General features: G+C 39.8%; 1 protein-coding gene across 3 annotated transcripts; it reads right to left on the minus strand.

Annotated features, from left to right (window-relative positions):
- Positions 1-58,960: 58,960 nt before the first annotated feature.
- Positions 58,961-119,316, minus strand: Far1 (fatty acyl-CoA reductase 1). 3 transcript variants are annotated; one of them, XM_055627562.1, is made up of 13 exons: positions 119,250-119,316; positions 106,046-106,096; positions 92,760-92,954; positions 88,875-89,050; positions 83,395-83,574; positions 80,856-81,033; positions 79,844-79,888; positions 79,618-79,736; positions 78,961-79,028; positions 76,640-76,811; positions 69,395-69,524; positions 63,698-63,825; positions 58,961-61,732 (listed from the first exon to the last, which is right to left on the minus strand). In XM_055627562.1, the coding sequence occupies exons 3-13, from the start codon at positions 92,946-92,948 to the stop codon at positions 61,570-61,572; spliced, it is 1,548 nt and encodes a 515-aa protein (XP_055483537.1). In that variant the 5' UTR covers positions 92,949-92,954; positions 106,046-106,096; positions 119,250-119,316; the 3' UTR covers positions 58,961-61,569. The 3 variants fall into 3 exon arrangements, with proteins under 3 accessions (XP_055483537.1, XP_055483536.1, XP_055483538.1); XM_055627561.1 differs by lacking the exon at positions 76,640-76,811 and adding an exon at positions 77,112-77,283; XM_055627563.1 differs by lacking the exons at positions 76,640-76,811; positions 106,046-106,096; positions 119,250-119,316 and adding exons at positions 77,112-77,283; positions 95,237-95,243.
- Positions 119,317-130,076: the final 10,760 nt, after the last annotated feature.

The raw sequence follows: 130,076 nt of genomic DNA on the forward strand, positions 1-130,076 counted from the left end.
ACTTCATATTCCATTTATCTTTCACACTTATGTTTTTATTGTTGTTGGTGGTGGGTTTTTTTTTTTTTTTTGCTTGTTTGTTTTAGTTAGTTAGTTTGTTTGTTTTTGAGATGGGGTCTCTATATAGCACAGGCTATCCTTGAACAGGCAATCCTCCTGCCTTGGCCTCCTGGGTGATTTTTATGTTAATATTCTGTCAGTTCTTTAAGATTAAAATAATTTAAAGGTGAATAGTACTTCTAGAAAACATTTCAGAACAATGATCCTTAATTCTTTACTTGTTTTATTTAAACATTTCTAATTTCCAAAATGAAGTTATAGTAGCATAATCATTGGTTGACAGGTATCTATTTTAGGACAAAAAAAAGGTACCTATTGAGTAATTTTAGCTATTCCTACTCTCTCATTAAATATATCCCAAAGAGGAAAAGACCATCATTTTGACTTGGTCTCAGTGAAAACTGAATTCTTTGCTTATGTCTGATGATTAAAAACATTTCTATAGCTCCTGCTTTGGAAATGGCTATTCTCAATCCTCTAGTTCCAACATAGCTGTCAATCTGATCTTGTCAAAAATCAAGTAAGAACCTGACAGTCCTTTGCTCCAAAGCACCCAACAGACCTTATCCCTCTGTAGGTCTTCTAAGTCCCTGCACAGTCTGGACCAACAACCTGACTTCAACAGAATGCCACCACTCTCCCCTTTTCTGCTTCAGCTACAAAGACTCCTTTTTTTTCAGGCCATTGCACATGTCATCCCCTTTGCTTAAAATGTCTTCCTGCCAAATAAAAACTAGGCTCACTCCCTCACCAACTTTGGCTGTTTGCTGAAAACTTGCCTGTCAATAAGGATTTCCTCAGTTGACTCTCTAGCACTGCAGACCTATTTCTCTATTTCATCTAGCTCCTATCATCAAAATGACCATATCCTGCATTTGTTCCTAACCTCACTTACACATTCAGTGAAGTAAACTGACTGAAATTCCAAAAGTCAGACTTTGTGTTTTTTTAACATAACTTTAGATGAAATCATTCTGGAATTTTGTTGCTCATTCTAGGGAAATGTGTATTGTCAAGTGTTTACTTACTCTGTTCCTCATTCAATAAACCAACAAGTTCTGGTGTTCAAAGAGTGCTCAATGGTGTTCTAGGTCCTCTGCACACATTGCTGAAGGAGGAAAACATGGCCCCAGCTCTACTGAAGCTCATGGCTATGAAGAAAGTGGACTAGAGCCAGCATGCTTGGCACCCCACTCCCTGAGCATGGATTTGCATAAGACTGGGCAAGCCCAACTTCTGAAAATTCACTTCTGGCATATTCTGCAGATGCAGAGATCCCAAATACACTCTTAAAGAAGACAACAGCAGCAAATGCAATATAATTCAGACCGGTATGGAAGACGAAGACTTAGAACCCACACATGTTTCCTCAAGTTTTTGTCTAGTCTCATGTTCTGTGTTAATGCCTGTAATTGCTGAGCCTTTATGGCATCTGTATTCCTAAAGAAAGAAACCAAAGGGACTGGCATTTAGGGCTTTGGAATAGCTTTTAAGCCTTAAGATTCCGGATCTTTATCTAGAGTTAAGTAGCCAGAAAATATGCACATAATTCTAGACTGCTGCAGATTTCCAACAGCCTTTCTCACCCTGTTCTCAGATGGTGGTGATATTTTCTTGAGTATGTGCATCCTGTCTGTTTTAATACATAGTAGTTCACAAGTTTTCATCATTCCCGCTAGAGCGTGGGCAAAAGTGGGGGTGGTGTGAGGGAGGAGAGTCTCACGATGCAGAAGTTGGAGAGCTGTCACTGTTCAAACCCAAATTATCTGTGTTTCCTCTAATTCTATGAAACACAGCTCAGAGGAAAAACACATCCTACTGCCTAGCACATTGTGGGTTCTCAAAAGCATATGACTGAGTATATCAGCTTGTCTTCCATAGCTCATAACACAATGCCACAGGCTGAGGAAGTTATAAAGAGATCTCTTTGGGCACATAGTTCTTCTAATTTCATTTCTGTTGCTATGACAGACACTCTGACCACAAGCAACTTAGGGGGAAAAAAGGCTTACTCAGTTTACAATTCTGGGTAGGGAGGAAAGGGTTTATTTTGCTTACAACTCTATGGCATCATCTCTCATTCCAGAGAAGTCAAAGCAGGAGCTCAAGTAGCTAGCCACATCGCATGCACAGTCAAGAGCAAACAGAGTAAATCCTTTGTTTTCTCAGTCTCATCCAGCTTTTCTCTGCCCTAGATAGTTCAGGACCTGGCCTGTGAAATATTCCTACCCACATTCAGTGTTGGTCTTGCTACTTCAACACTTATGACAGTCCCCTCACAAACCAATGTGCCCACAGGCCAACTCTATCTAGACAATTCCCCCTAAGACTCTCTTTCTAGGTGACTCCAGGTTGTGTCAAGTTTACAGCCAAAACTAGCCAGCAGAGGCACGAGATGCTGAGTCTGGAGGTACCCGTTTGCAAGCAGTATCAGGCGGTACAGTTACCACACTGCAAGAAACGCGGGGGGGGGTGGATAGGGGGGAGAAACGACATATATTATCTCTGGTCAGTCTTCTCCCTGCTCATGAAATCTATGATATTCATGCATAGGGCTCCACCCTGGTAGCCTTATCTAGTCCTGATCACCTTTCAAAGGCCAAAGTCAGATTGCCTTCCACCCTCTTTAACACTTCCCAATGGGATTAATCCCCAGCATGAATCTCCAAAGGGACAAACTATATTCAAACCACAGAGCTAAGAAAATGAACCTTTTCCAATTGTATTCAGGAGATAATTCAGGCAGAGCCATACCCATGCAAGCCAGTAACTAGAACTGCAAGCAATATGCCGCTTCAAACTAATTTAATTATGCTTGTTTTGGTTTGGCTCATTTGATTGTAAATAACCCAGATGGCCTTAACTCCACAAGCCTTCTGGAGTTAGTCCTCCCTCCTGCCCTCTTCTTCCTTCATGTGCATACACAGATAAGAACTAAAACACATACCGAAAAGTCAACAGATTGGAGTGCACCCATTCATCCAGTTATGGCAAAGTAAGTGTTTTGAAGCCAGCATCCTGGTCAGGACACAGAGTTCTGAAGGTACCCTGAAGCCCCTCTTAGGCCCTTCTCAGCTGCAAGCCTTTTCTTTTCACAAAGTGATCACTTAAAGTATCTTTTTAGATTCATGCACGTGTTTAAGTATTTTTGCCTGTTTGTACGTATACATGCCACATGCCTGGCCCCCACAGAGGTCAGAAGAAGATGTCGGGTTTCCAGATGGTTGTCAGCTGCCATGTGTACACTGGGAACTGAACCCAGGTCTTCTGCAAAAACAAGTCCTTTTTACTTGTTTACCAGTCATCTCTCCAGCCCCCAAAGTATCATTTTTATGGTAGACATTTTCTTGGATTTTAGTTTGATCAACAATACACATGCCCCTAAACCAGTAGAGTTAAATCTCTTTTAGATCAGATCTCTCAATATCTCTGTATATTAGTGTGTGTGAGTGTGTGTGTGTGTGCGCATGTGTGTGTGTTGAGATGGCTAGATTAGCACTTTACCACTGAGATACACCCCCGGCCTTTCTTTATTTTATCTCAACCTGCTTAAACTAGCCTTGAACTCACTATTAGCTTATGCTGGACTTGAACTTCAACCTTCCTGCCTTAGACTCAAGTAATTGAGATTATCTGTGCCCTAGTTTGCTTTCTACTGCTGTGACAACAGTGGTAACTAAAAGCTACTTGGGGAGGAGAAAGAACTTATTTGGCTTACACATCCTGATCACAGTCCATCACTGAGGGGAAGTCAGGAAAGGAGTCTGAGCAGAAACAGAAGCAGAAACTGTGGAGAAATGGAGGAACACTGCTTACTGGCTTACTCCCCAGTTACCAGACAACCTAGGACCACCTGCCAGGGGGTGACACAGTCACAATGAGCTGGGCCCTCCCACCTCAATCATTAATTTTAAAAAAATCATATGAAAGAAGGGGAGTTAGTATGATATGGAAAGGATAGGAGCTCTACAAGTACCAAACATATCCAGGCACAGGGTCTTTTCTGAGACTGACACTCAACCAAGGACCATCTATGGATATAACATAGAACTTCTGCTCGGATGTGGCCCATGGTAGCTCAGTAACCAAGTAGTTTTCCAAAGTAAGGGGAACAAGGACTATTTCTAACAGGATCTCAAGGGCAGGCTCTTTGACCTCCCCCCCCCCGGGGGAGGAGCAGTCCTGTTAGGCCACAGAGGAGGACTTTGCAGCTAGCCTTGAAGATACCTGATAAAACAGGGTCAAATGAAAGGGGAGGAGGTCCTCCCTATCAGTGGACTTGGAAAGGGGCAGGGAGGAGACCAGGGAGGGAGTTGGGGAGGGGGAGGGAATGAGGGAGTGGGATACAGCTGGGACACAGAGTTAACAAATTGTAACTAAAAAGAAAAATAAAAATTAAAAAAAAAAATCCATAGTTATGTCTTTGTCTCTATAATGACTTCAAATACTCTATGGGGGGCCTTAGGTACTTTTTAATTACAGATAGTTAATATTGTGATATTATTCTAATTGGTATCTTTACTTTCGCTTTTAATGGATATATGTTATATGTGTGTATATATACAGGCACATAAATGCAATTGATACTTTCTATGAAGCTAATGGCACTTTGCTAAATCTAATTAAGACAGCAAACTATATATTATAATGATAATCAAGCGGATAGAGAGATGGCTCAGCAATTAAGAGCATTTGCTGCGCTTACAGAGGACCCAGTTTCAGTTTCCAGAACACACAGGTGGTTTACAACCATACATAATTCTAGTTCAGGAGATCTGGTTCCCTCTTCTGGCTTCCTGGGCTCCTGAATGCATGTGGTGCACACAAATTCATTCATATTCACACACATGCACATAAATGATAAATACATAAACCTCTTTAAAAATATAATAAAATAGGTGATTGGAATACAATGCTCAATAATTCTTTTAAAATTTTCCTAACTGTATAAGTATATAGTTATATTATCTGTGGCTGGCAGTTGTATTGCTACCTTTACATTTCCTATAATTTAATTTCTGTCTCACTCTAATGCACAGACTAGACTTCCAGATCTTTCACCTCAGTGTCAGATAGAAATGAGAATTGCCTTCCATGTACTTACTCTTGATTTTCACGCACAAATTTTCACTACTTCACATCAAGCCCATTTGTTGAAGTTTCTAGGTACTTGCTACTTGATCAACATCCCCTCAACCTTATTATGATCAGAGGTTTTGCCCTCAGTCAGAGTTGACTTCTGTAGGTCAGTCCTGCTCCATTTACAGAGATGATTTCATTATTTCTTTCTCTTTTATTCTGTTAGTGTCGTGTTTCAGCTTTTCAGGCCACCATAACAGAAGACCATAGGTAAGGCAACATGCGAACTGCAGGGACTGCAATTAAGGAAGTTTCTCGAGTAGTAATCTGACCAAGAACAAGCCCAAATTTGAGTTCTCTGTTTCTCCCCCTGCATCTTCTGTCTGACTCTTAACAAAGCATTTTATCTCTTGAACAACACAGAAAACGTGGAGTAGGAAAGAGACGAGAAATTCTTTACAAAGATCTTTAACGGAGTTTTACAAGTGTTACATTACTGACCCAGAGTAACACTCAAAAACCACACAGAGATATTATCAACTTATTTTAGCATGTTGCTTCCAACACTTCTGACGGATATTTGTCTCAAGATTGCTTTCAACCTGTTGTCTGCTCGTACCAAATTATTGCCACAGCATACACCTACACACATACTTTCTTCTGGTTCAAGGGTATGGAAGAGCACATAGCTTCAGGTTAAAGCTATGCATTTAGCTTAAGATGTAAACGCTAATTGCATTTGTAAATTCAAGGCATAGTAAGGTTGGATGCATAGTTCTCTTAAAGGCAGGCTAGACCTAAACAAGCTGAGTAAGCAGCAGGAGAGCAGGGTAAGGACATAGTCTTAGCTGATGTCAAGGGTGTTATTAACTTGGCTGTGACGTCCAGCAAAAGTTCAGTCTCATTGGAATCAGGGGATAGTTTCAGAAAAACAGATCACCATGTCTTAGCTATTTTCCACTGCTGTGATTAAACACCATGATCAAAAGCAAGCTGGGGAGGGAAAGGTTTATTTGGCTTACACTTCCATATTGTAGTCCATCACTGAAGGAGGTCAGCACAGGAGCTCAAGCCAGGAGCTCAAGCTGAGCAGGAACTTCGAGACAGGAGCTGATGCAGAGGCCATGGAGGAGTGCTGCTCACTGCTTTCTCATAGAACCCTGCACCACCAGCCCAGGGGTGACCCCAACCCCAGTGGACTGGGTCCTTCCACATCAATCACTAATTAAGAAAATGCCCTGCAAGCGTTCCTGCAACCTGATCTTATGAGGGTATTTTCTCAGTTAGGTTCTTTCCTCTCAGATTACTATAGCTTGCATCAAGTTGACATGAAACTAGCTAGAACAATTGGCCCCTTGTAAACTTGACACACAAATATATCACTGTTAAGCCACAACCTGTCCTTTCTCTTTTGCCCCCAAGATGGCATATTAATATTTATAGTGCCATATTAAATACAGATAACTTTAAAAATCCCACAGTCATTAACAAATTCAACACTTTAAAAGTTCACTCTCTTTTTTAAAAAAATAATCCAGTCTCTTTTGAAATCAAAGTCTCTGTAAAACTACAAAATCTTTTTAAAAGTTTAAAGTCTCTGAACTGTGGACCCTGTAAAATAAAAACTAAGTTAAATACCATTTTACTTCAAAAGTGAAGAACCAGGGCATAGTATCAATCAGCTGAAGCAAATGTGACTGTCAGCCGTCTAAATAACTCAGTATCCGATGTCTGGGATTCATTTACGATCTTTTTGGAGCCTCGAAAGAACCTGGGTCACTTCTCTGGCTCTACCCAGTACATGCACATTATTTCCTAAGCTCAGGCCAGCTCCACTCCGTGACTGCTGCCATTCTTTGTGGTTGTCCCATGGTACTGGCATTACCAAAATGTTAGGGTCTCTTGGTGCAGCTGGGCTGCACTTTTACGAATAGCCTCTCGTGGGATCTCTTCAGGGACTCTAGCCACACAGTGCCAAGGCCTCAGCTTCTCTCCATGATCCCCTTAAGCCTTCAAAACCATCTGGGTGACTCATACACTACCAAGTTCACGGGGTACAACCTTGGCCACCTCTGGAATGCAGTTACTGTGTGCCAACTGTGAGGAACCACTTCCCAGATCTCACCTCGGTGATGCTGGTCTCTTCTTAATCACTGCTAATTTCTCAGCTCTAGATAACCACCACTGATGATCCCACTAAAGCAATGGTCTTTCATCACAGCTCATTCTTCAGACCTATCTAACCAGAGCCACAAATTCTTAATTCAAAATAAGCAACAGCTTGGATAGAGTCTTTAAGTGACTCTCAAACTTCCGGCTGGAAGTTCACAAGCCAGGCCCCCATCATCTGCATTTCTCTCAACAGTCTTATTTTCCAAGCTCCCAGAGAACAACCCACCAAGCTTTGAACACTCGATGACTTTTCTAGTCCAATGTTCCAAGTCCTTCTTCAATCTTCCTAAAAACAACACGGTCAGGTCAGCAACCCCACTGACCTGGTACCACTTTCTGTCTTTCCACTAACGTGATGTAACGACATGACTAAAAGCAAGCTGGGTGTGGGGTGCAGGGAAGTTTATTTGGCGTACTCTCCCACATCATATTCCATCATTGAAGTAAGTCAGGACAGGACCTCAAAGAAAGTCAGGGCAGGAACCTTGAGGCAGAAACTGATGCTCAGCCTGCTTTTTTATAGAACCCAGGACCACCCAGACCAGGGGTGGCACCAGCCACAAAGGCTGGGTCCTCCTCCATTTATCACTAATTATGAAAACGCCCTCCAGGCTTGCCTGCAGCCCAGTCTTATGGAGACATTTTCTCAATTGAGTCTTCCTCCTTTCTGATGACTCTAGCTTGTGTCAAGTTGACATAAAACTAGCCAGCACACACCAAAACACCTGATGAATTGATTTTTAGGTTAAGCCAGCACTTCATTTCTAATTGAACCCTCTTTCTTTGATTATAGTGTTTTATCATCTTTTTACTTATCATTTGATTCAGTTTGCCAACATTTTCTTTAGGACTTTTGCATACATTTTCATAATGAAACTGGCTTTAATTTTCCTTTCCTGTCATGCTTTTTCAAGATTCAGATTCAAAATCATGATTGCTTCATAAAACACTTTAAATGGGGAGATTTTCTCTTTTTATATCTTCTAGAAAAGTTTAAAATTTATACCATTATTTTTGTAATATTTAGTAGAATTTGCAATAAAACCATCTATAAATGATTCTCTGTATTAGTCTGGAAATGTCTGTCTTGCATTATTCTTGAAAAGCAATTTTAATTGTTTTAGTTTGCATTTATTTCATGTGTTGGCATGTAGGGATAAGGACAGCCTAGAGGAGTCAACTCTCTCCCTCTGCTTTGTACATTCCAGGGATTCAACTAAGATCATCAGGCTCGGTGGCAAGTGTCCTGACGGATGAGCCATCTTACCAGCTCTTGAAGGGAATGCTTTAAAGATTATAAAATGCAAATTTATAGCCATATTCTTTTAGAAGTTCATCTCTCACTATTTTCTACTCCCATTCTCTCTGTTAATGTGTCGGTTGTTAGTCTTATTCTTGTGAATTGTGTGTGTGTGTGTGTGTGTGTGTGTGTATGTGTGTGTATTTGGTGTTTTGCCTGTATGCATGTCTATGTGAGAGTGTCAGATCTTGGAGTCACAGATGGTCGTGAGCTGTCCTATGGGTGTTAGAATTTGAACCTGGGTCCTGTGGAAGAGTACTCAGTGCCCTTAGCCATGAGCCATCTCTCCAGACCCTCTTGTGACTTTTTTTTGTAGCTGCTTTGAAAACGAATCCATTACCCTTTGTCCTCTAAAACTTCAGTATGATGTATTAATGTAGAGCACTTATTTATCCTCCAGGACCTTTGTTAGGAATGTCAAAACACTGGATTAATTTTGAAAATTCTTAGCAATTTTCTCTTCAAGATTCTCTGCCCCCCCCCTAGAAAACACTGATCAATACAAATACCAGAGATACCAATATTAGAGTCACCTGGATTATTTTTTCCTTCATTGTCTCTTTTGCTCTTATTATTTACCAGCTTTGGTTTTTTGTTGTTGTTATTTACCAACTTTGGAATCTCTGTTCCCATTTGAATGGTTTTTTTTCAAACTACCTTCTAATGTTATTATTTCTCTCATTACCAATCAAACCCATTTATTAAATTTTAATTTTCGTATCTGGGATACTCATTTAGCTCTTTTTCAAAACAGCCTTCAATTCTCTGCTGAAATTATAATCTTCCCCAGGGAAGAGCACAACAATTAATTATAGCAATAGCAATAGCAAGTGGTCATCCTTGAAAACACACATATGAATACCCTTATGCAGACTAAGCAGGTTGTATGTAAGAATATATATGAAAGTATACATATATAGCTATATATGCACATAACAACAGTTAATGGAAAAAGGGGCCATGAATTTGAAAGAGAGAAGGGAAGGGTATATGGGAGAGTTTGGAGAAAGGAAAGGGAGGGGGAGAATGATAGAATTACAATATAATCTTTAAAAATAAGAAAAAAATTAAATTCTAAACAAATTTTATCACCTTGAACACAGAAAAATGCCATATTATATGGCCCTGTTGGTTTGGCTTATGGTAGCTTTCATTCATTGTATTGTCTTCTTTTATGCCTGGGATACTGTCTTTACACAATTGCGGTCCTATCTTCCTCCTGGGGACTACACAACTTCACCCTATTTTATGAGAATTAACACAAGGCCAAGATGATCCATTTCATGTGCATGCTTACAGTTTCTTACAGCTCCCCAGGTTTGCCCTGTGCCTGGAAAGGAAGGTGGTTACTAAGCTGCTCTTGATTTCCAACCTCTCTCCATGTTGCTTTCTAATGCTGGGCTTGGGCTTCTGAGAACTGCACCAGTGTATATCAGAAACCAATATTACTCTGTGATTTTGACCTTCTCACATACATACAAGGTACATACTTTAAATCTACTGAAATAATCATGTTAATAAACAGCTGTGCGTGTGCATGTTTATAATGCCCCTTACTTGAAATAAAAATTGATGAAACCTTATGCTTGTTCCTATGTAAATTGTTTTATTGGACTGTGAAACAAAAAACCTTTGCTCCCACATAGAATAGACATTGTAGAACTGGGAGCCTGTTGGGTGCTTGGCAGCTTCTTTGTGGTGTATTCATGGCCAAAGTGAAGAAAGAATTGGCTGCAGAGCTTGTGGCAGAAACAAGGTGTCCTAACGGCAGGCCTTTGTAACAAGTAGACCTAACAACGGAGCCTCAACAGTCAATGCATCACCATGGGTCACTCCTTGTGCAGCTCCCCTGGCTCCTTTCCACCTCATTTCCCATCCTCCTTCCACCCCTCGGCCTCATAGCCTATTCACAGTCCCAGTTCTGTTCTTTGCCTGGTGATTGAATTTGAAATTTTGAGCACAGTGAGGCTGGAGGGGTGGTTAAAAACACTTTCTGCTCTTCCAAAGGACCAGCATTCCAGTGCCAGCACCCACATTGGGTAGCTTACAATTGATGGGGTCCAATGCCTTCTTCGGGCCTTCAGGGAGACCCAAACACATGGCTTACATTCACAAACACACACACACACACACACACACACACACGTACACACCAATATAAACTCAAAGAAAGATGAGAGAATAAGTGAAAATAAAAACTTCAAAATAAGAAAACACTAAGAGAGATGACAGATGAGCCCATCACTCCAGCAAGTCTCAGAAGAAGAAAAAAATTAAGCACAAAATACACATCAGAAGAGAAAGATAAAATCACAGTGATGAAAGTAGTGAAAATAATTCTGTCATGTAAAGCACTATTAATAAATTTCAGATTTAGATGAAATAGGTGACATTTCAAGTACAATAAAATTTCCCAAGTTGGTTCAAATTTGCATACTGCTGTCTTAGATCTTTATCTATTGCTGTGATAAAACACTGTGACCAGGGCAACTTATAAAAGAAAGAGAACTTAAGGTTCCAGAGAGAGTTTATGGTGGCAGACAAGGGCACAGAGGTACAGAGGTAGGCAAGTGGAGCAGCAGCTAGAGCTCACACCTTCATCTACAGCCAGGAGGCAGAGAGACATACTGGGAATAGCATGAATCTTTTTGAAACCTCAAAGTCTACCCCCTGTGACACACCTCCTCCAACAAGGCCACACCTCCTAATCCTTCTTAAGCAGTTCCACTAACTGGGGACCAGGACTTCAAACATATAAGACTATGGAAGCCATTCTCATTCAAACCACCACAACTATCTATACACATCAATGGCCACAGAAGAAACTGGGAAGCTTTTTCACCGCTTCAAATCAGAAATATAAAGAGTAGTGCACAGTGATTGCCCTGCAGCAACATCATCTTCCTTAAACTGGAGAACTGCTTGTCACTTCTAGGAGTTGACAATCTATGAATTGTCTGTCCTCCATGGGTTCTGCTTTTCTCCAAGGATTGAAATGTCTGTGGACACGCTCAAAGACATGTCCACAAGGACAAAGCATGTCAAAAACATGCTCATTTGGTATTTCTTTCAAGCCCCCACCTCCACTGCCACCCCAATCTACAATCTATATAATGTTCACCTAACACCCCGGATTCCCAGCTCAAATGTCTCTGGTACTCTCTCCCTGGTCCATATAGGCTTTAAACCCCACTGATTCTCCCAAGATAATGTGTTGTTAAAAATACTTAAGCCTTGGCCCAAAGTACATACAAAGGCAACTCTTTGCAAGACACTTAAATGGAACTTGAACAAATGAGCCAGCATGTACAAACTGAGTGGCTTATAAACAACAGAAATCTATACCTCACAGCCCTAAAGCTGGGAAATCTAACACAAAAGCATAGGCAGATTTGATATCCAGTGAGCACCTACTTCCGGATTCACAGGCAGTGCTTTCTTGCTGTGTCCTCCAGTGAGAGGAGGGGTCAGGCAGCTCTCTGGGTCTCACTTAAAGCACTCATCCCCTTCCTAATGGCCCCACTCTAGTGACCCTTTTCTTTTTCTTTTTGACCTATTCATTTTTCAAAGGCCCACCTCTAACCATCATCCCTGGGGACAGGATTTCGAACTTGAAGTCTGACGGTGTACTCCACTCCACCTATAGCATGCAGGAAGAGGCAGGAATCAGACCATGCGCCAGGTCCTAGCTTTTCCTCCCAGAACTTACATTACAGAACTCTAAGGTATACAAGAGCTTACATCTTAAACCCAGCCTTCCAGGTTACCGTGAAGTTATAATCACCAACACAGGAAGACAGCACTGTTAAGTAGCTCAGCACTGGTTTAGTTTCTATCTGTACACATATATGGACAAATATAGATGAATATATACACATGAGTATGCACCATGCTATATTTATTAGCTTAATGTTATTGATTTTGCTTCTGTTTTTTACCCGTGCCAAATCTGGGAAAAGTAGGCTAGCTCATTCTTAACATTTATGGTGCCTGGAGCAAGCATAAAGACAAAGGCTTATAGTGACCCAAACAGCATGGTATTGACAGACACACAGACAACTGGGACAGAATGGAGATCCCAGAAGCTCCCATTTATATACAACCAAGTGATTCTCACATAGATACTAAAAACATGTGCTGTCCAGTCTTGAAGAAATGACAGTCTTTTCAGTAAATGGTGCTGGGGAAACTGGAGTTCACATACAGAAGATTTAAATTTGACCCCCATTTCTCATCCTCTACAAAAAATCAATTCAAAATGAATCAAAGACATAAAGGTAATACCCCAACTCTGAAGCTGCTAAAAGAAAGCTATTTAACACAAACAGTAGCATCTGAACAGGATTCAAATAACTTAGGCAGCACACAAAATTAGACAGATGGGATCAAATCAAACTAAAAAGCTTCTTTGCAGTAACGGAAACAATAGAGAGAAGAGAGTACTTAAATAGAAGAAAGAAATATTTGCCAGCTACTCGTTTCACAGAGGCTTAATACCCAGAATATATCATGAACTCAAAAATCATAACAGCAACAATAAAACAGGAGTTATCTGATTTTAAAGAGGGTAAATGACCTGAATAGATGAGTGTCCTAGTTAGGGTTTCTATTGCTATGATAAACACCATGAACAAAAGAGAGCTGGGGAGAAAAGGGTTTATTTGGCTTACATATTTCTAGATGATAGTCTATCATTGAAGGAAGTCAGTACAGGAACTCAAGCAGGGCAGAAACCTGGAGTTGATGCTGAAGCGGCGGAAGGGTACCACTTTCTGGCTTCCTCCTCATAGCTTGTTCAGTCTGCTTATAGAACCCAGGATCACCAGCCCAGGGCTGGCACCACCCACAATAAGCTGGGTCCTCCCCCAAAATCACTAATTACAAAAATGCCCTACAGCCAGATCTTATGGAAGCATTTTCTCAACTGAGGTTCTCTTTCAGATAACTCTAGCTTGTGTCAAGTTGACATAAACGTAGCTAGCACAACATGCCTAAAAAGAAGAGTCAGGTTTGGTGGCACATGTCTGTAATCCTAACACTCAGGTGTCTGAGTCGAAAGTATAGTAAGATTGGAGCCATCCTTGACAACACAGCAAATTCAATGCTAGCCTCGAGTACATAGTTAGAAGAAGAAAAAGGAGAAAGAGGAAGAGAAAATAGGGACAAATGAAGGGAAGGAGAGAGAGAGAAAAAAGAGGAAAACATTGTAGGAAAGTAAAATAGCACAGCCATCATGGATACCAGTATGAAGGTCCTCAAGAAACTAAAAACAGGTCTTCCATATGATCCATTTGTCCCACTTCAGGGCATATATGAGCACAGAATGATATCACTATGACACTGAAAAGCTTCTGGCATGTCTGGGCTTATCTTGCAATACCAACAGTATCTAAAAAAAATTGGCCTATGTACCTGTGGTTTGTTCTAGTTTGCTTCTCTGTTGCTGTGAGAAAAGACTAGCCAAAAACAACTTGAGAAAGAAAGGGTTTATTTGGCTTAGACTTTCACATCAGAGTCCATCACTGAGGGACATCAAGACAGAAACTCAAGCAGGAACCTGGAGGCAGGAACTCAAGCAGAGGCAATGGAGGAACACTGATTACTGGCTTGCTTTTCACTACTTCCTTAGCTATTTTACATAATCCAGGAGGCCAGGGGTGGAACCGCCTACAGTGGTCTGGGCCCTCCCCCACCAATCATTAATCAAGAATATTGCCCACACCATGCCCACAGGTCACTCTGAGAGTGGCAGTTCTTTCTTCCTGGGTATCTCTACTTCGTATTAAAATGAACACATAAAGAAAATGCAATACTTACATTTATAAAATGAAATATTTTTCATCTATAAAGAAAAAAATAAATCACATCCTTTTCAGCAAAATGTTTGAAATGGGAGGGCATTGTCTTAGAGCAAATCAGACAAACATAGAAGTACAAATACTGTATGGATGAGAATGTTCTCTCTTGTGTGTGGAAGCTAAACAAAGTTGATCTAGAAGTGATTGCCAGAGCTTGTGAAAGAAAGGGGAAGCTAGATCTGATCAGTGCCCATCGTGTCTAGGGGGGAAAAGTATCCCATCAACATACTTAATTAACATATCCTAATAATTTACAAAAAGATGGATGCTCACTGACCATCTGACTAATGGGCAATGCAGGGCAACTCCATGAGCACTCACCAAACTGACACACTAATTACTCTAAGCTGACCATGTTCCAAAAAAAAAAAAAAAAAGCAATAATAAGCAACAGCTAGAGAGGAGAGACCTACTGTCTAAAGAGGCAAAGAAGCCACTGGGATGGGTGGCTAGCCAGGCTCAGGTACCCATGTAATCCCTTGTGGAGGGGAAAGGCTGTATGAGTTAACTGTTGCCTAACAAACCACCCCCAAGTGTCAGTTTACTAAAGCAATGCTGTATTCCTGACCATGGATATTGACTACTATCTCTCATCTTCCGACAAGCCTGTCTGCCATGGTTTTTTCATGGGGATGGCCAAAGTTCCTGAAACTAGTAAGAAAAAGATGCAGTTCCCCCCCTCTACACACACACACACACACACACACACACACACACACACACACCCAGGAGCCACAGGGATCCTCCATGGATGCTGAAATTCACAGCTGCATAAGTCACTTGCTGGAAATAGTATGGTATCCACGGAGCTCACACACCCTCCAGTGTACTTTACAGATACTTTAAATCTACTTGAGATTACCTGTAACACCCAAGTTATGTAACAGTCATCATGCTGAATTGTTTTGCGCACAATGACAAGGAAAAGGGTTTTGCATATTTAGCTGGTCAGTTGCTTTTGTCAAATGATCTTCATACGCAGAGGGTTAACTTCAAGTGTGTGAAACCCAAGAACCCAGAAGGCTGAATGTGTGGGGCCCTTTGTTCCCTAGGCTTCTACAAGTATCACCTCTTGCCCCAGTAGCCAAATAAGTGGTCAGAATAGAAGTAACTCAAACATCCACAAAGTGAATTTGTGAAAAACTATTGTATCCTTGTACTATGCTACTTGAACTAGACCCTGTTTGTTCTAACAAGTTCAACTGTACCAATTAAAGACACAAGCAGTGAGTAGGGCATGGTGGCATATGCCTGTAATCACAGCACTCAGGAAGGTAGAGGCAGGCAGATCTCCATGGATTCGGGGCCAGCCTGATCTACAAATCAAATCCAGGTCAGCCAAGGCTACACAGAGAAACCCTGTCTCAAAAAACGAGAGAGAGAGAGAAAGAGAGAGAAAGAGAGAGAGAGAAGCAATGAAAGGAGATGCACTGAATGTTGCCACATTAAAAAGAGGGACAAACAGCTATACCACTCCTAGGTATATACCCAAAATTTGCTCAAGTACACAACAAGGACATTTGTTCAACCATGTTCATAGCAGCTTTATTTGTAATAGCCAGAACTTGGAAACAACCCAGATGTCCATCAACGGAGGAATGGATACAGAAACTGTGGTATTTTTACACAATGGAATACTACTCAGCAATCAAAAAGGAAGAAATCATGAAATTTGCAGGCAAGTGGTGGGATCTAGAAAAGATCATTCGGAGTGAAGTATCCCAGAAGGAGAAAGACAAACTTGGTATATACTCGCTTATATAGACCTACAAGACATGATAAACATAATGAAATCTACACACCTAAAGAAGATAATCAAGAAAGTGGACACAGGCGAAGGTGATTAATCCTCATTTAGAAAGACAAATGGGATGTGCATTGAACTTATGACAGGAGTCTATCACAAAAGGCATCTGAAAGACTCTACCTAGCAGTGTTTCAAAGCAGACACTAAGACTCATAACCAAACCCTCGGCAGAGTGCAGGGAATCATATGAAAGAAGGGAAGTTAGTATGATATGGAAAGGATAGGAGCTCCACAAGGACCAAATATATCTGGGCACAGGGTCTTTTCTGAGACTGACACTCAACCAAGGACCATCTATGGATATAACCTAGAACTTCTGCTCGGATGTGGCCTGTGGTAGCTCAGTAACCAAGTAGTTTTCCAAAGTAAGGGGAACACGGACTATTTCTAATAGGATCTCAAGGGCAGGCTGTTTGACCCCCACCCCAGGGGAGGAGCAGTCTGTTAGGCCACAGAGGAGGACTTTGCAGCCAGCCCTGAAGATACCTGATAAAACAGGGTCAGATGAAAGGGGAGGAGGTCCTCCCCTATCAGGGGACTTGGAAAGGGGCAGGGAGGAGACCAGGGAGGGAGTGTGGGGTTGGGGAGGGAATGAGGGAGCGGGATACAGCTGGGACACAGAGTTAACAAAATGTAACTAAAAAGAAAAATAAAAAAAAAAAAAGAAAAAGAAAAGTGAGTGATGGGTACTTGAGTGTTCTGAGGGCTGAACACCATAACGGAAAAAAATAAATAAATAAAGGGGCATTTGTCATGTGAAAAAAAAAAAAAAAAAAAGAGGGACAAAAAGAGGGGTCCAGTGACACCAAGACTGTATTTGGCAGGCTGCCATGAAGTAAGCGTGTGAATAACTGGGGTAAGGACATATTACAAAGTGCTGAACTATGTGTGCCCTCGCTGACTACTGTCTCAACTCAGATCCTGCAAAGCTGGGCCAAAGCTCCTTATACTTGAGGAGATGGTGGTTCTCAGGAGAAGGTCACAGGGTAACCTTAAAAATTATATTATTATAAATTGTCCAGGGTGCAGCCTCACCCACATGGTGTTGGGGTAGCCTAACCTGGGAGGTTTCATACCTTGTGAAATCCAAGGTCACTGTATGTGTAGGACAAAGACTTGCCATAAAGGAGACACACAAAACGAAGCTAGAGATCCCAGGCTTCCATCCTGTTTTTAGTAACCCTCTGAGCCCAAGGAAAGAATACATAGTCTTAAGTAAAAACAGCTTTCTTAAGATTTACTTTTTAATTTTTCATTTTGGGGGATTTATGTGCATGTGTGTATAGGTGTCTGCGGAGACAAGAAAAGGGTCTCAAGCCCCTGAAGCTGGAGTTAAAGCCATTGTGACATGGGTGCTGGGAACAGAACTCAGGTCCTCAAGAGCAGCATGAGTTTTTAGATCACTGAGCCAATCTCTCCAGTCTCCAAAGGATCTTTTAAGTGCCCACTTCACAATGGCAGGCTACTTTTCAGTAAAAATGGCCAAATTCATGGCTGAAGAGATGACTAAAAGGTTAAGAGCACTGGCTGATTTTCCAGAAGACCTGGGTTCAATTCCTAGCATCCACAAAGCTGCTCACAACAGTCTGTAACTCCAGTTCCAGGGGATCCAACACCCTCACACAGACATACATGCAGTCAAAAACACCAATGAACATAAAATAAAAATGAATAAATCATTTTTAATGACCAAATTTTTGACATGGTACACATAATATCTGAAGGTACAGGGAAAAAAAAGTCCCCAGCACATACTCACAGTCTCCAGAGCACACACTGAACAATAAGCAGGGCCATCCATCACTCAGTGTGTATGGCTGTCCCCACACCCTCTCTGCCCATGGAATCAGCCCATGAAACAAGTCGAAAAACAAAGGCCTTTTTCAAACACCTCCATCACCAATTAACTTTGTTTCCTTCCTGGGTGGCTTCCTCAACCATCAGCCTAGAGAGTGAGCTTGCCTGGCTGGGGACATGAATTACTTTGCAAGTATTTTTACAGAGCTATTGTCAAAGCCCAGACTCTGCTTCAAAATCCCAACAACCCTCCACAGTGACTTATTCTGATTTTCTTTGCATTGCTGCTATAACAACCTCACAGTGAGCACGGAGAATGCCGAGGTCAGCGTGAGGCAGGCTGCAGGAAGGAAATGCAGATAAAGAGACAGAAACCCCACAGGGAAAACATGTCAGTTAGTAGTTTAAAATATTAACCTATCTCTTTTGCTTCTTGAAAGAAAATATTCCTTTTAGTCAGAAGTTTAGAAAATAAATGTCTCTTGTTAGGGAACAAAAATAACTCTACCTTAAGACTTTCTGGTATGGACAGATACCATTGGTGGTGGGTGCCTGGCTAATCTTCTGTCTGTCTCTTTCCGAAATCAGAGGCAGTTTTCCCAAGCTGTGTCTGCCTCTCTTTCCCCTGAAGAAATGTTATGGCTCTGAAAACACTCTTAAACGGATGCTCTGTAGTAATGAAGAGACAAGATTGAGAGGATATTAATGGCTTCCTGTTAAGATTCCACTGACCCCCAAGATGTCAGGCTTCTTGGGTATCCTGTGCTATAAGTCCCTAATGGGGATGGGGAAGGGTGATGTTATTTCAAACACTGCTCATTAAAAAGGATGGAAATTGGCCTAGAACTAAACAATCCAACACTCGAAACTAATTTTCTTGACACATTTCCCAGGCTTTAAGACAGCTTCATTAATTGAATGTAGTCACATGGGGACAAAAACCATGTGTTTTTTTTCTAATGACCTGCCAGATGATGGATTTGTTTAGTTACTAACCTTACTCTGAAAATGTTCAAAAGGAGGAAAAAGAAGGATGGGCCCAGTCCTGGTGTCACATGACAATTGGGCTTGATTAAGAGGCTTCCTGGGGTATAGGTGATGGTAAGTCACTTGATAAAGATGGTGGGCTTAAGAGATAGAGAAGCAAAAGTGTCCTTGTTAAGAGACCTGCTGAACTCATCATCAGCATCCCTCCTTAAGGTCTACTAAATAGGAACCTGCATTTAACAAGTTCCCCAAGGATTCCCAGGCACACTAACGTTTAAGAATCACTGAGTACAAGAACACAAACTTAGGGCACAGCCCTGTGGGCATAAGTGGAGATTCAGTTTTGTTCCCTGGCTTCTGTGAACAGTACACATTATGTAGCCCAACTTTCTCAGCCCAACTTTCAGATGTAAAATCAGAGCGATGTCTACTTCATGGAAGGGATTCTGAGGATTGAACAAGCTCTTAACCCAAATCTGGGAATATAATTCTGTTTGAATCAGCTGCAATGGTGTCTTTGTGGCCTCCCCTGACCATTCCATCTTAGAAAGGAAGGTCTGGGAAACCAGACAGAACTGACTTCAAATCCAGATTTTACTACTGTGATCTTGGTGGTGCTGCTTAGCCTTTCCGAACTTCAGCTTCTCCTTGTGTGTAAAGCAAGCACAATATAAATGTCAATTAGCAATCTTCCCCTCCCACAGAGCCTTAATATATAGAGCAATTACACAGGTCATAGCAGGCCTTGAGGTTTCTGCAGCCACAGATTTCAGTGGCCCTTGTTACCGGACAGGTGCTGGCCTGTCCCTCCTCTCTTTTCCCCTTCCTTCCCCTTCTCTCTTAACCTCTCCTCTTCTAGATGTTAAGTTTAACCTACTTTACTAACAGTTCATTCACCCCCTCTAAACATTTTTGTGAGTTGGGCAGACTTGAGGGGGTCACAAGTAGGACTTTTTGCCTATGGCCTGACTCATGCAAGCTCCCTGGTTCTTCCTGCCATATCATACCTTCTTATCACAGGCTATCTCAGGAACATGAAACCTCCTTCCTTTGTCATCCAGAAGGAGGCTCAGCGTCAGCAGGTGGAGGGACAAAGAATGAACATAGTGAGATGTATGTCCTCATTCTAAAAATGTCCCCACTATTATATCCCTCCTCTATTTCCTTGTCCAAATAAGGCAAGTGTCCTCAATCACAGGTCAAACACTTTGGAAATACTTGACAGAGTGGCAGATGCATGTCGGCTTCAGCTTCTTCTCTGCCAGGCTCTGCTTGCTGAGACTGAGCCACCTTCTGTAAACAACACTTTCCTTTCACAGCCAGCAACTCCTTAGGTTCCCAGGCCTCAGGGATGCCAGGGTTGCTGGAAGGTTGGAAGACTAGAAAGAGATCCCTTAGTTGGCATGTTGTTCTTTTCAGTGTTGCTCAGCAACAGTACCTCAGCCTGGTGGCAGCATCTGAACCCAACAGCACAGGTGTCTCTAGGTCACCATCAGTCCACATGCTCAGAACCACCGTCCTTGTACCCTCTCCCAAACAGAGCACCAGCTGCAGGCTCTGCCTCTCAAGTCAGACTCCCAGTTCCACAGAGTCAAGTTTCCAGGCTCTAGACTCCAGCAGCCAGTCTTTCGAACATACCTCCATCTAGACAGCAGGCCTCTAAACCAATAGATTGTAGTCATCATGGCATCTTCCTTATGTCACTCCATCCCTAGGGGAAGCGACTTCTTAAGCCACTACTCCAGTTACAATACCTCCAGTCCTCCTTTGTGGCCCCAGTCCCATGCCCAGTCAACACTTCACTTCGTATTTAAATTCTACCCGGTTCTGATTTTTAAGAGGACCTCTCAAACGCAGTACAGTATGTCAAAGATACTAATTCCTTCCAGAATTTAAAATCCACCATCTAAATACCAAGTTTTGCCATCAATAAAGATTATTCAAGAGAACATGCCAATGGTTTTGACAGCAATTTCCCAAAGAAAAAATCTCCACACTATTTTGGGCTCTGACAGCATTTATTGGAACAGAATCACAATCCTGAGAATTTGGAACAAAGAGTCAAAACATGGTTCTGGGGGAAGAACTGGAGTTAGACTTAACTCATGTAGGCAGAGCTGAGACACGACCAGGAAAGATGGTACCTGAGAAGACCACTATAAGCAAGGACAAGGAGAGGAAAATGAGTGTCCCCTTTGACCTGGTGACTCCAAAGGTGGAAAGAATTTTTAAAAACTATATCTGTAAAGATACTTCTTCAGTGTTATATACAAGTGTGAAAATATAACATAAATTTGTAAAAGAACAACTAAAAGTACAGCCATATCCATCTGATAAAATACATTGTAATAATTGTAAAAAAAAAAGTGTTGAAGATTTTTTACAGTGTGATATTAAGTAGAATAAAATCAAGAAATAAAATGTAAAGGAGAGAAGGTCCATGCCTGCAATCTCAGCATTTGAGAGGTAGAGGCAGGGAAATTAAGAGTTCAATTTCATTCTCAGCTACACAGAGTTCAAGGTCAGCCTACACTACATGAGACTGTCTCAAAAAGTAATGTATAGGAGACTACAGAAAAGAAAACCTATGAGAATCTTGTATCAAGATGCTGAAAGATCCTTGTCAATGAGGCATGGTTGTCAGTGAGGGTGGTTGTCAGTGAGGGGTGGTTGTCAAGCCAAGCAGAACACAGAACACACTCATGAACCTTCACTGTCTGTGGTTTAAAGTAGTGTCTTGGTCCTGAAATAAAGAACATTTTTTGTTGGGAGCTAGGACCATTCCAAGGCTTTCCCTGAAACCCTGTAGTATGAAGTGGGGACATAGTTCCTTTTCTAAACCAGGAACACACTTGGCAAAGCCAGTAATGGCCTGGAGCCAGAGCCTTGGGGTTGCTGTGATGTGGGATCCTGAGAACCCAACACTTCCCTCCTAAGGAACTGTAGTTATCTGTCCCAAGACCCACATATGCTTTGTCTGGGATGGACTAAGATATCGTCTGTTCCCTTTTTGAAACTTCACTTGGTTAGCTTCTTGCTGACTTTGTCCCACTGCTTGATAGTTTTCTGCTGACTCTGTCCCATTTTCCCCTTGCAAATAGTATATAAGATGTTATACTTCTTAATAAACTTTCAGGCATGAGTCACTTTTTAATAATTTTCAGCATTGCATTCATGCTTCACAAAAGAGAAGATGATTTCGTTGCAGACTGTAATAGCTTCATTCTAATCAGCATCAGAATTTCAAGAGTAAGGACTAAGGAGATGGCTCAGTGAGGAAAATGTCTTGATTCCAGGTCTGATGACCTAAGCCTCCCAAACAATATAGTAGATGAAGAGAATTGACTCTTGGAAACTGTCCTCTGACGTCCACACTCACACTATGGCAGACATGTACCTGCACGTATATCCAAAGTAAACAAAGTAATGTTTAAATGTTTAAGGGTAGCTAACCCTGAACTGTGCTTTTACTTTATTTTAATTTTTGAAAATAATTTTGAGGTTGAACCTAAGTTTATTTTTCCTATTGAATCAATACTGAGAGTGATTTTGCTCCAGGAGCGTTTGTGTGCAGGGGTGGGGGTGGAGGCGATGGGGAAGATTGGGGGATAGACAGGGAGGGGGACAGAAGGCAGAGGGTGGGATTTGAGCCAGATAAAGTTAGCATGTGTGGGAGCTTCAGCATTTATTAAGCAGAAAGGATATGAGAGGCTGCTAACTGACCATGTGGTCAGCATTGGGAAACTCACAGTTGTCAGTCAGCCTGTCGGTGCGGGAGATGATTGGCTGAAGCAGATGATTGCCTCTGACCAGTGTTTCCACTTGTACTTGTTGCCAATGGCTGGGGTAGGAAAGCTCTGGAGAACTGTCTTAAAAATTCTAAATGCTTTATGGCAGCAGCTCTCAACCTGCATTGTAGGTAGCAACCCCTTGGGAAGTCAAACAATCCTTCCAAAGAGGTTGCCTAAGACCATCAGAAAGCATAAATATTCACAATTTATAACGGTAGTAAAATTTTACAGTAGTAAAATTACAGTTATGAGGTAGCAACAAAAATAATTTTATGGTTGAGGATCACAGCATTAGGAAGATTGAGGAACACTGCTATGTGGGATTAGATGGCTAGATAATGCACAGGAAGCTGTAGGTACAAGTACAGGAAAAAAATCCCATTTTGGAGAAGATATTTGCTGCTACTGCAGGAAGCCTGTGGGGGCTGATTTGCCAACTGACTTACCCGCCTCCCTTTGGAGGTCAAGGCCGGAGGCCCTTGTAGCCCTTTTCAGCCTGAAGAAGCCATATCACCTGAATTTCCATACAGCGGTTAGGGTTACTTCTCCAGAGGAGGGGCTGATGTAAACAGGAGGTTAGAACCTGGCTTGGCAGTTTAGGGTAAAGTCAGATTGGATGGATCATTCAAGATATCTGAACCTCAGCTCCCTTCTGCCTAAAGTGAAAATAGAGAAACAGTAAAAAAATGTCACATGGAAGGGCTCTTGTGAAGATCAAATGAGCTAGACAATCATCAAATGGGTCTTATATCAAAGCTCTTTATCAACTGTGCATTCCTTCCTGTGGCTCTGCACTGATAAAAGGTTAGAATATTTTCAATCATAATATTAGTTGAATTACTATGTTTAGCTATAATATCTTTATCTTGGATATCTTTTAAGTGTACATAATTAGCCAATAACCAAATCTAATTGATCAGAGATATCTGATATCAATTCAGATCCAGTGAATTCACCAGTACTAATAAAACCATTTGGGAAATTTCTACATTTTCATTAAAAAAAAAATGCCCACAGAGCATCAGATAGATGAAGTACCCAAAATGCAGTCTATTTAAGGGGATTCCTTGCTGGGTTTAACATCTGTGACTCGTTCTGAAATCAGAGTCTCAGCATTCTCATTTAATTTTCCCTGATATTTCTGTTAAATGGAAATCTTCTATTAAAAAGTGTGGACAGAACAAAAACCATATTTTTGTAATTTATGTAATTACTCTTTGCCTCTCGGGATCTTAAGTGTTTTTCAACCTGTTTTTCCATTACTGCTTCTTAAATGGCCTTTAAACGATTCTTTTCCTAATCACCTTCCCCATGAAACTGGAAAACCACAAATACAATATGCAGCTGCTCACAAATGGCACATATCTCTGCTTTCTGCATAAAGCATATAACCAAGAACCAACATTCACCCCTTAGGGCTGACTGTGCCTAATGGAAAGGCACTGCCTTTAGATGGTTCATACCATGAAGCATCTAATGGTCTTTGCTGTAAAATGAATGGAAATGTGTTTGGTGCACATAGAGGACATGTCCCATGCAAAAGCTTGAAGCAAGAGTTGGAGAGATGGCTCAGCAGTTAAACACACCATACTGCTCTTGCTGTACCTGCAACGGGTGACTCCAGCCCCAGGGGCATCTGACACCCTTAGTCTCTGCTGACCCTGTACTCATCTACATGTATGCACACACAGACATATACACATCAATATTCATATTCTTTGAGCTTTCTCCAGTAGTGGCATGAGTTACTTTTGCAAACAAGAAAATAGATGTAGTGGTTTTATAAGCTAAGAAAGGAAGAAAAGAAAGGAAAAAAGAAAATAAAAGTTCAGTTCTGAGGAAGGTTTTGTGTGGCAGGTAAGCAGATACCATGTACAGTACAGATCTGTTTGGTAGATTGTCCTCGTCCCAGTGGATTCATGCTGGATCTGGGGCAAAGATGCTCCAATATGGGAGATAAAAGCAAAAGCATTACATGCTACCCTCCCCATCATATCCACAGCCCCCTGAGAGGTCTGGCCCCAGCAGCAACAGCAGGACAGTGGGCTGTGCTGTGTCACTGTGAAAGGCTCTCATGTATACCACAGGAGGGACAAAGTGGATCTATGACTGTTATCCTCATGCTCAGCTCTGCTCCCACCACCCCAGGTTATAGCCATATCAAAGGGGAAGTGGAAATGCCATCCCAGAAGAACAGAAACCATTCAGGCTCTTGGAGAGAGGCTAACGCCAGCTTTGGCATTGGCTAGAACCAGATTTGCCTCCTGTTTTGTCATCCTTTCTGCCTCAGTCTCACCTCTGCAAAGTGAAGGGACTGGATTAGATAACACACGCCATATGCCTGGCACAAGTTGAATGTTCAATAAGTGGTAACTGCCTTTCAGCCCTTGACCATGACTATTCCAGTTTAGTATTCCACCTCAGGAAGCTGAGAGCAATTCCTGTTTCAGTTTTCTGCTACTGTCTACAAATACCTCAGATGAACCAATCTGTAAGGAAGAGAGCATTAGCATTGGCTCACATTTTCAGAGGATTCTCTCCATTGCTGGCACCTGTGGGGAGGTTGTACATCATGGTGGGTCCTGTGGTTAAAGAAATCTGTTCATCTCTTGGTGGGTGGGAAGCCAAAGAAAGAGAGCAATGTCCCACAGTCTCCTTCAAGAGCCTATAGAGCCCCACCTTGTAGTAGGTTTTGTGTTTTTCCTCCAAGCTCCAAGCTCCCGGAAAATGACTTATGATACTCAAAATATATTTACAAATACCTAGGCCATATAGCTAGGTTCTTCTCTTACTGACTCATAACTTAAAATAACCCATTTATATTAATCTGCATTCTGCCATGTGACTGATTACCTCTGCTCAGGTATTATGCATCTGTCCTCTTTGCATCATCCCTGGCAAATCTCCCATGTGCCTGGCCCTATCCCAGAATCCTTTCTGCCTGCCGAATGTACCACCTTCTAGTCTACCCTTTCCTGTAGAATACAGGTTTTTGTTTTTGTTTTTGACATGTGTTGCATCCACACAATATGCAAGATAGTCTTTCTACACCATCTCTTAAATGTTCTGCCACCCCCAACAGCACTGAGCTTAAGGCCCAAGCCTTTAACACATGGGCAGCAGTCTAAATTCAAACTACCACAATTCTTCAAATATGACTCTGTGCTTTTCTTTCTTCTACCAGCAATGTTTTTAATAACCCCCTCTCAGGAGAGCACCCCTGCTCATGCTCTAAGCCTCAACTCAAATATCATCTCCTCTGAGAGGAAGGTACAGGAAAGCAAAATCAGTGAAGTTCTCTGCAGTCTTTTGCTAGTCCCTGGCTAGAACCCTAACCACACTGTAGTTGGTTCACTGGTTCTCCCTCCTTCCTCTTGCCTGGTCCTAATGGAAGAAGTGAGCATGCTTCATCACCTAATACAAAGCCTGGGTCATGATATCTGACCTATTGTCCCCACCTTTAGAATATCACCTCACTGGGGATGTACTCTGTCCACGGACCACTCAGGGCCTCTAAGTGTCCATGAACCCATAAGAACTCAGCTCAACCAAAAAGCACCTCTGTTTGTATCTAGATGGTCACTGTGAATATTCAGGACTTCCTTCTGATAAACACATCATAAAAACTGTTTCTTAAATGTTTGTTATGCCAAGTATGGGTCCAATTCAGAGCCTGGAGGCAACTCTCCAGGGTCACTCAGAACTGAGGTTCACCCTCCTGCCTATGAGGCCCACACTCTTCCATCACACTGAAGCAGCTGTTTCTCCACACACACACACACACACACACACACACACACACACACACACATCCCAATCCATCAAGTAAAAGAAAAAATAAAATTAAAATAAAGAAATAAATCAATAAATAGAATCCACCTTTGGTCTAGTCAGCTAGAATAAAGCTGAAGCCCACCTCCACGGAAAGACCGGTGTTGAAGGAATGAGTATGTGTCCGGAGGTACTCAGACAACAAAGCCAGCTTTCTTCAGAGAGCACCTTTCTAATGCAGATCAAAGAGCACCCATCTAATCTCGACATAAGAACTCCAAGTTAGAGGATATGCTCGCTGGAGAGCTGGCTGAGCTGTGTCAGAGGGACTGTCACTCTTCTCCTGGCAGCCAGTGTGAGCTCACAGTTGGCTTATGGCAGGTGCAAAGGTACCACCTGTGAAAAGGCACCACAGTGGTGACAGTGGTGAAATGCTGATGGGAAACGGCTTCTACTGGGGTAGTTATTGGAGGGAGATGAGCTTCCTCCATCTCCAGGTTCCATCACATGCTCTGGAAACCTCTGTTTTGCGTACATTGCTGAGGGCCAGAATGGAAAACAGGGAGGTCTGAGCCCAGATCCTGAGTTGCTTCCTCAATGTGTGGCCTTATGAAAGTTCCTTTCCAAGTCTGGGTCGTTTCTCTCATTTCTAAAACAGGGAGATTGGTGGTGTCAGCCATGTACTGTTCTTATGAGGATGGCAGGAAATTTTACATGTGAAATCGCATACTACCAGGCCTGGCTGAGGACACGCGCCATCGACATGAGCACCAGTGCAAAGGCCTGTAAATGTCTCCAGGCTCGGCACTCACCCACTCACCTCAACCTGCATGTGCAGAAAGCAGCCTCAGTTCCTCAGCCCTGTACGTGGCCTCCTCTGGGATGTCACTGCATCCCAGTCACTAGAGGTATTTACAAGCAAAACTGATTTTTACCATGCCCTGCTCAAGAGTGCTCTTCTCTCTCTGCTCCTCCATTTTTGCCCACAGGGACTCTACCAGAAAATAGGGGGACTGGGGGGAGGAAGACCATGGAGCTGGAGATGAAGCCCACAGCCTTGCTTAGCAGTGCCAGAAGCACTCATCCTGGCCCCTCCCTGAACCCACACAGACTTCCAGGATATCTTTTTGATGGTAGGTGCGCCTCAATAGACTTGAGCTAGGTGTTCTGCCCTGGGATGAGTCGATGTCCATATCTCTTAAAATTATGATGAATTACACACAGTGTAAAATTTTTGTCTTAAGTGCTATTGAGCAAACAGCTCAATGGCCCCTAGCACAAGCATGCTATTATGTGAACGTAGCTACCATTTATCTCCTATGTGGCCTCAAGTTAAAATGCAGTTCACATTTTACAGAAACTCCCCACCCCCAGCCACACCTGGTAACCATCATTTAGTGTTCTGTCTATGCAGTTGGCCACCTTAGCTATAAGTGGTAGAGCTTGCCCTGTAGCGATTGGCTTGCTCAGCTTAGTGCAATACCCTCAGCATTTGCTCTTGTTGCTTTCTGCATCTGAATGTCATTGCTTTCTATGAATAGTAGGTCCACAGAGGGTGGACTGCATTCTGTCATCCACTCATCCACCAATGCACCCTTGTGTTGCTTCCATCTTTGGGGCTATTGTGAATAGTGCTTTGAACATGCTTGTTTGGGGGAGGTCTTGCTTTCAATTTCGAGGGACATAGGTCAAGTGTGTGTAAGTTACTCTTTCCATTGCAGTAACAAAATCTCTGGTAAATGCAACTTAAAGAAAGAAGGCTTACCTTGGTTCATGGTTTAAGACTGGATCTGGCCTGTCCTGATGGGAAGCATGGTAGCAGGAACATGAGTTAGGGGGATAAACTGGGAACATAGTCAGAACATAGATAAGAAGAAACAGAGCCAGGCTTAAAAAACCTCAAGCTGCACTTCCTCCATAGAGGCTCTGCCTCACAAAAGGTCCACAACTTTCCAAAGCAGCTGCCACCAGCTGGGGACAAAGCCTTCAAACATTTTATATTCAAACTATATCGAAATGGAATTGCCAAATCCAATGGTTATTAGTACATGCTTAACAAGGAAATTGCGGCCACTTATGCCACTGGTGCCATGCATTCCTCCTGGCCATATGTGTAGACCCATCCCTGATGCTTTGACCCTTCCATTTCCATCTCAGGGACCCTCCATTTCAACCCTGTTCTGGAAACAGGCAAAGCCCTTAATCCCAGGGCTCAGATTACTAAGGGAACATTGCTAGAACATGAGTTTCACAAAATAAGAACCCAAGAAATGCACCTCTGGAAAAGCAGCCCCCATTTCCTCATATGAAGAATGATAAACAATAGCTTCTGGCCTTCATAAAAAGCACAAGGGAAGGTGAATTCAAGGTATTTCTAGTCTTCACTCTTTCTAACATATCTAAGTTCACTCCATGCTTGTTCTTCACTGTGATGGGCCTTTAAATGATCTTAGATTTTTTTTTTAATCTCTTGTCATTTCACCATTAGAAGCATCCAAAGATCTAGAACCTGACTCCAATGCAGTGGTGACTAGGGTCACATTAGCTGGATCTCAGTGTCCAGTGAATTCAGTTTCTAGTTCACCAACACAGAACAGAGCAGGCAAGCACAAGAGAAAATCCACTAGCTGGAGTGCCCACCTAGCAAGCTCAAGGCCCTGGATTTGATCCCCAGCATTAAAAAAAAGAAATCTGGATTGTTTTGGCTGCTGCTGTGGCTCCATGGTAGAAAATCCACTAGCTCAGGAAAGAAACTTGGATGGTGGCAAAGAAAGCATATCTCTAACAAACACCATAAAATAATGACGAGAGGCAAGGAGTACTGATGCAAAGCATGCTTTGTGGAGTTCTATTACAAATGCTGACACTACTTTTATGCCACTCTAAGAACCAAAGCCCAGTAGTAATTCCTCCTGGAACAATTATGCACTTTCTCTGGGTTTTTAGGAGACAATTAAGGCAGAGAAATAGAAGATGATGTCCCCAAGCCTCTCAGAGGGCAAATGACATAAACAGACTTTGCAACATGAAAGAAAAGCTAAAGCCCCCAGAGTTCATGTCAAAGGAACTTTTCCATTGAACGAGAGCCTCCACTGGGATACAGGCAGGGGGGTCTGAAGCTGTTTGAGATGTGTTCACATTATATATAAGCTCAGGGTTAGTAACTTTCACTGCATGTGTTGAAAATAGAATCTGTAAATAATTTGTAAATAAACATTCACTTACAGGGGGTGGGTGCAGGCTACAGGGCAACTTCAGCAATGGCCATTGGTGGCCACTGCCTTAGACACAGCCTTTGAAAATATTACTGCCACCTCTCTAATCTACCCTCGATTGAAATTGATTCATAAAAACCCAAATGTCAGGCTAAGGAATGTGATCTTTATCCCAGGGACTGTGAAAGCCCTTGGGAACGTTTTAAGCAGAAATGAGAAGGTAGAATCTAGAAACAAGGCTGATCAGAGGTTGACAGCCTAGCAATTGACACTGTGGGCCCTGCAGCCAGTTGAATCTTGTTTTAGCTGTAATTGTTACTCCTTGTTTGACCTTGGGCAAATTATTTCAGCTCCATAAGCCTCTGCTCCCTCACCTATAAAGCAGGGTAATAAGAATAACAGCCTCCTGATGTCATAAAGATTAAATGAGGTAACCCATTCAGTGAATGCCCACAGAGCTTGGCACATGGCATGGCATCCATAAATGGCTGGTAGGATTATAATTTAGTCCACTCACTTGGACCTGCATCTGGCCATCACACTCTAAAACAAGCTCTCCAAACAATGGCAGAAGCCACCTTAAGAGCAATATTTGAAGAGGCATAGATGGATTCTTTGGCTTTGAAACCTCTTCCTCAACTACTCATATGTGGGCACGATGCATAATGGCTCACAGAGTCTTGAGAGCATTCAAGGGCATGTCTGGAGGCTGTACAATACTAGGCAAGGTGTTTGCCTTCAAGATTTAAATCTAGGTTTACTCCACTCTGGTGTGCCAAGATGTCTCTGTTCTAATGTAAGTCCAGACTTAAGCTGGATTCTCTTCAAATGCCTTTTCCTTAATTTTAAGATATTAAGACTTTGTGATTTGATATCACAATGTTGGGGCTGTACATGGCCTCCAACTGGATTTTTAAGTCTAAATGGAAAAAAAAAAAAAAGACAGGTGGTGTTTTGTTCTTACCCACTCAACCTCTAGCTGGTTTTCAAATTGCCTTTCTCCCCACCTTCCAAGAAGACCCAAGTCATTTTCTCAGCTGAAGGAGTGTCTGCAGGTGCGGAATCTGTTTCACTGAAGAGAGATATATTTTGCCAAAGTGTGTTCACGAACACCATCTTCTGGCCAAAGTTCAGAACAGAAAGAAAATGAACAAGTAAGCAGGTGCCTGAATGGTCTTGTGCCTTTAATCAGCTGCTTAACTACTTAACCATGAAAATGAGCTTCCTAAGGCTAATGAGAGTTGCCCAATTTGCAGAAACAGGGTGTTTATTTTTGTAGCACAATTTTCCAGCTGCCTGAATCTCACGTGCTTTACAGTGTTAGCATCTGCTTATGCAGCACTGTTCATGGATATGGTTTTGCCTGAAAGCTCCTTCTGGAGACCAAGCGACTATGTGCTGGGTCTCTAGGGTTGAAAATCACATTCAGAGGCCCAACCAGGCATCCAGTTTCAACCCAACAGGATCTGCAAGTCGGTTACAAGTTCATTACATTTCCAACTAGTCACAAATAAGATAAGAAGGCAGGTTGAGTTCTAGTGATACTCTGTAATAGCAAGGAAATCTATATACTCCAGAGCCAAACAGATGTGGTCAGCACATCCCTAGCTAGTTATTATTCAGATATTTTTTAAAGTAAAAAGACAGGTGTTCTTGCAATAATGAGATGTATGTGTTCCTGGAGGGAGCAAAGAAGCACACTTTCTGCAAAATTGCAAACTAAAAATAATTAAGACTTATGGGAAAAATAGGATGAAGGCAAACAATGCTAAATTGATAATAACCTCGGTGAAAAAAAAACAAACCTCCAATAGTTTAAAAAATCATGTCCAGTTCCTAATACACAACACAGCCTGAAGGAAATTAAAAACTTTGCCTTTAAGGCAGGAAGAAAGGACAATTTGATGGATGTCAATGTAAGAGAAACTGTGGTTTTTCTGAGTTATACAGAAAAGAGAAAACCCACAAAGGATCAGTGAGAACTGGGTAAAAAGTATTCCTAGCAGAGACGGGGAGGGGGAGACTTCCCTGAGGCAAAAGGAGGAGAGGGGAAGGCAGCTAAGGCAGCCCTGCCTCTCTCCTGCCATGCTGTATGTATCCAGCTGGGTTCCTGCACTTTGCCTGCGCCTTCTGACACTTGCCAGTGCAAAGTGCTGGCAGGCTGGGAGCATCACAGATGAACCACATTCCACTGGCACTGTTCCATTTACCAAGCACATCTGAGCTAATTTATGTTAAAATCACACACAAACATGCAAGTGTGACAGCAAAACAGACTGAGCGTGGGCTCCTTCCCCAGCTCACACGTTGACATTAACCCCCTGCTGGCAGGATGGGTCCTGTCAGCCCCACGTCAACAGAAGAGTCCCAGATGTCCCCGTCTCCTGCAGGGCACGGGAACCCTGCTTCGGCTCTAAGCTCCGAGCCTTCTACACGTCTAAAGCGCTGTGCCATAGTAAGCTATCGAGGCCGTGCCTATTCACAAGGTTATTTCAGCTACACTTGAGAAAAATCTGTCTAGAAAGGACAGCACTTTTGCTAACTAAAAGACCCAAATGTAAATGGGGCCTCAGGCTTTGAGTCAGGGGCACTTGGTCCCTTGGTAGATGTGTTTAACCACCTCCAGACTCCCCAGTTCTTTGATTCTCTTGGTGGTAGCGCCTTCTTTTCCACATTGTCTCAACTGATGGTGCCTGGACCCTCCAGTTTCAAAACTCTAATAGGCAGCAATCCTAGAGGGGTATGACCTTCGCTTTCCTTATGATTTTAGCTAAAAATAAAAGCAAAAGCGTGATTCTCTCAGTTAAGTGCTGATAGTCATGCTCTCTGACTTTGACTCTACTGTGGTCCAGGGATGAAGTCTCTGGACAGGACAGGCTGAGCAGGCCCTTGGTCCACCCAAGCCATGTGTACACAGACAAGGAGGTATCTCTTTCCAAAGAGAAGGAGAGAGATCTTCCAGAGTGGCCTGAACCAAGCACCCATCCAAGAGTGTTTAATCTTCTTTCTCATGAATGTGACTCCTGCAAGAGACACTTTACTTTGGACTTAAAAAAGATGGTTTGAAAATAGCCCCAGTTCACTACACATTGACTTATAATGTTGGCAAATAAGACAGACAATTACAGACCTGGAAGCCTTCATTTATAACTTTATCTAACAGGTGACTTACTGTAGGCTTCCCAAACAGTAGGCAACTGCAAAACTTCTCTTTGTGTCTCAGGGAGCTAAGTAAGCTTTGCCTTACAGGAGAAATATCAGGCTTTGGTTTCAAAGACAGAATCACACAGAACCTCCAGATTTAACTGGTCCAAAGTAGAAAATATTGCAAGAGTTGACATTAGGAGAAAACTCCTCGCCCAAAAGAGAATCACGGGGACTTTCTGACTCAGTGGGAACATATCTGATTCCAGAAGAGAATCACAGTCTTTGAGATGTGAACAATAAACAGGAGTCACTGGATTCATGGATAGTCATGATTTCCTTCATGTAACCCTCCCAGCATGGGCAGGATGAACTGTCTGTTGCAGTTTCTTTTGTGATAGGATATACATACAAAAGACTTTAAGTGGATAGAAACAAAGTGGGTTGAGTGATTTATTGGCTTATCTAAAAAGTCTAAAATTCAGGTACGGCTTGTTCCAATGGTTTAAATGATGGATTTAAAAAATTAATTTTCTCTATATTGTGCTTCCTCTGCTGGCTTTATCATCAGGATTCATTTATTCATGTGTGCTAGGGTTGAATTTCCATCACTAGGCTGAAATATCTGAGGAAGTATTTTAAAAGGTGTAAGGATTTATTTTGGCTCACAGTTTTAAGGGAGACATTCCTTGGTAGGTCAGCTCTAAACAGAACTTAATGCTAGAAACTATGGTAGTATAGGCTGTTCACTTCCTGAAGAGGCTGGAGAGCAAACAGAAAAAAAAAAAGGTTCAATATCACCTATAACAATCACCCTAATTTTGTTCCAACTAGGACTACCTCTACAAGCAATACCTCAGAACACCAGCAGCTGTAGACTGAATCTTTCTACATATGAGCTTTCAAGTGACATTCAAGATCCAAACCCAAAACACCATGTAGTGGTCCCAGCAGCTGTGCCATACCAACAAAACAAAAGCTTTATTGGCTTCTCAGTAGAATATATGTGGATTAGTGTGCCAATCATGAGTTCATGAGATGCAGTATTCTAATTAGCAGGTCACGTGCTTCTTCCCTGACACAAGTATTGAGGTGAGGTGGGAACAGATGTGGGGCACAAAAAACAATTAGACTGGATGCCAGGAGCCAGAAATGAGCTCAAGAGTCTTTGCAAAGGTTTTTAATGCTCTTGCTTATTTGCTGTTTGTTGCTGTTGCAGTGCAGATCAAACCCAGGGCTTCATGCAGGTGAGGCAAGCCTCTATCGTGAGCAGCACTCCCAGTTCTTCATGCTGGGATAACATACATGGAGCCCACTGCCCTGACTGGATCTCACTGATGTTAGCTCCCCATCACTACAACAACACACACACACACACACACACACACACACACACACACACACACACAACCCTGAGAAAAATCAGCTTTAAAAGGAAAGATTAGGAGGCTGGAGAGATGATTTAGCAGTTAAGAGCTTTGGCTACTCTTTCAGAGCACCCAGGTTCCATTCCCAGCACTTACGTGGCAGATCATAACCACCTGTAACTTCAGCTCCAGGGAATCCACTGCCCCCTTCTGTTCTCCTCGGGTCTTGCACACACATGATGTACATGTATACATACAAACAAACACCTGTACACATAAAATAAAAATTTAAAAAAAATATTTTAAAGGAAGGGTTATTTTTGGCTCACTGTTTCTGAGTTTCAGCCATGGTCACTTGCCTTTGTTGCTTCTATGCCTGAGGTGAGACAGAGCATCATGACAGGAACCACATGCCAGAGCAAAGCTGACCACCTCACGGTGACCAGGAAGCAGGAAGAAAAACAAAACAGGAGAGGAAGAAAGGGAAAGAGGAGGGAGAGGCAGGGTAGAGAGGAAGAGAAAAAAGGAAAAGAGAAGGAAGGAGAAAATATACCCTTCAAGAAATGTCCTACTGACCTTCTTCTCCAGGTTAGACCCCACCTTCCAAAACATCTTCCCACAGTCCATTAAATTACGAATTCATTACTGTTATCACCTAATGAGAAGGCCAGAGTCTTGACAAACCAATAACCTCCAAAAGTCTCCACTTCTGAGTACTGTTGCACTGGAGACCGAACCTTCAACAAACACACCAGCTTTTGATAGACATTTCAGATACAAAACATATACAGGAGAAGGCATACAGGAGCTGCACTGAGATACAAAGCATGCCTGTAAGGCCAAAGGTTCTTGAATGAGCCATAGACAGGAAAGGCTTGAACATGTGCACAAGAACACACACACACACAGGTACACAAATGTATGTATGACACATGCACACAACACATATATACATGCCCCCACTTACAAACCCAGGTTCACATCTTGTCATAATCACACACATGTGCAAACAGACGTGTACATGTATGCACATATGCATCCGTGAATGTTACATATGTGCCTGCAGACTTGCTCACATACACTCAAACACACATAGGCATATGCAATGCTCTGTTCCACTTCCTTACCAATCCTGGCAGATACAGGCAGATGCAGAGACAGATCTGTTTTGGAGTGGGATCCTCCAAACAGTAAAATTACCATGATAAATTTCCGTTTTCTCAAAGAAACCTCCTGCTTTTGTTCTCCGTCCCTTTGCTATGGTTTCTGAGCACTCTATTCCATGGCATCCTGCTCCCCTCCCCACCTTCTTTCCTGTGCCCTAAGTCAACTCTGCAGCGACCCACCCATGTCTTTTGTAAAGCTGTCTCTTTACAATGATCTAGCATCTCGGTGGACCCTTATCTACACCCAGGAGATATTACCTCCACTTATTTTAGAAAGAATTTGCCTCCTGGCCAATACTGTCTCCAGGCAGAAATTCTCTTAATGATGGTAACAATGTGTGTTAAGAGAGGGCTTTCCTCCAGCCCGTGCTGATTTCCTCTTCAGAACAGTAGTGGGTTTCAACACTTTTTAAATCTTGTCTTCTTTTGCAAAACATAAGAACCACACACCCCTTTTTAAATAAAATTTTTGTTACTTTGATTAAAAACTAAATCAAACAATGATAATTTTATTCCACACACACATGCATGTGCATGTGTGTGCATTGAGAAAGACTGATAAACTCAGCAGAGAGGGTCATGGCTTTGCAGTTGCTCTTGGCCTGGCTAGAGGAAGGGAGGGAGACCAACATACTGTGGCTTCAGAGGTCCTCAATCTTTTTTTCTTTTCTTTTTATAGATTTATTTATTATTTATACAGCCTGCACACCAGAAGAGGGCACCAGATCACACTATAGATGGTTGTGAACCACCAGGTGGTTGGTGGGAACTGAATTCAGGACTTCTGGAAGGGCAGCCGATGTTCTTAACCTCAGCCATCTCTCCAGTGCATGCTTTCTTTCTTCAGTAGCAATCTAATGACTCACGAAGTGTGGTGACAAAGACCGTTTGCTTGGCTAAACTTCAGTCAAGCTTCATGCACCTCCTAGGCCACATACATACTGCCTGTGAAATGCAGACTATTTTTAAGTCAGCTTAGCCAGAACTGAAACACAGACCCTATGATCTCATGTGTATCTGAGCATACTCCTCTCATAGATCAGGTTCCTCAACCTCATTAGCCCCTGGTGATATCTGGTCCTATGGCCCAGGTCCAGCCGGAATGCTGTTAGATTAGTTTAACAGGAATTCCTCAAGACTCCAGATGGTGATTTTCCATTCACTGACCCTACCCTGCTTCCAATTATACTCAGAATTGAATCCAGTCTCTTTCCCTCACTGCAAGGTCCATTATATGGATTCTTCCAGCTATCTAATAGGTCTTGAATAAAATCTACCCTACAGTGGTTTAATACAAATCACTGAATATTTCTTTAACAGTGATAGCTGGGCCATAGAATGGGGGGAAATATCCACAGTGATTGGCAAGTTTTCCATCTGCTTAAGTCTAGTTCCTCAGTGGGGATGTCCAGCTAACTGGGGCCTGCACAATACAGCAAAGGACATTATCAGCAGGATCATGAATATTCTGCAATTTGATCAAGATACATGAGAGAGGATGGCATGGTGTGTGCGACCCAAAAATAGCAGGTTTGTTTTATGGAGAACTAAGGGGAAAATCCCAAGCTTAGAGGTGTGGAGACAGTTGGAGGCACTAACTAAAGAACAGGTCCAGAAGTCGCTTTGCAACAGAGGTGCATGCTAAAAGCAGAAAGGGCAGAGCCAGGTAGATTTTGAGCCTGGAGCTACCATCAGCTGCTTCTTTGACCTTGGGCAATGCTAGAGCATTCTTGGTATCAACACTGCTTAGTTCATTTACAGTGTTAAAAAGATCGCTGAAAGCAAATGGTATTGGTTTGGCAGGGCCCACGGCTGCTATTTAGCTAGTAACATCTGCAAGTAATCTCAAATATCCATTTGCTATAGTGAAGAATCCTGGGAGAATGTGAATGTATGGCTGGAGTACTCGGGCCCCTGGTAGGGCAAAAGAAGAGATGGGGGCTGTATTCATTATTTTTCTGTGGCTGTAATGAAACATCAAGACAGAGACAAATTATAGAAGAGTTTGGGGGCTTATAGTTCCCAAGAAATAGGAGCACATTCCTGAGGGGCAGGAGAAACTGTGATGGCAGGTGGCAGACACAGTAGCTAAGAGATTGTATCTTGAACCTCTAGCACAAAACAGAGAACACAAACCGGGAATGGCCTGAAGGTCTGAAACCTCAGAGCCCACCACTCACTGTCTTATTTCCTCCACCAAGATCATACCCCCTCAACCTTCCCAAACAGTGTCACCAACCCAGGTTCAAGAATTCAAATGCCAGAGCCTGTGGGGAGTATTCTCATTCAAAGCACCACAAGAGTCAAAGCAGGAAAAGAAAATGCTGGACAAGCCCTGGCCCCATGTGAAAAGCTAACTTTGAGCCATTCCAACTAGGTGGAGAGTAAGGGAAGAATATGCTTGAAGTGGAAGCCGAGAATAGAGTTTGAGTTTGGGAGGGGTAAGGGTGGAGGAGGTTTGGGAAGGTGTCAGAAGCTGAGGATTCTGCCAGTGCAGCCTTGTATGCTGTTGCAGGAGCCAGGTGAGTCAGAATGAGCTGGAGTTGGAAAGAGAATTTACAAAGCATACTGAACTCCAATGAGAGCTGGGGGAAGGGGTGGTGCAAACACAGGACACATGACTCTATGTGGTAAAGCATACCACAAAACATAACATTATTAGCAGAGGTGGGGTGTTGCAGGCACTAGGCCTCATGGAGGAATAGAAAAGCATGGACAGACTCACACCTGAGAACAGGTATGCAGAAGGCCTGGGGGTGACTTTGAGAGAACCTGCAGCTCCTTGTGAACAGATGGTACTCACAGCTCTCAGACATGAGACTCAGGATTAACTCATTTCTATTTTACATTCTTAGGCTAGCAAAGTCAGGGGAAGAGTGAATTAGAGGATATATAATTGAGTCAAAAAGTAGCTACCCAAGGGAAGAGTGGTGCCACACATCTGTAATCCCAGCACTAAGGAGGCTGAAGCAGTAAGATTTCAGTGAGTTTGAGGCAAGCCAGGGGTTCACAGTGAGACTCCATCTCAAAAATATTTAGAGAAAGAGAGAGAAAGGTGGAGGAGGAGGAAGAAGCCAGCAGCAAATAGTGGATGTGGGCCATATGATCCCCACACATGCAATGACTATAGTTCCCCAAAGGGACTGCCCCTCCTGAGCACTCTGTAATGTTCTTGCTAGGCACATGAGGGGTGAAGAAACCACACAACCACGGGTGCCATCTGGGGGCCAAGCATCTAATTGTTTTGAAAGAGCTTCCAGATCTCGCTTTCATTCTAGCACACAGGTTGGCATCATTTCAGCTGAGGCAGCCCTGTCATTTGGGTCCCTCAGTGTGATTTGAATCTCTTGCCAAGACATGATGAATTTGTGGTGAGAATGAGCAATAGGCTGGGGGTGGGGTGCATTCCAGTAATCTCAACATTCCAGAGGCAGAGGTAGCACTGTGAATTCAAGGCTAGTCTGGACTACACAGAGGGACCGTACACCCCACCCCAAACAAAGCAAAACAAAGAAAAAATGTTGGACATGTTTCCTATCACAGCATAATTTGATCTATTTTGACTGAGACTCATAAAGGGTGGAATGGTCCAACCTCTAGGGCACTTTAGAGAATCTTAAAGAATGAAGACCAGCAAATGCTGAAGAGATCAGTGGGATTTCTAAGAAAGGACGTTTCATAAACTAAAGACTGTCAATCTCAATGTTTGTTCCCTACAAGAGTATCGAAAAAAATGAGAAAAGAAAGGCCCACGGGCCCCTGGAAAAGAATGCAGCCACGGGAAGAAATGGATGTGTTCCCCAATGACAATTACAGTTAACTAATTTTCACTCACTTTGTGGACATGTTTTATGTTGGGCTCCTGGCAGGTGACAGATGGTGTATTCAGTCAGATTACCTTGCAAGGAGATTTTTACAAAGGAGCTAAGCATAAAGATGAGCAGGGCAGAAGGAACCACAGAGGGTGAGTGGGACAGTATGCTGGGCAGGGTGTAGGTGTCAACCTTCAAGAGCCAACCTGGAGACTATATGCAGAGGACACCACCTTCTCTGTGTGGGCGAAACTCAAGAAGCCTTGTATTCAGAGAACTCAGAGGATAAGCACTTCGACCAGCCTTTCTGTCTTCTTCCAGTTGCTTGCCCCTTGACAAAAGGCAACTGGAAATTCAACTATAGGGTGAGGGAACCCACTGTTGTACTAGGAACTGTCAATCTCCAGGGACACATAGCAGGCTGCGGAGGGTAGATCTAGGGGATAAATCAGAGATAGCCAGCAGAGGACTCCAAGAGAAATGAAAGACTAAAGATGTTTCTGGCCATAAGCCCAGTATTTTTTTTAATTATTTATTTTTATTTTATGTGTACAAATATTTTGCATGCATGTGTTTAAGTGCACAGTATGTATGCCTAGTTCCCATGAAGGCCGGAAGAGGGTATCTGATCCTGTGGAACTGGAGTTACAGACAGCTGTGAACCCTATGTGGGTGCTAAGAATTGGATCCAGATCCTCTGGAAGAGCCACAGCTGCTCTTAACTGCCGAGTCTTCTCTTCAGCTCCCATGAGTAATGCATTGATGAACACTGGAAGGGATTCCTTGACAGGCTTGGTGGTACACACCTTTAACTACAACATTCTGGAGCCAGGGGAAGGAAGGTCTCTTTGAGGTCATGGCTAGCCTGGCAGGTATAGCAAATTCCAGGCTGTTAAAGGCTACACAGTGGGCCTCTTTTGGGAAAGAGAGACACAAAGACAGAAATAGAGAGAGAGAAATAATTTTATGAGAAAAAGCCAAAGAAACATACAGTAGATGTATCTATAGCTGGTTAAACAAAGTACATGTCATTGATGAGATACATATAATGGAAACTTCTAGAAATTGCTGACTTGTAGAAAGCAAAGATATGGATGCTCGTAATTGATTTTGTTATTGTGTAACTACAGCTGGCACAGAGGTCTTTGTGCTCACAGACATGAACTGGGAACCTGGAATGTTAAGCACGATGGGGTTGTTCCTTCAAGGAAAGAAATTACAAACCAGGTTTTCACTCAGGGGCTGGAGCAGAAGTGCTTTCTAGGCTGGCGATCTTTGCAAAACCTTTGTTTAGCCAGACCCTCCTTATAAAGTTGTTTTTCTTAGTCAATCCATATAACCCATCTTTCTGTAAGATATCCTATGTACTTTACAAAGTTTCAATGTAGTCATGCCTAATCAGTATTTACCTTACTTTGTTCCTCAAAGAGATCCAGGTATACTTAATTGTGCACACAGGATTGAGTTATTCTTCACAAGAATAGCTTTTTGCCAGACTGTGCTGTCTTTAAATACATCTAAAATGAACAAGGGACAAACTCCTGAAGTTTGAACCAACACTGGCTACTGAGTCATGCTGTGCCAAACTACCTTGTTGCTTTCCACAGCTCATTTCTCTGCTGCCTGTGAATGTTGCAGAGGTCTCCCAACACACACACACACACACACACACACACACACACACACACACACACACTTTGAAAAATTAAAGAGTAATATCGGTCTTGCCCACGCCTGTGTTCTCATTGCCGTCTGCAGATACCATGTGGTGCATGATGGCAGAGAAGTCTTGTCTCTTTGGCAGGCTCCTTCTCTCTCTGGCAATAACACTGTCATGATCTCCAAGAATCCACCTCAGACACTTGGGTGTTGGTGTGGTCAATTGCATTATGTGCCTTCTGCTTAAATCCCCAGAGCAATTAGAGGCCTAGGATCAACCCTGCCGGAACCAGCCAGATGATGCTATTGTTGTCTTTGATTATGCTGCTGGGAAGATGCAAGTCTGGACTAATGACAGCCACCGCTTCCAGTTCAGCAGAAGTGGATGTTTACGAAAAGAGAATTTAAGATTCTCAGAAAAACAGAAGCAAAAAATAACTAAAGACAGAGAAAAAAACATGATTTCAGTTATATTGTCTGGGTTTCTGGGCCGACCTGTTCCTGAAGCATGTCAAGGACTTTCATGTTTCTTCCTTCTATGAGCCACTCTATTGTCCTTTTCTCCTTTTGCCAGTTTGAGTTGCACTTCTTCTGCTTATAAAAGAGATGTTTGATTAATTAGCCTGCACAGGACTTCAAATGGTGGATCCAATCCTTGACAGGTGATTAGGCCTAATAAACAGACTAATCCACTGCTGAATTCACAACTTGACAATTAAGAGATGGTAGAAGGTGGGGCTATGCCTTTAAGGAGTGTCTCATCCTGACCCCTTCCATTTCTCTCTTTGCTTTCTGGCTTCCCTGGAATGGCTTCCTCTTCAGCATACTCCTACCACCATGATATCACACCCTTCGTTGGAATGAGAGTAATGGATGCAACTGGCATTGGCCTCAACCCTACACAACAGTAAGCCCCAGCAAATCTGCCCTACGTTCAAACTGGGCCCCTCAAGTATTTGTCATAGCAATGGAAACTAGCAATTATTGTTACAAAATGCAATGAAAGCCTTCTCCGATGAGGCCCAGTGGAGGTGATACAGTCCTGCACCCATCTTCAGAAAGATCAGTTCTCGCTGTGTCTGCCACTGTATAAGTCTCATAAGGAAAGGAAGATCACAGACAATTGCTCCGCTGCCTTCTCCTTGCAGAAACTGCCATTTGGGGTCTTCTCCCAGGTCATATGTAGAGAGCAATAGGAGGCTTGTGAAAACAGGCAAGACTTTCATAGAAACTAGATAGCAGAATTCAGCTAATCTATCCACAGATATTAGAATTCAGCTCCAGGAAGGCAAGTAATGAAGCACTGGTTCTTGCTATCATATTGTTCTGTCAGGATCTTCTCAGACACCACCTTCCCTGAGGCTCTTACACCACACCATCCTCTTCTGCTGCTGAGGCAACCTCTGGCCAGCTGCTCATATGACCTCATAGGCCTTGTTTCTTACATTTTCTGAAGTCTAGGGTGAATTCTTCAAGGTTGCTGAGTTCCCAAGAGTATGCCTATTATTCTGCCCTTGGTACAACCAACCTTACTCCCTCTGGGCTCCTCTCTCTTTCTGACATCATGATCACCTGCAGCTAGTCTCGCCCACACCTTTTCCAGGTGTGGGTAAGTCAGGTATCCATGTTGGCACTGTGAAAATCTCTGGCACCCTCTTACTTGAGACCAAGGCTAATGCCTTCCTAGAGAAACCATATTGTGTTCAGATGCATCTCAAAGGGATTCCCATTCTCTGACTCTCTTCCTCAAGTCCCACCTCGTCACACAATTGGCCTGAATGGCGCTGTGGCTCCCACCCTGACTGCAGACTTCCACTCAGTGGAGCCAGCCTAGATGCAAGACCGCCCTCTTCCCATTGGAACTACACCATCTGACACTGAAATCACAAGCCACATATGGCCATTGACAACTTGAAGAGTTGCTGTCCAAACTGCAATGTGAGTGTAACAATCACCTTCTTTTATACATGTAGTAAAAATAAGCTGATGCAAAATATTTCATTATTATCTTTATAATGAGGTGTGAGGATATGCACAACATTCTGGTTGAGTATACAGTTCACTTCAACTGATTCCATTTCTTTTCTTTTTTAAAAAAATATGGCTACTAGGAAAAGCTGGACTATACACACAGCTTGTATTATATCTCTACTAGACAGCATTGCTTTTAAATGTATGAACACATGGCTTTAGGGATTACCTGAACTAAAACCTGAAGACAGGGTAAGTCCAGGTCAAGGGTCTGCTACATGGTATTAGGAGATCTCACAGTCCCGTCTGGCACATTTTAAAGACAAGACAGGATGAGGAGAAGGAGGAAGCGGAAGAAGAAGAGGAGTTTTGTTTGGTTTGTTTGTTTTTTTTGGGGGGGTCATTTTGTTTTGTTTTAATAGTAGGGGTGGTGGTAGTAGTAGCAGTAGTAGCTGGTGATGCCATTGATATTACTCATCTCTCTTAAGCTCTGTGTAAAGAAAACCTGTTGGTATTATGCTGACCTCACAGGTTGCAATATGGTTTGAGTGAAGTAACCTCCTTCAACTGTAAATCGCTGTGTAAATAATGGTTGTCATGGTACTAATACTCACAATGACAGCTATCATATTTTGGCATGCAACCCTGTAACTGGGTAACATAGCTACTCTGGTGGCCTGGCCCTGGGCCTAGCAGCCATTTCTATTGCATCAAAACCTAACACTTGATCTGACACTAGGTGGCAGTAAAAGCTGCACTGGAGCTCTGCCTTGGTCCCCGCAGAGTAGCAGGCCCCCGCACTGGAAAATGTGCAGCATCTCTAAGGGACTTCCCTCCTCCCATGAGGACTCTTTGGATTGAAAGCCTTTTGCATCTCAAGTTTGCTACTAGGCACTGTGAAGAACACAGAAAGCTTCTATGACACAGAACAGCTCTTTATGAGCATTAGTGTGTTAAGCAATATTATTAGGAGGCCACTATATGGAACTTGTACCAGGTCCCAACAGACTAGACCAAACCAAAATAGAGTCAGTACAGCTAAATACCACATAAATGGAAAATGTCAGTAAGTAAATAAGTACTGGAAAGATGGCTCAGCTGTTAAAGGCCAGGCTCACCACCAGAAACATAAGCAAGTAAATCAACCGAAAAAACATACTAGCTTCCCAGATTCCAGTCTAGCTAAGCCGATAAAAAGAAGTCCATTCTGCTTTAGCCCTTTTCCCTCAAAGGTGTAACTTCACATTAACCTATCAGTTCATTTTCCCCCTTCTGTTTCTTTGTCTCATCTTACAAAGCCCACTGTTCTAACGTTGTCCAGTGAGAGCTTTTGTTCCATTTTGTAGAATGGAGGCAGCCCTGATTCACCATCCTTGAATTAAAGTCATTCACATTTTTTATTAAATTTATTGCAATTTTTTTGTCTTTTGATGAATCTAAGAAAAAGCCCGCTCTTCCTCAAAAATACAAACAAGTAAACAAAAAACACTTCTAGTAGAGAAATGTCTGTTATGTCAGAGACAGGGGTGGCACCTGTGGGCACCCTGAGAGGCATGCAGGGGAAACAGAGCTTCCTGAGACACGTGACATCTGAACTGGGTTTTTGTGAAGGATGCCTTCTCTTGGTGGAGAAGGCAGGGGACATTCCAGGAAGAGGAGTGAGCAGGTGCAAAAAACACTTGGGACAGCAATGAATTGCTGTGGGCACTCAGGAAGGAATGGCTAAAGGGTGTGTTAAGACAGCCCTGCATAGTGAAGACTATCCTGCCTGGAACAGCAGCATCTCTGCTGAGAAACTAATAGTATAGACAGGAAAGAACAGACAGAAGTAGGAAGGTGTAATAGGTAATCTTGGTTGTTAACTTGACTCAATCTGGAGTGAGCTGAAATGCTCACTCGGGAGTTCCTGTTAGGACTTATCTTGATCAGGTAAGTGTGGGCAGCCAGATTAAAAAGTCACTGAAAAAGGAAAAGTTCACCTTTTGCTCACCTGCCTTCACTCCTTCTGGCAAGTTCATCTATCCTGTTGTTGCAGCATTCCTTTGCCAGTATTAGAAACACCTTTGGACTTCCAACACAGACTGAGACCGGGAATCCTTAGGATATCAGCACCAGACTGGGATTGCTGAGACATCCAGCTTCATAGGACGAGCTAATACAGGATTCCCAGCCTCCCTGGTGTGAGATGACTATTGTTGGACTACCAGGACTGTGTCACATAATCCAATCTAATAAATCGCCCTTTAAAATATGCTCATTCCATCAGTTCTCTTCCTTTAGAGAACCTGACCAACTCAGAAGGGAAACCAAGACAAGCTGGGAAGGAAGCCATGAGACTGTGGAACTTGGGTGATACAGGGCTACCAGAATCCTTCTCATCTACCGTGAAACTCAACAGGCATTCTCTGCTTCATTGTGGAAGGAAGTTGGTGGATGTAACACAGAGCCTCACTTCACTTCCAGGGCTCCAGCAGGTTCCTAAATTCTCCATAGCCCTGATCCTGGGCCTAGTGCAATGTCACTCTCCCTTCTAGGGCTCCAAATATGGATGCAGATAATTAAGTATTGGCTCAGTTCAATTAACTACTAAACTCTCACCATCACTTCAGAGAAAGCAAACTCTTCCTTTGTGTTGCTCACCTCTTAACACTCGGTGAAGTTCGGACCGCTGGATTGTCTGAATATCTGCTCTGAGCCTATGCCAAGGTCTTCTTTCCAGTGGGGACCCAAGAACCTGCTGTGCTAAACTTGCCAGTTATTTTAAGAGTTGATATTTATTAACTTTGAGTCAGGCAGTGTCCTGGGTTCTTCATATACATGACTGTATTTCATCCTCATTAGAAATCACCTTTATAGAGAAAACAGGTTCAGAGAAATGAGTTGCCTGGGGAGCCTAAATGATGAAGACAGGGCCTGACTGCAGAGTTGTCTATAAAGACCTTTGTTCATTCTTAGCCAGTCTTTGGCATGGCTTGCTATGGTTTGCCTAAGTGTGCCCCAAAGCTCCGGGTGTTGAAAGCAAGGGCTTGGCTGCCAGCCTCTAGTCTTTCTGGAAAACAATAGAATGTTTAGGAAGTAGAGCCTAATTAGATCATCCATGATGCGCCCTTGATGGAGATATTGAGACCTTAGCTCTTTTCAGCCCCCATGAGATGAGCACTTTCCCTTATTATCACACACCTTCCCTATGATGTACTGTGTTGCCATTGGCCCCAAATCAACAGAACCAACCAACTACAGACTAAATTATCTGAAGCCGTGACACAAATAAACACTCCTCTGTGGCAGTGATTTATCTCCAGCATTTGGTCACAGTGGTGGAAAACCAAATGTCATGGGGGAATCTTAGTCTCCTGAAGGTGAGGAAAAGGACTCAAGCCTAGGCCATCACCAGACAGTAAAAAAAAAAAAAAGGCACCCTAACCCAGGAGGCTCTGATGCACAGACCATGGTGGGGTTCCTAAACGCTGGTGTCCAGGGCTGCCACCTGTTGTTCTCCTGTTCCTTGATGCAGAATGAATGGAAGTAGAGACCAGAGAGTTGATAGGATGTTCCCTTCCAGGAAAAACAAATCGGCCTCTGCTGCTTCACTGCTCTGGGCTCACACCTCGGCCATGCAGAAGTGAACTGGTATAAAGACTTTTTCAGGGGAGGAGTGGCTCTGCCCATGAGGCAGCACCTAGGCACTGTACTGCCTTGGGCAGCTCCTCCCACACTAGGTACCACAAAGGTGAAGATCACAGCCACCCGGGCACAAGGCAAATTCACCAGAGGTTGTTTATTGTAGCAGCTTCCTAGATGAGACCTGGGTCTCACAGTATCAGAGGGCTGTTATCCTGCATGAAAAACTGAGAAAAGACAAAAGCTGTGGTACTGGTCTGTACAAGGTTGTTGTGCCCACCCCTCCATCACCATGATTCCAGGAAAGGCATCTTTTTACCCATCCATTACCTTTATCTACAGTATGCAGATACTGTTCACAGCCATGGGGCAGAAAGTTAAATTCAAACAGTCCCAGTCTTCAAACCTCAGGGACAAAATAAAACCCAGTTGTGGACAAAATAAAACCCACCTTCCCCAGGATTGCTCATTTGTAATGCACATGGGGCCTATTTATCAAGTCCCTCAGATGGAGCTTTTTAATTCCCTGCACTGTGTCCCTCAAATACTTAAGTTACCAAGGAATACATAACCATGATTATGAACCAACCCATAATTTTTAACCCACACCTGGTCCTTATTCTACTTGTCACTTTGGTCTTGCCTGTCCATTGTTAAGGAGAGACACAGGGAGCACATTCCAGCCTGAAGGAACAGCATGAACACAGGTGCATCAGCTCAGCATGGCTCGAATATAAACACATGGTGAGAGAGGAGCTGTGGAGGTCAGGGACGAAGGTGGTTTCTAGTTTTCTGTAGTCAAATAGTACATTGCTTTAAGACTTGGGGGAGTGTTAATGTTGGTGCCTAATTGAAAAGGCCTTTGACAAAATCTAACACCCCTTCATGATGCCTCTTAGAGGCATCGGGGATACAAGGAACAAACCTAAAAATACAGCAAGCCAATAGACAGCATCAAATTAAATGGAGAGAAACCTAAAACAATTCCCCAAAATCAGGGATAAGACAAGACTGTCTACTTTCTCTCTATTCAATTTAGTACTTCAAATTTTAAGTTAGAGCAAGACAACTAAAGGATATCAAGGAGATACAAGTTGAAAAGGAAGAACTCAAAGTATCATTACTCGGAGATGAAATGACAGTATATATATATGTGTGTGTGTGTGTGTGTGTGTGTGTGTGTGTGTGTCCAAAAAATTTTCTATCAAAGAACTCCTAGAGCTGATAAAGCAAGATACAAAATTAACTCAAAAATCAGTAGCCCTCCTATAAACAGGCTGAGTAATATATTTACACAGTGAAATATTATTCAGCTTTGAAAAATAATGACATCATAAAAATTTCAGGCAAATGGATGGAACTAGAAAAGAAAAATCACAGTAGCCACAACTAATACAAAATACCTTGGTGTAACTCTAACCAAACAAGTAAAAAATCTGTATGACAAGAACTTCAACTCTTCAAAGAAAGAAATTGAAGATGATATCAGAATACTGAAAGATCTCCCATGCTCTTGAATTACTAGGATTAACATAGTAAAAATGGCCATCTTACCAAAAGCAACCTTCAGATTCAATAGAATTCCCATCAAAAGTCCAACACAATTCTTTATAGACTTTGAAAGAACAATTCTCAAATTCATATGAAAAAAACAAACAAACAAACAAAAAACCCAGGATAGCTAAAACAATCCAGTACAATAACATATCTTCTGGAGAAATCACCATCCCTGATTTCAAGTTCTACTACAGAGAAAAACAAACAAACAAACATGGTATTGGCATAAAAACGGACAGGTTGATCAACAGAATTGAATTGAAGATTCAGCAGTAAATTCATATACCTATAGGCACTTGATTTTTGACCAGAAATCCAAAAATTATAATATAGGGAAAAAGAATCTTCAACAAATGGTGCTAGGTCTAATTGATGTCTGCATGCGGAAGAATGCAAACAGATCCATATCTATCAACCTACACAAACTTCAACTCCAAATGGATCAAAGACCTCAACATAAAACCAGATACACTGAACCTGACAGAAAAGTAAGCAGGGAATAGCCTTGGTACAAGAGACTATTTCCTCAACAGAACAGTAGTCATAAAGATACCAAGATCAACAATCAATAAATGGGACCTCATGAAACTGAAAAGCTTCTGCAAGGCAAAGGACACCATCAAAAGAAAATGGCAGCCTACAGAATGGGAAAAAGTATTCACCAATCCCACACCTGACAGAAGGCTGATATCCAAAATATATAAAGAACTCAACAAACTATACAAATCTAATAATCCAATTTAAAAATGGAATACAGGTCTAAACAGAGAATTCTTGACAGAAAAAATCTCCACTGGCTTAGCAACACTTAAGGAAATGTTCAACATCCTTAGCCATCAGGAAAACGTGAATCAAAATAACTCTCAGAGTCCACCTTAAGAATGGCTACATGGTCAAAAAACTTGAGACAGCTCATGCTGGTGAGGATATGGAGCAAGGGGAACACTTCTCCATAGCTGGTGGGAGTGAAAATTTGTACAACTACTTTGGATAACAATTTGGTAGTTTCATTGGGGCTAGCTTACAGTTTCAGAGGTTTAGTCCACTATCCTCATGGCAGGAAACATGGCAGAGTTCAAGCAGGCAGACATGGTGCTGGAAAAGGAGTTAAGAGTTCTACATCTTGATCCACAGGCAGCAGGAGACTGTGTGTTACACTGGGCATAGCTTGAGCAGAGAAGACCTCAAAGCCTGCCCCACAATGACACATTTCCTCCAACAAGGCCACACTTACTCCAATAAGGCCACACCTCCTAAGAGTGCCATTCCCTATGAGCCAAGTATTCAAACACATGAACCTATGGGGCCATATCTACTCAAACCACAACAGTAGCACTCACCTGTAATTCAACACTCCAGCAGACAAGACACTAAGATCATGTATGTTCTAGGCCAGTTTGGACTACATGATGAATTCCAGGCCAGTCAGAGGACCCTATGTCAAAATCAAGTCCTGGAAAGTGGAATAGGCACAAACAACCACCATAGGGCAGTTTGCTAGGTAATCCCATAGGACCATCCAGAACTGTTTTGGTTTGGCTCCCTTCCTCTTAGTGAGAGAATTTACCCCAGCAGAAACAGTGGCCTGAGTTCACACAAACCCTCTTTTCTCAGAGGGACAGGGGTTTTCTGAGACCTTCAGCTGTTCTTTCCATGCCACTAATGCAGTAGTTGTCAGTGGTCTGATGGAAGAGTCACATATTTTGCTAACACTGGGACTTCCAAAAGTGTCAGACATATCCAAAACTGGTGTGGGCCTCAAACTGACCAAGGCCATCTTTCCTGACAGCATGCCAACTCTACCCCATTTTCTGTCACAAACATGGGAGCTGATTCTCTACAGCACGCAGAAAAAAAGTATTTCCAGGTCAAAGAGCAGACTGTAAAGGGTTACAGGTTTGCCATAAGCTCCTACCACAGTAGAAGCCTAGAAAAGAGTAGGGGTAGACAGAGGAATATCCAGAGCATCTATCACTGTGAGGATCAGTCTCTGTTCCCCTCTGTGGCCAAAGCCCTCTACTGAAGGCACAGTTGGTCAACTCAACAGGCAGTAGCCTTCATCTTTCTTACTCATGATGTTTTGGTATCTTGGCCATAAAGAGGTTCCTAGTCAACTCTTTAATCCAGCCTCCTCCAGGTTCAGGAGCAGGAGGCAAGCCTTTCTGAAACCTGGTGTGTACAGTGAACAAAACAGGAGACCCTGTCTCAAACAGGCCAGAAGACAAGGACTAACACTCAAGGTTTTCCTCTCATTGCTATCCGTGTGTCATAGCACACAAGTGCCTGCATTTCGCACATGAATTCTTTCCTTTCCTCCTCCTTCTTCCCCCCTCTCTCACACACAGTTTAAGTTGAAAAATAAGACAAAACATATATGAAGAGTAACTAAAACCTAAAAACTTAGTTTTTAAATTATCATTATGAATATCCTGTATGACAACAATGAATCAGTGTCTGAAACTGTCTATGTCCAGGCTTCTTACAGAAGAAAAGTGATCTGTAACCTTGGCTTTCCTATATTTGTAGTTAGGAGTGTTCCTGCTAAGGACTTAAAATCTACACTCAAACCTGCATGACAGGTGAAGTCAGAAGTCTCAAGCATGAAGACACCATGTCCAAGTACAGCTCTAACAGGACAAAAAGAGCTTGAGGCAAAAGAAGTGGATGTGGGATGAAGGCCTTTGTTCCTATCACAATCAATTTAGAAATTGTTGTGGGTTGGTCTTAGGGGAAATGTGCAGGAAACAAGGGTTGCTTGGGAGGCTTAAACATAGGAGCTAAAATACTCAGATTTGTGATTCAGAAAACTTATTCTGGCCGCTAGATAAAGTATATTGTGGAGGAATCAGACTACAGGCACAAAGACCAGTCAGAAAGACATTATAATCTGGGTTTAAGAAGTACAAGCCAAGCCAGACATGGTGACGCACACCTCTGATTTCAGCATTCAGAAGGCAGAGGCATATGGATCTCTTTAAATTCAAGGCTGGCTTGGTCTACAAAAAGAGTTCCAGGACAGCCAAAGGTACACAGAGAAACCCACTCTCAAAAAGCCAAAACACAAAACACACACACAAAAAGATGTACAAGCCTTCTCTATCACAGAATCATAGTGGTGAAGATGGATGCTAACCTATTCCCTGTTACGTGAAGACAGTGGGCATGTGGTCATAGCTGCAATATTTAGCATTAGAAGATGGATCATTCAAGGACGATATCCATTTCTAGCTCGCATGGATGGTCTTTATGGATGAGACACAACAGAATTGGCGGGGGGGTGGGGTGGACGAGGCATTTGGAGGTATGAGACAACACCCACTTTGAGTAGTTTGAGCAGTCTCTTCTAGAGCTGAACTACTCCTACAGAATGGATGAAGGACTTTTTTAAAGATGAAAAGCCTAGGACTTTCAGATATGATAGGAAGAGAGCAAAGAGTCTATCAGCCAATAATTCACCTTCTGCATGATGGTGTCTGACCAATATACTCCTAAAACCTCTGTCTGGTATGAGACAACAGAAGAGCTTGCATGTACCCCTGGGGCCCAATGCTGGCTGCTAACAAGGAACAGCAAACTGAAAAGAGACAGTGACATCCTTTTGAGGACAGTAGGCTTTATCCCACATCTGAGGGCCTGACTCCCAGCACCACACCAACATATATATGAGGACTCAGGCCAGTATGCAGGGAACGAAAGGGACTGACTACAAAAGTGTGAACTATTTTATAACCACCAACAAGGAATAGCGGAGCACTGTTGACTGTCAAGTGAGAGAGCCACAGGACAAGGACTGGAGCTTGTGACTGGAACACAAGAAACACACTGCACAAAGTGGTGGGCAGAGAGATGCAGCAGCCCTGGCATTCTGCAGTCAGCCAGGTAACCACTGTCAAGCCAGAGCCCAGAAAATACTCTCCTCTGGTCCTCTACTCTAGCAGATGGCTCTCACTAGCTCAACCCAACTGGAAGCTAAAGGCAAAAAGTCCGAATGGGTCTCACAAAGGTCAGTTTGCTGTGGCAAGCGCAATGTGAACGAGGATAGTGCAGAGACAAAAGGAAGAAAGGGAGATGGGTACAGAATCCCAGTTAGAAAATACTGAATGATAAGGTTCTGGCCAAGAAAAAATAATTAAGGGCTGTGGAGGAAAAAGGCTAGTCAGTAAAGTGCTTTCTTTGAAAACCTTGAGTTTGATCTGTGAGGCAGAAACAGAAGATCCCTGGGGCTCAGTGAGTCTAATTTACATGGCCAGTTCCAGGCAAGTGAGAGAAAACCAACCAAACCTCACTTGTAACAGCTGACAGTTTCCTCTGGCCCCTACATGTGTACGCACATCCAGCGAGAAAAACAGAGAGAAGAAAAGATTAGATTGATTTTTATTAACTATTGTCCTAAGCTATAATGGAAAAGTAATTCAAGCCTTAAAAACAACTGGTAGCCAAACTCTGGGGAGAGTGCAGGGAATCTTATGAAAGAAGGGAGATAGAAAGACCTGGAGGGGACAGGCGCTCCACAAGGAGAGAGAAAAAAAAAAATCTGGGCACAGGGTTTTTTTCTGAGTCTGATACTCCAACCAAGGACCATTCATGCAGATAACCTAGAACCCCTGCACAGATGTAGCCCACGGCAGCTCATTGTCCAAGTGGGTTCTCTAGTAATGGGAACAGGGACTGTCTCTGACATGAACTGATTGGCCTGCTCTTTGATCATCTCCCCCTGAGGGGGGTGCAGCCTTACCAGGCCACAGAGGAAGACAAGGCAGCCAATCCTGATGAGACCTGATAGACTAGGATCAGATGGAAGGGGAAGAGGACCTCCCCTATCAGTGGACTGGGGGAGGAGCATGGGAGAAGAGGGAGGGTGGGGTTGAGAGGTGATGAGGGAGGGGGCTACAGGTGGGATACAAAGTGAATAAAATGTAATTAATAAAACAATAAATAAAAATTTAAAAAATATTTTAAAAAGAAAAAAACACAACTGGTAGAGTTAGAGTGATGGCTCAGCAGTTAGTTGCACCGGCTGCTCTTTCAGAGGACCTGGATTTAATCCCCAGCATCTACGTGGCAGCTCACAACCAATTTAACTCCAGATTCAGGGGAACCAATGCCCTCTTCTGGCCTCCCCAAGGTACCAGGTATGCACTGTGGTGCACAGACACACATACATGCAGGAAAAACATACACATAAAATAGTAAATATTTTAAAAACTGGTAACTTACTATGGAAAACAGTCCATTTTTTAAGCAAAAGCGCTGTGTGGAGAGGACTAGCCAGACCCAAATGCAGGGCAAGACCATGATCTAAGAGCTTTGAAATGTATGTACCCTACAACTTGTAAATGAAACATTTCTGGCTCATGAGGAAGGAATGTAGTTCAAACTGGAACTGTTTCTCTTCTTCTCTTCCTTCCTCTTTAAAATGGAAACATTTTCTATTCTTATTTGTGTGGGTGGGGTGACTTCCCTTCCCTTTTGGCTGGCTTGAGTTAGCTTCTGGAGTTTGAAGTTCTTGCTAATTATAGGGCACAGTTTGCACCATGCCTTCAGCATCAAGGACAATCAGGCTAATGGCATGTGAAGTTCTGTTAGAAGCTGTGCAATTGGGGGGGAGGGAGTTTCACATTTTAGGTTTCTGTCTTTTAAATACAAGCAAGAGGGAAACTCTCCAAAACCTTCTTGAAACACAAATGGAGCCCAGGTCACCAGCTACAAATCTCTTGGCCCCTTAGGAAAGGGAAGACCAACTTGCTCACCAAACAATTGGTGGGCTGCAAATGACTGGAACTGGAGCATGGGGTGTGCTGTCTCAAGGTGTGGCTAAAAGAATCCATGGGGCCGGCTGGTTCTGAAATGGGCTAATCTAATCCCTCTGCCTTTGGGTGATGCAAGTGGAAATGCTGTCTTGGGTGGGGTTGTTTTAAAGGAACTCTATCCCAGGCAAGGGCTGTTGGTTGCAGAAAAGCCAACAGATATGGGTGCTCAATGGAACTGCTATGAACACTAGGAGAAACGAGAATTGAATTTTAATATTTTTACTCAAAAAGTGTATTCCTTAAAGGTAAAAAAAAAAAAAAGTGAAAGAAAACACTGGGCATGGAAAAATCATGTTCAGTAGAAGGTATCAATTAGGTTCAAAAATTTTCAGGAAATTTTGGGTGATTTTGAGGGAAGAGTTACTGAACACTTACTATATTCTGTACAGACATTTGTTGGCTTCTCTGTCCTTATAGAACAGGTTTTTTGTTTGCTGTTTGCTTTTTTAGAAGTGACTAGGAACTTCCTCAGTCACCAAGAAAAGAGACACAATGCAGCTTGTTCATTTATAAACAATTGCACACTCTTTACTAAAAACAGTCAATGGGATTTCCTAGAAACTGCTTAACAATGGTGATTTTGCACATTGCTTCGGCATTTGGAAAATAATAGACAGGCCTCCCTCCCCCCAATCCACCCACACACCTTTGGGGGATATAGTTAAGGGCAACTCTTCAAAAAGATTTCGGGGGTTCCATCTCTCCAGGCACAAGACTTGTCATAAATACTATGCCAGGTCCCATTTCTAGGATCCCCTGGGTTGGGCACAGGCACTTTTTTGCCACGTGATCCTGCTGATTGGATTATGACAGGGAAAGGTAAACTGGCTCATCATCAGAATCACCAGGAAAGTTTAAAACATTGACTCTTGGGCTTCTCTATAGCACTAACTAGAAACTCCAGGGATTGTCTGGAGAACACCCAGGTTTGAAATGGTTATTTCAGTCACCAGTCAGCTATGGAGCTTAGGTTTGGGCAATTAGCAGGGAAGAATGGTTTGCAGACTGCCTCATTCAGAGAAGGATGGCATTTTAAGTTGGGACTTTCTATGGCCCAACTGTTCAAGAACTCTAGCAATATGGTGAGGAATGTAAGGTCAGAGAAACCAGCTTAAGGAATTCAATATATGTGACAAGCCTTTTCTCTAATAGCAACTCTTAATACATTGAGTTACCTGATAAAAGGAAAAGAATTTAGACTGACAAGTAGAATCAAGTCAGGAAGTTAGCAATGGTCAAACCCAATCTAATCTTGTGGTTTTGTCCCAAACCTTAAATCTGTCATTTATGTGACCTTATCTCTTCTAAGGGGAATCAGGCTAGTGCATTGGGAGAAGGATGCTAGATGCTCCTGGGAGTCAAGTGAGAGGTAGGAACACAAACCAGATAAAGGGTTAAACAAGAAATATGCAGGATGGGCAGAGCAATGGAACCAGGGCTGGCAGAAAGGCAATTCACAGCCCTCAGAGATGTAGCTAGGTATACCCACATATATGCCTGGCTTAAAAAGTATTCCACAGTGGAGCTTTTAAGTTTCCATGTCCACATTTACCCCTTGTGCTTGTTATAGAGAAAAGAGTATTGCTTTTTTTTTTTTTTTTTTTTCTGATGCAAGAAACTTCTGCATTTTTCTTAAGGGGTGGTTGTGAGAATGTGTTTATGAAACTCTGCTAACATATCTCAATCCCAAGCAGGATTTCTGGATACAAGTAGTGGTGTTTCTTCATGAAACCATCGTATTTGTTCTGTGATGACCTAGACTCTGACCGTCTGTTAAAATAAAAAGAATACAGATAGAAACAATGTGCTTGTAGGGAGTGTCTCTGAGAATCAAAGAGGCAACGCCTAACATGGTATAAGTTCAAATAATCCTACAAGTGGGTACAGGAAGAGAAAACTGAGGAGTGACGCTGGATGAACATCTAAGCAGGAGGAACAGTGTTTTACAGCACACTGGTACAGGCCTAGGGATGCATTCTGGTAATGTGGAGAAGATACATGTGAGGGAAGGTTAATGAAAGGGCAGACTACTCTATTGCGCTGTCAGTTGCTGTGTGCCTTCCCCATCAGCTTGGTATTATTAGGCTTAGCAAGAATCAAATGGGTCCTTAAATCTACACTACTAAATTTCTTTGGCTAAATGTCACAACAGAAAAACAAACAAACCACAAGGTGGAAAGCTTAGAGTTGAGGAATTAATTGCCTATATCAAATTAATCTGTAGGGAACTATCTTGATTGCTTTTTATTGTGGGAGAGCCCAGCCCACTACGGGCAGCACCATTCCCTGCAGGTGATCTTGGGCTATATAAGAAAGCCAACTAAGAATGAGCCTATGAATAAGCCAACAAGCAGTATTCTTCCTTAAGTATGGGAACACTTAGGAAAAACTAAAACACAAGACCCAGCAAGCTGTGAGCCAGACATTGTTCCTCAAGCTAACACTCCAGAATGAATAGACTCTGGCCTTTTAATGAAGCAAAACTACATTTTAACCCTTGCTGTTTTTTTTTCTTTATGCTCATCTGTAACTTAAAACAGAAATTTTGTTTTGTAAACAAAACAATGGCATAACAGAAAATATGAAAGGGTGCAACAAAAGCTAGCTTACCCCATCTCCCTATGTGGCAGAAACATCTAGTATTTATTTGGGCCTCCTCACTCAGTTCAGGCCATTTTAGACATTTATGTATGTCTACATCCTAGTATCTTGATTTTTCTTGATGTTCTCTTGAAATCCCAGTGGGCTAACCTAGAACACGGTACCTTACCAGGACTCACTCAACCAACAATCCTCTCCAGCTTCAGTGAACATCAGCATTACATAAAGTTGGAGGGGGCTTCTTAAAAACAGATTTCCTTGTGGTTCATCACATGCTTGTCTTTGCAGACACACTTCCTAAAGCCTGGAAGCTACTCTTCATAACCCTTCTCCTGCTGGGTGTGTTCAAATCACAACTCAAATAACTCAAGCATGTATGAGATTTTCTTAAAGCAGTAAGTACTTCTTCCTATTAGCTGCATTTTAGCCTTATCTGTGGTATATATTAACCTGCTTTTATCAAATCGAAAAGCTCTTAAGGAAAGACAGCATGTCACATTCAGGACTGGGCCACTTTGAAACTTATCATATGGTGATAAAGACACTTGTGAGATAAAACAGTACCTAAGCATAATAGGTATTCAGTATTACTGAAAAAACAAGTGTGGAGTTTTAGGAATGAAAAATAAACATTAAGCACAACTTGACAAGGAACTTATCTAACAGTGAATTAGTTTCAAATCCAAAATCTTTGGATGGACAAGTCCTTTACAGAAATTGTACAGTGTGTGCACACTGGTCTGTACACATGAAAGTACTTCTAGAGTACGTATACCTAATATGATATGAACACTACTTAAATAGTCACTCAGCACAGGACATGTATAACAGTATAACAGTATATACTACATGACCCTAGTATAGAATAGATTAACCATCTAAGTTTAAGTACATATTGGTTTATACAACAAAATCACCTGAGAAATACACCCAGCTAATTAAAGGAACAAGAACAAAGCTATACCATATTATTTAGGGAACAAAAGTTTGTAAGTAATTAAAAATTACTTTCAAACCATGTTGGTTATTCCACAGATGTGGCTACAGAAGGCCAGTGATAGTGAACAAGACTATGTTGAACAAGACTGTGGGCATCAGAGCTAGTACTAGTTCAGGTTCTAGCTCTCCACTGAATAGTATTATGTGTCATATACTTTGGTTACCACACTTCTAAAACAGGGGCAACAGAAGTGCCTCAAACAGAGGGCTTGCTGTAAGGCAAAAAGAGAACATCACACAAAAATGCTTAGACCTGTGCTAACAAAACAGTAAGCACTAAGTGTCAGCTAGTATGTTCACAATGTCTTACGTGCTGGCTGAATTTGCTCTCATGAAACTAAGAACCATGTTGAAAGAAGAGATAAGATCCTGAGAAAGATGTGAAATAAAGCAGGAAATTAAGTATTTAATATTAAACTAAACAATGACAAAATAAAATATATGATCTCCCTGGATGACTATTTCAAACAAAATAATCTCATCTGTCTGTTTACATGAAATGTTTCCTTTTTTAAAAGACTTATTCATATAAAATTATGTTACTATGTCAAAGTCATTAGCGTATTTATCATAAATAAATTGAGAATATTTCAAAGGACCATTTATACATTTTAACAAATTTGGAAAATAATCCATGATTTTCAGCCCAGCACAAGCACACACAGAATCAAGAGAGCTTTCTTTCTCAGAGAGCAAGCCAGTAACAAAGGTATTAAACTTATATACTACTTAGAGCTTTTCTAAGTAAATGCATTTTAGACTAATCAACTTGCAAAGGAGCACACCAAACTTAATGTTGCTCAAATTTTCTTTATTAAGAAAATATTTCATATATATTTAAACAGACTGATAAACTCATGTTTTTAAGTTACGGCGCATATACCCTTTTCTCTAAGCTTCTCATGCAAAGTTAGAATGTTTTCTCAAAGCAGAGATAGTCAGTGCAAACGGGTTCAAGGCAGAGCTGGATGTTGGCCTAGAAAGGCATGCTTATAAAGCCACTTACACTCCAACCCTATCCTGACACACTCTCAGCCTCCCCCAAGCAGTTCACTCAGTCTCTATGAAAATGAATAATCCTTCAAATGAAGCCAGATCAATTACTGGTGAAGGACCTATAAACTAACACAATGTCATTCACCCTAGGAACATGCTGGTGGTCTGGTTCTGTTTACATTAAAAAAACAAAACAGAAAATGTCCTTCATTAACTACTATATAAAAATATTTAAGTGTTTGTTCTGCCTGTATGCTTCCCCTAAAGTGCTATGTGAACAACTCAGACATAAATAAAAAGATGTGAGAATGGATGAGGACACCTAAAAAAGACAAAAGGTTCAAGGACTACTTCCTGTCATTGTAGCCACATTAACTCATGGATGATTTCCACAATGTAAAAATACAATAGATGCTATAATAGAAATATAGGGATTCATTTATTACTTTTTGGTTTACAAACAAAGGCACCCAATGTTTCTATTTACTTCTTATAAAAGATTATCAGTTTACACTTAAACAAACAAACAAAAAACACAAAACAAAAATTTCCCAATTAGTTCCTATAGACAAACACAAAGGGAAGAGGGGAGAGTTCCCTCCCACTTCCAAGCTTCAACTGGCAGACTAGAGAAATGCTTATTCTATGTCAACCTGAAGTCAAACAACATATGACCCTGGTCATGCTTATCTGCACTAAGCTTTAAGATACATTAGCGTTGCCAAGGCAATAAAACAGTTACAATGACATTACAGTGTACAAATATGTATGCCAGAGTTCAGAGAAGGAAAGATAAGGGGAGAAAACCAAAATGGTTTGGAATACAGTTTTGCCAAATGAGTTGAATGAAATAGATTATTTTGCAGGTTGTCCTATTGAAGAATCTGTATGGAAAATATAATCACAACTAAAAACACTGTCTAGTAAATTACAAACAGAATACATTTCCAAACTCTTTTAAATATGACCTTAGTTGGAGATGACCAACAATGTCACACTTTACTCTCCATACTAATTTCAAAATTGTAAATTCCAGGATTAACATCATTTATTCATTACCCTTCTTTTGACAACAAAATTCTAAACACACAATATTAATTTGTAACCTCAGTCAGAATGCCCCTAGTTAGCACTTCTTTAAATTAGATTACAAGAGCAATAAAACAGAAGACACATGTCCGATTCACTTCATGAGCCTGCCCACATTGTACCTGATTCTTTTCTGAGACCTAAAGACAATTTACCGGATTCTAGGTATATTTGGCTGATGTACAAAAATCATTCAAAGGTTAGTGTGTTTTAATTACATCATGGAAATGTATTTGGAGACATGGAGTACTCAATATATCTTATATGGACCACCTTAAATCACATCCATTTTCTCACACTATCATGGTCTCTCACACCTTACACAGGCATGGTCCTAGACCAGACTTCAGTGTCATTCCAAAAAATACACAGATATTTACATACATATTTCTTTTAAAATAATGTTTATAAGTTCTACTACACAAAGTCTGGCTTCAACACAGAAGCATTTTTTTTTTCCTTTTCAAGATTATATACCTGTATGGAAAAAGTGGGTTTCTTTTACATTTTGTTTTTTCACAATAGTAAAATAAACTTCTTCTACACTGTATTTCAATTGGCAAAAACATTAAAATGTGAAGTTATGTTTAATGTCTTGTACTGTGAACTGACTCCCTTAAGCACTTTCAACATACACTGCTGATGATTTAAACGTAGCACAACTTGATCAGCATAATTGTAACGGTGTTGTGCTGAACACGCCATTAAAAAAGAATAGTAACAAACTAGTAAAATTTAAAGGAAACTGTAATGTGTCAATAAAAACACACCAATTTTCTTGCTATTACTTGTTCCTAAAATGCATGTCTTTCTTTCTAAAGCTAAAACAACATGCAAATAAATGATGACTTGAAACTCATTAAACAGTTTGCTACATTACATGGAAAAATCCTTTATTTAATTTTATACACATACTTATGCATTTTTTAAAAGTAATTCAGCTTTCATGGTCAAAATCTGTATGTGTCGGCAAACACATGAGGACATTTTCTTAATGTTAAAAGCTGCAACTACATCCCTCATAATAATGCACATTCAGTGGGGCAAGTCCTGTGAGAAAATTTGTAAGGGAGGAGAGAACACATATGATGAATCCTTCCCCAATCCACCTCTAATCAAGTCTCAAGAAATCCTCTTCAAAATGAAAACACATCTCACCATTTGATCAAAATGTGGACTAGAAAATGTTTTCCTGTTTTGATACTAACACAGTTTTAGTGTATGTTTTTACTTTGCTTCAAATGCAGAGTGTGTACTGATACAGAGTTTCTAATTCATTTAGCTTCATTAGTGTCTTTAGATAATATTTGGCCTTCTGATCATAAGAATAACTGATTACTTGTAGGAAAATGATATGCAACATACATTTAATCATAAAAAAATTAAAACAGGTCTTTGTACTTGATACCACCTATAACTTACAGGAAGCAAAAATACATGCCTGTGGTTTTAGCAAACCTAAACCCCACCTCTCATCTGATTTAAAAAAAAAAAAATGAAAAGAAAGAAATCAATACTGAAGCAAATCTTTAACTAATTTTTCTAGGCCTCCTATCTGCACACTTCCCATTGCACTGAATATTAGGACTGCATGTTAAGGCATGTTTTAACTAGTATGTTCCAGAACTGCACAGTTATACTGGTCAATGTTCCCATAGCCCCACTTCTGCCCTCTTCCTACACTTTGCATTCCAAGGATTAAAATGTTAAATCGTAGTTTGAGTGGCTATTGCAGATCTGAGCTGGCATACCACAGTATGTTCACTAGATTTTGAGCATAAACATTAAAATGTTACATAAAATGGACCATAATTTACTCCACGCTCCAATTTAAGATGGTTTAATGTCGTAACAAAAGGTGAGATGACTTAAGTACATTTTACATTTTGTGCATTTAGATCACCGTATGCATAGATGTTCTAATGCTAAATTCTTGGTCTTCAGTATCTCATAGTGCTGGATGCTCGGAAGTATGACAGAAATTTGTAACACAGACTAACCACAAAGTACCAGATGTTTCTTGCCATTTGTGATCTTGCAATAAAAATGCGCCAGATAAGTATCACGAGGATAGTATTGAAACCGTAACGAATATTCCGCAACCTGGAAAGTAAATCAAGAGACACACTAAATATTTTCTAGAATAAAATTATTTTTGAATAGGAGCTAATTAATAGTAATCAATTTAAGCAAAATTCTAAGCCATCTTTTAACTTTCAACATTGAAAAACTAAATTTATTAAGTTCAAGTTAGCACAAAATTCAAATATACCTGCCATACATGCACAAAAATACACAAACCTACATGGGCAGTAGCAAACCAATGCAACACTCCAGCAAGAGAGTACAGCGAAGTCTTTTTATATCAGTATACCTGAACTATAAGCTTACTAAGCAACAGTGTAACTGAGAATCCCTGTGTGCCTATTCCTATGGTAGACATCAGAAAAATGAAGGTTAAGCCATGCATGGTGGCTTCTATCTGTAATCCTAACTTTCGGGAGGCTGAATCTGAGCAGGAAAATCCTGAGTTTGAGGCCAGACTCAGCTACAGAATGAGACCCAATCAGAAAAAAAGAAAGAAGCAGGAAAAATTTGGAAAGGGAGAAAGGGAGGGAAGGAAGAAAAGAAGTGAGGAAGCAGACAAGCAAGCAAACAAACTGGAAGCAAAACAGAACATGTCTTGAATTTCTGGAGCTTCTATTTAACCCCCCCCCCCCCCCAAAAAAAAAAAAAAAAAAAAAAAAAAAGAATGATAGCTATTAGTATCCAACTCGAAAGCCAACTGGTAAGTCCTCATCTAAAAGTTAAACACCAAGCCAGGCATGGTGGCACATGCTTATAATCCCAGCACTTGGAGAGGCAGAGGCAGGCGGATCTCTGTTAGTTCAAGGCCAGCCTGGTTTACAAAATGAGTCCAGGACAGTCAAGGCTACACAGAGAGAAGCCCTGTCTCCAAAAACAAAACAAAAAAAGTTAAATACAGCATTAGCTCCATACAGGACATTTCTGCTTTCAAATATCAGCAAGCAAGCCACCTTGCTCATTATTTCTAAACATCTTTGATAGCTTTTGATGGTTGTCTGAAGAAATTTAAACCTTCAGATAGGCACATTAAAAATTCCAGTAACTTAATCATGCAGACCAAGACAGGACTCAGCAACAAAGATGCTGAAGTAGATGTAGAAGTAGAGATTGCAGCTTTAAGTAAGTACTGAAAACATCTATGTTCTAGTTTCCTTCCCAGTAAAATATGATCTTACAAACATGTTTTCCTCAATAAATCTGGCATTTTGTAAGCTCTATTGCGCTGTGACTTTGGCAAGTGAATAATAATGAATCATAGAAATCATAAAAAAAAAAATACAATGAGATAACCCTTAGTAGTACTCAAATCTCTGAATGATTGACTACAGCTGATTTGCCTATTTTCTGAGTTTATTATGTTTTAGCATAATATTCAACATGTACTGTTTTTCTGCTAAGAGTCAAATGAACCATTATTCTATGCTATAAGTTAAAAAAAAACTACCTAAGTAACTTCTGGATCAAATAATATTTTTACTTTCTGCTAATACTTTCACTTTTTCAACAGAAATTTAAGAGAAGTAAATAGTGATTTTTCAAAACTAAGTTCTGCCCAAAGTTCATACACAGAAATAAACATAAATTAATGAAGATATTAAGTTTTAATAATCTTTAATTCTTTACTTTATGTGTATGGCTGATTTGCATGCATGTATGTCTGTGTACCTGTGTGCCTGGTGCCTGTGGAAGCCAAAAGATGGTATGGGATCCTCCAGAACTGGAGTTAGAGGTAGTTATGATATACCATGCAATCTGGGAATCAAACTCTGGTCCCTTAGAAAAGCAGCAAGTACTCTTAACCACCAAGCCATCTCCCCAGTCTTTTAATAATCTTAAGTTAAATAAATACCACATAGTTACAAACCCAAGGGCAAGCATTTTCTTCAATATATTATTTTTATTTAGAATACTACTTTACCAATGCACACTGAAATACTTCATAACTAAGAGAAAATTGCAATGAGCCTATGCCAAACTTACTTGTTCAGATGCTTTCTAGCTGCAGGGAGGCCAGACATCTCTTCATTCAATACGTATTTTTTAGTCCCCATGCAGTAGTTCTCTATATATTCTGCCCAGTGTAACTGCCGTACATCAATATTAAAGGTCTATGGTAAGAAAAAAAGTTATTAGATTCCTAATTTTTTGTAATTTGTCAAAAATTTTACTTTCTGAAGCACAATCCCAAAAGAAAAGATAACAAAGCATGTCAATATATTATTGCCTTTTCTACTGTCAACATTTATGTGTCCCTTACTACTTTACATATGAATTGATACACATTTCAAGTTCTTTTCCACCTGCAACTTCCCCTTCTTCCTGTATATTTTCTATAGGATAAAGATTAACTTTCCTAGAGAAAAATCTATCATCAAGAGAAGTCAAGCAGAGTGGAGTGGTATATACTGCATACACCACCTAGTACACACAGTAGACAGGAGGGTCACCAGTTTGAAGCCAGTCTCTGTGTGGTGGCTTACGTAAGAATCACCCCCACAGGCTCATATTTTGAATGCTTAGTTAGCAGGGAGTGAAACTCCTTTGAAAGGATTAGGTTTGGTCTTGTTGGATGAAGAGTGTCTGGGTGGCCTTTGACATTTCAAAAGCCCATACCAGGCCTAAGCTCTCTACCTCCCTGACTAAGAATCAGGGTGTAGCTCTCAACAGCTACTTCAGAGGCTGCCTGAATGTCACCATGCTCCTGCCACGATGCCAAAGAACTCACCCTCTGAGAGTGTAAGCAAGACCCCCCCCCACGTAGGAGTTGCCTTGGTCACGATGTCCCTTCACAACAATAAAACCGTGATAAGACAAGGTGCTACATAATAAGACCCTGTCTCAATAACAACCACCATACAAACACACACACAAACCCTAAACAATAAAAAGCAAAACCTAGCCATGAATGCTGGCTTAGGATTTTAGTAACAGCGTCTGTGTCATTTGATGAAAAGTGTACATCAACCTAGAAAAGCAGACTTTATAGAAAAAAGTCTTTCAGGCCATCAGGTATTTTTGTGAAATAACACTATAAGCCATCATCTAAAAAGAACAAGCTCCAGAGAAGAAAATATTAGAAACAAATTACTAAAATGAAAAGATAGTACCATGGCACCAACATGGATGGAGACTTGATTTCACAAAGAAGCTGTTGTAAGAAAGTATATATGCATATACACAATGTGCGCCTGGAGTCCCACAAGAAACAAAACAAAACAAAAAAAAAAAACAAAACAAAATAAACAGAAGCATCACCTAAGAACATGTTGCCTAAAAAATTATGAAACACCAAACACGTATTTAAATACCATGCCCAACACATACATACATAAACATTTAGGCATCTAAGAATGAGTCTAAAACAAGACAGACAGATTACCTACTAAACAAATGCCAAAACTGATAATTACAGATGCAGTAGAAGTCAAAAAACCATCTTTTCCAAGTGTTCAACAGATTACTAATGTAATAATCCATACCAGTGTAAAGATACTTGAAAAAGAAAGAGAGAATAAAGATAAATCTGGAAGAATAAAAACTAGAGCAATCTGACACAACCCACAATAGACAAGTAATAACTCCAGATTCCAGACTGTCCACACAAGTCTCTGTGAATGCCTGAAGGTGGAAGAAGAAATGAAAGGCAACAGGTGAGTCATGATCCTGACAAATTATATATTTACTGCATAGACTGTACTAATTTATTTGTGTTCCTTTCAGAGTACATGGTGGATGCTTAATCTTCAACAGTTTTGGAAGGAAGGGACTAATAGCAGCTGATTACATGTTGCAGGATATCTGCTCATATTGTAAACCCTGAGATTGTGAACTAGAAAAACCTGTTTCTTGCTGTGGTGTGGCTCAGCCCTAGCACACACCTTTATTCCAAAAGCTTCCTATAAACAGGATTAAATAAAATTAGCCCTAGATCAAGAGGCAGGGCAACCAGTTGATAGGAAGTGAACATGGGGGAAAAAAATAGAAAGTGAGAGGAAGTCCAGAGGATAAAAAGACACAGAGGATGTAGAAAAGAGAGATATTCCGTTTGAAGAGTGTGGAGAAAGAGAAAGAGTTTTTTTTTTCCTTCTGGGACATAGGTGGACCAGGAAGGTCACCTGGGTTTGTTCTTTGCCTTTCTGAGCTAACAGGCTTTCACCCTAGCATCTGGCTCCCGAGTCTTCATTGGTAAAATCAAGCATTTGGGATTTTACTTTAAAAACAACAATTACATCATAAGATTTTAGTACAAATACATACTGATATCAAGACACCATCTCTTTATTTTCCTCTTTCCTCTCTTTCTCTCCCTCTCTTTCTCTGTCTCTCTCTCTCACACACACACACATACACACAAGGCTGTTTTGTTACTTTTATATTTTGTTTTATTTTGAGGGGAGTTTGCAAGGTGGGAGAGCAGATATGAAGAGATATGGAGATGAATGGGATTGAGGTACATAATCTAAAACTCAAAAAAAAATCAATGAGAAGCTAAAAAATACAAAGCACTATGAAGAACAGGAGCTCATATACACTAGTATTTGGAATATAAATGGACTTAACCACTTGGGAGATCTATTTCAATAAACTAAACTGAACAAGTGAATAAACTATACCCCTCAATTCAATTTCTAGGCATACACTCTACACAGCAGAACACAACTGTATAAATAATATTCACAGAACAATTAATCCTTACAGCCCCAAACTCAAAATAAATATCCATCAACATAAGACTAAAAAAATATTGTACACTGCTATTTGTGTGTACTCACAAAAGGGAAAATTAATTTAGTGCTCAAGATAACTGTTACCTCTGGGAGAAAGGAGGAAAGGGTATGATAGACAACAAGAAATAACATTCTAGGTTTCTCAACTGAATGACTGCTCTCTAATAATTATTAAGCAAAATAGGCTATATATTAAGCCTAACAAGGGAGAGAATAAAAAGAGGGGAAAGAAAAGATAACGGATCAGAAAGAGCCACAAAAAAAAATTCCACCAAAGAATATCTACAGGCTCTGATGAGTTGAGCCTGTCCTGAGGACTACAGTGAGAAATGAAGACTAGACCCATATGCTATGTCATGTAAATGAGGGAGGCTTCTAGAATACCTGCAAAACATAAATTCTAAAAGTAAAATAAAAGAACTATACCTTCAGAGTAAGGGTAAAAATAAATAAAATATCACCCAGAACCTTTAATCCCAGCACTTGGGAGGCAGATATAGGTTGATCTCTGTGGGTTCAAGGCCAGCCTGCGCTCCAAAATGAGTCCAAGACAGCCAGGGCTCTTGTTACACACACACACACACAAAAAAAAAAAGAAAGAAAGAAAGAGAGAGAGAGAAAGAAAGAAAGAAAGAAAGAAAGAAAGAAAGAAAGAAAGAGAGAAAAAGAAACAAACAAAAAAGCAACCCTCCCCCCCCAAAAAAAAATTCACTCAGATGGAAACTTCATATCTACAAAGCTAGTGGAATGGGTTGGTTCTCTACTTCTAATATAGAATTCATAAGCCACAAGAATCAATTATGGCTTGTCCACACTGAGATGTTCTACTGTGCAAAAGGCACAATATGAAAGAAGTTAAGCAGAATAGTCTAGATTATTTTTAAGTTATATATCAGGTTAAATCAAACACTAAAAAATAATTTTTTTTTAATGCAATGGATGAAAAAACAAAAAGTCTTTTTGGAAAACTAACCCTGAACCAATCTTCAGGTGAATGCTGAATTTACCTGTGCTAAGCTGAAATCCTCAGCAGATGTTTTAAAGGCCCTGGTTTATGAAGGCCTCCTTGCTAGCTCATGCTGAGAGCTATACAGGTACTGGGCTACCTGCTCCTAAGAGGTAACAGTCGTCTTGAATATCAAATGCTAGTTGTTGTTGTTTTTTTTGTTTGTTTGTTTTTTGCCATTTGTAACTTCACACAAACAGCATATACAGTGTTTTGTTTTCATTCTTCTGTTACTTCATTGTTCTGTTGTTTCCAGTTTGGGGCAAATAGGATTAATTTTTTTGTGAACATATGTTTTGCCAAATAAACAGAAAATGCAAAATCTTATAGAAAGCTTCAACTTCAATCTATCTCCACAAATTTCAATAGAAACCTCAAGGAATATGAATTACAGGAAAACAAATAATGATTAGCAAAACAACATAAAAACAAGGTACCCTGAGTTAACAGTCTGTCTGTTTGTTGTTGTTTTGCTTATCATTCTGCTCAAGCAGCAGAATCAGACACTGCCTATCATTTAAGTGTCAACTATGAAAGAGAAGATTTAGAGCAGTTATAAAGAAATGTCCAAGATACAGTTGAACGTTCTAAAAATTAAAGTATAAAAACTCAAGGGAATGGTTTAAACTCAACTGATTGACTATTGAATTTAAACAAATTATTTACATTTTAGACAAAAAGCAAAATATTTAATTGAGGTTAAAAAAACTTAGGCATCATGATCTACCATATAACAATTCTGTGAGAAGGAAAGACCAGAGAGAAAGAGACATTTGAAGAAACAAATGCTTAAGAAACTTCCAAAATTGCTGAAAGACACCCAATCGAAAGGTATAGAAAGCCCAAAGAAAGTTTCAGAATACCAAACATGTGGAAAACCTGGAAGAAAGTCAGCAAAACAAATAACTGACTTTTCAACTGAACAAAATAGACAGAACTAAAATAATCTTTGATATGCTGAAATTGTGTTAAGAAAAAAAACTAGGGGGAACTAAAGAATGACAACCAAAAGCTGAAGGTTCACTATAAGTCTCCTAACTAAGCCATATTCTAGTATTCTTAGATACATGTCAGAGAGAAGAAAATGAAAATAAAAAGAAGCACCATGAAATAATGATGGAGGAAATGAAAATGGATGGAGGAAATGTCTCCTAATTATAAGGCTTCAATTGGAGAACTACAGTAATATGTAAGCTTACACATGGCTGGAAAGCTGAAGGTATTATCACAGCAAACTCAAGTTAAGGCTCTCATTACCATAAAGAGAAAGCAACTAAGAAATAAGGCTCTAAATTCAATCCCCAGTATTGCTATACTCCTAGAAGGAGGTAACTCATTTATTCAACTTAAGACATAGCAAGATATACGAGGTAGCTTGGTCATAGTATACTGCACAGGTCTTTAATGCAACACTTACAAAGCGGAGACAGATGGATCTCTTGAAGTTGAGGCCAGCCTGGTCTACACAGTGAGTGCTAGGCCAGCCAAGGCTACATAGTAAAACACTGTCTCAACAAAACAAAACAATCTGAAGTAACTTCAGAAGGAACACAGTTTAACTTTCAAACAACCCTAGTAAAATGACAGAGAGCATATAATAAACAAACAAACAAAAACAATTGGAGTCCATCATCCTCCACCCCCACAAAAAAATTTAGAGAAAACAAAGCATCCTGACCATAAAATCCATAGAGATGTTAAGTTCTCTTTGAGTTCAACCTTATTTGAAGAAAAAAATAACTCAATTTAAAAAGCCTTTGATATTTTCAAATACTTTATATAATTTTAAAGCAAAGCAAGTCTTATCTCTATATACATATTAAGATTGAACACTGAGGAAATATAACCAGATCAATGACTTTCCTATGTTATGGTTATGGGAAATGCCTAGGTTCCAGGGTGCTTACTGGTCATATTTTCTAACCCAAAACAGAAAATACTTGCCTTTTTATCTTCAGGGTTTAGTTGGTTCATTAACATGTTAACATTATCAGTATTCCAAACCCAAGAGTTACTTGTGAAATATTCAAGAAATACCATGGCTTTGTGAAGACGAGTAATTGTTTTCATCATCCTGTATTTGAAGAAAAATCAAGAGATTCATATAGTATATAGAATGGGTAAGGAAGGGTCCCAACCGTTCACTCCCAACTGTAATTCCACAAGTGTACCAAACCAGCAAAGAACCAGAATATTTCTGTATCGTGGGAGAACTATTTATAAATTCAAAATGGAAAAGCAAATTGGAAGCAGCAGCAAAGTGAATTTAATGTTGCCTGTACAAGTTCTGCTGACACAGAATTCTCAAATGATATTGCAAATACTAAAGTTTACATTCAAATTTTCTAAATATCATACTAAGCAAAAGGATTCAGTTTAGTCTTCCTTTGCCTTTTAGCTAACCTGTACTTAGTGAGAATCCACAACACAAATTCTACAACTATATTATAATGCCACTGCTTCAGCATCACTGAAGCAGATATACAGAAATATTCCTTTGGTATTTAGTCAACTCTATTAGAAAAATACAAGAACTTTCTCTTCAATGGTGATTGGAACTACTCCTTATTACCTGGATGTGTTGTGAAATCAATGACCAATACTGAGGACTTTCTGAAATATTCTCCTCTGGCCTCAGCCATGTCCTTTCTTTGAGAAACAAATAAGTATATTACTTCTTTGTTTCTTTTTACAGGACAAGGAACCTTAATCTTATCTGACATTTTATTTATTATCACTTGCCACAAGTCATTGATATCAAAGCACTGATCCAAGTAATAATTAAGAAAAAGCTTTCTGAATCAAATAAACCCCCAAAACACCAGAAGAAATATAAGAATTGCATTTATATTCCCACAAGTATTAGCTAAAAGTATATAAAATTTAGAAAGACCTCAAATTAAGGGCTTTATAAATGGGGGCATGGGAGAAAATCAGAATATGAGAAATAATGAAGAAAATAAAAGCAGCATAATTAGCCAAGAAACTGTGATAATATACCCAATACATTTACAAAGAAACCCTGAATCTAAAATATGTGAAGGAAATGAGGCAATACAGTGTAAAGAAAAACTATTTCATTCACTACAGAATTCTAGAATAAATTCTCCGTTAAACAGGAAAAGAATTATCAAACATCCAAAGCTTTATCTAGAAGTAAACCATATAGATAAAACTGACAGTTGCTTTAATAAACAAGACTTTTATAAAGAAAAATTTTTTAAAAATGGAAATTTTAAATACAGTATATCACAGGCAGTATATATTAATTTTATCCCAAACACACATAATTCACATTATTTTCCAACAAGTATTAGTAAACATTGTTCCCTGACTTTCTTAACTGTCAATTTTGCCTAATCTCATGTGTACAGATTCATTCAAGTGGTATAGTTGCCCTAAAATCAATCCTTGATCCAACCATTCAAAAGTGTATTTCTTACTAAAAAAATTAGAGGGCTCAGGCATGCTTATAATCCCACACTTGGCAGGGTGAGGCTGGAGAACTGCCATGAATGTGGAGCTAGCCTGGTTTACAACTCAACCCTGTCTCCAAAAAAATAGAAGGAAGGGGTTGGAAGATTTGAAAATTCATACACATGAGAAATTTGCAGACATTATCAGGAAATAAAGTACACTTAAAACTGTGCCATCACTCTGGTTCAACACGCTACAGAGTGAAGCTTATAGATACAGTGTCCTGTACCTACTGCGGATGTTTATTCTTTACTATGACAACTTCTAAAAAAAACTATAATTAATCACAATTTACAGTGAGATCAAATCTTAATGATCACCTTATCTAAGGTTTCTCAAGCTCAGCTATCACAAATAAAAATATCTATGTACTAAGATACTTGGCAGCACCCATCTTAGCACACCTCTCCCCATTGCAATGACCAACTTCAAATACTGACAAGTGTCCTCAGGTGAGAATCACATATGAGAAATGTCAGGTTCAAAGAAGGTAAATTAAACAACAAAAAACATGAAGAAACTTTAATGATGATTCTATATACGTACTATCGCCTCCCTACTAACCAAGAATCCATATATTAAGAAATAGAACTTACAATTATTTCAAAATATAGGAGCAAGTCAGATTTTTATCTAGCTGACACTCAAAATCATATAAATGAGTAAACTAGATTACACAAATGACATTAATTTAAAGTAGAATGAGGTATTCTATTAGGTATTACTTACTCTTGACTAAGTAAATATCTGAAGAACAAACTGAGACAATAGTTAACATGTGTACATTGCCTAAGTAAGCTTTTACATTCCTTGTTGCTTTTCTTTACTTATTTTTTTGTTTGTTGTTTTTGTTTTGTTTTCATTTTTTGTTTTGGAGACAGGGTTTTAATCACTCCATGCTGGCTTGAAACTATGTAGACCAGGCTGGCCTCAAACTCACAGAAATCCTTCTGCTTCAGCTTCCTGGGTGCTCAAATTATAATCTGCAGCACCAAATCCTACTCCTTGTAACTTTTGTATTATACACTTACAGAGGTCTCAGGTCATTCCTGCTTTGAAACAGTAAGACTCCTGTCTCCCATCCTACAAGGTAATCTACACTGTCACCTAGACTAACTTTTCATCACAAGGAGAAATACTTGTATGCACTAGAATGAGGTGGTGACTTCAGAGACTAGGTAAGAAAGGTTTAAGAGTAGTCTGCCTTGCTCATTATCATACTCACCCTTGAAGACTTCAGTCACTTTGCACGCTGTCCAATGACCCCTGAGGCATTGTCATGCTGCACGGAAGCTCAAACCAGACCATGTGCAGACAACACATGGAGAGGCTAACTCTACATGAAGAGAGAAGGCAGCCTGGCTACTACACACCCTTCCTCTCCTTTAATGACACTCTCTAGTGTACATGTCCTGGTCCCTGTCTGACTACAGCTCAAAGACTGTTATTGGCCAAAGCCACTCACCCAAACCTTTCTAGAATTCTACTCACAGAAATTGTAACACATAAAAATTAAAACAAAACAAAACAAAAACACCTTGCTTTAAGAAACTATGATTGTGGTGTCTTGTCATACAACAGAGTAACACATCTTAGTACTGGGAAAAAACAACAATAATAAAAATCTGTAGCTTGTGGCATTTTAGAATTAGGTGGCAGACTCTATTATGACCTTTAAGATCATTTACTGAAATCTGAAAGGTCCATGAAAAGAAAACTAGAGGAAGCTTTACAGAGATTGAAGCTCTGGTAACATGGAAGATAACAAAAAGTGGACCTATATGCCTAAAATTTAATGTAGTTAAGATTTCTTGAATGAAGACAAAGCTGATCTTAGAAAGCAAACTGTCTGAATGGAATTTGGAGAAAATGTAAAAGGCTAGTCAGGAATTCTTTAAAAAAAAAAAACTACCTTCTTACTGCAGTGCATGGCTGTCACATGCACATACAGGCTAGTATGGCTAGTATGCAAGCCCTGGGCTGTAGGCTCATAATGGCAGAACAGTGCTAGGCTGAGGAAGCAAAGCTGTAGTGCCTTGGGATCTGAGAAGCATGCAGCCTATTTCATTGTACAGGAACTGCTGCACACAGTAAGCTGGGATAAGCATATGGGAAAGCTAGGAATCCCCTATATTCTTCCACTGAAAGCTGAGTAAACTACTCCACTGATGTCACCCTTGCAATCAACAGCTAACCAGTTTTCTAAGAATGTATTAAAAGGAACACAGTAGGTCATCCCTTAGGAAAGTAAAAAGCAGCAACAGACTTGACAGGACACAGAGACAGATGTTAACCTACTGTCAGGCTAGTACCACTTCTGTGAACAATGACAGATCAAAAAGTGACATTTTTTTTTAATCTGGAATTTAGAAATTCTAGGTTATATCACATCATTTTATTTAATAAATAAAAACAAAGGGGAAAAATAACTTCTAAGCATAAATCAAACCCAGTGTGTAAAGATGTAAGATCCTTTAAGAATGTATCTTGGTAACTTTCAGAAAGAGACAAAACAAATAAACATAACAAAATAAAACAGACAAACAAAAAAGCCTCCTCAATTGTAAAGACATATATCACATTCTCTGTTTGGGTGACAGGTTGTAAGAAACAAAGATTTAATATTTATAGGTACTCTTCCACAGCAACCTAATGAGACCCAAAAAGAATTTGTCTCAAAGAGATTTGAAGAGGCTCTAATCTATCTGACCTAAGTCCATCTCTTTGGATTATCTTTAGAATAGACACAACTGAAACTCCTGATTTTTAAAGCCACGAGTTTATATAAAAAGGAAGAGTATACCAATGTCTCTGTAACACAAGTCACCGAACAAGAGCCCACACATCAAACCCATTCTATTACTGTTTTGTGAATAAGGTTTTATTGAAACACTCGTGTTCATGACTGCTTTCCTTCTTTAACACAGCAGAGAGGTAGTAATAGAACTATTACAAAACCTAAATGTTTACTTCAACATGGCCCTTTTAAGAAGTTTCCCGACCCCTGTCCTACAGTCTAACTTTTTATGGGAAGAAAGCAGAACACGTTGGCTGTTAAGTCTTACAAAGATTGCCCCCCTTTTTTTCGGGGGGGGGAGGGGAAGGTTAAAGAATTTTCATAGAGTAAGAATGAGTCCAGCTATCAATATATACCTAGATTTCAACTGACAACTGTTTATAGAGTAGTGTTTGCTGTATGCCTCCCATTTTTTCTCTTTTTGACATTGTCTAAAGCCATTTTCTTATGCTTCTCTCAACATATGTAGAAAATATTGGCAGCTGCTAGTTTGCTTTTTTTCGTAACTTTTCATATGAGGAGTATCATCTGCACTATTATTTCTAAACAACCGTATCTGCAACTGGATCAGATTTAAAGGTGAAACCCTGACCTTTAGCTGATACCATGAGGCTTTGTAGAAGAAGGAATTAACTGCATTGTTCAAGGCAGAGTGAATTATCTATTACAGTGAATTATCGGTTACAGCATACTTTTCAAATATGGCTGAAAGCTATTCCTCTCACTTGCTCATTTTCAAGGTCTGACTGCTCTCTAGAACACCCCCTCTTCCTTACATTTAAGAAGATTTGTGACTTGCTTGTGACTCATGACGGCATTTCCTATGATCTTGGCTCTCAATCTGTGGTCAGCCTGGGCTACAAGCGATCGTATCTCAAAGAATAAACAAGGCAAAAGTGATAATGCAGTATTTTCTAGCTTTCACCTTACTTGTTTTATCATTTCAGCTGCCATGTAAAAGTTAACTCTTAGAGGTAACCACTAGGCCTTGAAACATTCCTACAAAGAGCAATCCTGATGAAACAGAGACAGTACCTGTCCCCTGGATGATCAAGTTCCCCATCCTCCCATCAGACTTCAGCTCTTTCAGCTCCTACTGATTACATGAAAAGTCTTAAACTAAAACCACAAAAGCTGATTCCTCTGCAAATTCCTGATCCTAAGATTAAAAAAAGAATAATGAAGTGATGACTGTTTTAACTGCTAAATCTAAGATGACTTGTTATACAGCAACATCTTCTCTGTACTCGTAATAACTATGAGTGTTTCTTTTTCTTTTTATTATATTTTTTTCTTTAAGTTTACTGAGCTCCCAGATGTGATCACCTTCACCAGACCCGAACAAGATAAAACCAGTCAACATTCTAACAGGAAGTGGAAAAGTCTCATGTGTCGCTATCCCTAGCTAAAAAGCCATTGAGAGCTGACAGCACTGAGTGGAAAGAGAGTCAAGTTTTCTTCAGGCATATGGTCCTGGGCAGATCCAAAATGCTCAGTGGGCGGTCCCACATCCACACTATAAGTAGACAGCACAAACTAGACTCAGTAAGTTATTTAAAAAAGAATATAAGCCAGATGGTGGTGGGGGCACACCTTTAATCCCAGCACTTGGGAGGCAGAGGCTGGTGAATCTCTGAGTTCGAGGCCAGCCTGCTCTACAAATCCAGTTTCAGGACAGCCATGGCTATACAGAAAAAACCAACACCTTCTCCCAAAAAGAAATATATACCTTATATATGTATAATATATATATGGGTGAGTACAGAAAGAGTTGGGGTGAATAAGATTCAAAATAAATTGACTTCCTGTATAAAATTCTTAAAGAATCAATAAAATTAATTAGGTTTTAAAAATGGGAATTAACCCATTTTCTTTGTAAGGTACTATAATGTGTTAAATGTATTTTACTTTTTGGAACCACTTTTGTCTTTTCTGCCCTATTATAGCACGTTTACTAATATAAATATACACTAACATCAATCACTAATTTTACTTGATTCATACCCACGGGAAAAAAAATTTCAATAAAGCAAAACTATTTGCAAATCATTCTCAGAAACTTGAAATGTTTGTTTTGTAGGTTGTGCTAGTCAACACTCCCCCTTATTTCAACAGTAAATATATAATGAGAAACTTCCTGAACGCTCAGTCTGCCAAAAGTTTTGATGGTTACTCAGATCCTAGGATACTGTAACTGTCAAATACCTCACTTATATTTTTTTCAGCAGTTGATGAACGGCCTGGATCACCACCTTCTTTGTACATAAATGCTTAAATCCTGAGCATCAAAGGTGCCAATGTAGTTTAAATAATAAACATTTTGTAGTATATTTCATTATGTGATAAAGACAGTAGGAGAAGTGCATTTGTAGGGTTTCAATGAAGAGAAGAAAGAAAAGATATTATAACTATAAGAAAGTAGCAAGTTTTCTGTTTGTCAACTTTTTAAAACTAGGATATTAGTCAATAACTGAAATTACCATATTATAAGCTGAATAGGTAGCTAAGATATTTCAAGTAATTTTCTAGAAGTATCCTATATTTTTCATATAAAACTAAACCATCTACTTTAAAGCAAAATATTTTACCCTGAATCCCCTATAAAAAGTCACCCCTAGATTTTTAAGGAAGAGAGAAAAGGGACTCAATTTCAGCTTATAATAACAATGACAATCCTGAAGTAGGACATTTTCTATTATTATGGGATTTTGGAGAATCAATGACTGAATAAAATGAGGTCCATTCATGGTCTCCAAACATCTCCAATTCCTAGAAAATGTCCTGGCATCTTGATTGTGATTGTGCTTAATCAGGTTAGTAATTCTAAAGGTAAGCTCATGCTAGCGACATGGTGTCTGTCCAGCAAGCTTCCGCCACCTTACCAATACATAGTGTATTACTGCTATTCTTCTTACCACGGTTTCTGACCTGTCAACCTGAGTGCAAGATCGAGCAATAATGCAGGTACTGTATGTTTGACACCCTTCCAATAATGGAGCATTAGGTTGTTGGAATAGAACTTAACATAGGGGTGCCTGAATACTTGGTTTAAAGGATTCATCTTGAAGGAATGATTTAGATAATCTCCTGTAGGAAAAATAAGCGTTAAAGCATTTGAATATTATTTGTTACTTAGAAAAGCATCTAAAGTTAGACCTCAAATGCAGCACATGACAGTAACTTATCACCCACACTTTAGAACAGACAGAGTGACTTACAACGCTGTCTGTGCTTTTCTGACAATGTCTTTTCAAGAGTCTTCTCATTCACAAAGGCCCTTAGGCCTTATCGTAAGCACAAACAGATAGAGTTAATATACATTTCGGTGTTAAGCATGGGTTGTTTAACAGTCAGAGGAACAGATAAGACAGAGCTAGTCACCATTACCTTGGGCTTCTTCCAGTCATCCTGAGGTAGATATCATACAGGAATGCTGGGGCCTTATGGCTTACAGCAATCCAGTAATGATATAAAAGGTGATTGGAGGTTAGATTTACATTGGGCCGTCTGAAGGCCTGTTCGAGAGGATTCCTCTTGAAAGTGGAAATTACATGGTATTCTGAGGAAGAAAAGTTGTGTAACAGCTTTGATAATAACCATGTAATGAAGTTTTGAAAAAAAAAATCATGTTTGTACAATGCAAAATATTTTACCAAAGATTCATTCAGAGTTCATTCATTTAAAAAAAAACAAAAACAAGCTTTTCTACTCTTCATAGCTAAGAGAATATGGGCATTAAACTATTGATTCCAAGGAGCTTAAAAACTGCCAGTATTTTAATTTAATGAATGAATTTTTACTAAAATTCACTCTGAAAATCTTAATGTTTTACCTAGGTCAGTTTATAATGTCACTCTCTATATTTCACCTTTCACGATAGCTTCTTTCTTTCTGTTCCTCTTTCCAGATTCTTATTACTGTACTTACTTAAAAAAGAAAAGGAAAATCATCATTCTTTGTTTATGAATGATTTAGTTACTCAAATTAACATACATCATACAAGCTTAAAACAACCCAAAATTAACCTCTGCTATAATTTATTTAGGTTATTCAACATCAACACAATCAAACTTGATATCATCTACGTTAATTAATACTTTAATAGAAATGTACACTTAGGTATTCACTGAATAATGCTGAATTTGATTTTTCACAAAACTATATGGCACAACAAAAGTATGAAAATCTCACTCACTTAAGATGCTTCGCTATACCTGAGGGACCATGACTTAAAGTCTTGTGAAATCACTCTACAGTTTTTTCTTATATACTCCAAGCTTTAAATTTAAATAGAAATGCCACAGAAAAATCGTAGGACAAATATCATGTAAGATTACTTTAAGGTTGCTAGGTGTGGTGGTACATGCCTGTAATTCCAGCACTTGGGAGGCTGAGGTAGGAGGATAGATAATTTGAGGCCAGCCTGGGCTATACTACAAGTTCCAGGCCAGTCTGAGCTATATAGTAAAAGTTTCTTTCTCAAAAAAAAAAAAAACAAAAAAAAAACAAAAAACAAAAAACACAAAAAAAAAAAAAACCCAGAAATGGAGCAGTAGAGTGCTTGCCTAGCATGCACAAGACTTTGTGGATGGGTGAGGAAAGGGGCAGATTGATTCCTAGCACCAATCTACTTTATAAAACAAACAAAATTATTCTTTAAGGATAGCAAAAGTTCAATTAGAAATAAAATAGATCTATAACAAAAAGCAATGCCATAAATAAATTTATATCTGACTCACTTAATAACTTAAAATCAGCATGCTTCAAGTTATATTAGCCCTATTTTAGAGCTAGTTAACAAATGTAGTACATGCTATGGATGTTTGCCTTTAGCACAATGTATCTCAGCAAACTATATACTACTTCCTTCACTTGTAACTCTGGGGACCAACTGATTGACCTACTCTTACCTGACTGGCAACTTCAGGCCTCAGTGTGCTCATTAGTTGGGGGGGGGGGGAACTGTCCCCAAACTACTGGTAGTCTATGAGGATGTTACAGATAACAAGAGAACAGCTTGGGCCTGACTAGGTGAGTGGATACATATATCAGACCATTCTTATATTGGGAAATATTAAAGATGAACCACAAGGCAAGACTGGTAGTTAATCTCAAACAGTAACTAAAATAACAGTATCTTTGTAACTCAGTGCCTCTAATGTCTCATGGGTATTATAACACTAAAAACTCAGTGAACACTTTACGTTCTAACATTCAAAAACAGATAAAATCATACCAACTTCCCCCCAGTGGAAAGGATTAGTGCTGCCTGTTGTGCAATTATACACCATGATGTTTCTTGGTCTGCAAAGACAAAGATGAAAGCAAATAAACATAAGAGGAAGTCAAAAGTGTCTAAGCTAAGTCTTACATATATCAAAGTAGGAAGACACGATGAGTACCTTTTCTCTACTATATAAGAAGTACCCTTATTTCTTAAATGTTTAGGCTTTAGCTATAAATGCTACCATTACTGTCCAAAACAATGCTCACAGGTGGATCATAGCTGCTCTAGTGTGCCATGACTGACAGACATAAAGCATTTCTTGTGAATTCCAACTTGAGTTTACACTAAGTCTTACTTTGGCTTAAATCATCTTTTATGAGGATTTCTCCCTCACACACACCTCTTGCTGAACCCCCCCCCCCATTTTTAGTTCCTAACAAACCTGTAAATACATGAGAATGAACATTATTTATTTATTACCACGGATGGGTCCACATGGTACTGTGTCCACTGTATAAGCTCTTAGAACAGGCAGTGGTATTTCTTATATCCTAATAGGACTCTTTACCAATACAGCACAATCAAGACTAAGGGATTACAATCAGAAGCTCCTTTACCCCTCTCAGTTACTACACAGTTAATATGCAACATCATTGCCTCATATACCTATTAACTCCGGAATACCAGGCTGCAGCAAGGCTCGTGTTGACAACTACATCTACAGGAACAAGATCTGCAAGGGCATTGTTGGAGGCACGCATTGTTCGAAGAATTCCTTTCCCTGCCTTTGTTGGAATTAAAAACAACACCTTAAGATATGAACCAAAACATGTATACATGCACATATGTATAAAGATACAGGAAATCATAATATCAAAAAAAGGTTATTTACCGCAATGAAGAGACCACTTGGTCCATTAAAGTTATCAATCCATCCCTGATGCCAAAAATTAAAGAAAAAAAAGAAGAGATTAAAGCTATCACTGTAGTACATTTATTATTTCAAAGTGTTAACACCAAATGTAAACTCTGTACTTTTTCCCCAAACCCTATGAAAAATTTACATGCCATGCAGAATATTCTTAGATCCCAAAAATGTTCCAAAAAGTTTCATCTGGGGTCATAATGACTAAATTAAAGTATTTTTAAAGAATTAGCTAGCTCTGCTAAGTCTCTGCAAAGGAAAATATATATCTATATATTTATTTTATATATATATAAACTTTCCATAACTTTTCCTAAAGTAATAAGCCTGTTCACCTTTGATATTCTATTTATTAATACAGCGTCTTGATTAAGGGAAAATGATATATGCTCCTCAAATTTAGGGTGTAAATCAGAAGAAAAGAGAATGATTACCAAAACAACAAAGGAGAGGCTATCGCTTACTAGTATTTATAATGACCTAAGGAGCTTTTTTGTTTTGTTTTGTTCTTTTCCTGAATCATCTTACTTACTGGCTTTTGTTTTTGTCTAATCTTATCCAGAGGATTTAAAAGTATCTAACACCTTTCATACTTTTTGGTAGCAAGTTATCAAAGAAATCTCTTATACTTTTCTTAGCTTTGTAATCTACACATGAAAAGATACAATTCTTGCAGAACTTGCTTTTGACAATGAAAACAGATGAAATCATGATATTCTTTACTGAAGACACAGTGTAGAACTGCTGATTTGATTTTCTACTAGAATTTAAAACTGTCAATCTACATTCCATACACTCAGAAGCCTTAGAAATAGAAGTCTGAGTAACGGTACCTCTCCCTATGCTCATTAGCATTAGCTCTGTGACGGTTAAAGCTCATTGAGCACCTAACACTACTCTCAAATCACACCCCAACTCCTTATATAGTTATAACTTAAAACTCTAAATCCCAATTACTTAAAACTTTTAAAGAGCTTACTGGAAAAGGTTCTTTCCAACTGGCACCAACAATCGATGGTCTTACAATGGCAACATTTAGCTTTGCTCCTTCTTGTTGCACAACATATTCTGCCAATGCCTTGGTGTATATGTACGTATTAGGTCTGTCGCCTATTAATTTTGGTGTGATATCATTTACCAGGCCATCATCCATCCATCTGGCAAACAAAAAAAATTACATGCATGAAAATTCCAAATATTTTATCATAGATAAAAACCTACTTAAATGAACTTTGAACAGACATATGTGTTGCTCTGGTTTACCCAGTTTCACAATAACCTTTTCTTTTATTTCTTTTTTTTCTCTCTCTCTTGTTTGTTTTGTTGCTGTTTTTCAAGACAGGGTTTCTCTATGTGGCCCTGGCTGTCCTGAAACTTGCTCTATAGAGTAGGCTTACCTCCAACTCAAAGATTCACCTGCTTCTGCATCCTGAGTGCTAGGATTAAAGGTGTGTGCCACCACACCCAACTTTAAAAACAACTTTTACTAACAGGGAAAAAAAGGTAGTGTCTTTAATTATCAACCACAAGTCCACAATCTACAACTCCCATATCAAATAAAAGCCAATGGTCCTTTCCTAATTGTTTGTTAGATAGGAAACTTAATTCACGATCTTTACAAAACATCATTTAGTTTAAACATTCTGCATTTTGTTTGTCTTTGAACAGGAATGCTACTATAAACCAAAATGAAGTAATTTAAAATCAATCACATAGTACTTACATCAGAGTTCCTTTCCAAAGTTCAAATAAATTCCAAAATATATCAGGCCTCAAATGTTTCATTAGAAAGTATAGATTTGTTTATTACTATCTAATAAAGTAATATGATGATACATATATTTGCTATTCATATATAAAATATACAATGTCTAATAGTCTAAATATTTAAGATGAACAACTAGAATTGTATATCCTAACAAGTGAGACTAACAAATACTAACATTAGTAATAAAAATATTACTGTATGTTATTAAATATTGAAGTATGTTATTAATACTAAAGTTTGTTATTAAAATTCAATTAACAACCTACAATACAGCCATCTCTTTAATGACATCAGTGTCTCTGAAAATCACCTGTAAAAGGACCATAATCAAGTGATTTCAATGGTCATTCCTCATTTTACTCTAAGGTGCAATGTCCTCGTTTCCAGACACTTGTTCTTTTTGTCTATTCAGCATAAAATTAGATTCTGCATATTGTCACAATTTTATGATACCCATACTAATAACCAGGGAAGCTTAAAATAAGTCCACATATGAAAATTTTTTGTGTTTGTGAAAGAATACGAACATTAAACTGCAGTTACATAGTTATGCAGTTTGAGGAAAACTAAAATGGAGAAGAGTTTTGAAAAAATTAAAAAGACTCAGGCCAGTAAACTTTATTCTCCTGAGTTTACAGAGCAAACTCATTAATTATTTACTATATGTTTCTTTGTAAACAAGGAAAGGAGAAAAAGATCTGGGTTACAAGCTCCACTCATTTCCTTAGATGCCTGAATAAGACAAAAAGTCAAAAAGTAATAAATTTCATTAACTTCACTGTTCTCCAGAATTGTAAATGCATCTATTGATCTATAAGGAAAATGAGCTTTATATTTAGGAACCACTATGAAACTAAGTCAAAAAATAAAAGTAGGTAATTTTCTTAAGGAATGTTTCAATCATCTCTGGTACTGATTTTCTTACAATCCATGTCCTCATCATGGAAAGCTTTTGTTTAAAAGGTTATGTGTGCTTAATTCTTGAGAAATCAAGGGATGGCAAGTAAATGGAATTATCTGTGAGGAAAGATGGGACCAATAAAAAACAAAACCTGTAAGAAAAAAGTCCATAGATACACTGTTTGAAAACAAACAAACATGTCAAGATATAATGGCTGTTAGAATGCTTCTGTATTGTAATACAAACAAAGGGAAAAGAACCCATGCTTCCTGTGGTAAGAAAGCACAGACTAAAAAGTAAGTGAAAGCTAGGTTGTGTAGTGTACATTTCACATAAACTTCTACATCTACCAAATAGAAGTATTGTTCATAGAACAAACTGCTGACGGGATCCCTGTCCTTAGAAAGATGGTAACACTAGGAGTATTCTTAAGGACTATAATCCCTATGATTCTCTTTAAAATGAAAGGACTCTCTATAGGTACTGTCCATTGCATGGGAGGGAGGGGATCCTTTAGTAAACTAGAACCTTGTGGTTAAGTAGCCATTGGTCTCAGATTTCCACTGGCGCTAGCACTGACTACCTAAAAAATAAAGCTTCTAACACACAGATAATTATTCAGTGACCTTCCTCCAATCATTATCTGACCCAAAAGGAAAACTCTACACTGACCTCACCAACAGTATTGTAATTCTGTACAATACGGAAGAAGATATGCAGAGATAAACACGTGTGTTTGTGTGTGTGTGTGTGTGTGTGTGTGTGTGTAGCAGTTGGTGGGGGGGATGATAAATTTGGATCAAAGTCTTAGGATTAAAAGCAATGTTCATAAGATTCAAGCAAACATACTCTAAAGAATCAATCAGCTTCTTGGGATCTACAGGGGGTGGATAAACTACTTCATCAATATGCTTTCGATTGCAGTAGGCATAGGCTGTTGACACATGCATGAACACTTCCAGATTCTTCATTTGCTGCGCAAGGAGAATAAGCTGTCGTGTAGCAATCACATTTAACTGAACAGCATCTCTGAAAGACAAAGAGACAATGAAAACGTAAAAAACTATTTTTTTCTTTAACCTATTTACAAACCAAATCTGAATTTCATTAAAGAAGTACAAAGAAAGAAGTATATTTTTCAGTAATTTGCAATTTCTCCTTTTGCTCTGAGTTGGTGTATTTTATTTCAGTATAAAGAACACTCACTCTACCAAGTCTGTGTAAATTTTCTGATTTTTGAAATAAACTCTGCACAGAGTTTGAAAACAAAGCATAGACTGTGACATGAAACAAAACTCTGAGCAAAGATGCTGGGAGGCTGGCTCAGACCCTGGGGCAGCCTGCTTGTCCGCCTAGAGGCGGGGCTGCACACGCACCCCTCTCAGCTCCCTCACCTGTCAACAGGGCAGTGATGGAATCTTCTCCCAGAATCGGGAAAGATCAAAGATAACTTATAAGCATTTAGTATTTGTTATTCTTGGCAGCTAGTGAGTATTAAATAGATGGTGCAAAGTACTTTTTCTATACAACAGTGTTCATAGCATTTTTTAATGCAACCTCAAGAGGTCTATTGTACAACATGGTATTTAGACTTAATAACAATATACCAGAATACTGGAAATCACTGATTTTTAAAGGGTTCTCAATACAAGAAAAGTTACATGAGGTCATACACATATTAATTAGTTTAATTTAGTCATCACACATGTATTGTACATGATAAACATATAAAGGGAGTACCAGGTTAGTGAGACATCCTATCTTTTATCTTTTTGGTTGTGAGCCTAACCTAGCCTTTAATGGCTGAGCCATCTTCTCCAACCTTCTAAAAAAAAGGTCAGAAAGAAAGAAAAGAAAAACTTAATAGCATCTAAAGAATCCTTACGTCGTCCTCTGACTTCCACACACATGCATACATACATCTGCACATATACCTACACACAAACTATAAAGATAGGGAAGACACAGATTGGAATACTCAAAACTACTGAGTGGTGAAAAATGGCAGAGTATGCAGATATTACATGCCTGTTATAACTACAAATTATTACAACTGATCTAAAAGAAACTAGGACAAAATACCAGCAATTACAGAAATGATGCATTTCTTAATCTAATTTTCAGAGCAAAAACTCAACCTAAGCCTAATTTTTCAAACAAGAAATAAGGTTTTTATATCAAGTGAAAATTATACAAACTGTTACATATCAACATGACAGAATATTATATAGTCACTAAAAATATAACCATGAAAAACATTAGAAACATGTAAATTGTCAGGCATTGATAGCACATGCCTTTAATCCCAGCACTGGGAAAGAAGCAGGCAGATCTCTGTGAGTTCAAGACCAGCCTGATCTATAGAGTGAATTCCAGGACAGCCAAGGCTACACAGAAAAACCCTGTCTCAAAAAAAAGAAAAAAAAAAAAAAAAGAAAAGAAACATGTAAATTATTTTTATGATAAATTTAAAAAGTAAAATTATTAAAGTAATATTCACGATTATATAAAAATGTTATGTTCAAACATAGATCCAAAGAACTCTGAGGGAGGTCTTTATCAGACAGGGTTATGTGGCCCAAAGCCTAGAACTCCCTACGTTGCCTAGGATTACCTCAATTTTATGATCCTCCTACCTCCACCTCTTGAATCTTGGATTACAAACATGTATCATCATACCAAGTGTGAAATATTTTTATAAAAATGAAAATGGCTTTGAGCTCTTTGCAATAGGCTCATATTGTCAGAAATATATCACAGACAGACTATACAGTCAGCTTATCTGACTGTAGAGCAATAGTTTGATATCTATCTGTCTGAAAACAATGGGAACAAGGAGGATACTGTTTAGGAAGAGACAGACTAAGAATATTTTATTACAAGCTCTTAAGGACAAGACAAGAAGTTCTGGGTCACCAGAAACAAGGAGAAACTCATAAAAGGAAAATAAATAAATAAAGATCTCTTAGACTCTATTTTTCCTTTCAATTATACCTGAGATCCTATTGAGAAAAATTAAGAGAAAACAAAACAAAACATTTTTAATGAAACTAGGGTGGGGTGTTAAGATTCTCCCAAATCTCAACTAAGGAGAGAAAAAAACTCCTGTTCAAATAGAAATCTAACAAGAGACCTTTCACAGAGAGTATACTATCCACTAGAGCATTAGCGAATGCACTATTTTCCTTCTCATTAACAAAACAATGGGGATAAGTAATGTTTTGGATAAAGGACACAAGGGATATTCTGTTGCACTGTCCTGAGAATGGTGATAGAGTTTCTAGGTCACCGAAAATGAGGAATATCTCAAGGCACACTCCTGAGGCTTGAGTCTCTCCACTCTATTTGTACCTGAAAGCCCAAGCCTGAAACCATATTAATATAACATGTTACTTTAGTATCTGCCAAGCTAGTTAACCTCACTCAATGGAACCCTAGTTTCTTTTTTGTTGAACTTCAGGCTGAGTCCTTTATATGCTAGATTAGAAAATAAATAAACAGAAATAAAGTTCTTATGTTTTGCTTTATAAAATCATAAATGCATCTTAAGACATTGTTGATAAAGGATAGAAAGCAAATAGGCTATTTTAGTATGGCACTTCCCTAATGTAGACATAGAAATCACTTCAAAAAGAAACAAAAGTAAAAAGCAAAAAAAAATCCATTTCAATGGCCAATAAGCTTTTCTATTTGTTTCCTACAGATATCCTAAATTGTTCAAAATCTATTTGATAATATTTTTGTAAACTTTATACCAGAGCTTATTGTCAGTATACAATACACCTGTGAGTTATTAAAAATGAAGGTACCTAGGCCTCATCCTTAAACTTTTATTTCTTATTATTATTATCATTTATTACAATTTATTCAATTTGTATCTCAGCTGTGGCCCCCTCCCTCATCTCCTCCCAAATCCCCCCTCTCTCTCTTTTTTCCCCTTATGTCCCTCCCCTAGTTCACTCAGGACTGGTTGCATTATCTTCCTCTTTTTTTTCATTGGCCTGGCAAGGCTGCACACAAACACACACACACACACACACACACACACACACACACCCCAGAGGGAGGTGATCAGAGAGCCTGTCACTGAGTTCATGCCAGAGAAAGCTCCCCTTACTAGGGATTCCACTTGGATACTGAGTCTATGGGCTACATCTGAGATGGGGTTTTAGGTCCTCTCCATGCATTGTCCTTGGTTGGAGTATCAGTCTCTGTAAGGGCCCCAGAGCTCAGTGTTTTTGTTTAGGTTTTTTTGTTGTTGTTGTTTGGTTTGGTTTGGTTTGGTTTGGTTTGGTTTGGTTTTGGCTCTGTTAATATTTGAAATGAGGCCCAAGAAATTACATTTTAAATAAATTTCCAGGCCATTTTGACACATCTCTTTCCACTATTCTCACTCCCCACAAACTACTGCATAGATGAACTCTTACCACTATTGTAAGAGGCACTTTTAAAAAATAAACTTGATAGAGACAGATGTTTAGGGGTCAATGAAATCGAACTTAGAAGTAGGCATCTGTAATTGTAAAGCTGTCTCCAAATAACGGCTCTAAAATAGCGATGAAAGTGCAGCAGCTAACTTCAGTATAGCCAATGTTTCTGCTAAATAAGGGGATTCTCCACAACTGTTGAGTCACATGTAATCATGAAATCTATATTTTAAAAAATAAACATGTTTTCCAGTTACAGTTTTCTTTTTATTTTGGAGGTGGAAAGAGGCAGATTTCCTTATGTGAGATTTCTAAAAACCTAACAACATGAGACAGAGACAGCACTAGAAAAAAATAATCATCACAATGCACACACACAAGCACCAGGATATACTACAAGCCCTTTCCAGCATTTTTCTAGTCATATTATATTCTTAAAGTCTGAAAATAATATATCTAATTTATCTTAATCTGTACTTTTACTCCTTTTGGAACACCTATATTTCCATTCTCATGGCCTTGTACCTCTTTTTTTGTTTGTTTGTCTGTTTGTTTGTTTTTTTCGAGACAGGGTTTTTCTGTGTGTGTAGCCTTGGCTGTCCTGGACTTACTTTGTAGATCAGGCTGGCCTATGAACTCAGAGAGATCCACCTGCCTCTGCCTCCTTCCCAAGCTGGCCTCTCACCACCTAATATTCCTCTCTAGACAACTAATACTGTCCTGATTACAAGACCCTGTGACCAACTACTTAAGCAACTACTTATTCCCCTTTTCCTGCCTAATCCTTTATTCCTGTCAATGTCTCCCCACTTAATATTTGAGAAACATGTCTGAAAATTAATGAGCTTTACCTCAACTCTTAACATATGCTGTTCAGTACTACCTGCATTTAGTTCTGTATTAGTTCTGAGCATATACCTCAGGGCTTTGTGGAAGGGTCCACATACAAGCTTATCTTGGTTCCTTACCAAGGCACCAAGTTATCATGAGTATCCTCCTGCTGCATCCCCTCGGTAGTAACAGTTTCATACATGTGATATCTGTGGCTTTGCAGATGGTGACAGTTATAAGTGGTTTTTCCCTAAGTGGCTATTATAGGCTATTTCCAGTTATTTCTGAAAATCTGGCCCAAGTCCAATGTTCTACCACTATTTAAATGTAAACATCCATTAAAACTGCTTCACAGAAATAATTATGATGTGATGAATAGGGCTAGGAGAGTGAATAAGTATAAGACTATATAATGAGACTAACATAAACTTGTATTTAGACACATTCTGTCCCTTAACAATGGCACTAAAGCAGAGTTTTTTCAAATGTAACCAAAGTGGCTATAACATACAAGCCATTTCTATCTTAGTACACAAAATTTGAGCATAAATTTGATTATTGTTCTAGAATATGTGCTGTAGAATGAAGGCACACAGCTGAGTCAGTAGAAGATTCTGACACTATAAAAAGGTAACCAACACACCTACAGAGTAACTATTCCTACTTTCTTACCCAAGTACAGTTTCTTCTAGTCCATTGCTTGCCTATATCCCATTTCATAAAATCATGGCAAGGTTTGCTAGTCAGCGTATACTAACTATCTTCTACTTTTCATTTCCAAATGATTTCAACAAAAGCTACTATCAACATATGGCAGTTTCATATCACTCTAAAACAACTTCACTAAAAAAGAGGAATTAAAATCCTATCTGTAGTAGGATGTGATGGTACATTGTCTTTAATCCCTGCACTCAGGAAGACAGAGGAAAGCAGACTGCTCTGAGTTTAAAGTAACCTGGTCTGCAAATTGAGTCCAAGACAGGTAGGGCTACACAGAAACTCTGTCTCAGAAAACAACAACAACAAATCTCTAAAGTATGAAATTCAAATGTTAATAAGTTCTGTACTTACCTTAAATTTTCATTAAATCTTACAGTAGCTGCACAGTGGAATATGACATTGGTAGAATCTATAATGACCTCCTTATCTTCTTCACTGAGAGCCAGTTTAGGTTGGGTGAGTTCACTGTTGATCGCTATAATTTTCTCTCTAAAATCTGGATTTTCATCTCTCAACCTGTCAAAAAGCTATTAAATGGGAAGATATTTATTCTAGAGTAGTATTTTCTACTTTCCAAAACCTATTATAAACCCTTTTCCCATCAAAAACTACTACTTTTTTAATCTCATGGGGCACATAAGATTGCTCATCTTACAGACATAGAGTCAAGACTCAGAAGTTCAAGCGGTGCTCTAAGAAAGCAGATGACAGTCTGCATGGGCAAGTATTAACTGTCCACACTCTGTAAGTAGACTGCCTTATGCCTCAGAAATAACAGACATCTGGACAGTAATAGTCTAGCACTCTAATACTCCCAGCTAACTGCTTGACTCTTTTAAAAGATTTTTTAGTGCTTACTTATATGTGTATGAACCTATACACACGAGTGCAGTGCCCAGAGGCCAGAAGAGGATGTGGTATCCCCTGGAGTTAAGAGTTTAAGGTAGTTCTTGGAGGAAATGACATTGAAACAGAGCCCTGAAGGATCAAGAGAACATATAGGTAAATAGTTGAGTTATAGGAACAAATGTGAGAGAGAAGACCCTAAAATTTCAAAGCAGAATAGCATTCCTGCACAGAATGAAAAAGCACATACATTTTTGAAAGTAACTTCAACTGGTCTTTGCTACTAACTTTGGAGTGGGAGGTGGATAAATGCTAACTCTGGCAGAGCAAGGACTATAGCTACTCTGCACAGTACACTGACCCTAGACAGAGGACCTGACAAGATACAATCTCAAACATCTGTTAAGTGAATAAATTCACTCATTAAATTAAAACACTGAAAATAAAGAATTTTGAAGATTCAAAGTTATTCCCTGGAATGGCAACTCTCCATCAACTAAAGTCTATCCCAGAAGACAGGTCTAATAAAGGTTTAGTTTTGTGGATCTGGAGTTCAAGGAGGGAGAAACAAAACCAATATAGATTATACTGACCGCATACAGTTAATAACTGAAGGAAATCCTGAGAATGGAAGAGATCATCCAGAAAGCAACAGTAATGAGCACCCCAAATCCAAACTACAAAACTACTTCCAAATCTAATTTAAAGGACAACCATTCAAATCTCTCTCTCTCTCTCTCTCTCTCTCTCACACACACACACACACACACACACACATACACAAATGAACGTACTTCACTATACCTAACAGAACCAGATCAAGGCTTATGACAGATATCTTAAGAATATCAACATTTAAAAGACAAGCAGAGAAAGAGGAACCTAGGGGAAGGCCACAAGTACTTTTAACACCTCAGTCTAAGACATGTTCATGCTGCTTCAATGGTGAAATCTTCCCTTTACCAGGCATTATCTCTTTTTCAATATCATCTCCAGTTATTTAAACTCACTAGTGCTACCACTACCTCCTATTTTAAGTTCACTGATATCTTTCAAATGTTTCAAAACTTACTTCACAATTAGCTATTTTAATTTTTTGTTGGAGAATGCTGAGAATAGAACCCAGGACCTTTTCACATATTCTAGGTATGCACGCTACCAACTGAGTTAATGTATTTATATCCACAGCCCATAACATCTATTTTAGTTAAACCTCCACCCTCCAATCAAGTTTCTTTTTCTTGAGGCATTCCCATATATCACTGGTTCTCAACCTTAGGTAATTTTGGTCCTCAGGAAATATATGGTGCAACCAATAATAGACCAGTACTGTGTAACAAAATACTATCCATCCCAAAATATTAACTATGATGAATGGTGAAAATTCTTCTAAGTAATAGCCTCCCTAAAGGATAAATATTCCATCTATGTTCTTTATTTCTGTTTCAAAATCACGGTGGGCTTTAAAAGTTCCTACTAATGTGGGGTGGTGGTAGTGCACACCTTTAATCCCAGCACTCAGGAGGCAGAGGTAATTGGATCTCTGGGAGTGCAAGGCCAGCCTGGTTTAGAGGGAATTCCAAGATAGTCAAGGCTACACAGTGAAACCCTGTCTCAAAAAATAAAATAAAAAAACAAAACAAAAAACTTCCTGTTAACTTCAAGTACACATGAATGGCTTCTTCACACCAAGCACCCATTTTTATTTATTTAACTGGTATTCCTATACATCTGAGACCTAGTATTATGTAGTGGAATATGTACTATATGGGCACTAGAAGCTTGAATCATAACCATTCAATGAAATTTTAACATAAAATATATCCTTTCAATACAAATTACACCTAATCAAAGACATTTTATAAACAGCGCCCTGAATACCTCAGAGAGATGCTCAAAAATTTTATATTTCACTCAGGCTCTCAATTTCAAACATGGCATCAACTTCAATAATATTCCTTCCAATCTCCTCTTGATACCTGTACATTTTCTCTTCTCTTCTCTTTCTTCTTAAAATTGAAAGAGAACCTTTTACTATGAAGAAGGAGTACTGGGAGAGTGATTAAATACAGCAGTCACAGTGCTTCATAGTAAAATGCCAACATTAATGAGCAAAGGACCAAGAAATCAACAAAACCCACCTCAGGTATTTTTACTCAGAGCAAGCCTGGTGGTGCCCTAGCCTCTTAATGACTCCTTTCTCATGGGTCTTTAAGAAAGCAAAGACTCAAAAAGAAAAATAATGGTTAGATGATACTACTGTAAACTAACTGGAAAAACTGTAAAGTATAATAAAGATAATTTCTAACCTCCTGAGAAAAAATCATAGATCTCAGGGCTTTAAAAAAAAAAAAAAAGTAACATAATTAAGAGTACCTGCTACATGGTCTCACAGACCATGTTATGACAGGACAATAACTACCATAAACTCATATGAAGGTCATTCACAGATTCACAGTGAAAAATCTGGCTGGGGGTTGTGGATGGGTTTGCTAGATACTGTTTTTTCTTTTGTTGCCATTTATTTTTTAAAGAAGTCTATTAGAATCTAAGTACATGAGGCAGGTGGTTCTCTATGAGTTCCAAGACTGTCTGGGCTGTACAGCGAGACCCTGTCTGGGATGGGGGTGGGTGCAAATAACAAATAATAATAATAATAATTTAAGTACACAAACAAGTATTATTCTCATTCCAAAGTAAGTGAAAATTCCTTTCTAAACTATGCCTGCAGTCAGATTCTTTATGTCTATCAAAAATGATTTTGAAAATTCAAATTTACTATCAATAAATGTCAGATAAATTTATTCCTTCTGGGAGAATTTGCCAGCTTAATATGATTCTGAAGTTATTTTATTCTGAAGTTATTTTAGTAATAACTTTTAGTAATATTTTTCTAAAAGTTCAAAATGATTAAATACTTTATATGACCACTGTCATCTTTCAAATAAGAACATGTGATTTTTGCTAACTATCACTATTACGAGTAATAACGCCAGTACTCATAAACTGTAAAGTACATTAAAGCATTGACTCAGAGCATAGTATATACTTCAAAAACTAAGTATTGTTATCTGAAGACTAAACTATCTGGTAGTTACAAATAACCTGTCTCAACTATTCTAAAAGCATACCCAAAATATCAATCAAACAGTAGCTTAAACCCTATTACAAAATTTGGTCTATCATAAAAGCAAGCTTTTTCTTTCCCTGACTCTAGCTCACTGCCATACTGCAGAAACTTAGCAATTTTCCCCCATGTTTTTTGTTTGTTTGGTTTGGTTTCTGTTTTTTTGACTACTAAAGCAATATACTAAGCTAATGATGCTTCACAAAATTTACACACAAGCATATACTTTTATCCCCTTCCAAATGATCAGCCTCCATACTTACCTTGCCACTAAGGATTTCTTCCACTCGCTCTTGGGGTGTCTGTCCAGCTTTCTGCCTCACCAAAACATAGACTGAATTCACCTTAGGACACGATCTCAGCAACTTTTCCAGAAGCACTTTCCCTAAGAAGCCAGTAGCTCCTGTAAGGAGGATATTCTTGCCTTCATAGTATTCTGGGATTGAAACCATTTTGACCTTGAGAGAAACATGACAACACACACATTAGTTTACAATCCTACTAAAGACCTTTTGGTTTCCACATAAATATTTTAAGAAACTGGCAAAAATCAAAATTGAATATTGACAATAGAAGACTCTAACCTTTGGTTCATTATACAACAGTGAAAGCAAGAATGGATTTCAGCTCCATCGAGACCTTGTTCTTTCCTGGATCACATCAGACACGTCACTCACCTTTTCTGGCCCCAAGTTTCTTTAGGACAATTGTTTTAAAAAAATTAAAAATCTCTAAAACTTCCTTACAATAAGAACTCAAATATTCATTCAACTTCTGTTAAACCTTGAATACAACTGAATGATGGTTCTCTGTTCCCAAAGAAATTTATAACACTGAATGGAGGTCAGCACACTCAAACGCTCAGCTTGAATAACGCTGCCAGGTGTCAGATCACCTGCCATCAACCACTGAAACAGGAAGAGGTGATACCAAGTCCTTTCTTCTACATATTCATGACAATAAGGAAAAAAAAAGTTGTAAAAAATACACACAAAAAAAAAATGAGAAGGAGGTTGAATGGATTGAGTACAGAAAGATCTATGAAGTCTGTTAATACAGGAGACTACACTATATTGAAATGCAAGCTCTATGCTATTTAGAAATGCATATGCATAAAATGAAATATTAGCGCATGTCTGAGGGCATGCAATGCAATTAGAGAAGAGAAAAACCATCAATAGTACTTTAAGCTGGAAAGTGTAACAGATGCATGCGTTTATGTCCAAGGTTCTCATAATTAGTAAGTGTTCTGTAAAAATCCAAAGGTGTGAGCTACCTTTCCTAGATATAAAGGTGGCAACCATTCCTCAAAAAAGCTTCTCTTTACAGGAAATAGAGAGCATTACAGAAAACAACTGTACACAATGTAGAGATTAACAAATCATGGAGAGCCCAGCACCAGCATACACATTTTTATCATAGGTCCTGCATCTGAGATTCAGGAAACATCACTAAAGGAGAGAAAAGATTTTAAGAGCCAGAATATCAGGAAGTCAGCCATGAAACAGTCTCTCCTAGAAATGTCTGCATAAACAAGACTCAAACAATACCATTTATCTATGGACAAGTTAATGGAGGAGGGGAAAATTGAAAGAGATCGCACTCTGAGACAAACAAACAACTACAGACAACTATGAAATGATGGGAGGAGACTTAGTCTCGCCCTTATTGGTTTTCCAATGCAGACTAGTCAGCCTTGAAATCACATACACAAAAGCAACAAAAAATGGGCTCAACAGGTTAGACTGCATTTATTTTTGCACACACATATATACATATATGGATGTAACAAATACAAACAAAGAAAAAGAGACCATCAACGAGAGAGTAGTGGGGAGAATGAAAGGAGTTAGAGAGTGGGTAGCCAGGAGAGGGAAGCAACAAAGGGGAAGTGATGTCATTCTATTTCAATTAAAAACATTTTTTAAGGGCAGGGTGGTAGTTGCACATGCTTTTAGTCCTAGCAGGGAGACAGAGGCAGGTGGATCTCTGAGTTCAAGGCCAGCCTGGTCTACAGAGTGAGCTTCAGGACTGCCAGTGCTACACAGAGAAACCCCTGTCTTAAGATTCCCCAACCCCCCCCCCTAAAAAAAAACCCATTTTTTAAAATCTAGAAACAAAAGACTATGAATAGGCAATAGGGGAAAGGAATAAAGCATAATAACTTCTAGAAGAACAGATGAGAATAAACTGACAGAGACAGAGAGGCTGTAGTAGAAAAAGAAAAGTACTATAAGGAGGTCAGAGATGTATTTATTATCTCCCCCAATGAAAACCAGAAGAAAACAACAAACCCAGGATAAAGAAGCTGGATTAGAGTATGAAGTCACCAAGGTAATCAAAAGAGCATGCACACAGAACAGACGACCCACTCCTGTCAGTCTGATTTCCTGTATAAACATTGGCTCCAGACTTAGTATTTGTATGTGCTTGAGAAAAGCATCCAGACGAGTGCTTGAGACAAAACTGAAATACACTAAGCTTTAGGGTGCACCAAACATCCTTAATGAGGCAGAAAAAGCAGAGACTCTGCAAAACGGAAACAAAAAAAAAAAAAAAAAAAATCTGTACAGCATTTTGTCTCCAGAACAGATTTTAAAGCATTAGCCTACCTGTCTGTTCCTGGCCCTTAAAAGTATACTCCAGGAAGCTCTCCACCAGAAATCCCATTTTAGGAAAAATTCTTGGGACTAGATATCTCCAAAATAAGAATCAAAAGCAGCTACCAAAGCCAACTTACCTCGTCCTTCACAACCCAATCACAAAGTAAGATCCTGAAAACATCAAAAAGACACTTAAGTCTTACAAACACCCTTCAAGCCATTTATAAATGTCCTACAAATCATAAGAATATTACATGTATATAACAACGACCCTAAAAGCCAAAAGTAACTTAATAAAAATCTCAATGCCAAGTACCTGATGCTTCCATATGAGCTACTTAGGTCAAGGCTTCGACAACAATACAGGCTCTTGCCACTCTTCTTGGTTGTCCACCAGAACTACTTTAATAAGACCCTACTGCTGAAGAAACCACACACCTTGGTTACAGCATGTAGAGATTCAAGCTGGAACCAAGTTGGAAGCTTCCTCCCTGCTAGCAAGCTTTCATTGTGCCAGAAATTATTATGCAGTCTGTAGGAAGAGTAAAGGCATCCACTGTCTTTCTCAGACATGAACCCTACAATCTGCCATACCAACCTGCCAGGCAAGATGTGCTCACACATACAATGGTGCATGACTGTTACAGGAGAAACCAACTGTTTTCTTACTGTATCTGAGGACTATTCCACAACAGAGAATTCATACCTGGTACTGTAACCTGATCTAAAACCCCATGGCACCAAAGGGGAAATTTACTACTGTTGTTTAGGTAAATTAACATTGTACCAAACTGTTTTCCAAATATCTACCTAGACAAATGCTATTCCAAGATTTGGAGAAACTTCTCTTTGTAATGTACAGTAGTGAATGCAGAGAGCAATGGTTGCTTGGTATACTGAAAATAAGTGTTGGTTATGTGTGCAGCCCTCAACAAGACATTATACCACCCTTCTAAGACTCGGGAAACTTCAAGGAAAAGAAGCACAAAGAAAGTAAGAATTAGAAGACAGGAAGAAGGATTGCTGAAATGCTGTCTTCTGAGCATGGCACAACCAATAAAGTCATCATGTGTCACAAGAGCTATGGCTATCTGACATAGCTCTAAACAAGAAAGGACCTATCAACAGTCAATCACAGACCAGGAAGGAGTCCAGGGGCTCTACTCCTCTCTGCTGCATTCAGGAGAAGGGGCAGTATTATCTTCAGTTGTGTACCCACTAAGAACCCACCAAGTGCCAAACCCTAATCATAGTTAAACTCTATAAATCTTTAAAAGGAATTATGGTGTAGTAATAACAGGAGTGGAAAGGAGATACGGGATTATAATAATCAGACTACCCCTTATACATGTATAAAGTTACCAAAGCAATTCGGTAAACGTTTAAAAATATTACATCTACAAAATAATTACTACCAAAAGGAACAAAGATATACCATGTTTGGAAATCAGCAATCCTGATAAAAAAAAAAAAAAGACAATCCAAGAAGAAAACCTATAAAGAATTAGTGAATGAGTTTAACAAGCTCCTATCACTGGTGGACAAGCAGACAGACACTGCACTCCTAAGAACAGCAAAGGATTAGCCTTCCCTTCTGGAGAAGGTGAAGACACATAGCAACCAGAAGCTTTTCCAAGTGACACTGTGTTCTCTGATTCAAAAGTTTGGCAAAAACAAGTTAAATGTCTAACAAACTGCGGCAAATCAAGTATTACCATCGCTTTCAAGGAATTCACTCAGGTTTTCTTGACAAAAGTGTTTTCCAACAGCTGTTTAGAAAAAGCATTTTCATTTAAAAATCTCATTAAGAGAAACCACCAAGCTACTTAAGATATATTCTTTATTTTAATTAATTTATTTTTTATTAATTATAATTTATTCACTTTGTATCCCAGCTGTAGACCCTTTCCTCATCCCCTCCCAATCCCACTCTCCCTCCCTCTTCTTCTCCCATGCCCCTTCCCAAGTCCACTGATAGAGGAGGACCTCCTCCCCTTCCATCTGACCCCAGCCTATTAGGTCCATCAGGACTGGCTGCACTGTCTTCCTCTGTGGCCTGGTAAGGCTGCTTCCCTCGCCATCAGGGGGAGGTGATCAAAGAGCCAGCCACGGAGTTCATGTCAGAGACAGTCCCTGTTCTCCCTACTAGGGAACCCACTTGGACACTAAGCTGCCATGGGCTACATCTGTGCAGGGGTCCTAGGTTATTGCCATGCATGGTCCTTGGTTGGAGAAAAGACTCCTGTGCCCAGATTTTTTGGTTCTGTGGCTCTCCTTGAAGAGCTCCTGTCCCCTCCAGATCTTTCTATCTCCCCTTCTTTCATAAGATTCCATGCACTCTGCCCAAAGATTGGCTATGAGTCTCAGCTTCAATACCCTGCTAGATAGAGACTTTCAGAGGCCCTCTGTGGTAGGCTCCTGTCCTGGTCCCTGTCTTCTCCCCCTTCCGAAGTCCATCCCTTTGCCTTTCTGAATGAGGATTGAGCATCTTACCCAGGGTCCTCCTTCTTGCTTAGCTTCTTTAGGTGTACAGATTTTAGTATGTTTATCCTATATTATATGTCTAATATCCACTTAAAAGTAAGTATATACCCTGTGTGTCTTTCTGTTTCTGGGATACCTCACTCAGGATGATCTTCTCTAGTTCCCACCATCTACCTACAAATTTCATGATTTCCCGGTTTTTAATTGCTGAGTAGTATTCCATTGTGTAAATATGCCACATTTCTGTATCCATTCCATTAAGATATATTCTTAACTAAGAATTCAAATCCAGATTCTTCCATTTAAGTTAAACCTACTACTAATCTGAACCTGTTTTTATTTGTAAAAGAACATGCAGGTCTTATGGATAAACAAAGCCTAAAGTACCTTAAGAATGAAGGCTTAAAAAATGACTAGGAATAACAACTTATATACAAAATAAGCTACTTTTAACTGTATTCACCTAACAAATATCGTAGTATTAATGGAAGAGTAATCATGTTAATAGTTTTGGAAATACAAGTGATTGAAATTAAGATCCTCTTTCTCATTTTTAACTTAAACTCTTAAGAGTTTTCCAGTAAGTATGAAAGCACAAAAATTTACCACTTTAAAAAAAAATATTTTTTATTACCAAAAAACAGAAATCCCCTTGCCCTGTGGGAAAAATATCAAATTGAAACTTTCAATACAATGTTTTGATGGTTAATTTCAATTTTCAACTAAATTAGATTAAAAAAAAAAATACAAGGCATTAATGAGACACTCCTCCTAGTAAGACTAGTATATTTCCAAAGAGCTTTACACAAGGAAAAGAAGAACCACCTTGGCTACCTTGAATATGGGTGGCACTATTCCATGGACTGGGGTTCTGAACTGGCAATAACTTCAGATAGCACCTTCCATAAGTTTTTGTTTGTTTGTTTGTTTGTTTTGTTTTTGCTAAATTCACTAAGCACACATGTATGGGTAGAATCAAATCTCAACTAGTATCTTTTAATTAAATTCCACAATTACAGAGAGTATTAAAGAATTCTATATACCTTTCAGTGAGATAGGCACATGTATCATGAAAATAATGAGCACAAAACATCAGAGAGAAGCTCAGAGTAAATGTACAGGCTGGAGTGGGCCATTTAAAGATACCATTCAGTTCTAAGGTGTACAACTCAACTACAGAAGAAAAAACAAGTGCTTCACTTCAGGGCATCTTCCATTTTCTGAGTGCATATAATAGATGAGAAACTACTCTATGAAGAAAGGGATATGAACTAAGGTTACTACTATAATGAAGACGCCTTTAAAGCTTCAGATCATTCCACATACAAAGCTGACAGACCAAAATGCAGCTGTATAAAAATCTGTTAAGGGTTTGGGCAATTTCACATTACCAACATCTCCCTGAGGGCATTTTCAAAGGTAACCAACCACAGGGAGGAAAATACAAAGAAATCTATTGTCAAACTTAGAACTGGACTTAAAAAAATCACCAGTTGTTTTTAATTACTATCATAATCAGTTTTAATAAAAATACATCATACTTAGTCAAGAAGTAAGCATATTTATTTCCTATCCCACCAAACATGACCTACTTAAAGATCTTACTCAGATAAACTCATTCACTGGAACACAGTAACAAAACCCAAGACAGTGGAGCAACCAGATCAAGGTAAAAGAAGCCCTGAGGTCTTGTTCAAATGTAATAAACTCAAAAACATTTTCACATGTAATCAAGGAAACCCCATGCAGATCACTAAATTTTTAAAATGTGTTGGACTTAAATGCCGTTGAAAAACAGCAAACTTTGACTATGAAGAAACTACGGCCACAGCTTCTTGGCTATACTTTGTCCCAAGCTTCTCCATTTAGGTACCAATGTAAAGGTGAATAACCTAGTACCTTATTTATACAAATAAATAACTACCATCATTTATCAGGATCAACTAGGTACAGTAAATTTACCAAGACACACTAGAGCAAGACAGTGAAAACCAATTTCTCTGCACATGCAAAAAACCTGCAAATGTTGTCCAGAAATGAAGCAAAGCAAAAACAAAACTACAGACTGCAGCACGACACAGTAAACCACCACTTTCTCAAGGGCCAATCCTGTTTCCCTCCAGCCTCTGCCAAGATCACCAAGCAACAAACTCCTGACTGTCCTTGTACTCAGCTCAGCACAATCCTCCTGTAATTAACATTGCTCATTTTGACACCATCCAGATCTTTCACCTTTATATCAATTGGTTCACGAGCTCAATCCCGGTCAGCTACATTTAATCTACATTGATTAGTTCCTCTATATTCCTTAACTTTTTACAACATTCTGTAATCTAAATATTATTTGAAGTGTAATGTGTAATTTTAGTATTACACTAGTGATTAACATCAAACTGTTAACAAATAATTTAATTACTTAAGAGACACAATTTCAAGTAAAAGCAAGAATATTGGTGAAGATAAGCTGATAAAACTTACATGGGTTGCAAACTTCACATTCAATACATTTCTGACAATGTGGAATGACACAAGCCTTCTGCCTAGACCAAGTGTTCCTTTTCTGGGAATCATTCTGATTTCTCACTGTCCCTTAAGCTCTCTTGAACACTGACACCCGCACAATGTGCCTAGTTCTTATACTACTCTCTCCCCAGAACACTGAAGTGATGGTCTCTACTGAAAATTCTAGTTAGCCCCAATATTCCAGACATAAACAAAAAACAAAACTCCTAAATTCAAGTGGTGAGGCCACACAGACTTCTGTTGCAGTTCCTCTACACACGCCAACATCTCAAATATCTTCACCAGTCCAATTTAAAAGCAAGTTCTAGACATCCCTCCATGTCTACCCTTATTTAAATATATCATTCGTACGTGCTCCTTGGGAGTCACAGATGAACCCTCCACTAGTACTTCCCAAACATTAGAGTACACACAAACAACCTATGGAATGTTAAAATGCTGATTCTAATTCAATCCACCTATGCTCCTGAAAGCTGCTAAGTGATCCTGGAGCCTCTCTCTGAACTAACCCAGGTCTACTACCAGCTTAAAGAGGTCCTGTGTCCCTGAGTATCAAAGTTATTTAATAGTTTACAACGATCTGTTTTAATGAAAAGTATCTGAATATTCTTTCATTCACACTCCTCTTGTACAAACATACTCACTGACATCATATACCCAAAGTGACATGAAACAGTGTTTCAAAGTGCTCTAACTGATAGAGCAAGATGCATTTTTATCAGGTTTGCAATAACCAATAAGGCTCTTTTTTTAAATAAGGTATAAAAATGAAACAATCTTAATGAGGGAGTGTAATTTGGCAATGTCTATAAAAATGTAAAGGCTCATTATCTCTGACTTTGAAACTCTATTTCTAAGAATTATCCTCCTGTTCTTCCTTCTACCTGAAAATGCTCCATCCACTGCTTCATAAGTGCAAAACCTAATGTTCACTCAAGGAGGAGCAGGTAAACCTGGAAAGTTCCTCTGGTGGTATAGTCTGTATTTAAACAAAAAATAAAGTGGCCTGGCATAAAGTACATTGGTATGAAGTAGCATTCATGATTAAATAACCCAAGATGATATCTACATCACATCCCTTCCCCACAAGGTTCAGATACCATTATAGAAAAATGGCTTTTCAGAAAATCTTGAAAAGCCAGAGTTCCAGTAGGACCAGATCAAAACAGTGTCATGACACAACTGCTATGCTTATGAACTCACAGCTGTGGCAAAGACCAAGCCACTCAATATTAAAGCATGGAGGCACCTCTACCCCTAGCTGAGGAGCTACTGACAGCTGTTGGCTTCTTGGGGAGAGAAAGTCAGTTTTCTTTAATTGTGTGGATCCTGGTAGATGGATCATACTCCAGCGGATGGCTACTCACCCATTAATATATAACCCATAAACTGCAATTTGCGGGTTAAGGAAAAAAAAAAGCATGAATTATGAAGGGGGTTGGTTAGAGGTGGATCTGGGTAAAGTTAGGAGAAACAACAGGGGGGCTGGAGAGATGGCTCAGGAAGTAAGAGCCCAGCTGATCTCCCAGATGACCCAGGTTCAATTACTGTGCACCCACATGGCAGCTTACAATTGTTTGTAACTCCAGTTCCAGGGACCTGGCACCCTCACACAGACATAAATGAAGGCAAAACACCAATGCACATAAAAATAAATAAATCTTAAAAAAACATTTTTTAAAAGGAGAAGCAGCTTGGGTGAATGTGATCAAAATGAATATAACTGTATTCATGCATGAAATACTAACAAAATTTAAAATATTTTTAAATAGTAAAATTAAAATATTTAATATTTAATAATATTTTACATGTTCTTATAGATTATTTAAGGCAGAAAAGCCAAAACATGGTAATACTGTGTGCTTCTGAGGAAAGGTATATATAACTATGGAGTGGGGAAGAAGGGGATTAACTTTTCATTACCCTTTCATACACTTTTTTGTGTATATGTATTTTTACTTTATTTTTTTTTTAATTGGTTTTTCAAGACAGACTTTCTCTGTGTAGCCCTGGCTGTCCTGGACTTGCTTTGTAGATCATGCTGGCCTGGAACTCATAGAGATCTAACTGCCTCTGCCTCCACAAATGCTGGGATTACAAAAATACGCCACCATGCCCAGCTTATGTATATTTTAAATGTCTTTGTAAAGCATAAAAAAAAGTATGAAAATGTTGTAAAAATTAGAAATCATAACTTTCCCTCTCAAGTCTCCACTTTAGACTATCTTTTGTTCTCTAACAACTATAAATTGATTTTCAAATGTACTTAAACAAATTTTGAAAATGTTTTAAGGAAAAATATCTGGCACAAGAGTCTTTTCTGAGACTGATACTCCAACCAAGGACCATTCATAGAGATAACCTAGAACCCCTGCACAGACGTAGCCCATGGCAGTTCAGTGTACAACTGGGTTCCCTAGTAATGGAAACAGGGACTGTCTCTGACATGAACTGATTGGCCTGCTTTTTTATCACCTCCCCCTCAGGGGGGTACAGCCTTACCAGGCCACAGAGGAAGACAATGCAGCCACTCTTGATGAGACCTGATAGACTAGGATCAGATGGAAGGGGAGGAGGATCTACCCTATCAGCAGACCGGGGGAGGGGCATGGGTGGAAAACAGGGAGGGAGGGGAGATTGGGAAGGGAAGAGGGAGGGAGTTACAGGTGGGGTACAAAGTGAATAAACTGTAATTAATAAAAATTAAAAAAAACACAAGTGCGGTGGTGAAAAAGTATAATCTTTTTTCTGGTAACCTTTGCTGATAAATTTGCCTCATTTCTTTTTTAGATGAAAAAAATGTATCCTTAAAAAGGCAGATGACTATTTATATATGAAACTACTGACTTAAAAAAAAAAAAGGTTGAACTTTGAAGACAAAACCCATCCCAGTCAGGATAATGTTGTTTGTGTTGGAACAGGATCTACTTCTAGTTCCTGACTCACTTCCTTCAACATGTTTACCACCTTCATAAAGCACTACTAAATGTAGTACTGCAGTCAGTCTACACTGCCTCTACCTACATGTATCTTTCTCATTGTTATTTACTATACAGTAACTGACAAAGGATCTTTGCAAGAAGTTTTTCCTTCTACAGATTTAGAGAAACTAAGCACTGAATGTGAAAGTCTCAAAACGGATAACTACTCAATTCGGCTTTCTATGAATTTCCATCTTCTAGAGCTATACCTCAAACTAGGTTCGATTTACTTCTCTATTAAAACTGGCTCCTGTATGCATTTACTATACAAACACTTTAATCAAAGCCCACTAGTAGAGACAGTTGGACAAACAAATGGACAAAGAAGAAAGTATTTCTCTCATTCTGTGTGTCTGTTTGCATCAATAACCCTGCATAAATAGGAAAGGATTCTATAACCTCACCCCTCTTTTCACCCTTCTTTTTTTTTTAATAAATTCTCATTAGGTTGTCCAGACAGGCTTAAATTTGCAATCCTTGTGCCTCAAATTCCCAAGAAACTGGCCAGCACTACCAAATCTGTCTTTATTCATTTTTAAACTCCCAATCTGGCGTAATTCTCATGTTTAGCATAGCATGTGCAATGCTGATTTGTCACTAATTTTTTAACGTTGCTTATCTCACTTTTCTATCCCTCAACTGGAAGATCTCTTATCAACAACAGACAGGCAGATAGTTAAGCTAAATTATCTAACATTCCTTAGGTTGTATGACTTAAAAAGTAAGATGTAAGCTGGAGAGATGGCTTAGAAGTGAAGAGAACATCCTGTTCTTGCAGAGAACCCAAGATGGGTTCCCAGCATTCACTGGACAGCTCACAAGCCCCTAATTCAGCTCCAGGGGATTGAATGTCTTTGGCCTTTGCAGGTACTAGCACTTAGGTGCACATACCCATCACAGACACACAAAATTAAAAATAAAATACTTAAAAACTAAATGAAAAATAGTTTCAAATATCCCTTAAGAGGAAGAAATCCAAAATATGCTAAAACATGGGTCAGTAAAGGTTATTTTCAGTTGTAGCAGAAACAACTTTGCAACTTCTATTATAGCACAAAAGTTGCTTGTGTTTGAAATTGTCACTCCACAAAAAACTGCTGCAGTTTAATCACCACTGATTGACAGTAGAAATCTAATCCAACTATCATATTTAGAGGTGCAGTCTTTGAGAGGTGATGAAGTCATCAAGTGGACACCCCCTTGACTGAACATGGATGGCTTTGGGGGGGTGGGGCAGAGGATACACTCCCATCTCTTGTCGTATAATAACCTTGGGAGTTTGTCAACATGGAAGATATCACCAGATGCTGCCCCTTGAGCCTCCAACTATAAGCTAAATAAACTCTTCTTTATGAAATTATTCAGTTTCAGGTATTTCCCAGCCACACTAATAATGCATGAATATAATAATTACAGTAATGTAAAATGTACTAGGCAGCTATAGAGAATAAACAAAATGGGAGGACTATATTGGAATAAAATTTAAAAAGCCAAAAAGCTACCATCTGCAAACCATGGGTTTGCCAAGACCTGTCTAAATAATCATTACTAGTATTTCACAAGCTTCAGGAAAACGAAGCATGAGTGAGAAAAGCACCACAAAAATACACAAGTCTAGGAATAAATGCACTACTACTAACATAGAAAGAACACCACGTAACAAGGTCAATGGTTGGAGTTACACAGCATCAAGCTAGACGTGGCTCTGCCCATATTTACTTCACAATTCTGGCCTTCAGAACCGTGAGATAATAAATTTCCATTGGAAAAGGAGCCAACTGAGTAAAAACGAGTAACCATCACCCTAAGAAACTAATAGGAGGCCAAATGTTACAGTGACTACAATTAAGGCTCTGGACCAAGGCCTACAGATGATGCCTAAGCTTCATGTCATGATGAGTATGCACTCTTGCCAAAACACAGAAAGACAGCTGCAGCCACAAAAATACACTCTAAATGCTTAAAATTGGAATAGCTTTTCAAACAAGAAGATGAAAGATCACAAGAAGGTAAATGTTGGGAATACGGAACATATCATCAGGGTATATGTGCTTACTGATAACACATTCGTATGTCACTAAATCTCAGTAAATAGCAGCAGATGCAGAAAAATAGTATTCTGCATTTGTATCATTATTAAACAAGGTAATTTATAACAACTACTTGATTCTCCTACAATTTCTTTAAGTCAGAAATTTAGTGGAGGTTCCACAAAGCAACTGCAAGTGAACAGCCCTGGTTCTTGAACTTAAATGTCATTGTCAACCAACACGGTAACCTGAGCTCCTTTACAGCAAAGTAACCTCAGGCTAGTTAGACTGCTTCCAAAGCTACCCATGCCCTCACAACCAGGATCTGAATGTCCAGGCAGAAACTCTCTCACCTTTTCTGACAGTCAGAAGTCACTACAGTATAACTTTTTTTTTTTTTTTTTGACAAGTGATTTGAAAACAGCCCAAACTCAAGACATAAACACTACTTCAGGATGGCAAGCATTCTATTGGTTTTTGAATGCTAGAATGGTGCCCTAAGTTGTAGCTGTGGCTATGGTATCCCCTCACCCAACTCAGCTGATGTTTTTTACAATTCAATGTCCAAGAAAAAAAAGGGAAAATAAATTATGTCTTTAAATTCTGAGAGCAAATGTCTCACCCCCTGTGCCTTTAACTACAGCTGAGGGATGCAAATGTAGCTAGGTCAGCTGGTGAGGGGCACTTGTTCTGTATGCACAGTCTACATACGAGCACAGCATGACTTCTAATTCATCTTTCACAGGGATGTGTCTGCTGCCACTGTAAATCAAGTGGAGTTCTCAAAAAGCAAATTAAGCATGGTATCCCCTAATTAAAACAATCCTAGGCTCAATGCAAAAAGAAGAGTTTGGCCAGGACGAGCTTATTTGGAAACCCTTGGAGGCTCCATAAGAAAGAGAGGGACTCTCAACAGGGCCAACAGTACCTTGCCTTCCTTGTTCAAGGAGTCTCTGGGTCCCTTCCTCAGTCACCAAATCTGTCAAAAGGACAAAATAAGAACAATTTAGCTTAACAGTATGTATCTGTTTTTCAGTACTGGAGATTGGCCACATTACCTTGGAACATGCAGTTTAATAAACCCCAACTGACTTCATTTTCTATCCTATAATCAAACAATACTTCATTCTAGAAAACAAATAAGAATTCCAAGAGGGTTTTGGTTTTGTTTGTTCTTTCTTTCTTTCCTTCTTTTTATTGAAACAGTCTTATCAAGTAAACCAGGCAGATCTTGCATTCAAGAGCTTCCATATCCTAAATGCTATGACACCATGTACTATAAAAAGGTTGGTTTTATATACCAAAACAAATAAACAAAAAGGCTAAAGAAGGAAGAAACAAAACAAAAGACATATCACAATTATAGTCACCTTAAAGTCACCTTCCTTGTGTAGAGACAAGTTTAGAAGAGAAAAATAACTGATTGGTTAATATCAGATTTTTTTAAGTTATCTTTTTCTGAATAAAGGAAGAGGGAACTTTATCATATCAAATGAAACTAGCCCATATAAGAAGTTTCACCATTATGGCTATAATCCTAATTTCCAGGAAAATCAAATAACAGCTGAGAGCTTCATCTTGGTAATAAAAACTTTTATATGAACGACTCCATTTTTTTTTTTTAATTAAATACAGGGTATGGTAAGGACTAGCATAGGAACCTGTAATTTTTATTTACCAAGTGAGTACAGTAAATTATTGGTATGTGTGTATACATGCATCCATATATGTGGAGGCCAGAGTTCAACCTCAGGTGCCATTACTAAGGAGCCACCCATTTAGGGTTTTTGTTTTTTGTTTTGTTTTAACAGTCTCACATTAGCCTGAAGCTCACAGAGTAAGCTAGGCTGTATACCCAATAAGCCAAGGATAAGCTCACTTCCCCTCTCCAGGGCTGGGAAAACAAGTGTACCACACCTGCTGTTTGTGGGTTCTGAAGACCAAACATAGGTCTTGAGTGACATGCACTTCACCTACTGAGCTATCTTTCTCCCCAGTCCCCCTTCCCACAATTTTTTTAGCTAGCAAAACCTTTAAAAATGTGGTTCTCATGGACCTCATACTTTCAAATTTTTATACACAAACACACACACACAAAGTAATCAAACTTACTGAATAACACCATTTTCTATTTCAATTAACTTTAACTAGATTACCACATTTGAAGTTGATAACCTTTTAGCCAAAAAAAGACAATTCACTTCAGTGAGACTATAAAGGAGCCTTTACATATATATATACACACACACACACACACACACACACACACACACATATATACACATAAACACACACACACACACACACATATATATATATATATAGATCTAAAGGCACACTGGAAGACAAAGATCTAGTTAGTATCTTTTGTACTCTATTTTGGTAACTACAAAAGGCAAACTAACAAACTTATTAACAAGAAATTTGTATATATTTATTAAATACATGTTTCCAAACATACGTACATTGTGAATCCAATCTATATGCAGTCTTTTCATTAAGAAAGCATAAATTCCTGTGAAACTAAGCTACAGACAAGAAAGAAACAACCAAAATGCAAACTCAAAATGTACAAACTACGGTCACACAGCAAAGAACAGTGAGTTCTTTTTCCTCTTCTCAAAAATTAAGGCTTATCAGGCAGTTTTCCACAGACAAAAGAACAGCTCTAGCATCTTGGATAACATTTCTTTTTTCAATAAAAGATGCTAGTGTCCAACTCTGTTGTGAGCATCCATTGAAGTAGACATAATAGCCACTCTGTCTGCCTACATGGACACTGATTTAGCAATATCTGTATTCTAATGTCTAAGGTACTTGGTAGTGAGGAATCTCAATGGTCCATTAGATTAGTTCTTGGGCTATTACATGACCACTTTGTACACTGATGTCCTTCTATAAGCACACTACTTTCATAAGCACTAAAATGCTTCTAGGATCTTATTATCCTGAAAATTTAGATGTTGAGACCTTGTCTCAAGAATAACCAACTTATATCAGAGAGGATGTATCAATTCTATGGCACTGAAATTATATACTTAAAAGAAATTATAAATTTTTTAGTATCCATTTTCTTTCGTTTCTGTTTATAAGCTTAAAGCCTATACTGGTAATTACCATAAAACCTATAGAAAAAGAACTGTGTTCCTGTTCAACATAGCATGGTAAAAAAAAAAAAAAAAAAAAAAAAAAAAATTCAAACAGCCCTAACAATGAGTTTAGTCACTGAATGGGGTGGGGAAGTGGGAAGAATTTATCACTTGGAAAAATGTATTCAATTCCACTGCAAGGAGAGACACCTTCAAAAAGAAATTTGCCCATTAAGTCAGTCACATGTAATTTTATTCTAGATAAACTACTTTATAGACAAATGACTGGGCTGTACTTATCCCTTACCTTAATAAAAATGTTTCCATATTAAGAAATTTTTATCTTAGAGAAATAAAAGTGTTTAATACTCAAAGGTATACAATTATCTCATGTTCAAAGATGAAGTTTTCAAGCCTTGCCAAGTCTGCAAAGGAAACTAAAATATCCTCTTTTGCTTAAAGTCATGAAGATTGTATACTGTCCACAAAATATTCACAATTAATATTTTTTAAAATACTGGGCTTAAATTGATGTTAAAGAAAAATGTACAACTTAACCCTAAACACTACTTGTAGATTATATGACTCAAAACTGAATCAAATTAATAATCATGTATCTCGTACAGTATAATTAAAGTTTATTAAACTCTATTCACAAAACTAAACTTTCAAAACATGGTGACCAAACTGGTATTCTGCAAACACATTCACAAATGCAAGCACAGTTCTGACCCAATATGGTTATTGCATCAAATGACTTGAATGGAATCCTTAAAGCAGGAAATTGCTTTGACTCCCTGCCTCAGAGGTTCACTAACTATTCTTTCTTTCTACTCTTATACTACTATCTTCAAAAGGTTTCTGAGTCTGTTTTTTAAGGTTAAACCTAAAAACAGGGAAGTTTTGTTGGGAAATGGGGTTGGGAAACTGTAAACTATAGCCAATCAGATTAGTGAAAGTATATTAGCATATCAAAGACTATGAGACATCCAGAAGTAAAGAAACTAAGTGAACTTCAAGTTAGGCCCTTCACAAATTTCCCGATACACTTAGGGAAACAATGCTGTCTAAGAGCTGTGATCACCAGATCAGCCATCTAAGGAATACTTCGCTAAAAATGGGACAAACATCTGAATATAAATCACTTATGAAAGAAAGTACAACTGTCCTTTGATCCATAAGGCTGTATATGAATAAGATGTTAAACTAGTTGTTACCAAAAATAGCAAAAAGAAAATTATCAAAATAAAGGAATTGTACCTTTATACCTGTATTCAAATACTAAGTCTGGTTACTTCAACTAATAATGCTACCACATCTAATACTCAGAATCTATGATAGTAATTTTCAAGACATACAATTGCTGCCAGTTAAATCTTGCTGTCTTTACCTAGTCATTGTTTACAATTATTAGTCTTGTCTTTTAACAACAACAGCAAAAACCTTTGTTTAAAAATCATTACCAATTTAGTTGTAGTTATTACTAACCTTCTACAATTTCATCTTTGGTTTTCTAACAAGACTCAATTTTTGTAATTCAATTAGGAACTACCTATATTCCTAATGAAAATCTTCCCCAAAATACACTTGTATCTTTATAGTGGTTATTATTCCACTAGAAAGTTTAAAATCTTAAACGCTTCAGATGCTCTTATGAGTCTTTTCTGATTAAGGGGACATGAATGTAGAGAAGGTAGGATTTCTCTCTCTGGCCACAGCAAGCAAAAGTGGTAAAGAATTCAGAATCAGGGCTGCAGTGTTTGGTTGGTTGGTTTGGTTTTTCGAGACAGGGTTTCTTTGTGGAATAGCCCTGGCTGTCCTGTACTTGCTTTGTACACCAGGCTGGCCTTGAACTCACAGAGATTGGCTTGCCTCTGCCTCCCATGCAGGGCCTGCTGTGTAAGTAGCGATACCATCTGCACTTGGATGCCTTCTGATCTCTTTGAGTGAGAAGGAATACTTTCAAGGATGTTTTTAAAAGACTAAGTCCTATAATCTCTTCTCAAAAATCAGTATCTTTTAAGACATCATTTAGCTAAGTGCTACCAGAAAAGGACAGGTTGTGAAAAAGTCACAAGGTAGAGTTTTCAGCTATAGATCTAAATTCAGGTACCTGGCAGCCTATCCTAAAATAAGTCTTGTAATAGTTAACAATACTAAGAATGCAGCAAAATAATAATAATAATAATAATAATAATAATAATAATAATAATAATAAGCATTTAGAATATAAAAACTCAGACTTCGTTGTCAAGTTATCAGTCATAGAGCTAAAACCTCTAGTGTTAAAAATATATTGGTCTCTGTATACTGAGACACATAATAAAAAGACAGCCAAATTTTAAAAAAAAAATTGTTTGTGTGTGTGTGCATGGGTGCCCATGTGCCGTAGGTCAAGTGGAGGTCAAGGATAACTAGAGTTGGTTCTCACAGGATGTACTGCTCCTGAAAGATCTGCCAGTGTATGCCTCCTATTGCTTTGTTAGTGCTGGCATTACAGGTGTGCATCAACCCACCTGGCTTTTTACATGAGTTTCAGGGATCAAACTCAAGTCACATCTTGCACAACAAACATTTTTACCTGTTAAGCCATTTTCCTGGCTCTAGCCAAAAATCTTAAAGTATAAAAGATTTAACAAGAATCCGAGTAATCAGTTACTACATGATTGGGAGCACCATAAACTTGCTTGGGCAAGTTAATTAACATCTCTGGTTCCTTCTTCAATTCACTTAGAGGCCTCAACTCACTTACCATCCTCTAGCTCACTAAGTCTGCAATTCTAACTACTATTCATTCGAATAAACTGTTTCCTAGTCTTACATTTGATACTTAGGGAATTATTAACTCCAAAAGGTCACCAAGGTTATCACTCTAAAGCAATTCACCTACTATTTACCATATTCAGTCTATCAAATGTTCCACTATCAGCTAATTCACCTGCTTCCTCTCTCCTGAGGATTCTGCTTATTAGTATTATGACCTATATTTTAAGTGCAACCCATGGGTTTTTAAAAATCACATGTTTCTAAGAAACTTACTACAAAAAGTAAACATTTTTCAAACTAAGGGGATGATGACTGATTATGGGCCTCAGAGTTTCACAATCAATCCCATCAGCCACAAACAGCATTACTTGTAGAGCTATTTCAACCCAGATGAAAAAATAATAATAATAACAGGTTTGGGATTTTGTTTTTTGTTTTTTTCCTCCACAGACCTTGTTGTTTAAGAGTAAAGTCAGGCAAAGAATTTTCTTCTGCTCCAAGAAAAATAAAAGGTATTTCTGCACTCTATGTTCCACTTTCTGTTCATTCAAGCAGACACAGCCCTGCATTATGTATATAAAATACTATACACCTATTCAAAATTCCGTAGTTACTTCTACATGATTACAGTGCTTGTGGCTGAATATGATGGTATGTACCTGTAATTCCAGCACTCTGGAGGCTACGGTGGGAGGATGGTTAGTCAAATCAGTACAGCCTACGGAAGGTCCAACCCCCAAAAAAAGCAGTTCAACAAAAACCTGCCTACAGCTTACTTCCCCTTTCCCCTGCAAAGAATTTAGTTAAGAATCCAACTGGTCTACTTTTTAAGCAAGCATCTGAAATTGATAAGCTTTATAACTTTATAATTCCTATTTTATCACTTACTTTTTAAAGGTAAGCATAACATAAAATAGAACAGAGTTGAGTTTTCTGTCTACACATTAAAGTATGAAGTATTAGCTAAAACTACAGACTAGGGTAGAATACATACCTAGTATAAGCAAAGCCCTGGGTTCAATCTCTACCACTGCACAAAGGGGCAAGGGATATTAAGCCAGAATCCACAGAGCTCAAAGGATTTTTTACTAAGCTCTGAGAGGCATAGTGGAGACCACAGAGCTATAGCTACAGCATAGGCTCTGAACATTTTAAGAAGCCACTAAAGTTATACCAAAAGTTAAATGTAGTGTTTTCTTGTAAGGAGACAAGACAAATCTTTATGAAGATGATTGGAGAGGCTCGTAAACCTTAAAAACTTCTGCATTCTAGGAAATAAAGGTTATTTTTTAAATACTTCATAAGATACCATGGAATTCCCTCAATTCAAAGATATCTCATGAATGTCTATGTGTACATTTCTAAGAATTCTATGAAATACAATAAACTATATATTTCAAAATCTGAAGTTTCTCAAATGGTTAACACATGTGTATATATACAAAAGAGACTATTCCAAGTGATCAATACCTAAAATCTGATGATGGCACACACACACAAACACTTTAGCCAAAGTACATCGATTATTACATATGGGCATACAATATTTATAAAGATACTGGCACTTTTTAATGGAATGTGCCAATAATCCACCAGGGACAAAGATACATTCACAAAACATTGTGCCTCGATTTTTAATACAACAAATGGCTTTTTCCAAGAACTGATACAGGATCTTCACTATGCCCATAATATCTTATTTTGGTCTAGAAGATAAAGAATTATAGATTAAGACCTAATTTACCTTGTAAAGCCAAAGTTAGGTATTATCCATACACATTTATATACATTAAGTTCTTTTACCACACCACCTAACTATTCTTTTTCTCTCAACCTATCTAAATTCTACTACTTCATTTCAGAATAATTCAATTCACTACCTGTTTCAAGTGCACAATCCAGCATTACTACTTAGTTTCCAATACACATATTCAGTCTCCCTCCTAACACCATACCTGCCCCAGGGCACCTTACTGCATCTGCTTTCTCTTGCACAATACAGTAGAAAGAAGTTTCAAAATAAATTTATATAAAAAATTTTCCATCCCACTTAGGTTAACATATCTATTGTTAGGCTGTCTGGCAATATTTTTTATTTCTCTAATTTACTTCAAAATTGTGAGGAAAGTGGAAGGGGAGGTACAAACTGTGAAGCAATATGGACCAGAAGTTCATAACTCTTAAAAACTTTTAAAAATGGGTAAGCAACAGAAGGATTCTTAAAGACAGGTCCACAAGTTTTCTCCTTTGTACATTTGTTAAAACCAGCAGATTTAGTTTTGTTAAACACATTTAGTTATTTAGGCAAAGGTACCTTTCAACAAAACTGCATGCACGCACGCACGCACGCAGGCACCACTCCCAGAGTCTTAATATATAGCCCGGGCTGTCCTGGAACCCACTATGTAGACTAGGCTGACCTCAAACTCAAAGAGTTTCACCTGCCTCGGCCTCCCAAGTCCTGGGATCTGACTAACTTCAACAATTGTATTGTTGCTTTTATTTGTGATCCTGGGGACCTTGTATATGCTAAGTACTTTTTCTGCCACTATGATATGATGCTAGAGTCTCTGCAGCTCTTTAAAAATTATATATATTTTACCAATATGTTATTAGCTCAGATAAGAGAGAACATGCATCCATTACTTTACTAACAATTTAATGAATATCTTCTACCTAAGACAGCCTATCTCAATAAACATAAGATACCAAAAGGAGTTCATTCTTTATAATAATTAAGAACACAACCATATCCTTGGGAATCCATGACAAAAATGACAGGAGGAAAGAACAGGATATAAAAAGGGAAAACAAGTTAAAAGCAATGAAAGTAAAGTTCTCCTCCCACTACTCAGCAATTAAAAACAAGGAAATCATGAAATTTGCAGGCAAATGATGGGAACTAGAAAAGATCATCGTGAGTGAGGTATCCCAGAAGCAGAAAGACACACATGGTATATACTCATTTATAACTGGATATTAGACATATAATATAGGATAAACATATTAAAACCTGTACACCTAAAGAAGCCAAGCAAGGAGGACCCTGGGTAAGATGATCAATTCTCACTCAGAAAGGCAAATGGGACAGACATCAGAAGAGGGAGAAAACAGGGAACAGGACAGAAACCTACCACAGAGGGCCTTTGAAAGACTGTACCCAGCAGCAGGGTATCAAAGCAGACACTGAGACTCATAGCCAATCTTTGGGCAGAGTACACGGAATCTTATGAAAGAAGGGGGAAGATAGAAAGACCTGGAGGGGACAGGAGCTCCACAAGGAGAGCCACAGAACCAAAATATCTGGGCACAGGAGTCTTTTCTGAGACTGATTCTCCAAACTCAGGACCATGCACCTAGAACCCCCTGCACAGATGTAGCCCATGGCAGCTGAGTGCCCAAGTGGGTTCCCTAGTAATGGGAACAGGGACTGTCTCTCTGACATGAACTCAGTGGCTGGCTCTTTGATCACCTCCCCCTGATGGGGGAGCAGCCTTACCAGACCACAGAGGAAGGCAATGCAGCCAGTCCTGATGAGATCTGATAGACTAGGGTCAGAAGGAAGGGGAGGAGGACCTCCCCTATCAGTGGACTGGGAGAAGAGCATGGGAGAAGATGAGGAAGGGAGAATGGGATGGGAGGGGATAAGGGAGGGGCTACAGCTGGGATACAAAGTGAATAAACTGTAATTCATTTTTAAAAAAATGAATTTTTTAAATAAATAAATAAATAAAGTTCTCCTCCCTGCCACCATGACAGATGAAGAAACTAATGCCCAGAGGGGGAAGTGACTTGTCTACAGTGAAACATGAAATTGCTAAAAAGGCCAAAATTAAAACTCAAACCTATTGATTCAACGGTTCAATGTGAGTTTTCTGCATTATAACACATTTTTCTGTGTCATATTAACTAAAAGGAATGAGCAATAATTTAAAGGAAAATAAATAATAAAAAGGAGAGGATAAAAAGAAAATGACACAATAAATTCTAAAGCCATTAAACATAAAAACTACATGCATTTCTCATACTTCCTCAATTTAACTTTAAGTATCCATTGCTTATATTTTAAAGATATTCTATCAAATACATCTTTTCAAAAATACTGAAAAGTAGAAACACACTTCTCTAAAACAGGGAAATGTACATAACAGACTCTGTGTGAAACAAACTCACTACTACGTATTTAGAAGCAGGATCACAGGGCACAAACACCTGCAGCAGGAGCTTAGCATGGTGGCATACACCTTTAGTTTCAGTCCTCAGGAAGCAGACTGTCACTGTGAGTTCAAGACCAGCCTGACTTACCTAGAGAATTCCAAGCCAGCCAGGACAACACAGTTAACTCATGTTTCAAAGGAAGTGGGGAAGGGGCCAAGACCTATCTTTTAAGGTATCAAATAGCTATTAAATACTGAAGGCTATGTGACACTTTTTCAATTACAAATGTTAATATTAATAAGTCCTTATTTGGATGAGTTTTAGAAACAAAGCATGGGTTTTGGGGTTTATTTTTCTCTCAAAGAGGATCTTGCCATATAACTCAGGCTGACTTCAAACTCAAAATCCTCCTGCCTCTGTTTCTCCAGTGTTGGGATTACAAGCACATGACACTATGCCCTGCCAAAGTTAGGCCTAAGTCCTAGTTCTGTCACTTAGCTCTCTAATCTAAGTTCTCCAAGCCTCATTTGGAAAATGCAGCACACACATAAGAAAACAAAATATAACTGTGAGCATTTATTGAAGAAACATAATACAGTGTCTAGGTGAAACAGAAATCACATTATACTTATTCTACAATCTCTACAGGCCAAAAGAAGGTTAAAACTAGATTGATTTATAATATTTCTCCCTCCTTATTTATGAGATTAGACTCAATCTGCACTGACCCTTCGGCAAATCCTCCTGTTTATTTGAGACTAATTACTTGATAAACAAAGCTATTTTATTGATGTTTCCCTTTGAATTGGGAATGCAAGAGTGAAGTGTATGTGGCATGTGTGCATGTGTGTGATACAAGTGTGTGCTTCTACATGTGGAAACCAGAGGTTGCCATCAGATATTGTCCCCAATTGCTTCTCCACTTTATTTTTGAGACAAGTCTGACTGGACTAGACTAGCAAGGAGAAAGCCCCAGCAATCCTCTGGTCTCCACCTCCCTAGTGCTGAGATTGCCCAGTGTGATGCCCAGTGGGTGCTGGAAATCCCAACTAAGGTCTTCACGCTTCCACAGTAAACACATTAATGGTCAACTTGTAACTGTTTAAGTTGGTCGGTTAAACATAAATGCCACACTTTACTGTTTACTGAACTAAAACTCTTCAATCTATAACAAACTCAGTAAAGGGAGGAGCTACAGAAATGATGTGTGGGAAGAAGGAAGAATTTTAGGCCAAAAGGAATAGTTAAAATGACCTAATTCTAAGAGTAGTTCATGGTTTTCTTTTAACCTTATGTTCTTTTCTTAAACACTAAGAAAATAAATGTTCAGGAAAGAGAACCTGAACCTATCTACCGCTATGACTCAAGGTGCTTTAATAGCCTAATCCTTGAGACTGAGCAAATGCCAACTTTTAGGATGGACCATTTCAATTCACAACTCAGTCATTTCCAATATAAGAACACGCCTTCCAAAATAGCTCACAAGGTGCAGATGTTAAGTCAGACAGACCATCTCTGCTCTCACCCCAGGCTCAGACTTACATATTCCCTACTGCCTCATTTCTGTTGAATGGGTGTTATCACCTAATGGTAAAAATAACCATTCCCCTTTTTTTTTATATGGAAAAAAATTTAAGTACAAGCATTTTAAAACACTCAGATCTTCTTAATCAAAGATTAAAACACTACAAAGGACTCTGCTATGATTTTTCCCCTGAATGTGACCATAACTGTGACCACACCAAACAGTTATTGAGTACCTGCCACTAAGCATGACTGCTGGGCCACATCGTAATTCACTTCAGTGATCTTGAGATTACATTCAGATTTCTTTTTTTCTTTATTTAACCCAGTGGTTTCTTTTTAACCATTGTTCTTCTGAGTCTCTAGGTCTTTCTCTCTAACAAGTCAGCTCTAGATTTCTCTAAACAGTAAACTCTTCAGTATCTACAAAATCTTTCCAAGCAATTTTTTTTCCTTCTTTACTTCTTTTATAACACGTCTCTTCTATAGCAGGCTCAGGTCTGACCTTTGGATTTTCGGGTAAATCATGAATCACCAGCATTTACCAGTGTCTGGCATCAAGCAAATGCTCAATTAATGTTTACCGTCCGATTCTGCCAGTCCTGACTTGCCATGTAATAGAAGGTGTGACCTTAGGCAAGTCAAATCTGTCTGAATGGCTCCCTTGCCTATAAAACACAACCAAAAGGTAATACTTGGAAAGCTCAAAACAGTTTCTGGCACAAAGCAGCAACCAATAAATTTTGCTATTTCTAACTACCAAAAAAAAAAAAAAAAAAATTGGGGGTACTATATGTTACTGCCCCATCCAGTGATATGTTCTGTTTCCTTCCAAGCCATCACAGGTAACCACTATTTGCCAACCAAGCTGCAAAAAGAGGCTTAGCTGATGACCACATATCTAATTCATTCAGACAGATCTGAAATTCACCTTAGAAACTATTTAAATTTGGGGAGGGGTTTTTTGGGGGGCGGTGCTTATACTTTCATCCAAACCACTGTAATCACTCGTGTCTACTAATAACCCACGCACCAATTCCTTGTGCAAATGATCCAAAATTCACCTTTTCTAAAAAACTTGTCCTGCTTAGCTTCACTTGAACCGCTTCTCTTGGAGGTAAGGCAGCACTTGGACACTAGGTTATACTAAGGGCAAAATGTGATTATAGTGAGTGTGTTGCCCACAAATACCAAAAAACTAAAATTCCATGCTGATCTGGTGAACAAGGAAACATCTGTAACAACTGCTCTCTTGAATTTTGCCCTTGACCCGCTAACTCTTCACATATCTTTTGTTCTAGCGTCAAGCATAAATTATCCCTTCCATCCAAATCCACTGGAAATGTGCTCCCCTCTTCTGCCCCCTAATTCTGCCTGTACCCTACAAACAGAAGTTTCAAAAAGAAAGGCAGTAACAGCAACACACATACACTGTCTTCCTTAAGTGAACAGGAGTTTTGTTTAACTACAAAACTCCTCTCAAATTGAAATCAACTGCCCAAGAAGCATAACACAAATTCCACTACATTAAAAAGACTGCTTGTGCAGGTCTGCACAACTATGCTTACACATTACCCCTCACTTTTGTTTCTGTGAGACACCTTGCACCATTTTAATGCCATGTTACACCCAAGAGGATAACTGATCTTCAAACGTTGCCCTTAGCACTTGCCTTTACTGTAAAGAATTGAGCAATGTCCCCATCAAAAACAAATTATACTTAATCTCCATTACTTCTGGGAAGGTAAGTTTGTGTGAGCCGTGGCAAACAATCAGAAAGCTCGTCCAGGGGCCAGGATAAAGACTAACGATCAACCTCGATAGCAACTCTGTTCTCAACTCTGTCCTCACTCCACTGTTCACAAAAGATCTCCACCCTTGAGCAAGCACACATTAATCCACCTTGACTGCTCCTTGTGCACTTTCCAAGAAGCCGAATAACGCCTTCTAGTCAAACAGCCTCCATCCACCCCTAATCTAAAATCTCTCACTCCTCGGCCACCTTCCGGTTTCTGTGCGTACCTTCTTACACTCCACACGCCCTGTCCCCATTGGTCCAGAGACCTTAACCTTCAAACCCCAAGCCAGTTCTCCATCTCTCAGCCGATTTCTCTGCAACCCCATCGGTGCCTACTTCCCAGGGGCCAATCCCAGTCCAGACCAGGGGCCTCCCACTGGACGCCCTCTCCAGAGCATCACCCCTTTCCCATCACTTTCTCCCTCCACAGACCCGGAATCTCTCGACTCCAGGCCGCCACCCTCCTCCGTTAGCTCCGGGCCCCACCGTGGCCGCGTCTGCGCGGCCTCCCCCCAGGGCCCCGCAGGCGGCGCCCCTGCCCCCCGGGGGCTGCAGGCCAGGGGCCCTCTCCGCTCCCCCGCCGAGGCCCCGGCCGTCGGGAGGGCGGCGGCCCGGCCACGCCGCGCAGGGACGGTCCCGGCAGAGGCTGCACCCCCGCCTCCGGCGGCCGCGGCGGGGCGGGGGCGGGGCGACTCGCAGGCCCCACCTCAGCGCAGCCCGGCCGGGGGCTCCAGCAAAACGGCGGCCGGGCGCGGAGGGGCCGCGGCCGAGCCTGCGACGGAGCCCGTGCCTCTCACCTCGACGCGGAAGCTCGGGCCTCGCTCTCCCCTCAGCGATGGCTACGCCGCCGTCGCGCTCTCCTCACTCGCTTTTCACCGCCCCCGACCGGCTGCTGAAGAGCGGACAGACAAGCGGTGCTCCCATTGGCTGGGGCCGCCCCGGCGTCACGGGTCCCGACCGCGCCTCGGGTCCTGATTGGCTGGCGCGGCGCCTCTTTTCCACGGCTGTTCCTGATTGGCTCTCGCGCACACCCTTCCCGGGAGAACCGCTCACCCTCCAGTGTTCTTCAGCCTCCCACCTCCAAAGCGGTCCCCCCTCTCCAGAGCCGGGAAGAATGGCCAATGGGGGAGCCGTCAGAGGCCGGGAGGTGGGCGACTGGGCGGTGTGGTGGGAGAAAGCGCAGCCAATGGGTGCTCGCCGCACGGCCCGGCTCCGCAGCGCCGCCCCCCGGCCGCCCGCTCCCCAAGGGTCGCGCCCCGGGCCACGCCCTACTGCCCTGTAGCGGGAGCCCGGCCCACGCGAAAGGTGCGGGGCAAGTGGAGCGCGAGAGCCCGCCCGGCAGCCATTGCGGCGTACTTGGGTACTGCCGACGTGGACCCTAGCGCGCCCCAGATGGGGCCGGCTACCCTCGGCCGCAGCCGGGTGTGGGGATCCTCCCGGAGAACTGCTAGCCAGCGTGGTTTCTCAGAATGCGGAACCGTCGCTGGGACAGCCTCCTGCAGGGACCACGGGGAGGCTCACCCACCACACCAGACTGTCCGCCCGGCCCTTCCTCCTCCGAGACGACCCTGAGCAAGATGCGGGGACAGGGAGGGAAGTTTCAGCCCTGGAGGGTGGGGCGTGTGCCCAAGGGCCGGGGTGCCAGGGAACTTGGTGAGTGTCGCCAGCAAGAAGGTAGAGAACATGCCGTTGTTGTAACAGGTTACGTTTTATTATGCTGAGGATCATCGCACAATATTCACACTCTGAATTCCTAACTACGGCCCTAAGCTTATCTACCCCAAAGCTGCTCACCTGCGCGGCCTCTTAGCTGAAGGTCAGGTCCAGTTGCTAATGGAAATACCTGATTCGAAGGTCAGGATCCTGAAAGAGACTCTCCAGCCACAGAGCAGATCACGGTGACATCTCTCCAGATGTGCAGAGCAGACCATTGCTCTTAGTCTCCGCTTATACCCTGTCCAGTGGGCATCATGGGGTTCTAAGGCTGTGTCTGCTGATGTCACTGAGTTGTGGTTATCAGTGGGGATCCTGACTAAGCCATTTTTACATATCTGAAAGCATGCTTATTACAATGTGTGAGCTAGGAATCTGATTTTTCTTCATCTGATGGTGGTTACCCAGGTGTTTGAAGTGAAGAATTGTGAAGTTGTGCGCTTCATGTACAGTATAACAGTTTCTGAAAAAAGCAAGATCCTGGTAATCACTTCATAATCAACACCATTCAAAACTACAAACCCGGGCTAGAGAGAAGGGTTTAAAAACACACACTGCTCTTCCAGAAAAGCCGAATTCGGTTCCCAGTACCCTACAGTTCGCAACCACCTGCCAGTAATGCCAGCCTCTGGTACCATGGGCACCTGCACTCACACACACATACCTACATGCAGACATACACATAATTTAATTTAAAACTAATACTTAAAAGCTACAAATGGCTGCGGGTACGGGAGACTTCTCCTTTTTCTAAACCGAACACTTTTATGTGATCATTTTCTGTCTGTCTGAGGCATTCTTAAGTACACACCCCCATTGCTCATCCCCCTTTCCTGTCGAAACCCTTTCTTTCCCAGCTAGCCTCCTGCTACTTCGATGTCTTTTTTTTTTTAACCAACTGATTTAAATTATGCTTGCTTGCATGAGTGTGTTGGGGGGGGGGGTATTTACCAGAACATAGGCACTATTGTTATTGAAACTTGATTGGGTACTCCAAGCCAGGTTGGGCCACTCACTCATCCTCAAGTCAGTTAATAATGGAGAGCAGAATAAAGAGATGTGTTCAACATGGCCACATTAGAAAGAGGGATAAAAGATCCAGTGGACCCCCCCCCCCAAGTCTATCTTCAGTATCCTGGAGTGAGATTAAAGTTTAAAATAAAGGGCCAAGGATATGTACATCTAAGCAGCCCCAGTCGATGTATGACCTCACCCACCATTGACCCATCATTGCCTGGGCTTCAGTCTCATCCTATAATTTGGTCTCTGTCTAGAGGACTAGTTTGCTCTCTGGCTGGCCTCATTTTTCCCAGCATGAGATTTCTAGGAAAATTCTTATTTCTTTGGGGTCCCATTGTTTCAGTAGTCTAATTGAGAAACACAAATGTCTCTTTAGATGGCTACATTTCTTCCATGTCTATTAAAGTTCCCCACTCTTTGTTTTAACACCCTAATCTTGAGGTGGAATACATCTGAAATGAATATACTAAAATTCACGTATTGACCAAGGTCAGAACACATTTAGTGCCAGTTAGCTGTGTATAAGAAGTGTGTGGGGTTTTTTGTTTTTTCAGTAACTTCTTGGCTTTTAGTTACTTTTGGAAGGGCTAGCACAAGCAACTCTGTCTTATTAGTTTGAGACAGTGTTGAAGTCATAAAGCCTAGCCTGATCTCTAACTTAAAGTCCTCCTTGCCTCATGCTGGGACTGCAGGTACCTGCTTTCATGCCCAGTATGACTTTATTTTAGTTCTGATGACTTATCTCTGAGCAATAGTCTCTGAAGACATTGCTGACTAACCACCTCGTGTTTTGTTCTCCATTGTCCCAAATACTAAGAAAGATTCATCTTGGTTGGTGTGGTGGTTTGAATAGGTATGGCCCCCACAGACTCATGAATTGAATGCTTGCCTCATAGGGAGTAGCACGATTAGGAGGTGGGGCCTTATTGGAGGAAGTGTGTCATTGAGGAGATGGGCTTTGAGATCTCCTATGCTCAAGGTACACCAGTGTGACACAGTCCCCTTCTGCTGCCTGCTGATCAAGATGTAGAACTCTCAGCTCCTTCTCTAGCACCATGTCTGCCTGGATGTTGCCATGCTTCCTGCCATGATTATGATGGGCAAACCCTCTGAAACTATAAGCCAGTCCCAATTAAATGTTTTCCTTTCTAAGAGCTGCCGAGTTCATGGTGTCCTTCCAAAGCTATGGAAACCTGAACTAAGACAGTTGGTAAGATATGATCCCTCTAAAGGGGAAGAGGGGAGTAAATAACAGATGTCAGGACTTAGTACCAAAAATCTTTAGGTTCATTTTACATAACTGAGGTATAGAAGTGGATCTTAGATCAGGCATATCTGAAATCCATTCTACTTGTCCTGCAAATAGCACATGGTGGTTAGAGCTTTCAGGATAGAATACAGGGTGCCAGGCGATTTCCCTTGGGGATTTGAAGCTTGTTTTGTTTCCTATCCCTGTTGGTGGCATGAAAGCATTTGCAATGCTGCATGCAGCCAGAGACTTCATCCCACAAATCTTGTTCAGATTCCTCTGTCAGAAGCCATACCTCTGTAGAATGCTGACAGCGTAGTTATAAAGCTTTCCAAAAACAAAATTATCACAACAGAAAAGTTAGCTCTAAGGTTGTATAAAAACACAACAGTAAATCTGTTTTTGAAAATGAAGTACGTGCATACAGATTTACAAATATCCAATATCTGTCAATCTTTAAAAGGCTTGCATACCTTAAGAAGCATCATGGAGAGCCAGCATGAAAGCACTCACAGGGCTGCACCCAGTCAGAAACTCCACTTACTGAGTTACCTGATTTATGGCAGACCTAAATCCCTAGTCCTGGAAATGAACTTGAATCCCATGGCTTCTGCCCTGGAGGAGCTCACAGTCCATTCCCAACCATAGCATTTCTGAAGAAGGTTACAGATCATTAGCCTAATAGCAGCTTACATTCAGGCTTGATGCATTCTACTGTTAGAGTCAGTGCTGGTCCCAGAGCCTTGGACATGTTAGGCAAGTACTCTACCACTGAGCTACACCCCCTGCACGCCCCCCAGCTACCTGGCAGGCCAAGGGAGGAATTTGAGCTTAAGAATTCAGTTAGAGGCCCTTTGTGGCAGGCTCCTAACTTGTTTCCTGTTTTCTTCTTCTTCTGATGTCCATCCTCTTTGCCTTTCAGGATGCAGATTGAGCATTTTAGTCAGTCCTCCCTCTTGATTAGTTTCTTTAGATGTACAGATTTTAGTAGGTTTATCCTATGTCTATATGAGTGAGTATATACTGCAGACTATCAAAGCAGATGCTGAGACTTATGGCCAACTGTTGGGCAGAGCACATGGAATCTTATGAAAGAAGTGGGAAATAGTAAGATCTGGAGAGGACAGGAACTCCACAAGGAGAGCAACAGAACCAGAAAATTTGAACACAGGGGTCTTTCCAGAGACTCATACTCCAACCAAGTACCATGCATGGAGATAACCTAGAACCCCTGCACAGATGTAGCCCATGGCAGTTCAGTGTCCAAGTGGGTTCCGTAGTAATGCAAAGAGGGACTGCCTCTGACATAATCTGATTGGCCTGCTCTTTGATCACCTCCCCCTGAGAGGGGAGCAGCCTTACCAGGCCACAGAAGATGACAATGCAGCCACTCCTGATGAGATCTGATAGACTAAGATCAGAAGAAAGGAGAGGGGAACCTCCCCTATTAGTGGATTTGGGGAGGGGCATGTGTGAAGAAGGGGGAGGGAAAGTGGGATTAAGAGGGGAGGAGGGGGGTTTATGGGGGGATACAAAGTGAACAAAGTGTAACTAATAAAAAAAAGTTGGATGCAGAGAAAAAAAAAGTGATAAAAAAAAAAGAATTCAGTTAGAAGGCAGCCAGAGGAACATAACAAAAGCCTGTCTACAAACACACACACATAAACCCTTTCACGGAGTAATAAGCTCTGAAAGGACACCAGCATAAGATAAAGATTATCATATTCGAGTTTATTCATTTAGTTAAGTGTTTACTTTAGATAAGTGCCTTTGTTTAAAGTGCTTATCACCAAACTGGCACACAAAGTTCACTGTGGCAGAATGATATGATTCCAATATTACACACACTGAAGGAATACGAATATAGAGCATTTGGATGTATCTTCTCAAAAAACATGGACCTAAATTAATCACCAGTCAGGTTTGGCAGCATACTATGTGTATACATTCAGGCACTATTTCTAGAAAATACATTGTTCACAAAATTTTTAACACAAAAGTATCTTTAAGGAATATCTGGATATGATTATAAAAATTCATGCTTAGTTCTGAGGGAAAAAATGGAATTATTTAAGTAATTGCTTTATGATTATATTATGATGTAACAATATCTTTTGGGGTAGGGAAGGAGGGCTCAGTGGTTAGGAGCTCTTGCTGCTCTTTACAGAGGACCTGGACCCCGTCGGCAGCACCCACACGGTCCCTCACAGACATCTGTAACTCCATGTCCAGGGATTCCAACACACTTCTCGGACATCATGCATGTATGTGCTGCACATACATGCTACCAAGCAAACACTCATACATATTAAAAAATAAAAATAAATCTTAACCATAGCTTTAGAGTTAAGAATAAAAAAGCATCCTATTTGGTTCAAATGCATGTGTGTCTAGCACGTGTGCCTGTAGCAGAGACTCTCCCACTGATGAGCAGTTGTTTTCTGGAGTAAGATTTAAAAGATTTAGATTTAGAAGCAGCCGGTGGCACACACCTTTAATAACACAACTTGGGAGGCAGAGGCAGGAGGATATTTGTGAGTTGAAGCCAACCTAATTTACAGTGAATTCCAGGACAGCCAAGGCTACACAGAGAAACCCTATCTTGGGGAAAAGGAAGGGAGAGATGTGAGTCATCAATAGCTTTCACAGAAAACAATGGAAATTTTTCCCCAAGAAAATGTAATAAAACTGTGATGGTTTGGACTTGGGTTGTCCCTCATAGGTTCTTGTTTGAAGGAGTTGGCCCTCAGCTTGGTGCCTTTGAAAGTCGGTGCGACCTTTAAGAGGTCACCGCAAGTGTGCTTTTGGAGGGGATCGCAGCACTACCTCTCTGTTCTGCTTCCCATTCATCACAAGACCAGCAGCTTTCTGTTCACCGTATGCTCCCTGCCATGCTATCTGTCTTGCCACGGGCAGAAAGAATATATCCAAAAGAAATGTGTCTGTGGCCTGAAACCTCCAAATCATTGTGCCAAGACAAATGTTTCTTCCTTTTAAGCTGGTTATCGCAGGTGTTTGTTGCTGTAGTGGAAATCTAGTTAACAATAAACACCAAAAAAAAAAAAAAAAAAAAAAAAAAAAAAAAAAAAAAAAAAAAACATAATTGGGCTGGGAGATGGCTCAGTTGGCATAGCGCCCGCTGCACAATTATGAGGACACGCTCCCAGAGCCTCAGCACTTACATAAGAAGCCAGGATCATCAGAGAGCATCCGCAGCCCTGGGGGCGGAGCATGTGGAGACAGGTGGATCCAGAGAATTCATTGACTGGCACAGCCCAGCCCGGTCCATGAGCTCAAGATTTAACAAGAGATGAGTCTCAAGTCAAGAGGAGAAGTGATTGAGGAAGATATGTGGCATCGACCTCTGGCCTCCACAGTACATGCACACATATGCACCTTCTCAAACATGCATACAAAATGCACACATATTAAAAAAAAAAAAACATTTAGTGCTGGGGACATGTCTTAGCAGCTAAAGCATTTACTAGTCAAATAAGACGACTAGAGTTTGGCTCCCTGGAACTGACATAAATGCTGGGTAGAGCTGGTAGTTCGATTGTAATTGTGACCTCAGACAGTGGAGGAGGGACCCACAGAGCAAGCTAGCTGCCTAGACTATCAGTGAGCCCTGGGTTTGTTTGAAATATCATACATCGAAGAATGATGTGGAAGAGCAATCAGGAAAATTTCCAACATCCACCTTGGGCCTCTACACACAGGAATATGCACACGAATGTGCTTACCTGTACCCTGATGTGTACTCCCACACATTCATATACACACACACATATAAAAGGGAGGGGGCCAACATCCTTGCTCATCTCTACTAAATTTATCCCTGAAAATAAAGGTGCTGTGTGGAACTCAGCTGCACTGCAGTATTCAAATGTGGAACAACTCTACGCAGAACCAGCTTTCCATAAATGAAGTTAAAGTACAACAAATATGTGATATTATGTTCTATATCCTACAGATAGGTGCCATATATTTACAAAGAAAATACATAGAGAAAAAGTCATCTATACATAAATGTAGTTACTGCTGCTTTTGAATCCTTGAGAATTTCATAACTTCTTTAGAAATAGAAAGGAGGAGGGCTGGAAAGATGGCTTGGTGGATAAAGAGCTTGCTTTACAACTTTGAAAACTGGAGTTTGACTCCCCAGAACCCTTGTTTAAAAACAAACAGAAAACAAAACAGGCAGGCATGGCAGCAACTTGTATCCCAGCACTGGGGAGGCAGAGGCAAGGGATTCCTAGAGCAAGCTAGGTAGCTTCACTAGCCAGAGTCGGAGAACTTTCAGCTACAGCGAAGACAACTAACTTCCTCAATAAGTAAAAAGCACTATAATCAAGAAAGACACCTGATATCCACGTCTGATACCACCCCTGACACACACATACACACCAATGAGTGCTCACAGACAAGAGATTGTGTATACCAAACACACATGCCAGAAGGAAGGAGGGAGGGAGGGAGGGAGGTAAGGGAGGGAGGGAGGTAAGGGAGGGAGGGAGGGAAGGAAGGAAGGAGGGAAGGAAGGAAACAAGCAAAGCAAAAATCAAACAGTTTTATACAAATACTATAATACTATCCCCAACCCAAGGAAAACCTTTTTTTATGGCATGTGTCATTTTCTAGCTCATGATATATTTTTCTGTCAATGTCTTACTAAACATATTTCTAATGAGATCATTATTCTGTTCTCCCCAGCAGTCCTATGCAAACTTTCATTTGATTTTCTTAGAAGAAATTGAGGCCCCGTGAAACAAAAAAGATGCCCAAAGATGCCCAGCTGTTAGGTGGCAGACGTGAGACTAACATTCAAATGTATTTAATGGTAAATAGCATAATTGTGTTACTATGCTCCATGTGGCTTTCCCAAGACAATGTTAAATGTGTTTGTGTTCATTACATTCTTATGCATATCCCCCATAATTGTTTCCACCATGCTTTAGCAGCAGTTTCCATGACAACTCAAAAGCAGCTGTTATACATTTGGGGAGGAAATGTTTGACAAAACTGAAGTTGCCATTACAGCTACCTAAAAGGCACAAAGCTCTTCACTCATAGTTTCAGGCTCCTTCTAAAGTGAACTAAATTCTGTTTATTCTCTGCAGCTAATTTAGTGAGTCCTTCCTTGTCCAGTACCCAATCATGACATGACACTCAGAATTGGTTTACAGGAATGCGTGAGTGTGGTGGGGGGGTTGTGTGGGTGTGTGCATGTGTGTGTGTGTGCATGCATGTGTAAAAAATATTTTAAAGACTGTTAGTGAAAACACTAAACAACAAAGACATGCTCTCAGTTTTTGAAGGTTTCCACTAGTCTGTCTACAACTGCCAGTTTGAGCGAGCATACACAGGTCCCCTTGATTTCATGTCTTCATTTCCCATTGTCTGCCTTGGGTGTTTTTGAGACTTGTAAAAGAAGTTTGGTTTTCATCTGAAGGCGTAACCTAAGTGGAGTGGACGTGGAGCTGCTGTGTTCCTGGCTCTTGAAAACCCTCTTTGTGTTCTGGCCATTGACTCTGGTTCTCAGCTGTGCCCTCCAGCTCCCAGGCCCTTAAGCTGTGAGTCACCCAGTACACACAAATAATGCAGCTGTCATCTTAAAGGGAAAAAGATAGTTTATCCTGGGGGCATATTGAGTGGCCTCGGCCTGAAAACATGGATTTAGATTACCCCAGATTCTGTGTTCCAACTTGTAAGCAGTTTCATGAATTTTTGTAGTTTTACAGGAGAAAGTTATCAATAAAGCAAGTTTAAAACACATTGGTGGGTACATCCGAGAGGTACAGAAAGAGCTGGGAAGATTTTCAGTAGGTGCAAAGTGCCTGTTGACAGTCTGACGGCATTCTTAGCTTTAAGGTTGGTGGAAGGCAGAAGTCTGCTACGATCATAGATTCCAAAAGGTTTTTATCTATTAGCCACAGAATGTTAGTCCTGAAATAGAGGTGGGCGAGGAATGGCTTTTGGTGGGTGAGGAGGCTAAAACGGGCAGCAGTAAAACATTTCTGAATATGAAACAACCAGAAATTGATTCCAAATTAAATTTGTTATGAAACCAAGGTTTCTGGTAGTGCTCACAGCTTCACTGAAGCCTTGGTTTGAACACACACACACACATACACAATGTACTGCCTTCACAGCCCACAAGGCCAGTGAAGCCTGCCTGAAACACCAGTTCAGAGTCAAGACTATTATGTGTTATGACTTTAATTTTTTACTAAATACACAGAGCTTCTGCTCCTGTAGCAACAAACCAGTTTAACTGTGGAAGCTGAAGACTTGCTAGCTCCATACCATGGTTCTTTACTGTGTGTTAACTTCCTATATCTTTGTATTTTGTTGAAATATTTGATTTTAAAATATTTTAAGTTGTTTGAGTTTCATGAAGATTATTAAATGAATCTTGGCTTGGGATTAAGACAAGATTTCCAACAATTCCAAGGGTAACCGTAAAGAAGCCTCTGCCATTTGGTACAGTGTGGTTGCGTGCAGTGGTGTTCTCAGCTGACAGTTACACAGATGTCAGTTGATGCTGAACAGTGTTAAAGAGACCATGCAGGCTGTAGAATCAAATATTCAAGCACTAAATCTTTTTGTTGTTGTTTTACTTTTTTTTTTTTTTTTTTTTTTTTTTTTTTTGAGGTAGGGATTTTCTGTTTAACCCTCGCTGTCCTGAAACTTGCTCTAGACCAGGCTGCCCTCGAACTTATAGATCCACCTGCCTCTGTCCTCTGAGTGCTGGGATTAAAGGCCTGTGCCACCACTGCCTGGCTCAAGCTTTAATTCTTCATGTAAAAATAACGTGTCCATCTCACTGGTGTCATTGGAATGTAAATTTGCTTTTGCCTGTTACAAATGGTATTGATTCAAAATACGTTTATGATTTATTACCAACATACTTATGATTTATATACCTGTTTTATGTTTTATGTTTGTATGCCTGTTTCCTCCCAGGGTTGTGTAAAAACTTTCTTGGATGAAAACTGGCCACAGATTTGAGAAGCCCTGTATTAAACCTTGTTGATAAGGTGTATTGCTGTTACCCAGCTCACAGGCCTTGAGAAAGAAAACGAAAAAAACACAACACTGCTTTTTGGTTGTTGTTGTTGTTTTGTTTGTGGGTTGTTTTTGTTAGACAGGGTCTCACTGTGGGGCCCGGGCTGGCCTTAGAGTCCTCACGCTTTAGCCTCTCAGGTGCTAGGATGAACAGGCACATGTTCCCACACCTACTAAGCGCAGGGCTTGTAATGTTTCTTTACATACCATCTGTTCTCAATTATCCGGCCATAAGGATGAAACGAAGACACCTCCTATTGGCCAGTTTCTTTGCACATCTGGTCACCCAAGCCTTTGGTGTGTGTGTGACTGTCATAGTTTTTACTGGCACAGCAGCAATGGAACAGTAAAATCCTGAGGCATGGGAAGTGTAATTTTCTTTTCTTTCCTTTTTTCCCCCCTCTCTGTCTCTTTCTTTCTCTTCCTTCCTTCCTTCCTTCCTTCCTTTCTCTCTCTCTTTCTCCCCTTCCTTCCTTTCTTTCTTCCTTCCTTCCTTCCTTCCTTCCTTCCTTTCTTTCTTTCTTTCCTTCTTTCTTTCTTTCTTTCTTTCTTTCTTTCTTTCTTTCTTTCTTTC

This window comes from Psammomys obesus, unplaced genomic scaffold (assembly GCF_907164565.1).
Source record: "Psammomys obesus unplaced genomic scaffold, mPsaObe1.curated_primary_1811, whole genome shotgun sequence".
In the NCBI taxonomy this organism is placed as follows: domain Eukaryota; kingdom Metazoa; phylum Chordata; class Mammalia; order Rodentia; family Muridae; genus Psammomys; species Psammomys obesus.

Coding starts and splice junctions, on each gene's coding strand:
- Far1 (XM_055627562.1), bottom strand. CDS start 92,948: ATGGTTTCAATCCCAGAATACTATGAAGGCAAGAATATCCTCCTTACA. Junction 89,051..92,759: donor AAGAAATCCTTAGTGGCAAG/GTAAGTATGGAG, acceptor CCCATTTAATAG/CTTTTTGACAGGTTGAGAGA. Junction 79,889..80,855: donor GTTGGAAAGAACCTTTTCCA/GTAAGCTCTTTA, acceptor TTTTGGCATCAG/GGATGGATTGATAACTTTAA.